The sequence below is a fragment of the Glycine soja genome, chromosome 11, assembly GCF_004193775.1.
Source record: "Glycine soja cultivar W05 chromosome 11, ASM419377v2, whole genome shotgun sequence".
NCBI classification, from domain to species: Eukaryota; Viridiplantae; Streptophyta; class Magnoliopsida; order Fabales; family Fabaceae; genus Glycine; species Glycine soja.
Window position 1 is genome coordinate 9697824 of NC_041012.1, and position 141773 is coordinate 9839596.

A 141773-nucleotide genomic window follows, 5' to 3' on the forward strand; every position below is an offset into this window, starting at 1 on the left:
GATAACGGATCTAAGCGATGGAAGATGGTCCCCGCCAAAAAAAAAATGAGGCCGGCATTATTAAATTTAATCATAAAGTAATAAACTATATAGTATAGTATTTTATAAAGTTTAATATTTCTATTTGCGCGTGTTCGGTGGAGCACTTACACTATAGAGTGGACGGCCTAACTCATCAACTTCATTTATGTGTTGAAAATGATAAATATGTTGTTTTTTTCTTCACTGGCTTTTTCAACACTGACAAAGAATCAATAGACCTTGTAAGTTTCTTCTTCTGAACCTTTTCTTTTTTCTGGTGTTCTATGTGCTTCTTACTTTGTGTTTTGAATAACTCCAATACTTTTGTAATAGATTTAATATTTCTTGTATTATTATATATTAACAACATTTATTTTATTAATGAAATAATTATTATATTTTTTTAAAACATGACAAAAGTTGTTTATCTTTTGCGCATTCTTCCTTTTTTAATCATTACATATATTTTTTATCAACAAAGATTAATTATTAGTTTTTATGAGTGAAAATTCGAATCTACGACTACTTTTTTTTTCAAATATTAGTTACTAGTTGTTATTGTGGAGATTAATCTACAACCGTTCTTCGTCCAGTTTTTCATCACCGCCAAAGTTAATCTTATAACCCCTAACAATTAATTTCTTAGAGCAAGCGATAACTTTTTTTTTTCTTTCTAGAGTTTAATTTTAATTAATATATTATCAACATAAATATTTTTATATTACTGATCAATTAGGAATTATTTTAGATATAATTTTAAAAACAATTGTTATAAAAATCAATAATTTTATTATATATATATATAATAATCCATGATTAGATGATAATGTAAAAAGTGTTACATTTTAATTAAATTCTTTATTTCACCTTCATAAAATTATTGTTTTTGATTTTAATTGTTTATGTTAGGAATTGAATCTCAATTTTATTTTCAGCATATGTCTGTCATGGTTACCGTGTTAGACATTATAGGTGATTCGTGACTTATGTTGATCATAAAAAAGGAATCTAAATAATTTGAAATTCGGTCGAAATATAAATAAAATTTGGTAAATAATTGTTTCAGCACATTAACCATGCAAATTACTCCGTTAGAGAAGAGAGATTTCAACAAAGAAATAATGAAAGAATCTAAAGTCTAAACATTAATGGAATGAATTTTTTTTATTAGAAATAGAGTTATAATCGGACTAACATATTACCAACAGATATGTTGCCCAACTAACCATAGATATAACCCATGAATTTCTAATAGATAGTGCGCTAAACTGAAGACCAGGTATAAACCACGAGATGGAGTAGAGGGATATGATATAATCTTTTTTTTAAAAAAATAAATTTTATTTTTAAAATAAACCAACAAACGTATTTATTATATATAGTTTTAATTTAAAATATATTATTATATTAATTAATTTTAAAAAAAATTAAATATAATCCTTTTACTATTTTTTATAAGAAATTTCATGCTGAAGTGCCTACCTATGGAAAGCGTAATGAACAAGTGAACAACCATAGCTTGACTGGTGTATGTTTAATTTCGAGTTTATGTTCAAAATTTATTTTTAAAATTAACGAAGAGAATAATATGATGCCTTCATATTTTGGTATTATAAATTCTAGAGCTTCGGTGGAGTTGAAGAATTAGTTTTTGTTCATAGTCGAATATAATTGGTTCTTGCAGTATTGAACTACTGACGCTTAGTGTAGTTACAAAATCTGAAAATCATTTTAAGATCACTGAATTGATGCTTGACTGAGGAAACAAAATGATACAATACTATCGACATTTTCAATTTTCTAGCCTTTACTATCACTCACTTATAAAAGTGTAAGAGAAATGTGCTATGTGCAGCCTCGAAACGGCAAGACTTATTCTTTATTTAGCAAAAGGAACCATTCTTCGACCTTTATTATCGATAATATATACATCCTAGGGATGTAACTAGTCAGGAATTAATTCTATTTGTAATTCATAAATGTACCCAAAAAAATTTTGCACACATATATTACGTAAGAAAACATTCACTTATTTCAGCAGTAACTTTTTTATCATTCATTTCTTTTAGATCTAATAATTAAAATTAATTATTTATTACAATCATTAAATCTTAAACTTCTATATATATTATTTTTTTTACAAGCTTGTATAGTTTAATTAGTTATACATGTATGCTTTACATTTATGGCTTCCTAAGTCCTAACTATTATATTGACTTGTTCCAATAACAGATAAGTTGTTTTCTCTCTGATTTTTAGAACCTGTGATTGGGTTACTGATCTGTTGCACTATATACTTTATTTACACGAGTTAAGAAATTAACAAAATATATGTCCGCATTAGTGGCAGTACTAGACAGTGCAGCTATAGCTATGTTTACTTTGAAATAAATTAGAGGTTTGAGGTTGACTAATTAGCTACTGGATTGCTTACTATACTAGAGACAAGCATAATTACTGTAAACTAATTAAATTACAACCTGACATGCATGTTTAGAGAATATTAGTACAACTTAATTATCTGTTTTCAGTTCCATTCCCCACTAACTAGTTGTGGCCGGTGAGCTGTGTGATGGTACTTACAAGGTGTAAAGATATATTTTTGAAGATGTATTAATTATTTATATAAATAATATATTTATTTTTGGCTTACATATAATTTAGTCATCCATTTTAAAAATTATTTCGCAATTCTGAGTTCAATCCTTGATTTTACTCATGTTTATTTCTTTTATTTTGATTCAATTCAACTTTAAACTTAATATATTTTATTTAAGTATTATTAATAAATAATTTAATTAATTAAAATATAATAAATAAAAGAAATAAATACAGACAAAATTGAGTATTAGAAAAAAAATGTTAATTTCAAATGTTTCTATTTTAAAATAGAAAAGTTAAAATTACAAATTAAACAAAATAAGATGATAAAAATTATATTTAAGGCATGCAACATTTTTCTCACTTTTTATAACATATCATTATTTATCTTATTTCACACTCGATCTCTTTTATGATTATATAAATTTGGATTCGGTTCAATTATACAAAAAGATTTTTTTTAGAGAAACACCATTTTTCAGACTTCATAGGAATTTCTTAACGCTTAAAAGTTAAATAAATAACTGTGACGAGGGACGGATCCAAGAGGGCAAGCAAGGGCTCCATCCCCCACCCTTAGAATCCGTTATGAATATATGAAGAAAAAAATATTAATAAAAGAAAATATATAAGAAAATAAGTTTTTGAGTTAACATTTGTTTAATTTTCTCTAGTAATAAATCATATCTCTAGTTTTACACAAATAATAAATATTTTTGTTAAAAAATTATTTATTAAATAATTATTTGTCAGAATTTAAATATTTTAAAAAATATACAAAAATAAATTGATCCCTTAGTACACGCCTGGATCCGTACCTAATGTAACTTGAAAAAATGTTTTACATTCCTGAGATTAGGAGTACCATGGCGTATATATCATCTAATTCCAATCATTTTCAACATCATAACTGGGAATTGTAAGTGGGCAGGACGTATTGATCAATTATATCACTTTTTAATTTTTAATTTTTTTACTTTTTAGTGTCATGTGTGTATATATAAACTTAGCCTAACTCTTCTTTTTTTAATCATTTTCAAGTGAATTAATCGTTAATTTATCAACTAATCTTTTCATTGTATTGTTAATTTGTTATAAGATTGATTAAGGCTCTATTAAAAATCTATTGAAAATATTGGTAAAGAAATATTTAATATACTTTATTTAATATTTGTAACCATTTAAAAGTTTATATTGAATATCTTTTTATATTTTTATGTAATAAATATTTTTTAATTTCATCGTTAACTGCTAACACTGGTTAACATTTTGTCTACCATTAACAAAAATGGATTAACACTGGTTTAACAATTTGACAATTTCAACCGTGCCCACCTTACAATACAATTTACATGAAAGATGTCAACCGCCAGATTTCAATTTCATTGATATGGGGAAATTGTTCATTCCCAAATTAATTTCCCATGACTATGGGCATTGGCACATGCATGCATGCTGCATGCTCCATGGTTTATATGCCATTTTGGGTGTTTTATTATCATTTACTTTTGTGGTCTGTTTATTAGCATTTTCTTAAGATGTGTCAGAGTCATGCAGCAAAGCTGAATGGGTGAAAATTGAGTTGTTTGTGCTAAAGAATAGCAACAAGCAACGACTAATACTGATATGAAAGAAGTAGCAATAAGGGACTTAAAAAATAAATAGCTAATATATATTTTTGTTCTTATAAATATAAAAATATTTAGAATTTATTTTTATAAAAATTTTAATATGTTTTTAGTTTTCATAAAATTAAAATGTGTTATTTTTTTGACATTTGGATCTACGTGCATAATTTTTTATATCATTTATATGTATAAATAAGATAAAAAAATGTCACATTTATATCAATATGAATTAAGGAATACACTTAATTGTGTCATTATCTTACAAGTTGATAATGATGCTTTCAGGTCAACTTGAAGAATAAGTTTTATTTTTATTTTTAATTATATTTTGAATCTATTTTCAGACTTGTAATAGACTGTCACGACCTTTTGTTGTTATAGTAAATCTTTTAATGATTAGATTAGTTATTGGGTTTGAGCATAAATTAGGTTTATTAGTAAAAATATAAATAGACTCCTTGAATATTTTATTAGAGGATTTTAAAGATTAATAAAAATTGAGATTTTTTCTATTGTGAGAATTTTTCATTTGTTCTTAGGTTAAGAAGGGATAGTGTTGGTATTACCGGCAAATTGATTATGGTCAATTTCTTTTTTTTATATCTATCTTTAAAACTATCTTAAGTGTTTTCTTATTAAATTTAATTTATTGTTAAAGATGCTTGTATTCAGAAAAGTAAAAATATGTGAGGTGTACACAGTTCCATTTGAAAACAACTAAAATAAATTGCTCTATTGTGGAGGCTCATGGGACTTTTAGATAACAAGTTTGGAACCTTTGCCTAGTAGCACTGAGCGATAAGATCTAGTGCACCAAGCACAACCATGCGTATACTAAGCGTGAGACCCCTTGAATAACATGCACTTTCATCATGGTTATGTCATGCTTATGATGTTTTAACCTATGCGTTAATGTCAAAGGTTATATATATATATATATATATATATATATATATATATATATATATATATATATATATATATATATATATATATATATATATATATATATATATATAAGTGGCGAGGAATGTCCTTAGGAGGAAAAAGGATAACAACTCTTTTGGATATCAAAGGATGACAATAATGTTTAAGTATTAAGGAACAACATGCATAAGACTTGAGGTACCTTTTTGGTGTTGGATGGGATTGCCAGTGCCATCGCCAAAAAGTGTTAGACACCCCTAAAAATGTATGATATGGAAGTATGAGATCATGACATGGATAAGAAAGGCCTTCCTTGAAGAATTGAGTTCAGTACTTGTTGCAAGATAGTAAAGTCTAAAAAGAAAAATGCTAAACATGCAAAAGTTGATGTTTTATGTTTATGCAACATTTAAGCAAAGTTTTATGTAAAATATGTATTTATGAGATATGTTTACATCATTGTATATTTTTAGCTGTTGCTAAGATCTTTGTCTCACCAGTTTAGGGCCAAGTGGTTTTTAATTTTTTTTTTCAAAAATTTTACAAATAAGAACTAGCTTTTAATTTTAGTTTCAAAAAAAATTTTGAATTGATTTTTAAAATTAGATTAGTTTCAAATAAACTCATTTTGAAAGTTTCTTATCGTATTAAAATTAGTTTAAGAGTACTTTTGTGTGGTGGTAACAATAATGATGATGGTGGTAATGTCAGTAACGATGACGATAGAGATATCAGTGATGACCACAATGATAATGACCGCGGCGATAGTGGTGACATTGGTGGTGATGCAGATGATGGTGACAATGACGATATGGTGATGGTATAAGTGTTGGTGGCGGTGGTGACAAAAGTGGTATTAGTGATGCCGATGGTGTTGATGGAGGTATCAATGTGTGTTAGTGGTAATGATGGTGATGATTGCAGCGACGTTGGTTGTTGTTATGTTGAGCAATGACGGAGGTGGTATTGTTGGTAGTGACGGTGGTGGTGACAATGTGATAGTGACATTGATAGTGGTGGTAGTAATAGTGATAACAATGATGACAGTGATAATGGCGGTGACACAGAAATATCAATGATAATGGTGGTAACAGTGACAATGATAGTGATGATGGTGATGATAGTAGTAACAAAAAAATATCATTGTCAAATGTTAGAAATATTTGTTTTTTTAAACTAAAAACCAAATTCACAAAACATTATTTCTTACTTTTGAATGAGTGTAAAAATATTTCTAAAATAATTCAAAAATCTTTTCAACTTCATTTTTGCTAAACACAATTTTATTTTAAAAATTACATTTGAAAAACAAAAATAAAAAATTTGCAACCACTCCAAAGAGACCCTCATGTTTTAGATTGAATGGGTATATAGAAGACGTGAAAATGACCTTGAAGGTTATATATATGTTTTGTTGATTGTATTTTCATTGGCTAGTTTTTTAATTAAAGCAAATAGGTACTTAGTATTTTTAATTAAATTAAAACAAGTTATTAAATATGTGATATTTATCAATATCAATATAGTAATACTTTTAATATAAAAAATAATATTTTAATAAATATCTTATGAAAATTAAGAGAGTCTTTATACCCAAATATTAACAAATAAGTTATAATATAATTTTTGACAAACAGAAAGGATTGATATAGTATTGTAATATTATTTAACCAAAGAACTTGTGTTGGTTTTTTTATTGTGTGTTAAAATTTATTAAACCAAACGATAATTATATATGAAGAGCGAGATTAATCTTTGAGGAGACACAGGAGGCAAGAAAAAAATATAACCTTTGGCAAAATAAGGGAGGTAGTGTTCAAAATTCAAACATTTGAAGAGCCTAATCCATCCCATCCACACCTGAGAGGAGAGTGAGGCCCAGTAAACGGTGTTGATGTAAGTAATTGTTCCCGACTCACTTACACGTGGCGCAGGAAATGCCATACCAACATAGAATAGAATAGAAATGGAATTTGTTATTCACGAAATCACCACTCTCTCAAATCAAACCTTCCCTCCCCCCTCTTTCTGCTCTTAAACATTGTCCCTTATTTTCTCCCTGCCTTCAGGTATCATCGTTTCTCTGTCTTTTTTTCGATTTCTTAATTGCCGAATGTTTCCCTCACATTGTTGTCTGGTCTCAGACGTACACACACGCACTTAAATTTCTTTTGGCACCTTCACTGTTACGTGTCCTACACCTCACCTAGGTTGCTTCTATTTTTGTACCTATGAAATGAAATGAAATGTGCAATGGGGTTGCTTAGAAATTAATATGATAGCTCTCACTCATCATAACCATAATGTATTGTAAATGATTTATTCTGAAGGCTCCCTAATGGTAATGTTCCTGATTAAATTCGCAATGATAACAGAGCGTTTTAAGAAGCAATAATAATAGGCAGAAAGTTTCTTAAAGAGATTTAGGTATTATTATTTTTGCTTAGGTGGATTTTCTTCAAATGGAATTGTTTAGTGATTAGGGAAAGCTGAAGTAGATCTAAGAAAACTAGATATCGCAGTGTGGTGGTGCTGAAAATGTACAGAACGATCAGGTGGAAGGAAACCAAATTTTATGTGGAAAAACCCCCCAATACTGAGGTGAAAAAATATTTCACTGTATCACTAACAATATTCTTTCCACGCCCTCTCGCTTGTAGTGTTTCCCACTGAGATTCCACTTGTTCTAATATCCTGTGATTGCGATATCAACGAGTTACAGAGATGATACCCAATCCAATCCAGTTTATTTGTGTACTCCTAGGATTTACTCACTCTATTTTTTCTTTATTTCATGCATTAATGTTTGTCATCTTCAACTTTGGCATGTGATGCCAAATTTGGCTGGATCCACAATATTATCCTGGGTTTAATTGTGCAGAAATGGTTACTGATGACCTTGTATATCTGCCTTTCATATTTCAATTCTCTAACAAAATTTTTCTTCTTGGATTTTTTAAAGAAATTAGGAAGCAATTTATATATTTTAGAATGATGATTGTCTTAGTGAGGAAGACAATGAAAATTTCAGTCTTCAATTAATGGTTTGTGGCTTTATGCAATTGTTTGAAAGTTGAAAACTATGCTTGTTGTCTACTTAAAAAGTTCATAATATGAATTTCACTGAATGCATTGTTCCTATGACTAGGTATAGATGTGTAAAAGGCAAGGGCAGATGATCTGGAAAAAAAATATTCCATCTTTAATTTCATTTTTTGTTTTCTTTGTACTATCTGTCGGAACATGTCTCATTTAATCATGTTCAGTACATGCAGGAGGCTTTGACTATACAATGCATGTAGGAGGTTTGAAGAAGACCAAGTAACCTGGAAGAAGCTTTGACATACATTCAGGTAAAATGAGAGACAGCACATTGCTAAACTGTCACCAAAATAATGTCAGAGCAGTCGCAGGTGCACCTTCAGTTGAGAAAGATTTTGCTTCTTCAATAAAAGCAGCTACTGAAGTTCCTCCATCGTATTTTCAGTTCTATGTCTGGTCAGATGTGGGAATTAATCTTCATGTTGATTTAAATTTGTCCTCATCAGATTGGATTAACAGGTTTAGAAATGAGGTTTGCATAAGTGAGAATATGCATCGAAACAAATCCCGAAGCCTTTGGCAGGATCTGAGCGGCTTAGGAGAGAATTATACACAAGGTAAATCTTCCTTTTTGTTGAGTACAAATTCTGGTCAAATTGAGGATCATGGTGGACAAGCCAGATCTTCCTCAAGCTTGAAACTGAAAAAAGATGGTGCTACAGAGTTAGGTCAACAGAATAAAGATGACATTCCATTGATATGTGATTCATTAACTCCATGCAGCATGACTATAGAAGTGAAAGATGATTTACAGGAAAATCATTCAACTGTCTCAGCTGAACTGAATGTAAATGTGGTAGACAATTTAATGCAAGATCAATCAACTGTCTCAGCTGAGGTCAGTTGTGCTAAAGGTGCATCTAAGAAATTCATTGATTCAGATGCTACCAATATGCCATTCATCAAGTCACTTTGTGATTCTGTTGTCAACTCAGTGTCAGATCCTGGCATGCTAGAACTTCGAAATTCAAAACCTGATAATGAATGTTCTGAGGATTGTGCTCTGCCAAATGGTTCTTGCTTTGTGAACCCTGGTGTGGTGTGTGCTGGAGCTTCATTAAGTAGTTCTGTAGGACTACAAAATTCAGAAGTTATAAGTTGTCATAAATATGCATCAGTTTCACTCTATGATAATGATGGTTCCATGGATTTAAGTGATCCAAAAAGTACTGCAGACATGGAACAGGGCAGACTAGTCAAAACTCGGATTAATTTTGAAACTGACAGTAACAATTTCACATCAGTAACTGATGAATGGGTATAGTGCTTTCTCTAGCCTTCTAGATGCATGTACACTTTTTCATATATATATGGGGTATATGTTTGGTGCTTGGTATAATGCTGTATTTGACAGATGGAATTTGGAGAGCCTTTTGATCATGAAATTGAATTCATTGAACTGTAAACTGAAAAAATTTATGTATTAAATTGAGTTCATTGTCTGGCAAATGTGGTGCTAATGTATTAAGCTTTGCATGTAAACATCTGTATCTAAAATACATATGCAATAAATTGTTGAAGAATTTGAAATCTACCAGTACAGAAAAAGAAATATGAGTGATTCTTATCATCACAGATATAGTGATGTTATTATTACTAAATGTTGTTTCCTAAATAATTCTGTTTCTCAAAGTCTTTAGCTTTTGATATCTGATATTATATTAGGGTTCTTATTAACTGAAATGGTAATTTTTTGTTGTAATTTAATCAGTATTTGTGTGCTGTTTATTATCTTATTTGTTGGTTGCTTATTTTGGTACTAAAGCTCTTCGTACTTTTCTGTCTTGGAATAGTCAATTGTACCCACTGTAACACGTCTGTGAATTTTTTATTTTTCATGTTTGTGATGTGTTGGAGATGATAAGGTAAAGAACGTTGACTATTTAAATATTGGAAACCTAAAAGTTTTTGATGATCCTTTGCAAGCTTCTGGAATGTTGCTCTCATGTACCTGATATTTTTTTTTTGTTTAGTGTAATTACTTAATGTAAAAACATTCTGTTGTTTGCAGGAGGTGGGCAAGATTGTTGATGGAAGGGAGAGTTCAGAGTAATTACTCTTCCTAGTAAATATTTTTTAGTGTTTTTAAAGCACTTCTGTGCAACTGATTTGGGTATATTTATACTGTGCTTTCAGATGCTCCCAATTTGATGATCCAATGAAGAAATCTAGCCTAGACTATAATAATCATGATTCTAAAATGGAACTCCGTAAAAAGAGAAAAAACAGAGACTCTGAGATTCAAGGTTCAAATGGTAAACCTACTACTACAAGAGTTTTACGAAGCATGAAGAATACTACTACAAGAGTTTTACGAAGCATGAAGAATACTGCCGTGAAGCCTCCTAGATGATCCATGAGGTTAATCTCCAAGGTACTTTGACATTTTGTTTTGGCATTGAAGTAAATCTATATACAATGAATATAATACCTGAAAAGTAAACAAAGTTATTCAATTTGATTGCAGCGTTCAGTGTCTTACAAATTGGAAGTTACAGTATTTACATGATATTTAAATTGGATGTAAATTTTTAAATCCCCCTTTTTTATGCATTTATATTTCCAAATGTTAAACCTCGAATGAACTGCTTTCTGATTGTTATTACTCTTCAAAATTTTCTATACTCCCAAATGAAGTCAAAGGATTAGTCTTTTTAAATTCAAATTTCATTTCTTTTTTCATTTTGCCTTCTAGCTATTTTTCATTCACTGAAACCTGCAACAGCTATTTTATTCACCTTTCTGTTGTATATTTAAAAAAAGGTAGGCCTGGCAGTTGGCTTGCCTTGCCTGTTATGTACTTTAGATGTTATTTTTCTGTTAAAAATTAACTTTCATTGAGTTTCTTTTCTATATGTTTGATTCATCCGTGTTTTTATACTGTTTGTTTCTTTTGTCCAGTGAATTCATGAAGTGGTTTGTGTGTTATTTGGGGTAAATAGTTCGAGATTTTTAAATGGAATTATAATCTACTATTCCAAAGAGGAAGAATGACATTTAGTAAGTATATGAACTAGCCCCTCATCCTTATTTTGAGCAACATATTAGCAAATATGAGATAGGTCATGAAATTGATCTTACATGTTTATATGACAGATCAGAGAAGTCAAATAACTGTATCTCACCTTTTTTCCCCCCTTTTTTGTATACCAGAAACTTAAATTTGTTATGTCTCTGGAAAATCACTTAGATGATCGTCTGATATGTGATCAAGCTTTTGAAACATATGGATCAGAAATTGAAATAAATATACATAAAATTCCAACCCAAATAATTTTATTATTCTGTTGCTGCTCTTAAATTTGTTTTTGAGAATTGAAGATGCTTTGCCTTCTGTTTTCATTCTCGATATGGTATCAATAATACTTATAGAAGTTCCTTGTGTCTAAGATTTTATGTAGAAAATTGTGAAAACTAGGCAAATGAAACAAAATGGAAATAGGATGGTTCTTTTTTTTGGTGTAATTACTAATGAAATCATATCAATTTAAGGAAACAGAAAACAAGCGAAACACCCTTCTAATTTTTGGCATCTGCTTATATGCCGATAGGCCGTTTGGCCCTTAACATTAATCAAAATTTAGGATGATGCTGTTAATCGTGTTAATTGGTTGCAGGTTGCTTCATTCTTTTGGAAGAGTTATACCCACAGTAATAAAAAAGCTAGGTAATATTTCAGATAGATTTCAGTTAAACAGTTGAAGAATGAGCTATAGTTCTTTCTATTTTTGGTGCTTAGAAACGATAAAGTTTATGTTTGTTTTAATATGCATCCTTTAAGACACTATTTGTGATTGTATATTTATATGGATCATATTATTTACCATTAAATTTGCTTGATGTGGGCCAATATGTGGCATAATTTAATTGGAGTGTTGAAAACACATGCTGGCTAACCTTAATGCTGAAGTTAAATATAATTTATTAGACATGAAAAGTTTTTTTCTACTCTTTTCTTTTAAAACTTCACTCCTAAGTGCCAAATATGCTTTTTAGGGATGTATTGAATTAGGATTTTAAAAGACTATTTTAGCATAAAAATGTTTTGTGGATTTTAAAAATTATATAAGAATGTTATTACTTATCAGATTTTTTTACAGGATTTTTATGATAATTTAAATTTTAATAAATTTATATCATAAGAATTTAAAGAATTTGAAAGAAATTTATAGATTTATAAGATTTAAAAGGACTATGTGAATTTTTAAAAATACATTCAAAATTACAAGAGTTGGATAAGAAATGATAAAGTTTGGATAAAAAAAAATCAATATAATTTTTTAATAGCTAAATTGATTTTAACTTTAGGTCTTCCTATATTAATTCTTCTTAAGATAATATCTTCTCATTCTTGCTTCTGGATTTGAATTATAGATTTAAAATTATACATTATTTATTTTTATTTTTTTAATTATTATAATTATTTAATGATAAATCTTATGATATGTTTAAATGGAATGAAATCATAAGCATACACTAGAATGGAGTGATGATGGTGTAATATTTGTAAGAGGGTTAGTGAGTGATAACAACATTAAAGATGACAATCATAAAAATAGTGTGTTGAACATGTGATGGTTAAGAAAAACATAATTAATCTTGACATATAAAACAAATATTAATTTAATATAAAAACAGGAAAGTGTAAAGGAGAAAAATATATTTGATATTTTTTCTCCAAAAGAATAGGAGAAACATATATGATACCCACATCTTAAAGAATATTTTTTAGTAGTCATCTAGTACCTCTTTTAATTAAGTAGTCTTGGTTTTTGTGTTGGGTATTGAAAAGAGAAAATGGTATGGGTGATAAGAGAAAAAAAATGGTATCTAATAAAAATAGAAAGAAAATTATCTAGCAAAATCAACAATTTAGATAAAATTGTTTGATAGATGTTTTATATTAAAAAGTCACAAGAAATCCATCTTAAAAAATAATTCATTGAAATTTGTATATTTTTTTAATATCAATATTTTTTTTAAGTTATAAAAAATCATAATTGAATATCATCAAATTTTGTTGCATTTTTAAAAAAATTTAAAAGTCTTAATTGAATAAAATAAGACTTATTTATATTATTTAAAAATTCTAATTGAATACTACAAATCTTTTTTTTCTAAAAAAAAAGTCTTTTAATTTTGAAATTTTCTGAAATTCTAATCCAATACACCCGTCAAGATTAATCGGGTTGATAAAAGTATCATTTTATAACTTTTTACATTCTTTTTCACAATATTATAATATCTTTATTATTTTAAGCAATAAAATCAATATTTTCCTCTAATTTAGCTTCTTAAGTCAAACATTTTTTTTTATATTTTATTATTTATCTCACTTTCAATTTAATATGTTTCTATATGAAAAGTATAATGGTACGTACCCAGTTCGAAATGTAACCGGTTGTTAGTCGTTTGTGATCTGAAAAGTATAGTATGACTAGATTTTAAGCTGTATGTTGTGCGGTTTTTTTAAAATTATATATATATATATATATATATATTATTTTTATTTATTTACTTATTTATATAAATAAAAATAATAATTTTTATATATTTAGTATTATGTTAAATATAATTATATTATTAATGAGAAAGTTGATTAATTATGCTTTTAATTGAGTTAATTTTATCTTAAAATTAAATATATTAAAATTTATTGTAATTTTTTGTTCATTCAAGTAATAATGGTGATGTAATATCTTTTAAAAATTAAGTGTACATAAATAAAATTATTCATTTTAAATATTTTTAGTAATAAAACAAATATATAAATATTAAAATTGAAAAATAATGCTAATATTATATTTTTAATGAACATGTGTTGAATTTTATTATAATTTATTTTTTTCTCTAAATAATAATATTAATGCAATACTAATATGAAACATAGAAGTTAAAGAATAATATATATATATATAATATTTATTTAAATTTGAGTGTATATTTATGATAAAAATTTAAATATTCTTAAAATTTGTTGAAATAGTATAATTCTATTAAATAGATATGGTCATTAATTATTTTTAAAATTATAATTTTACTTATTTTGACTATATTAATCGTGTAATATTTTTAAAGTTTTGAAGTTTGAATTAATTAACCTCACTATGATATAATATAAATTGAATAATTTTAATTTAATTGTTATTATTATTATTATTATTATTTATTTTCCCTTAATTTTAGTTTTATTTTCATTGCTTACTAATTTTCAAAAGTTATTTATAAAAATAATTATATGTTTCAAACTTTAAATATTATTGTTTACATATTTATTAAGTTATTAAAGTTGTCATCAATTATTTATATTTATTACTCATTTTTAATATGTTATTAACTATTGCATTCTATTGTTTCTTTGTAATAATAATTATATTATTATACACATTAATTATTTCAAATTAATAATATTTAATTGATGTTTATTATCCTTTATAGTTGAAAAGTATAAGGATATTAAGTTATAGTTTCTTATGATTGACCTTTATAAATAATGTTGTATTATTATTATTATTCTATTTATTTTTATTGTTATTATTATTGTGTAATATTTATTATCAATTCAATTATTTAAATTATTTATTGTAAATTTTAGCATATATTTCAAAATTAAGAATATTATTATTAAATTGATTGTGTTAACGATAATTATTAATGTGTTTACACTAATAACATGTATTTTAAAGAAAACAAATCAACTAATTGATAGTTAAAAATTATCATTCATATTATTCAATAATTCATTTGAGTAGGAAAAATAAAAATTTGTAATGGAATTATTCAAAATATGATTGATAAAAAAATCAAATTTTTCACAATAATAAGATTTCTTCATGTCATGTTGAATAAATATAATGTAAATATAGGATTTCTAATACAATAGTTATAGAAGAAAAAATATGAAACATATATTAAAAACCTGAACAATAATAATAATTAAAACTTATAATAACATAACACTAAAATGAAAAAGAAAAAAAAAATAAAAGCGATTCTTGCAAAGAAAAAAAGAAAAAGATAATGAAAGACAAAGAGAAAGATGATTCATGTAAAAACTTTCTAATAAAAACATGATATTGATTTAAATGTTTATTCAATTTCACAAAAATTATTTAAAGAAATAATTAGACCTAAAATCAAAATATAAATAAAAAACACTAAAAATAAAAATTTAAACAATTTTTTTTATCAATAATGAATATAGATCCACATTATACCTTATTAATCTAAGAGAGTTAAATTTTGATTTTTGATGATGATCGATACAACATTCAAAATATTCTTTCATACATAAAAATGAAGAATAAAAGAAATAATATTACATTAAAACATATAATAACATAATAATAAAATGAAGAAAAAAAATAATGGGAGTGATACTTGCAAAAAAAAAATAATGATAAAAGACAAAATGTAAGATGATATACCTAATCAACTATGATCTCCAATTTTCACTTTCCATTCCTCACGAAATATATTAGATAAATGATTCATATAAGATATCTCTAATAAAAACACAATATTGGTTCAAATATTTATTCAATCTCACAAAAATTATTCAAAGAAATCGTTAGACCTAAAATCAAAATATAAATATAAATAACATTGAAAATAAAAATTTAAACAAATGAATTTTTATAAATTATGAATATAGATCCACCTTATACCTTATCGATCTAAAAGAACTAAATTCTAAATTTTGGTGATAATTAATAACATATTCAAGTATCTTTTTTATCCATAAAAATATAAATAAAGAATGAAAGAAATTGTATTATAATAATGAAAAAAAGAAGGAGATAGAAAGCACACTGAAAAGAAATTGAATGGATATTTACAATATTTTGAAGTAGAGTTTGTATAAAAAGTGAAACCATCAATTTGATAATGAAGGGTGAAAACGATAATACAATTTTAATTATAATCAATAACTATAAATATTATTAATTTTAAAACATAATAATAATAATAATGTCTACTATTTTATTATATATAATAATAATGTCTTAGAAAATTTTAATATATATTATTTTACAGTATATAATATTATAAATATTTTTAGTTATTTTGTAAAATATATACTTTAATGTAGCTTATTTTTTTAAAAAAATAAAATTAAGCATAGTCAAATATTATTTAATTTATTATTAATGTGAAAATTATTATTTAAAATAGTATAAAAAATATATAATTAGGGTTAATACATTTAAATGACTATGGATGAACTTAATTAAAAATTATATTTCACAAATAAATCAACTAGTTCAGACTTATTTATTTATTTATTTTACATAAAATTTAATTTTAAAACTTGTATATATAACGGTTTCCTATTAATCTTGTTTAATATGATTCAATAGTGCTTTGATTCATGTAATCATTAAATCTTATTGGTATTCATTGTGTAACTTCAATGAAGTATTAAAATAATCTAAAATATAATTAATTTTTTTTATCATTAAAAAAATTTAGTTTAGAAAGCATAATTTAAAATTGAAAAATATTGTTAACTTTATCATACAATAAATTTTGTAACATATGTTTTTACATATAGCTATTTTTATATAAAATTGAAGAAAATAATATTTATTATTTAATGGTTACATTTATAGTTTTTTTTAAAAATAGTTTATAAAATAAAATGTACAATAAAAAGAATGCAAAAATTCTTATATTTATATTAAGCATTAGTCTTCTATCATTAATTTATATTTATCTAATTAGTTCTAATTTAAATGATTAACATTGAATATAACTATTAATAATTTTATTGTTAAATATATATATATATATATATATATCTAATTTTTTATTTTTATTTTCATATTATATTATATTATTTTATAACTTTAAAGTCATGAATTTAATTTATTATTTTTCCATAAATATATTTTAAAGTAGCTGATTATAAAAATAAATAAACTTGTACATAGATAGTAATATTAAATTAGTGTAAACTTTTATATTTATTTTATTTAATAATTTTTCCTTCATATTAATTAATATGTAAAATTAAATATTACAAATAATTTAAATTATTATGAATGTGAGAAATTATTAATTTTATTAAAATATATTAATAACTATTGATTAGTGTTACTTTAAAGTAATATAATGATACAAAACTTAAAATGTTTTCTTTTTTTTTTCAAATCACTAATTTTGTTGATAATAGTGTGATGTTGAGAAGGTCAACTTTTACCTATTATAAATAGATAAATGATGTTTTACTTTAGGCAAATCAATTGTTTTCCAATAGTTGCTATGAGTCGTTAATGGAGTTTAGCATCGCAGAATGAGAATGCCACCATCTATGATCAAATCAATGATATCTAATTACAATTCGAAGCTACCTTATGTATGGTAATGATCTGTTTAGTTTGTAATTTTCGATTTACAGCTCATGACTTTATTTGGAAGTAAAAAGAAAACGAAGACAAGAAAATAATAACAAATATAGAGAGAACAATGTAACAAAAGGGGATTTTATATATTCTGATTTCGTCGAAAGAGAAAGTAAAAAAAATCTTTACTTGATCAGACAAAAAAAGAGAAGAAACAAATGAATTATAAACATAACTATTATTCTGCCACCAAAAACACACAACTATTATTCTACATTTGTTAAATAATTGATGCTTTAAATTAAATGAAAATGTTATTAGGGACATTCTAGGTATTTTAATATAACTTACCATCTTTTTTTTAATTTTCTTTGTCACTCGAGCTTGAAACATTTAGAGGTGCGACTCAATTTTCTTCTTCTTTCCAACTCTTTTTAAGTTACAACCAACCGAATAAATATTTACGCCATTTTTTAATCCTGTTCTTTTCTTTCCTTCTCTATAAAACCGAAGTGTTAGATTCATGAAGAGAAGTTGCATGCTTAATGGAAAAAAATTATACATGTGGTTAATCTGGACACACCATTCACAATTTATTATCTTGTTTCTTTTTGAAGTTTATGACGTATATAACATCTGTTTAAAATAATTTAATTAATATCTTCAAATTAAGTAATACAGGATTGTTCCAATTAGTTCCAAATTCTAGTTCTAGGTTGCTATGTTAAATATTTTAAAGAAAAGTTTTATCGCTTATAGTTATCTTATTATCACATGTGAAAGATCTATTTTGTTTATACAAAAATATTTATTTAATTAATTTGTGGTTAGATGCCTAGATTTTATTCATCTAATATTTCAATAGAAAATGATTCATTTTGTTAAAAAATTTCACAACGTCTAAGAGTCGAGACCTATGATAGTTTATAAATACCTTTTTTCTTTTAACCTATCAAGGTGATTTTCAAGGACAAAAATTGTGATAATCCATCGTCCTCCTTAAGTAGAGAAAACACTTGCAAAGACACTTTGACCTCCAAGTTAGGACGTAAGCATTATGGATGTAATAATATATTAAATTTACATTTACCTTTTCCTACATATATTTTTTATACATGACATTTATTGTCATTTATGACAAATTCAACTACTCGTTCATGAGTGATCGACTTCCCTAACTTTTAGGGGTTCTAATTATGGTGAATTGTTTAAATATATGGTACAATTCATTATTGTCATTTCCTATCCTATCTTTTGTTTACCTTTGCCAAATAAGTTAGATGAGGTGTGAGCTGGAGTCAAGTTAGGGAGGGAGTGATATGGATGCAGGAATACACCTTGGTAGTCAGATTAGGTGTGATGGAGTCACAAAGAGGATGACCTATTGACATATTTAGCTAATACATAAGAAGTTATATATGTAATACTATATAGACGAGTTATAAAATTGATTTGGTGATTAAAAAGGAAATTTTGATGATTAAAGGTTAGAGGTTTGAATCTTCCTACTAACATTCTAACAAAAATTAATAAAATAAAATTGATTAATAAAAGAAAATGTATTACCATATAGACTATTTTATTGTTCTCTTATTTTAATGTTGTCTATTTTCGGGCCTTTGGCCCCTCCCAGCATAAAAAATGTTGCCTATTTTTAAAAATTAAAAAGTTAATTAAGCCCAATGTCAATGACAATTTTGGCAAATATATAATGACCCAGATATATGATTAATCAATATTGAAGACTAGTAAGTTCATATTGCAAGATTATCTGCTTATAAAGATCCCCACGAAGCTCTCGTATTTTTTCTTTTTCCATCTTAAGATTATGAAAAAGAGTTATTTTCTATAATTAGTGTTTCAATTTGAGGGAGCAAACAGGTATCTATGAAATAATCAGGCAAGAGGGTTTATTTCACTCTTTATAGGGGGAGACACGATGGCAGCCATACTGTGTAGGCAAGAAGTTTGACTTGTAAAACATGTAATTAGTTTTAATTGCTTGTCTCTTTCCTTTTCTTTTTATAGCTAGGTGTCGATGGTTAATTACACTTGCAAAGTTTAAAGACGTACAAAGGTAATTAAGTAACTCATTATCTATCATTCAAGTCTTACCTCACTCCGTTACCATTAAACTTTGAATTTTTCACTTCAATTTTTCAATGTATCTCTGTTGCGAGCAATTATTGTTGAGTGAAACTAATCATTCATAAAAACGATAGTGTAGAAGGTATTTAGCAAAAATGGAAATATTAATATTTTTTGCAACGCTTAAGTATTAAGATTATAAAAAAAATCCTAAAAAAAGATTATAAAATTTTAAAACTAGTTAAATTCATAAAAAAAGCAAATATTTCATATATACACAAGTATTTGTAAATTTACGTGAAAAGTGAAAAAATATTAATTTTAAATATATATATAAAGATATTTAGAATTTTTAATTAAAGTCTTAAAATAATTCAATTAATAGAATAATGTTTTAATGATTATCATGTAAATGTACATTATATATATATATATATATTTATAATAATGTTATTGATATAGAGTATTTATTGACTTTGTTGATTACTGATTATCGAAAAACTTTAGTTACTTTTATTGAGATTTTTTCCCCTCAACCATATTTTTTCTATTCACAAAATTTGAATTTGAAATCTTAATTAACGAGACTCAATTGAGTAACACCCATAAATTAATTAAAAAATAAACATCTTCTTTAATTAGTTAATTAATTAAATACATGTTGAGTATATGAAAAGGATCTTGAGTTCCATCATTATAAAATACATTCTTAAAAAAATATGAAACTTTTAAGTGTAACTAAGTTTCAAAAGAAAGAAAATAATCTTCATTAATTATGCATACACGAACTCAAAAAGAAAAAGAAATGCATTGGAACTCGATGGCCATGAAAATGGGAGAAAAGGAGCGGAAAATGGGAAGAATTTAAATGGAGGAGGGACCCAAATGAATGGTGTTTTTTGAGGTGGTGATGTGAGGTTTCGTATTGTTCCAACTTCCAAGCCATTAGCCACGCCTGATATATATGCAAAGTAAAATTTGGAATTGGTCGCTAAATATAATATGGACTCACTAGTCACTACACTAGTCCAAGCATGAAAAGATTGAATTGCATTAACTTGCTCATTTATTATTTTCACCAACACTTTGCCTATACGTACAGAAGTAGCAGTTTTGTTTCATTTAATGCACCGTCTCTTCCCTCAGCCTCTTGTCTGCAACAGCAACAATACCCGGCAACCACCCTCAACAATCTTGAGTTTCACTACTTCACCTTCCCTTCTACAACATACCACCATGCCCCAAAATAATGCATTGCAAGAGTTTTTCTTTTTTTCTTTTCAAAATGTGGGTTGACTTTGACTAGCTGATTCAAAGAGCATGCATGGACCATACATAGCTCCAGTTGTTGTTGATCTAGTGAGTTAAAAGTCTCTTTTGTGATGGAAACAGTTGGATTCGGAGCTTAATGGCTTTTCTTTTATTATGACAACTTTTTTTTTATCTCTCTCACCAAGCCAATAAGAAGCATGGGATTTTCTTTCCTATGCATTGCAAGTGAACAGAAGATCTAGCGTAGTTCCTAATGAAGATTCCTGTTTTGCTGGTTATTTTGCACTCCCTACCACTCCTTTTTTTCTCTCTTTTATTTTCTTGCATTGCTAGTTATCCATGGAGTTTGTGAGAAATCTTGAGGTAATTAAAAGTGTCATCATGGTGTTTTAGTTCTTAATTAGATGAAGTTTGCAAGACTTGTTCTTCCCTCTAAACTGCATTAGTCTTACTCTTACCAACCAGTTTTCTCTCTGAGAAGTCAATGGAAGCAAAGCCATAGTCTATGAGCAAACAATTTTGCTATTACTATTGGTGAATTTTCTACATTCTACATTTTTTTTTTATCTGTGTAATACTTTGGTTGCTTTGTGTCATGGGGTTCTCATTAAAACACCAATCAATCTACGGTTTCAATGTGAACCAATGTTTACTTGGGCTTCTACTTGACCTGGTGGTTTTGTCACACTTGTGGTTGCAAGTTACAAGCCTTGGTTCCATGTCATCCATTGCCACCTCTTACGGAGAAAAGGGTTCTGTGTTTTGTGGTTTGAAATCTGATGGCTCTCACACAGTGACATGTTATGGATCAAACTCAGCCATAATCTACGGAACACCAACACATTTTTCATTCCTTGGCCTAACAGCTGGAGAAGGCTTTGTATGTGGTCTTCTAATGGGTTCTAATCAACCATACTGTTGGGGAAGCAGTTCCTACATTGAAATGGGAGTGCCTCAACCTATGATCAAAGGAGCACAGTACCTAGAAATCAGTGCTGGTGATTACCATGTCTGTGGCTTGAGGAAACCTATGACTGGAAGGCACAGGAACGTTTCCTTGGTTGATTGCTGGGGCTACAACATGACCAAGAACTATGTGGTTGGTGGAATGATTCAATCAATCTCAGCAGGTTCTGAATTCAACTGTGGCCTTTTTTCTCAGAACAGGACTGCGTTCTGCTGGGGAGATGAGACTAACAGCCTAGTCATTAGTTTGATTCCACATGACATGAGATTCCGGAAAATTTCAGCTGGGGGGTACCATGTGTGTGGAATCTCAGAAGGGGTGAACTCCAAAACTTTTTGTTGGGGGAGAAGCTTGAACCTTGAGGAAGAAATTTCAGTGTCACATGCAGGTCAAGGAAACGTTGATTTGGCACCAAATGACCCTATGCTTTCTTTAGTGGGAGGGAAGTTCCATGCATGTGGCATTAAGAGCTATGACCGTGGAGTTATTTGTTGGGGATTTATCATCAAACCAAGTTCACCATCTCCTAAAGGGATTAAGGTTTTTGAAGTTGCTGCTGGTGATTACTTTACTTGTGCAGTTCTTGCTGACAAATCTCTTATGCCTTTATGTTGGGGTGTTGGCTTTCCCACTTCTCTTCCTTTAGCTGTTTCACCAGGAATGTGCCAACCTTCTCCATGTGCTCCTGGCTCCTATGCAATTGATAAGCATAAGAGTCTTTGCAAGTCACCGGATTCTCGTGTTTGCATGAGGTGCAGTGGTGCTTGTCCTCCTGAAATGTATCTGAAGAGTGCATGCAATTTGGCATATGATAGAGTGTGTGAATATAACTGTTCCTCTTGTTCTTCATCTGAATGCTTCTTGAACTGCTCCTCTTCATATTCCAATGCTGCTGCTTCTACTGAGAAGAAAAGTGAAAAAATTTGGGCTCTGCAGTTGCCAGTTCTCATTGCTGAGATTGCTTTTGCAGTTTTCGTAGTTAGTATTATGTCAATAACTACGGTTTTATACGTCCGCTACAGGCTAAGAGATTGTGAGTGTTCAAAAGGGTCAGGGGTGAAGAAACTTGGTGGAAATTCTTCCTTCCAAAACGAGAACAAGGTGAGGCCAGACTTGGAGGAACTTAATAAGATCAGAAGGGCTCAAATATTCACCTATGAGGAGCTTGAAACTGCAACCGGTGGATTCAAGGAAGAGTCCATAGTAGGGAAGGGAAGTTTTTCTTGTGTGTTCAAGGGAGTTTTCAAAGATGGGACAGTTGTTGCTGTCAAAAGGGCTATAGTGTCTCCCAACATGCAGAAGAACTCCAAGGAGTTTAACACTGAACTTGACTTGCTCTCAAGGTTGAACCATGCTCATTTGCTCAACCTTCTAGGGTATTGCGAAGAAGGTGAAGAGAGGCTTCTTGTGTATGAGTTCATGGCTCACGGATCTTTGCACCAACACTTGCATGGAACAAACCAAGTGTTGAGAGAGCAACTAGATTGGATAAGAAGGGTCACAATTGCAGTTCAAGCGGCACGTGGAATCGAATACTTGCATGGATATGCTTGCCCTCCAGTGATTCATAGAGACATCAAGTCCTCAAACATTCTCATTGATGAAGAACACAATGCAAGAGTGGCTGATTTTGGTTTATCATTGTTAGGTCCTGCAGACAGTGGTTCCCCTTTGGCTGAACTCCCAGCTGGGACTCTTGGCTATCTTGATCCTGAGTACTATAGGCTTCACTACCTCACAACAAAATCTGATGTCTATAGCTTTGGTGTTCTCCTTTTGGAGATTCTAAGTGGTAGAAAAGCAATTGACATGCAATATGAAGAATGCAACATAGTGGAATGGGCAGTGCCTCTTATCAAATCAGGAGACATAACTGCGATTTCAGACCCGGTTTTAAAGCCTCCTCCTGATCTTGAAGCATTGAAGAGAATAGCAAATGTGGCTTGTAAGTGTGTGAGAATGAGAGGGAAAGAGAGGCCCTCAATGGATAAAGTAACAACAGCTTTGGAGAGAGGTCTTGCACAGTTAATGGGAAGTCCATGCATTGAGCAGCCTATTTTGCCCACTGAGGTGGTTTTGGGAAGCAACAGATTGCACAAGAAGTCATCTCAAAGGTCTTCAAACAGGTCAGTTTCTGAGACTGATGTGGCAGAAACTGAGGACCAAAGGTTTGAGTTTAGAGCACCCTCATGGATAACTTTCCCTAGTGTGGCATCTTCTCAGAGGAGAAAATCATCAGTGTCTGAGGAAGATGTAGATGGGAAGAACAATAATGCAGAAGGGAAGAACTTGGGCAATGTTGATGTTTTGAGAAGCCTTGAGGAAGAGATTGGTCCTGCTTCTCCAAGAGAGAGGATGTTCTTGCAGCACAACTTCTAACCATGTATGTCAAATTTGAAGGAAAAAAACTACTCTGATTTATAGTTCTCATGAGATTGTGGCTTTTGATTTAGATTCTTAGGAATGGAAATGTGGTGCAAAATTGTGAGGTGATTTTCCTCAACAGATGCTGCTACCACTACTAATGTAATGCTGTTTCATGTAACTTTGTTTCTTGAGACTCATCATAGATGCAAGTCTGACAATTATTATTTCAAGGGTTAATAGTAATTTTAGTTCATGAAAAATAGGTTCATCTTTTGTTTTAGTCTCCCACTTTTAAAATTTTGAAGTTTTTTGTTTCCTAGATTTTTGAAATGCAGAAATTTTAGTCAGTAAAATCACAAGTTTGCGTCCCCTGGTAGTGTTAATATATGGAACTAAAGTTTGGGTTATACTGGAACAAAAAGTTACAATGTTAAAAGTCAAGGACTAAGACAAAGATGGTCCCTTTTTCTGGAATTAAAAACGGCATTCACCCTTATTTTAATTTCTATCTTCTAAGAGCTGTGCTTCAGAATCCTAGTGGAGAGCTTTCATTATTTATGCAACTGGGTGTTATGTAGCTATGGTATCGTTTTATTGGCTGTAATTCTGTAAAGTTTATCATCTACGTTAAATTCTCTGATTCATTTGAAACTGAAAGAGTTGGATTATAATCTAATGATTAAATGACAAATTGGATTTTTTCTTAGGGGCAGTACTTTGTGATATTGAGAATTGAGATCACTGAAGAGTCCAAAATAATAGAACTTTATGTAATTTAACACAGAAGTAGGGAAAAAGAACGAAAAACACATTATCATAAAAATAATGCCCTCACGCAGGATCGAACTGCGGACCTTCAGTTTACAAGACTGACGCTCTACCACTGAGCTATAAGGGCAAGTTGAAATTAATCTTGCCAATATAATTGATTAAACTAATTTTAAAAACTTAATACCGTCACTATCAAAGACTTTCAAATGCTCTATGCTTATAAAAAAAATCTCTTGACAAAGTAATAGTTTTATTGTGGTCTGCTCTTGGTTCAGCATTCTTTTTCTTTCATGTGTATTTCTTCTTAAGTTAAAGATAATATTAACGTCGTTAATATGTTTCTTTCTTTTTATCCAAGAGGTATTGACCAATTTTATCAAGATATCTTAATATTAATCATTTACATTTTCTTGTTCGAAATTTTTCTTCTTATTGGCTTGATATTAAGGATCTTAATATATTTTTGTTCTCTTTCTAAATTAAGATTATTTAGTCTTGTAGAAATCTAGCCATATTTTAATCTTTGTTAGCGTTTTATGTGCTGGGAGTATCTCTTGACAAAAATTTAAACTAAATCGATGGATTGACTATCTTTTCTTCTTTTTATTTCCATGACCACTTAATTTAGAGGTTGATTAGTGACTTAGCATCTATCAGTGATAAACTTAACACTAATATTTCTAAACTTCTACTAGAAACCAAGTTAATACCAAATTCTAAGCCTCTTCTATTGCTTAGGCTCTCATGCCAAAAGAGTGACAAATAATTATTAGTAAGAGAGTCATATTGAAGAAGATAATAGAGTAGAATTTGAGGATAAGGAAAAAGAATGCAAAATTGATACAATTAAAATTTTGAATAAGAGATAATACAGAAAGGTGTGAAGTGCACTTACAAATTTGAAATAACCAGGTGTGATTGAGATTATTGTTCATGAATTCTTTTTTGAACAATTTTCTTTCTTTTTCGTACCTTCTTATTATTATTCTCCTTGTTAACTCTTAACACTTATTAGGAATACAGTTGAAACGGATAGAATTAAATTTTATAACTCTTAATCTCATTATTAACTATCTCCATCTCTATTTATCTTTTTTTTACTGCAATATCTATTTATCTATGTATATGTAAGCACAAGATAATATATTTAGAGATGAAATTTTAGCACAAAAATAAAGGAAAGAACAATGACACGTAATGTCACTTTTGGTTCATTATTTTATTTTAAAAATAATAAACCACTACAAAAAAAAAAATTAACGATGACCCATGTAGTCCAAAACTCATCTTCAACAACTTTCCACAAACCTAAAAAAATTATCAAACAAACCAAATCTAGAGAACTAAAAGAATCATCACAACTCCAAATCCACGAAAATCCACAAAGCCATCAAGGGAAAAACAAGATTTAGAGAACACCACAACAAAAAATTTCAATCTTTGAGATAAATAAAGAAGAGGAAAAGGCAAAGGGGTTAGAGAGATCCGATGATGACCATGAAGGGGCGGCGTTGACATAGGAAACTCCATTAGTGTTGGTCATAAGGCTCGCCATCGCACCATCGTTGTCGTCACAACATCGACATTGGATCACCGGCGTTGCATCAGGTCGCGTAGCAGCATCGTCGTCGCACCACCGTCCTCACGGATTCAAGAAGTTGTGGTGGTTCACCACATCAAGGTTGAGCGTTTGTAGAGTGGTGGAACTCGCAAATGAGTTTGGTATTGCAGGCGAAGTTCGCTGCATCAGCACCATGTCGCAAAAGAATGAGAGCAACTTTGTTGCGGAGGTCTCCACAGCATGTTCCACATTGGTGCTTCGTGTGCGTAGGCTCTTATGAGAGTGTTTCACACGATGTAATATGGGTTGGGAAAGTGACAAAATATATGTGATTAGTGCAATAGAGATTGTGACATACCTTGATGTACATATAAATAAGAAAAACATATAAAAATATAAAATTTAATTAAATCAATTTTATTCAAATTATGTAAACAAATCCACGTAGGTAAAAAGATCACATTCTCTTCATTGTTATCAAATAAAACTTATTAAAGATATCCCCGACTCGCAACAAGGTCATCCAAGTTTACAAAAGGAAACAAGTTAAGCACTAGATTAAAATAAAGTAAAATATCATGTTCAGAACATCATGCAATTGAAACAGAAAAACATGTCCCAATGTTACATCCTATCAAAGCATTATGTCCCAGCGTCCTCTAGTACGATGTTCTTTAAAATCATTCACTTAGTCATTTGCTCCCACGAACACAATGTTTGAGATCATCACATGATCCAAACACAAACAACACATAGGGAATGAGTTATCACATTTCTAAATAAAATAAGGATAAACAAATACATAAGCAAAATACATTATAGAAATATTGATCACATAACTCAACTTAATACAATCCATGTTTTTTCACCACTTTATCCTTAAAAATTTATTTTTCAATCATCAATCACATTATACATGAATCATACACTCGACTCAAGATGTAACAACACTCACCAATCTCATAAACAATTCACAGGCGTTATACAATAATTATATTAAGACTCAAGCCTATATGCAATGTGGTACCATGTTAGTGAAAAACAATATTGAGGCACTTAGGAGTACATAACAAGACATACCACACGATGGGTATGTCAAGTCACTCTTACTAAGTAAAATGATAAGGTGACCAGTCAGGGTCACTCTGTTTTACGAAAATGCTCCAACCATATGGGATCAACGTAGACTTAAAGGAACACTCAAACCAAGTTTATTTACCTCCAAGGCCTAGACTTTGAAGAATCTGTTTGGACCTTACCTTCCTAATTTAGGTCTAACCCCTAAAACAACTTTTACACACAAACATTGCTCATGAATTATACAATATCTACAACCTCACACTTGTTTTCAAACACGTTTAACACATTGCGCTACAATTTAACACTTTAGGTTCTTAACTTTGAACCTTACATTTTCCTTTTAACACCTCGCGCATAAATACTTTTCTCAAGGTAAACACGAGTCGGGTTATTGTATAATTTACAACTCACAACTCATATTACATTAAGTATTAACCACACACTTATTCACAATCACAATCATATCACATGTCCATAATTTAACATCTCACAATATCATAATCCACCATCACATGTTCACGTGTATCACATAGATTAACACATGTTCAACTTGTCACTTATACTTAATTTCAATTACAATTTCATAATCGCAAAATGATATGTCATTATGTCTCATGTTTATTTATACATCTTCATAACATTCATAACAATATTTATAAGTTACAACATACACATGTACATTAAATCTAACCATAATATTCTAACACTCCAACACTTGAATAATTTTTAGAATCATACTATAACAACACTACAATATTATTTAATCAAATATTAATGTAAATAAATATATAGATAAATCTATATATATAAAACTAGCACACATCATATTAGATCATGAATTTCAAAGTAAGCTTTCAATGCACCAATCACAAATAATTATATGAACGCTTTACCATATATTTACACACCACACACATACACCCCCCCCCCCACACACACAGATATTGCTCATGAATTATACAATATTCATAATCTCACACTTGTTTTCAAACATGTTTAACACCCCCTCCCCCCCCCCCCCCCTCACACACCCCTCACCCACACCCACCCCCACACACACATGTAACTAACATGAAACAAGGCATAAGAGTAAATAATTCAAATATATAAAAAGTAGACCGTAAATCTATTGGACTCAATTATATAAATTTTTTATCATAAGTAAATTTATATAGTAACTAAAGGTGCCATTGAAAATACCTTTCCAAACTAACATGCATAATATGATATTATTAACATGAGTTAATCTCAAATATTTTTAAAACACACATATATGTATATATAAATGTAAAAATAAGTATACATGAATTCATATATATTATCTAAAAATACATCGCATAATCTACTAGGAATCTTTGGTCAATTTCAATTATAATATTAATTTTAAACTAAAAAAATCCCTAAAAAGCAAGAAGAGGAGAAAAATACAAAATCAATATCTCACTCCCTTTTACGGTAAATCTCTCCTTACTTAATTTCATCAATTCACGCTAATTAAAAAAAGTCTCAATTTCTAGGGTTCACACTCAATATAATAACATATCAATTTCACAATAATTTGCATCGGGACATTAATTGGTCCTTCAAACACAACAATTTCGTAAATATATTGTAAAGGAAGAATTACAATACAATAAACATTCTAAAATAAATCACAATTTAATTCTCTAAGGATCCCTACACATTCATTCTAATCACAATTGCAATAAACACATCCATTATCTCTAAACGGGCTCACGTGTGTAGTCCGACATTGATAACAGCGTTTATAGTGGTTCCCTAAGATTCCTCAAGTTTTTCTTTAGGTTGCGCTCCTAGGGTTTCCAAGTATTAGAGAGAAGGAGAAGAGATTGAAATCTCAATCCCAATGGTAGGAATTTTTTAAAATAAGTTGCGAAGGTAGTGTCCAAATTTCATAATTATCCAACGGTTAACGAATCTGGGATCATAGTTTTACTGGGACAAATTTGGTTGTATGCAAGAAAAAAGAGAAGATTTTGGAAAAGAATGAAAGAAAACTAACCTAATAAGTCTTTATTTATATGTAGAGTAATCTCAGTCTATTATTTACTCTATTTTTATTATTTTGTAAAAAGGAATTCTAGTTTACTGTTTATCAAATGAAAATAAAGCATTTTTTTTATTTTCTAAAAACACATATTTATTTTATGTACCTTAAAACATTATTTTAATTAATAAAACTATTTGTTCTTATTTATTTGATTACAAAATCTCATTATTTTTTAAAACTCTATTTATTTTTAAATAAAATATTTTTTAATTTATTTTTTTAAAAATGAAGTGTTACAAAGATTGACAAGAAAAGAGTAATTAACATTGAAGAATTTTGGTATAGAGAAAGAGAGCTTTTGTTGGTGGGTAGTGTCATCTACACAAAGCATTTGCAGTGCTTTATTTTTTAAAATAAAACAAAAGATAGTGACGGAAAAACCGCTACTATTTTACATTAATTATTTGAAATTCCAAAGTTGAAGAAGTGTGAATGTTTTTTTAGGAAAAATGCAAAACAAAGTACCAAAATAAAAAATTTAAAAACATAAAAAAATAAAATTAAACATTTAAAACTTTATATACTAAAACAAAACAAGGAAACTTAATTGACCAAAAGTGAATTTAGTCAAATAATAAGTTTATTAAAATATGCCTTCACGCCGGATCGAAACTAGGGACCCAAAAAAGAACACGAGGAACCAGGGAGTAGGGGGGATCAAGAATATGACAAGGTTTCCCAGCCTCTCTGCATATTAGAAATAGCAAATCCCCTACATCAATGAACTCATCATCAAAGAGAAGCCATAAATATGACACAAAGATGTATCCAGTTAAACTGAAAATTAAGATGACAAAAGACAAGCCATTGAAAGATTAATTGAACCACGTCTGGAAAATCTACTCCTATATCATAAATTAGAACACACAATTTGAAGAGTGAGGCTCATTCTCAATAAACTCTCTCTTATCTCCTTTGGAAATGCATTTCACACACTACCCACACAACTAGCAGAAAAAATTCTCTCTCAGCCATTTGAAACTTCTCTCCTTTTATCTTTATCTGCATATTTGATCATCTTAACCGTCTATACCTTTTAATCTACCCTCTTATATATCTATTTCTAAATTGAATTTCAATAATTTATAATGACTTGGATATAATTTATTTATTTGATTTTTTATTCAAAAACATTTATGTACTGTGAATTTTAATAATATAAAAATAAATATTTATATTGTGCAACAGGCTAAAATACTATTTCCTGTTGAATAACTATCCTTCGATTATTTTCCTAGTCTTTAGCAAGAGAAACGATGAGACTTTTAGGAACTAAAAGCAAAAGTAACACTGGAGAATTCAAAGTTAAACCATCTAGTAATATACTAAATTTAGTATCCTGCATCTTGCCATTCTGGTGCCATACACCTTCACCTTCAATCCTATTCCTACCTTAATTTTTCAGTGGAAGTTCTACAGGTCACATTTTAAAGATGTTTTGTTTTGATATATTTATTCCAGCTTTAGGTGACCAGTGCCCTTTCTATAAACTTTGGCACAACAAGACATGGTTGTTCTAACCACAATTTCATCCTTGCCACAAATATGATCACAAAGTTACTACACAAAGCATCACCAATTAACAACAGCGGAAGAGTAAGACCAGATCTTGGAAGAGCGACAAAAGCTTTTTAGCATCAGCTTCTGATAACCCTTTCTCCGGAGTAATCTGCAACTTGGGGCACTTGAAGGGATACCCAGGCAAGCACCTAACAAGAAACAGAAAGAGACAGTGATTGAGCTGGCAGCAACGAAGCTCCCCTATAGAAAAAAAGGAAAGGCTCAGTAACTAAACTTGCCTGATAGCAAGAACAGCAGAAACGTCTAGGTCCTCATAACCCATATCCTTAGTAAGGCCTGCTCAATTTCATGCAGAAACCAACGAACAACGAGATAATTATTAACGGCACTATCACTCTAAACTATACAATATCAGAGTCTAATTTTTATACACTGTCAACCAATTAGAAATCATATCAGTGTAAAAATATGCAAATCAAAGTTTAATTTCTATACATTGTCAATCAATCAAAAATCATGATAAGTATGAGTTTAAAGCTAATTATTATAAAAGTCATTAAATTTATTGTGATTGGATGACTTACACTATATTATGCATATGTTAGAATAGAAGTTTGAGGTAAAGTCTACTAAAAATAGAAAAATTGAACACCATATAAATAAGTGAAGAAAAGATCCATAAATCTGAGTCTTAAAATTTGGATTAAAGTATAATGTCAAGTTTATGTGTAAATCTCCCCATATTTGCTCCCCTCAAATTTCCCAACAGCATAGACTATCTAGTCTTTCTATATCTTATAACATAAGAAGAGAAAAAATAAAAAAGTGCAAACACTGAGCTTAATAACTACACGAGGAGGCGATCCTGGAAGAACCTTGCAGTCTTCTTCGAAAATTGCGCATCTATACAAACAACAACAACACGTACATTTCACGTCAACGAATAAACGAAGATCAATTGCGTCAAATTCGAATCGATGTTAATAGATAAGCACGATGGAGCTAAGGAGAGAGCTTACAATGCGGTAATATCTTCGGAGAGCTGATCGTAATCGTCGGCGCCGAATTGAGAAGCGTGATCTTTGGACTGTGTTCTTCCCTTGCTCCGGCGACCGCTCCCGCCGCCGCCGCGCTTTTTCTTCTTCGAGCTGTGCCATATTCTCAGCTGAATCCGATTCGGTTACGATTTCGGAAGTCGGAGCGAGGAAGAAGAGGGTTTTCGGTTTCGAAATGGATCGAAAAATGAATGAGAAGTGATGGAGGTGGCGCGATTTTGGTCTTATATAGTGACGAGTAAAAATACGAGTAGTCGGAGATGAGTAAGGCTTCATTCATATGCACCAGCTGTGTTTAAATTCGTTCCAGTGTGCATGGAGTCACGCTTATGAAACTCCTACAGAGGGAGAAAAAAATTGCTAGTAACAGTATCGTGTTTTGTTTTATTACGACACTAAACACTTGTATCAAGGTTGGTTAATTAAATCCAAAACAAGGGTTAATTAAATATATTGACTGTCCGTACATCAACAACAAAAATATAATATTGTCCATGGAAATGTGATTGTATGATAAACTTCTTTAAATTATAAGTAATTCCAGTTGTTAATAAAAAATTAACAATTAATTCTTATTTAAGATTTAAATTCATGAAAATGGTTAGTAATTGAAAATGTGAATTGCCCACCCATTTGCTTAATAAGGAATTTTTTGGGCTCATTACAATGAAGTCCATAACCATTTTTTTTTCTCTAAGCACGCCCCCTTTCAAATTTTTATTAAATTTTATTCCCACAATGTTATTGTATTTGTGGTTAGATTTTTCATTTCAAGAATTAAATTTTGAAAGTATGAAAATATTACAAGCTTCCGAAATTTAATTTCTAAAAGTAATGTTTACTTAAGAGTATTTGTTGTTGAGTTTTTGTTATAATAGGCGATGTAAAAAAATACAATTAAAATTATTGGATAAATAAAGTAAACGAGACAAATATTACAGAATTAAAAATAATAGTCAAATATAATCAAATACAAAAGGTACAAAATGTTGTATATATAAAAATAATAGTTACGAGTCTTTCTTCTCCTCTAAATATGTACAACCTTCCTCAATTGACATACATAATAATAAACATAATGTGATTTTCCAAACCTTAATTCTATATGTTGCAAATAAACATAATGTGATCATCATGACATACATGATAAAAAATAAACACATATACATTTTTCCAAACAAGGATGAAAGTCACTCAAATTGAACTTTGGCCCTGGCATAGGTTATTGCATTGAACCTCTCAAAGAGTCCCCCTCACATGTCGTTACTTTTGCACACATGCATAAACGATAAACTATATATTGACCATATGTTCATTCAGTAGTTGTTAGCTTCTGAAATTAATTTTTACTAGTGTTAAAATTTGAACACTTTTGAATTTTACTTTCCAAAATATATTTATTACATTCTCAATTTTTTTTAGAAGGGTTGTTTTTAAGGGGGGAAATATAGAAAAAAGAAAGTGAGAAGAGGGAAAAAAACAAAAAAGGTGACAAATTGTCCCTTAATAAATTGTAAACGTTTTAATATGGGCAATTGCCTTGCACACCAGTCAAATTGCTAATACAACCAACACAAGATGAGTAATTCCAATATTGTCCTTCCTTAAAGCTAATATGGATCCATAATCTCTAAGAGTAAGTTTATGAATTCATAATTTATAAGTTTATGTAATCCATAAACTTGCGGATTCACAATCCGTAAATGAATTCATAACAAATAATCCGTTTACAACTACGTAAACTTACAAATTGTGAATCCATAAGTTTACCATAAACTTATGGATTATAAATCCATAAGCTTACTCTTACAAATTACGAATCCATATCAGCTTTATAGAAGAACAATATTAAAATTTCTCATCTTATGTTGTGTGTATCAACAATTTGACTGGTGCACAAAACAATTGTCTTTGATTTGGGTTCAACAGTTGTCTGGACCCAAAAGATAATGGGTTCAAAAAGATGTTAACATTAAAGGGCATTTATTATATTCATTCCTTTTTTTCTAAGTAAACTCCCCTTAGTATTATTAATGCTCACTATACCCAAAATACCTCTATCCATAATGTATATTTCAAAATTAATGTTTAAATTTTTGTATTCCAAAAAGTACTTTCTAGAATACAAGAATTTAAACGTCATTCTAGAAGGTAGTTTCCAAAACATATATAATTTCAGAAAGTACTTTTCAAAATACAATTTTAATTTTATAATGTAAAAAGTATTTTCCAGAAGTCAAAATTTGTTTAGAAAGTACTTTCCAAAATTTAATGAAAAAAACATGTTACATTTATCCCAAAATCTAAAAAGAAGATCATTTCAGAATAATGATACATAAAGAAAACATTCTAATGTACCTATACCTCACCACTTAAACCTCTAACTAAATTACACAACATGTGTAAATCATGTATGAAGATTCAAATCTTGTAAGCACTTTAGCACTTTTTCTAGTTTGTAGCAAGAGGATAAAGCTACTAGATCAGTAAAACTAAGAAAGTGAGAAAGAAAGGAATATTTTGTTGTCATGGAAGTAAAAAATGTAGTAAAAGAAAGGAAGAATTATAATGAAAGAGAGAGAAAATGTTTTGATTTTCATGGAAGGAGTACATTGTTGGGGGGGGGGGGGGAGGTTTTGAGATAAGAAGGTTATTTGAGCTTAAAAAAGAAGGGGAGTGTACTTAGAAACAAAGGGGAGTGGATATAGTAAATGGCTTTTAAAGTGGTACATATTAGCTTGTTGAGACTTTGGCAAGTGTACCAATCGCTCTTAAGTAGTAAACCGCTCTTAAGTAGTAAACCTCGGAAGTCCGAGTATCGTTCCGCAGGGATTTTATTGCACTTATTAGATACTTCTCAATTTGTAAGTAAGAGTAAAATAATAAAAGCAGGAATAAATATAGGAATAGAGTGCTATTACTAAAACAAATTGTTTAAAAGGAAAAACAATTGATAAAGATGCCAAGACCCGACAAACCCAATTGGCCTACGATGCATGTAAATATGATACCAATGCACTGGTATTAGTTCTACCCACATCTGTTAATTACTTGCCCCTGATGCCTCACGTTGGCAAGCCTATTTTAACTACCTATCTTCCAAATGTCTTTGCGAAAATTCAATAATTAAAATGCATTAAGGTAAAGTTCTAGATGTTGCTTAAATGCATGAGCAGTGGATTATCATTCTATGCCTAGCAATGCTAACCCAAGGATTCTTTTCTTAAGATGTTCTATTAGGTGTTACCCTTTCCCAAGCGTATAACCCCTAAAACCGATGCATGTATTGAATCTTAATTATTTATTGGGAAATACCCTCTCCCGAGCGAATAAAACTCAAAAGAAGTTTAAGAACAAATGCAAGATAACGAGAAAAGAATTAGAACAGAAAAACCTGAAATAAATTCCTTTTGCATTGATAACTCTTGAAGCTCATCGTACATCGTTGGCTTTTTAGGCCTGCCAGGTCCTAACTAGGGGATTAGCCACTAATGGCCATTGAGGGCTTACAATTGGGGAAGAAAGGAAGAATGAGGATAATAAAACAAAGAATATAGAGAGAGAAAGGCGCGCCATGCAGGCTTAGCCTGTGCTTCTGTTGGATCGCGCGCTGGGCGTCTAGCTGGGCTTAGCGCGCGTAACGGTTTCTCGCTTAGCGCCTGATGCGCGCTTAGCGCCTGATGCGCGCTTAGCGCCACTGTTGGGCTGGGCCTACTTCAGAATTCCTTCTTTCTCTTCCTTTCTGTTGCCATTTTTTGCTTAATATACCCTCATTTTTCGTATCTGCAACCAGAAATTCAATTTAATTAATTTTTTCAACTTTTAATTATAAATAACTGCTAAATAATTAATTTTAAGCCAAAATTTGACTATTTGACTACTATTAATTCACGATTATTTAGCAGTTATAATAACTATTGGACTAAAACAAATAAACTGGGGGTTGGGTTGGGTGGGTGTGCATCATAAAACTTTGATCAATGACCATACATTTTTTATTTTCTAGAGTCCCTACTTCAGAAAAGTATCCTAATTACACGCCAAAACAATGTGTTAACTTTCCACTCAGTAGTATGATTATTATACTAGACAGACTAATATTTTACAGGAAATTAAGTGTGAAAAATAAAAGGTGATAATAAGGTAAAGTTAATGAATAAAGTGTTGAAAAGGCTGTGTACATAGCACCATGTAAATGTCATTACTTTATTTGCTAGTTAGTTCAGAGTAATTGCTCACAACCCAAGACACCCTCACATACAAAGAACAACTATGTCACCACCAGCCATCGCATAAACTATTAAAAGAAATGGATTTCGTCCAAAATATGTAAACTATACATATAAATCAATATCATACAGGACGTATCTGAACATTGCAAAACAATATGACCGGCCAACAACAGTGTTGCGCATAAAATCAAATGAGAATTACTACTGTGTGTGGTGTGTAAGTGTGTTCAGAAAGAGCCAAAACCAAAAAGAAAAAGAAAAAAAAATCCATTTTGTTTATACCCTTCATATTTTATACCTTTCATTTATTTATCCTGTAATTGTCCATCATTTGATTTATTGTATAATCACAACAAACTCAAATTTGCAAATATGGAAATTTCCAGAAAAGTACCACACTCTTTCTTCTTTTTCTCTCTCTTGTTTTTTAAGAAAATAAAAGAAAAGGAGTCCATTCTGCCACATATTTTAGTTTCTAAGAAAAGAAAAGGAGTCTATTTCATGGACTAAAGAAATTAATTATGTTGAGGGAGAGAAAAGACAGGTGCAGATAGAGAGAGTGATCTAGCCTCACCCTTATTCAGCCAATCACAAACTCCCATTATATTACTTTTGATTAACTCATCACAGTCCCTCCCCACACATTCCTTATCCTCTTCTTCCAAGCAAAACCTTTGAAAGTTGAAACCACCATATAAAAAAAAAAACAAAAAAAAAACCAAAATCACATCACACACAAACACACACACGGTCTTCTTTTATCCTTTCTCTCATTCTTTCATGTTCCAAACTAAAATGGCAACTAACTCTCTCCATTACTCCATCCAACACCACCACCATTCCCTCACCAAACGCCATCACCCTTCAGACACCCCACCCCACACATCACTTTTCCTCAAACACCCTACACCCCCTATACACCCCAACATCACTATCTCCCACACTCCTTCAAACTCACACATCACTTACTCCCTCTCTCAAACCACCTCTTCCTCCACCACCTCCCCAACCACCCCTTCCTTTGACCTCCTCCGCCACCACCTCTCCAACAAAAACTTCGAATTGGCCGATGAGGAGACGCGCCGTCTCCTTATCGTCCTAGCTGGCGAAGCCGCGCAGAAGCGTGGCTACGTCTTTTTCTCGGAGGTGAAGTTCATCTCTGAGGGTGGCCTGCGGGCCATAGACTCCCTCTGGAGGGAGTACAGTGGCGGGAAATTCGGGTACAGCGTGCAGAAGAAGCTACTGGAGAAGGCCAATGGGGACTTCACCAAGTTCTTCATCAAGGTTGGGTGGATGAAGAAGCTTGACACTGAGATGGAGCAATACAACTACAGGTCCTTCCCCACTGAGTTCATCTGGGAGCTCAATGATGACACCCCAGAGGGGCATTTGCCTCTCACAAACGCTCTCAGAGGGACACAGTTGCTCAACAACGTTCTCAAACACCCAGCTTTTGATGTAGTTGATGACAAAGAAGAAAAAGAAAAAGATGGTGAGAACAAGGAAAATGGAGGAGCAATCTCTGCCACAGGATTAAAGGATAATGGTTCTTCTTCAAAGAGGATCTTCAAAACGGACTATAGCTTCTGAGTGCATAGAGGAATGGATGTACTTTAATTTGGAGGTTAAATTTTACGTATAAGATAAACATATAGTAGTTATTAGTATTAATTTATTATCAAACAGTGCAACTGTGCAAGTGGTTTCTTCATTGTATCTTCGGGGGAGCAATGTGCTCTTAAACTTTCTTTGCCTTTATAATTAGGCTGACCGCATTTTACAAAGTCTTGGTTGTTAACACGTGAGATGTTAATAGGACAATAATTTTTGCTAGTTACTTTTGAGTTTTAGTTTTTCAGCATGATTGATACGGGAAAGAGGATGGTAAAAAATAAAAATTACAGATGAAAGATATTTGTGTAGATGCGTGTAATATTATTGTTAGGAAGCTAAGAAGTTTAGAAAAGGTAAGACAAAAGTCAAAACAAACAGACGAGAAGAGAAAGTAAGAGAATTGTTCACCCTCATTTTTTTGTTCATAACCAAATTGGAGCGATAAAGATAACGAGTTTATTTTTATTTTAAAAAATTCAGCATTTATTATTTGCTCCATAAGTTCAGTCACTTGAAAAATAAATAATGAGTTTTTATTAAAATATAGAATAAATATAAATAATATATGCATTATCAATGTAAAAGATATTTTATATTATTATCTAATTACAAACCATCAATATGATAAATATATTGACATTTATAATAACTATTATGATTAGTACACAATGTAAAAGTTTTTACATTGATCACAAATACCAATTTTATACTTACAACATTTTGCCTTCTCATTCCCTCCAATGATAGTCCATTCAAAATGAGGAAAGCAGCCTCTGTTTATAAGCCATTTGGCCTATTTTCCTTTCCTACTATTCTATCTCTATAAGATTCTCTCCAAAACTTCCAAATACAGACTAAAGTAGAGTTCTTACAAAATTTGGAAAGGAATAATAATGAGCTAAATTTTACAACATGAGGGCAAATGGATGGTACATATAATTTCCAAGGGTTGATGATTTACACAAGTTGCCTTCTTGGTCAGTACATCAAATCAAGAGTTGCCACCTTTGAAACCAACCTTTTTAGTGCAACGAAATCTACTACATGTACATCAGATGTAACAAAAAAAAAACAAAGTAAGTTTGTATCGCAGCACGAAAATCAGATACTTTTCCACCTCAAGAAAATTAGCCACCCAACTCAGCATTACAAAAGACATCGTTCCAAACTTGACTTTAGTTCCGAAGAATTCTTAATTTTTCCCATAGCAAACTAATAAAGAAAGCTATTTTGATGTTTGACATAATATAGACTAAATTCAACAATGTCAAAAGTGACCAAGACTTACCCAGCTAACACTATGCACAGGGGCACAGTCTTCTTGTGTGCTGATGTAAACCATCACAAGAAAGTATAGACTGTGTTTCAGTGTACAAACATGATCCTGGATTCTGAAAATAACAAAGCAAATATGAATTATAAATGTCCTCAAACTTTTTTCCCCTGATACAAGTTACATCAGCTTTGCAGAAGTTCAAACTAACTGAATATTTCAGCCATACACATTCCAGTCTTTTTAATTGACACACTCATATTTCCAGAAAACTACAAAATTTAAATGTCCATATCCTCTAATTTCCGTGGAAAGATTTTGGTACATTGTACGATTACTGCATAATAAGCATAAGTATTTAATATAGCCTATAGTCAATGAAAATGTGGGAGACCATCTAAAACTCAGATTTTCCAGCCTATTACTACTTTAGTCACTGGTGGAATTTGAAGATAAAATGAAAAGGCTACAAGCCACTAGAACCATTCCCATGGCTTATTGATGACCAACTGGACACCACCTCCAACATGGAGTTTTGAAATTAAAACCACCAATTCACAATGGTTCCGTGAGGGTGTCACACATGAAATGAATGTTATTTTAAAGAGTTATATACAGGGTTGAGCTCACAAGCTATTTCAAATGAAATTCACAGTTTAAAAGAACCCATCAAATACCAAGTATCAGTAAGGGATTCTATGACATCATATCATCTAATCCAATTTATATAGGAAAAAAATCACCTGTTAGTTAATCAGTATTCATCAGTTTCTAGAATCTAACAGGTTTGTATTTTTGTTCAATCATAACTATTACCAGATGCACTGGGGCATCATAAACAACTTCAGCAGGTTGATCAGCTCCGACACTTGCCAAGCAAGATCCCTTGCAGCTCATATATTTCTGAATACTGCCAACATAGTCAAGACCAACTAATGAGATCAGTACATCAAAAGGAAAGAAATAATTATCAGCATGCATGGTATTCATTCCTCACTCAATATTGCTTTTTGTGCCAAGACATTATCCATGGTAACTGGTAAGTATGTTTGCAACAAAGCAACAATAAAGGTGGAACTAAAAAGAGGAAGTACAGAAAACTAAATATGTGATGAAAATCATGCACATTAATAAAATTAGACATCTTGTGCACGGTGGGGACAAATTGCACAAAGTAAAGAGTACCATTTAAATACATAAATACATCGGCAACAGAATTTATTTAGAACACAATTTCAACGCATCACTTACATGTCACAACTATTAAGCACCACAAGTTTATTTGGGACACATGATTGTCCTCTTGATTTGCAAACTGAATTACATGATTCACCTTGCCTGTCAAACAAGTTATAAGAGGTTCAACTGCTATGCTATAGCAAGAAACTGCAAATGTCAGCCTCAGTGAAAGAAGCAATCTCAATAATAATTCACCTCCCAACAACAACATTGATGCCACTCAGTCTTGCTTCTGTGAGAGTACTATTTTTCCCTGCTTCAATGCATGAAAAGGAATAGATTTTATTTTAATCGTGATAAATAGAACAAAATCATAAAGTATTGGTAACAAAAAGTCCTAAACCACAACCTTTCTATAACAAAAACATAATTGTAACATGTTTATCTTAACATCTTTTAGAATACAAAGTACAATGTCATTCAAATGGATTGCAGCCTGCTCTTTCCTATGAAAGACTAGTTAACTAATATTATTTTACCGTCAATTTCTCATTGGCTAAGGCAAACTGCAAAATCCTATGCTGCTATAATTATTACTAGGCTATCTGCGTCACTTCTGATGAGGTTTTAGACTCTGCACCTTAGTGGATCAAAATACAATTAGGAACTTAGCATAATTACTAGGCATTACTAATATAACAGTTTCCTCTCCAGACTTACCAGAAGAATTTGATGACAGAGAAAAGCAGTGGTGGAAGTCACTAATATAAGCATTTTCATGGACCTGAAACATTACACATCAAGATAGAAACATTGGCAACTCATTGTAAGCATGTTTTTCAAGCTCGAGTTAACTCTTGGACTCTAATGAATTCCGATCCTAAGCTACAAAAACAAACTAACTCACACGCAAACTTCTTTTGTCAAACTTGTATGAGTTTATGTACACTGACAAAACAGTAAACTCTCAATTCAACTGATAAGTTTACAAGTTTGAGCTTACACATAGTTTTGGCCTCAAAATGTACAGTTTTAGTCGATTTTATTGGATATTTGAGTTTCCTTTGTTTACAATATGTATTTGATTTATGAAACTGATAATAATACTTTGTTCTATTAGGCCAAACTTCTAGTATTATAGTATTGAGTTATGTTTTTAGTTTATTTCTTTTATTTACTTTGTTTTAAAGTTGGAATTTTCTATATTAATCAAGCATATACTATTTAATTATGTTCGGTTATTGAGACTATTTTTTTTTGTTGATAGAAAAAGATTTTAAATAATATTTTTGAGTATGTAAACACTTACAACTTTACAATTCAAGTTTACTAGGGCCTTATGAGTTTACCTAAACTCCCGAATGGGACAACATTACTTGATTGTAATTTGTAAACATTAAACAGCTAGGAAACATATAGATATTAGGCACCAAGACATCTACATTCCTCTTTAAAAAGAGCCTGTCCATGGTGGTATTTTGTTCTTTGTAAACTAAAATTTAAAAATCCTGTGATCTCCTATACTCTTGAATATGTCTGAAATAGTAACTACTGTTGGACTCCATTTTAGTGTATCTAAAGAAAGACGTTCTACAAGGTAAATACTAAAAGGTAATGCGACCATATAGGCATAACACATATACCCATGCAATTGTGAGAGAAAACAAAGAACAAAAACTATGCTCCAAATAAACTGTTTTGCTGATTGTGATATAAGTGTATGGGAACACAGTCAACTCCATCATAAATGCCTAGATATAGACTAATATGAAAAGCTTATAAATCAAGTCTAACAAAAATCAGTTGCAATGAAAAGAGTTTTCATTTTAATAGAATAAGGCAATAAGTAACCTTGTAAATGAGGGGGAGCGTATGTTATTAAAGGTAATCATATAAGTAGATTTCTAAAAGTTAAAACTTCAAGAACAAGATAGCTAGAATGCAGGAGTATACTCACCACACTCTCAGAACTATGACGGCATCTCCCAGCACAGTAGTCAAAAACACTTGAATAAGTCCCTGGCCAAAAAATCAAATGATGTGTATCTGAACAAATAAGTAAAATTCTTACTCCAACATGCATAGGAGATTTTGGTTCACTTAAGAACCAGTCAGCAGACAGAGAACCTAGGCAAAATCAGGAGAGCAGAGAGAGAAATGAAAATATCATTGTTTATGCTTAATTGCTTATTAATGCCTTCCTTTTTACATGCAACGATCCTAATCAGAAACGCATTCATCGTTGAGGCAAATATGTATGAAATCGGTAAGATGTCTAGGCTAGTCAATCCAAGGCTCCAAATAAAACTCTACATTACATCCAAACAAAATGGAAAAGTAATGAGATAGAAACATTACTCGCAGTAGTAGGCTTGGCAACCTTCATCTTCAGCACTTGTTCCTTACTTATCTGTTCAATTAAGACAACACACACTAAGACCTTTACTTTGTTCAATTGGATCATACCCTAAAAAGTGGCAAGAATTAAGGGGGCAAAAAAAGAAAGTGAAATATCAAATAAGAGAGATTACTAAAGCAGGATTGAGGCAGCAGGAAACACAATATTCATAAGAGTTGCAACATTGTGAAAGAAGGTTGCATCCACTGCAAATGGAATCAAAAGTCACAATGTAAGATAGCAATGACATAATTGTTAGTATTTGTTTGTTCAATTGTTCCCTTCAAATGCAATAATAAATCAGTTAGGAAACAGAAAAAAACTCACTGGCAAGAGAATTTCTCCCCTCTTTGAGGGCAGCATCGAGAGCGTGAATTAACAGACGCGGCATTACACACATAACCTACCAAATCAATGCAAATTAATACAATAGGTCCAATACCAATCAATCAATAGAACATTGATAGCAAACTTTATGGAATATAATATAATATAATACTAATATTATAAATAATTTACGAAAACAAAAAAAAATGTTATTTTTAGGAGTGACCAACCGTTATCATCTGAAAGGAGGTATCTTCCTTGAACGGTGGTTTTGCAGGGATGAATGATTTGAAAGCCAACATCTTTCCTGATAGCAGTGATTGTGGATGAAAAGTGAAAGATTACGAGAATAAGCAACGAGATTTTTATGCATATGCTGTTGTTCCTCCTCCTTGATGCTGATGCAGACACTTCCATCGTGGAATCATATGATATGCTGCTTCAGTTTCAATTTATTTCTCGCCTTCGAGATTTCGACCTCGACCAATCGCGGGTTCTGTACGAGGTCGTTGGTTGTTCTGTTGGCTGTTTCTAGCGGAGCCGTGCTTGCCGTTTTGGGCCAACACTTTCTGAGTACCGTTTTGGGTCAGTCAGAAAACGCCCAACTGATTTTCTGCAGCACATAAAAGGCATCTACTATTAGCACCCCAAATTATTATTAACATCCCCGTTTAAATTTTTTTAAAAGACAAAAATACCCCAGCATTTCCCAACCCTAAACCTTTAAAACAAGCCCACACTCTACCATTCTCCCTCTCTATTGCACCTCCTTCCCTTCTCCTTCTCAGTTGCACCCTATAATGCAATCCTACCCTTCAGGGGTATTGGATAGAAGACTCCAAAAAGATTGGGTCAGATATACAAGGGAAGGCCTTAAGGTTCTCACGAGCCTTAGGGTAGATTTCGAGTCCATAGGCTAAGTATGAGTCCACTTATCTTTGTACATATTAGATTAAGGTTTTATTATTTTTGGGTCTTGTATTTAGAACTCCATAATGTAGGTAGGGTACCCTAAAAATATAGGATTTTTCAACCCTTGTATTTTAGGGCACCTAGACTAATTTTTGTATTAGGGGTAGTTTTGTAATTTCACATGCATTAGGTGAATATTTGATGTGTGTGTTGGGAAATAAATTTAATTGAATTGGGAGAAGTTCAATCCAATTAAATTTTAGAGGGAGAGGTGAGGATTTGCTTGCTATACCTCATTGTCACATCATATAGTCACACTTTGTGTATGTCCTTCATGTTTTACATGTCTCATGACACCTAAGCACAATTAGTGGAAAATCTTGGACTTGATCTTGGATTAGTGGGTTGAATCATAGCTAAAATTCACTAATCATAATTAGTGAAATTTTGGTTCCAAAATTTGGCTCCACAAATTCAAGTGAAATTTGAATAAAAATTCAAATTTTTCTCCAATTTTGTGTGACACTTGGACTATAAATAGAGGTCATGTGTGTACATTTTTTTGAATTTTGATCATTTGAGAATTATACTTCAAAGTTTAGACCTCATTCGAGGTATAAAATTCTGTGCCTCTTCTCTCCCTCTCCCTCCACTCATCTGCTCTTACCTTCAAGCTCTTATTTATGGTTTCCTATGGTGGTGAGCTTCTTCTTGACTCATCTTCTCCTTGAAGTGGTGTCTCCAATCATCTTTCTTCCTTCTCCATTTCGCTGTCATTGATCTTCAAGAAGCAATTGACTCCATTGATGAAGAAGATCCAAGGCCTATAAGCTCTACATGGAGCTACATCACCCTACCCCTTATTCATTCTCTTTCTCTCATTCACCTTCTCCATTATTATGTCAAAAATGAGCTTTAATTGTCCTTAATTTTTTAAAACTCAAGCTCTCTCTCAATTTCATATGATATCTTACGCTCGACTTTTTTTTTTCTATTTTAAAGATTTGACGAAAACATATTTTTGTTGTGTATATGTGAATTGAATTGAAATCCATGCATTTTTAATTTATTGATTGTAGGTTCGTTGTGTAGCATGCACGGTATATCATACTCATGGGTAGAGTTGGCCTTAAGGAAGAGCATACAAATTCATCCAAAGATGAACATGCACCATCGACAACTTCATGTTTGTAGGTAGAGATCTATGACAAAGTTGTAGGAGTAGTAGGTTGACATGACTACTGATGCAACGCTAAACTATGTTGATCCTAAGGTTTCTATTGCACTTGAGATTAGTGACAAATCCAATATTTTTTTAGTAGGGATAAAATATAATCTAATATTTTCTCAGACAGAATATAGTATAAGTTTTATTAAAAGGGTATTAGAAAAAAATGAAAATAATAAAAACTAACATGATAGTGTAAATAAAATTAATATCAATTTATTTTTTCTTTTATCTTTTCAACTTTTTACATTCATTTATTTAAAATAATCTTCTAATTGGGGCAACACCTAATTTTTTATGGGGGCAAAAAAATATGTATTCAATACATTCAAGTAAAATAATTTACTTAGAAAAGATAATTGTCCCCATTGCTTTATATATAGATACATCTGAGGCACAAGGGGCACCTAAGGTAATACCAAAACTAGTTGAGGGGGACATGGACTACATTGCCTCCATATAGAGTAGGTCTTTTAGACCATTTTATATTAAGGTCTTATTTGAACCATATTACCCCCATAACTATGGGAGTAAATAGGCAAGGCAACATTGAAGCTTGACAATCATGCAAATAAAATCCTAGATATGCCCATAAATAAGGTGGTAAAGAGGCATGTTGAGGAGTCAGTGTTTGGTTCCTCTTATATGCACACAATATCACATAGCAAATAAAGTTATATTGTTTGCATTTACTAAGCATAAGAACAAGAACACTAACTCATTTTGGTTTTTTGCATGGGAGATGACCATCACATTAGATGATGTGCATGCCCCCTACACATTCCTATTTCCATGAAAGTTCTCATCATTCTCTATCATACAAAAAGGCTATTGTGTGTTGGATGCGATTTTTGTAAATTCAACCACCTGAGCCCTTAAAGGTTCACAATGAATTTAAACTTGTGAGGCAAGTTATACAAGCAACACTTAGCAGTGGACAAGATGATATTTACAAAGTTAAGAGATTCACAATGATGCTAAGAGATTATAATTGCACGAGTAATCAAGTGATACAAAGAACAACAAATCATAAAATGCTTAAATATATTTTTATTTCTTAAAATATAATCATATATTTATCTTACCTTACAAAAAATATATATAATCATATTCAAGTCTTTTATTGTTCTTTGCACCTTTTGATTTTTTTTATAAACCATTATCGTTTTAAAGAAAATAATAAATATTTTTTATTAAATATTATAGTAAAAATGTATTAGCAATATTAATATTTTATTAGAATGAAACGAAAACAAAAAGAGAGGAAAGGAAAAAAATATTTTTTATTGTTTAATTCACAAGAAAATAAAGAGAAAGAAGAGATAAAAATTAATTTTAAAAAATAAAAAATTCCTCTCTAATTCAAAATTCAAGTTTTTCTATCTTCTCCGCCTCCTTTTTTTTTTCATCTTTTCATTATAAGAAAAGGTAAATTTTTATCCTTCTATTATTTTTATTTTTTTTACTTTTAATTCTCAACGATTACTTCAAGGACAAGGAATAACAAAATAATATTATTTCAATAATCACTTTTTTTTTTATCACATTAACATATAAAATTCTTAAACTTTTATAAAGCATAGTAAAGTCACCGGGCAAGATGGCTCACAGGCTAAAATGTCACCAAGCAGTCAATAAAGATAAAAGAAAAAAGAACTTTCCTTTTTCAAAAGCCAATCAAGTTTCGGACCGTTGGGCTTTTTAGGTGATTGCAATCATTATATGGACAAAAAATTAGTAAATAAATACACAGCACTATATTTGTTTTTTTTTTACCAATCTAAGGCATTTTTCAAAATTAATTACCCAAAAATATTAAAAATATATGTTGGTTTAAGGTGAATTTTGTCGAATGTCATTAGTTTATTAAAAACACATGTGTATTGTACCTTAACATCATACACCTAAAATAAAAACAAAAAACTATAGCAAATTAATGCATGTCAAATACTAAGCATGTTCTACCCTTTATAAATGTGAAACTTGCAAGAACAATCACACCTTTACATTCTACGGAAAAAACGCAATAAACAAATTCGCCTTTTACAAAGAGAAAATTACCTTTGTGTGGATAAGAGTAATTTACATGAAACACACATACGCATAAAAAAAACACACAGAAAATATTTGCAATGCGTGCCTGATTACACATATAAAAACAATAGAATTAATTGTTTCGTGGGAAAAACCATCCTAATTAATATTTTTTCCAAACTTTCTAAAAAATTAAATTGAAAAAAATATCTTAATCTTAAGTCTTAAATAGATACGAAAGACAAAGATGACAAACAAATAGTATGGTGAGTGAGAGAAAGATACTATTTTATCTTGTTTTCTAACTCAATTTCTTACTGAAGAATGAAGATCGTATCATGCTGTAAAAAGTTACATCCCATTAATGGTGTGCAGACAATTTAACCCAACAAATATCACATCTTATCTTATCTTAATTACTAAATAAATCTACAAAATAATAAATAATAATTATGTTTACTATGAAGTATTCTTTTATATAAGTTTCAATTATAATTTATTATTCCAACATACATAATTTTTTTAATTAAAAAAATATTAATTTTATTAAGAATATTATTAGGAGTAACTCGAACTCACAATTTCTCTTTATTTCTTTTTCTCTTCATCCATCTTCAATTTTTGGATCAATCTTATAATTTTATTTTAACATAAACAGTAATGTATCAATAAGTCAACACAACAAATATTTTAATGTAATTACATTATTTATTTATTTATTTTTGGTAAATTTTATTCTTGGTAAAAAGTAAGAAGTAAAATGCGATAAATTGATTCATTGAAGGTAAAATTCACCTAAATTTTTAAAATTTGAGGTAAAAAGTACAGTTAAGAAAAAAACTTTTACTATGTGTTTTTTTTTTTTGCATGTTTATTCGTTATTTTTATGTAGTATATAGTTGTCGATGAGAAACGATGTAAGCATCAATGTCACGACGTTGAATGATTTGCGCGTAAACGATCGATCATGAAGCGCAACAGAGTCATCGTGCAGTCAACTTCCCAACCACACCAATGGTGACGTTAGCGTGGTTTTCTTTTTTTCTATTAATATTTTCATTTCACTTGATGATTTTAACTGAACAGTAGTAGTAGCTAAGTACACGTTGATGATGCTGGAACGAAGCGTAGTTTTCCAATAAGCATTAATATCCATACGAAACACAACGAAAATGTCGGTGGGGTGTTCAACCCCTCTGACCCCATTGTCATTATTCTCAGAAGATTATATTAGTTATATTTATTATTATTCCCTTGTTTAATTTCTTCAATTTTGATGTTGAATCTGAGAGAAGAGAGAGAGAGAGTCGTGTGCCACAATTTTCCCAGCTTTAATTGGAGTGATTTCTGATATTTTGTGTTAGAGTTCAATCCAGATCGTGACTAGAGAAGCAAGAGATCCTTGATTTTGCTACTGTTTGAATTTTGGGTAAGTCAATGCAGCTTATATAGCTTGGTTTCCACTTTCCAGCCCTTGTTTGATTTTTGCTTTCTTTTTTGGCCTGAATTCTTTAAAACCTTTTGAGATGAGGATTTTGTCTGGGTTTTAATTAAGTTGAAGTAGTAAGCATGATGAATTGTGAAATTATGTTGTTGTTGTTGCTGGAATGTGAATTGTGGAGGTGGTTTGCAAAGTGAGTTGATTGATATTGAGGAGATTTTTCAGGGTCCATAGCAAAATGGGGGTTATGTCCAGGCAGGTTGTGCCTGTCTGTGGCAACCTCTGTTGCGTCTGTCCTGCTCTGCGGGCAAGCTCCAGACAACCGGTGAAGCGTTATAAGAAGTTGCTAGCTGATATTTTCCCACGCAATCAGGTGATATTTTCAGCTCATGATATGCCATTTGCTTGTTAGTTAGTTGTTATTATGTTGGTTAATGGCTTACTATAGTTACCCCTTTCTTTCCCCTTGCATAGCAGTACATTGATTTGTGGTTAAATATTAAACACCTGTTGGTTGCTTCAACGTCTATTGTGAAAGCTAACGGTATTCAATGAATATATGTTTGGCAACTCATCAAGGTACTCATATCCAGGAAAAAAACGTGGGTATCGAAGCAAGATTTTTCCTTGATTTAGCAATTATTTGGGAATATATCATGGGATGGTTTTTAAGTGTATTGGTTTCAGAGGCTGGTGTATTTTTTAAAACATGCTTCTTTGCCATCAGTGACTTCATTATGCAATTTTTAATCTAGATTTTGCATTCAATTTATCATTTCCCTTCGCTAGTTTACCACTGCCACTCTTAGTAAATAGTCTATTGTGTCCTGAATAAGAATTTTCAGTTTCCTGAAGAAAAGGGGTACAGCAGGATCCATGACAATTTTATTTTTTTATTCTAGTAAATATTATCAGAATTTAATAAATATTTGGATTGGTTTGGAGCCCCTCTCAGTCCTTTTTATTTCCTCTGTTCTTCACATCATCTAATATGCATGATAGTTACTGTGTTTGGCAGGAGGCTGAACTTAATGATAGAAAAATTGGAAAACTATGTGACTATGCTTCTAAGAACCCCCTAAGAATTCCCAAGGTAATGTCATTCCTGGAAGTTTTTTATTTTCTTTATCACTTCAGGTTCAATTACATCATGCAATCAAGACAAATTATGATTTATGACATGACAAAAAGAATTTAGATAATAATAATTCTCTTAAGAAACTATTTGATTGGAATAATATGATAATATGATGAAAGTACTTTATGTCTTAAGTTATCTTTGGTGCAGGATGAAATCTCATTGGCTTCCATTTAAGTTTTTTTTGGTATTTTATATTGCAGATTACTGATAACTTGGAGCAAATATGTTACAAAGATTTGCGTTATGAAACCTTTGGCTCAGTGAAAGTTGTCTTGTGCATATACAGGAAATTCTTATCGTCATGTAAGGAGCAGATGTAAGTTTAATGACATGGATATAGATTGTCATCATTCTGAAAAAATCACTTTTAATGAATAGTCTTAAAATGTAGATTTGGACCTAACTTGATCCCAAAAATTAGCTCATAGGGTGAGGGTTACCCTTCACTTATATATTCTATCTTGGCACCTATCTCTAGCCAATGTAGGCCTTGGATTTTTTCCAATACATCTTCTCATGTCCAACATTTTTGGGCTTGGTGCGTGGATAACATGGTGAGTAATCCTTTGAATGGATCTAGGATAGACTTTGATACCATCTTAGAATGTGGGTTTTGACCTAACTCAACCCCAAAAGCTAGCTCATAGGATGAGGGTTGTCCTCCACTTATATACTCTATCTTGGCACTATCTTTAGCCAATGTGGGATTTAGGTTTTTCCCAATAAATAGTCATAGTTTTCTCGAAGAAAATTTTGCATGCATAAAGTTTTAGATCGAAAGTTTCTAGTCATTGTATTTGTAAATTTTATATGCTCCTGATATATAATCCAATGAGAAATCTGTTTCTTTTAGATAAATGCTAACGAGTGCCTTAAGGAGGCTATTTATGGAAACAAAAATTAGAATGTTTTTATTGGAAAAAAAGTATTAGTATACCATAAACACAAAAGTTATTATTTTTCTCTGAGTAATTGAAAGCATTTAATAGGATGTATTTAATGTTATTTAACCAGTTCCCTTAGGGCACTTGTTAGCATGATCCGCTCTTTGAATTTCTACATCAATCTTAAGTCACTGAATATATCTAATAATAAATGTATTTACTACACAATTTCCTTTTCTGTTGTTATTTACAATCATTTGTGCAGTGAGCTGAATATCCTAAAAGTTGTGTTAAATACATTTTAAGGAGTGTGAAAAAGAAAAAAAATATAAAATATGATGTCATTTAAAAACTTTTTTTCCCCACATAATACTGGTTATTTTATAATTAGTAATAGTATAAAACATTGTCAATATTTTTTCTTTGATGGCCTCTTCTTTTTTATTTCAAATATGTGATGATATTAAAATTATAATTCCTAATTTTGCAGGCCACTTTTTGCTGGTAGTTTATTAGAGATCATTCGGACTCTTCTAGAACAAACCCGAACAGATGAAATCAGGATCTTAGGCTGCAACGCTCTTTTTGAGTTTTTAGATTGCCAGGTAGTTGGTTATTAAACCTTAATGACTTTTTGGAATTAACATTGTTCACTGGGGGATTGACTTATGTGGATGATGCATAGTTAGAGAGATCTGCCATCCCTTTGAATTCTTTGCTTAAATTTAACTTTCTGGTCTCTGTGTGAAAGTTCATGAAGGCAGTAAAAATGGATACCACTGAAGGTCAAAAATCATACTTCCCCTTTGTGGTGGTGGCTTGGTGGTGCTAACTGCATTTATACTCAGGCTACTTGCTATATATTGCATTTTGCAGACAGCATATAATTTTTTTAAAAGGCTTAAGTTTTTTGATCCTGACTTTATTAAGTTAAAAATAGACAGATGGTACATACATGTTCAACTTAGAGGGTTTTATTCCTAAACTATGTCAACTGGCTCAAGAAGTGGGGGAAGACGAACGAACTCTGCGGCTACGTTCAGCTGGACTACAAGCTCTATCATATATGGTACTGTTCCTTTCTCTGGTTTATCAGTTATGTCTTTTGGAAATTGCTTATTCATTCCTGTAATTTGACATAATGAGGATTAAGGACTGCTCTTTTCTTCAGCAATCAAATACACAAGAAACCACATAACTATTTTTATGAATATGAACTCCATGCATAGGATTAGAATGTAAATTAGAGGTGAGGATAAATGTATGGTCTTTAGCAGTTTTAGTGATCACTGATCATGTTATCTGTTAATAGCTGTAAAAGGCTAGAAGATTTGATTTTGTAAATGATTTTAAGAGTGAGATGTAAATAATTTGAACTGGTTAGTGGTTATGCTATTCCTGCCACAGTATCCTTTTGTCACCTGCCTTTTAGGTCACTTGTACCTTTGCTTGCTGATACCTTTTGCTTTTCCCCCGTTTTCTGCGGATAGGTGCGTTTCATTGGTGAGCATTCCCATCTTTCCATGGATTTGGATGAAGTGAGTACTATTTCCATACTCTTCCTTCTTTTGGTTATTGTTCAATGGTACAAAAAGAGACGTAAATAAACAAGGGATGCATTTGTTGTTGAAGTTTGATTTTTTTGTTTTTATTTTTTCAAATTTTGAACCCAAACTTGGGTATTTAATATAGAGCTCAGCTTGCACTTGTAGCAACAGAGTTTTTCCCAATCTAATTATTTTCTTTTTTGTTTCTTGTTGGATGGCTGGTAATTGAAATAGATTATATCAGTGACTTTGGAGAATTACCCAAGTCTCCAATCTAACTCCAAACGTGTCATGGAAGATAAACTGAATTTAGAGTCCCTGGACCTGTTAGTACAGGGATTTCCCAAATTAGAAGACCCTTCAACAGATATCACTAAGAAGGATCCTTTGTTGCTGAAAGCTGTGACTGGAACTGAGATAGACTATGTGTTGTATGTTGCACCTTACTCTTCACCATCCTTTATTTTGAAGCCAACAGTCATGGTCCCAAAGCCCTTATGTGTTCACATCTTTTACAGGAATACTGCTAAAGATCCTACATATTGGTCAAAGGTTTGCTTGTATCATATGGTCAAATTGGCAAGGGAAGCTACAACATTACGGCGTGTCCTAGAGCCTCTTTTTCACTATTTTGATACTGAAAATCAATGGTCTTCTGAAAAAGGAGTTGCTGATCATGTTTTGATGTACTTACAATCTCTTTTAGCAGAATCAGGTAACCGTGCATTATTCAGTGACATGATTTTCCTTAAAAAAAAATATTTTCTCTTATTTCAGTATGTTGATTATCTCTTTTTACACACCAGGAGATAACTCCTGTCTTCTTTTGTCCATTTTGGTCAAGCACTTGGATCATAAGAATGTTGCTAAGCAGCCTATCCTTCAGATTAATATCATTAACACTACAACAAAACTTGCACAAAATTTGAAGCAACAGGCTTCAGTTGCAATACTCGGTGCAATATCTGATCTCATTAAACATTTAAGGAAGTGTCTGCAAAATTCGGCTGAAGCTTCCAGCACTGGAAATGATGGGCTTAAGCTGAATACTGAACTCCAATTTGCCTTGGAAATGTGTATATTACATCTTTCCAAAAAGGTATGCATAACATTTTGTTTGTCTTTCAAACTGTATGCTGCTTCTACTATATAACATTTTGAGAATAACAGGTTGGGGATGTCGGACCCATTCTTGATTTGATGGCTGTGGTGTTAGAGAATATCTCAAGTACAGCCATCATAGCAGGAACAACAATCTCTGCTGTTTATCAAACTGCAAAGTTAATCATGTCCATTCCTAATGTATCATATCACAAAAAGGCAAGTGTTCAGAGTTACTTCTAATGGCTATGGACTTTTCCATATGCCTGATAGTAAACTGTATAAACTTTTGGGTATTTTTTCGTCCTTTCAGGCTTTCCCTGATGCTTTGTTTCATCAATTGCTCCTGGCGATGGCTCATCCTGACCATGAAACACGAGTTGGAGCACACAGCATCTTTTCTTTAGTACTTATGCCATCTCCATTTTCTCCCCAGTTAGACCAAAAAACAAATATTTCTCAGAAGGTACCAAGCGAAAGCTTCTCCATTCAGCATGAAAGCTTTTTGGGAGCAGAACAGATCAATGGGAAATCTATGGAAGGAAAGGCAGTATTTAGTGTTAGTGGGAAATATGCAGTTCATCCATATCATGGCCACATCCTTTCTGGTGCTCTAACTGATGGACAACATGTATGGAATTTTTTACTTATCACTTTTTTAGTTTATAATGTTTATTTTATTCATCATTATTAATTGTATTAGTAGACATGCAACACAATAGTTGTTTTTTGGAGGTGGCAGGGGGGATGCTACTCTTCTTGTTTTATATTTTATACAAATTTTATTTATTCCAATATATTACTTAGATTAGGAAGTGATTTGGTTAGTTTTGTTTTTCCAATAGTGTAGAGGACCTTAGACATTTCCTTTTGCTGTAATTGCTAATAAATATTGCATGACTTAACTCTTTATTTTTTCAGGAGCTAAGTTCTTTTCGGTTAAGCAGTCACCAAGTGAGTCTCTTGCTTTCTTCAATCTGGGTTCAAGCAACATCTTTGGACAGTGGCCCTGCAAATTTTGAGGCAATGGCTCACACTTATAGCATTGCTTTATTGTTCACTCGTTCAAAGGTGAGATTGGTAAAATACTAAAATGCAAATGCCATTTTTTAGACTTAAAGTCCCTAAAGACAATAAACTAATGTTTTTGTTCATTTTTATTTTATTTTTAATTATTTATAACAGTTTACATTTTTAATTACCGGTTGACTGTTGCGGCGGTCTCTTGTACTATTATATCTTAATCTTATGTTATTATAAAGCGGCCTAGTTCATATTCTTAGACTATTACCTGGGCCAAGAACAGCTATCAATGCGTATTTCAATTTTGTGTGAAATTATCAACAGCATTTTGTGGCAGTGGCCAACATTTTAAATGTTTTAATCCTTTTGGAAATGTAAAAAGAAACGCCATATTTTCATAGTTTCTTTTATTAATCCTGATAGCTTATAAACCAAATAATTTAATTAATTTGTCTATGTTCATGATGATGTGAATTGCTTTTGACAGACATCCAGTTACATGGCTTTAGTAAGATGTTTCCAACTGGCATTTTCCCTCATGAGCCTCTCTCTGGACCAAGAAGGTAAGTTGAACATATAAGTGATTTTTTTTATCTTATAATCTTGACACGCTTCCTTCTTTGCGCAATTCTTTCTACATCAACTTGATTTGGATATAATACAAATTGCCTATTGTTGGAAAGTTCCACATCAGCTGCCTCAATTACTGGGGTGCAATTTAAATACCTGTTAGAGAACTTCACTTAATGCCAATTGTTTTTAAGATGAATTTTGACATGGTATTCAAGCCTATAGCCCATTGCCTTAACTTCTCGGCTGTGGTTTAAATATTGGTTGGAAAACCGCCTTAATTGCAGCCTCCTGGGGCTGCCTTCATTGTGCTGGTTTTGAGAGGGGTCTGTTTGGTCCTGTGTTCGTAGTGATATGACCTAAGTAGTGCATATAAGGCTTGGGTAGTTCTCACCTCACAAGCCGGACCAGCATTATCCACATTCCAAGCCCATAGCCCTGTGTGTGAGGTTGTGTCTTTTGTGGGTTGAGTTGTATCTGCTAGACTGCTATAATTTTTTTTCCTAAAATAGTTGATTGACTATACATGGTTTTCCACTACAAGCAATGGTGTGACTGTTTCTCTCTCTCTCTCTCTCTCTCTCTCTCTATATATATATATATATATATATATATATATATATATAATGTAGAATGTGTTGTTGTAACTTGTAAGTGTTATCACTCTTCCCCAACTAGTTGAGATAACTGTTTTTTATGTTGCAAATTTTCTGACATGCCTGTTCTCTACTTGCCTGTTAAAGGAGGTTTACAACCATCTCGCAGGAGATCTCTTTTTACTATGGCATCATACATGCTTATATTCTCAGCCAGGGCAGGCAATTTCCCCGAGCTAATTCAGAAAGTTAAAGCATTCCTGACCGAGACAACTGTTAGTTTCATCCCTGAATCTCTTATCTTGATCCCTATTCCATGTCCTTGTTATTCAACTTTCTTTTTAATTGAATTTTATTATCTGCTTGTTTTTTTTTTAATAATGATCAGGTAAATTAATTGTGTTGTAAATCCACAGGTAGATCCTTTTCTTGAGTTGATCGATGATGTCAGGCTGCAGGCTGTTTATAGAGAACCGGAGAACATAATTTATGGATCTCAAGAAGATGATGTGTCAGCTATGAAGACACTGTCAGCAGTAAAATTGGATGACAAGCAGTTGAAAGAGACTGTAATATCATGCTTCTTGACTAAATTTTCTAAATTATCAGAGGTAATGTGAATTTCTTTTCTTTCTGCTTAGATTCAAGGTTGGGAAGTAGCCAGGGTTAGGAGGATGAAGTAGGCACTACTGTATTTCAGTTTTCCATTAGTTAAGCACATTGACCAGTAAAATCACATTATAGTTGGTATCAATGGTGAATTTTATACTTAAGCTTTTACTGAGTATGAGATACTTGCAAATATTATATTAGGTATGCAGAATGTTACAAAAAAATAGTTGCAATTGAGTTGCTTGCAAAGGAATATGTGAGTAGTGGGTAAGTATAAATAACATGATTTTTTTCATATTAACCAGGATGAGTTGTCAAGCATAAAGAAGCAACTTGTGCAGGGGTTTTCTCCTGATGATGCATATCCCCTGGGGCCTCCATTGTTTATGGAGACACCAGGGAAGTCTTCTCCACTTGCTCAGATTGAGTTCCCTGATTTTGACGAGGTAAACTTCCTCAAAATTGCTTTTGCATCTATGTTAAGTGGCTTTAGAAAACTTTTCTGTGTTACTACTTCTATGACGTGTTGTTTCTAGATTGTGGCTCCATTAGCTTTGATGGATGAAGAGACCCAGCCCGAACCAAGTGGAAGTCAGTCAGATCGTAAATCATCACTATCTAGCAATAGCCCGGACATTCTAAGTGTTAATCAACTCTTACAATCGGTAAAATGTGACACACTTTTATATTTAGTTTTAGCTGATTGGCTATGTGATTGTATTTTAAAACTATCTTGTATAAGCTGGAGAGTCGAGACTGGGTTTCTTCTTTTAAAGATATGATTTTATATTTGGTTCAGGTTGCTTGGCTATGTGACTGTATTTTAAATCAATTTTGTATTTTTCTGCCGGATTAAAGATACTATGTGGATTATTGTATGGATAGGTTTTGGAAACCGCACGACAAGTGGCAAGTTTCCCCATTTCCTCAACTCCTGTACCTTATGATCAAATGAAGAACCAGTGTGAGGCACTTGTAACAGGGAAACAACAGAAAATGTCAATTCTTCACAGTTTCAAGCACCAGCAGGAGACTAGGGCACTAGTTCTTTCAAGTGAAAATGAAACGAAAGTTTCCCCTCTGCCAATTAAGGTTAGTAATTTTTTATCACGAGAGTTTATTTCTTTAGCAAAAGAAAAATATATAGTGAAAGAATAATATTTTCTTCAGGATCTACGTGACATTCAATTGGTTATACCTACAGACCTAAAGACAGTAGCAAATCATTTGCTTTATTATGATTCAAAGCCAATAATAAAACTTTTTTTTTCTAATAATCTTCCATAGATGATATTCTTAATCTCCCAATATCTTAATCTTAATAACCGGTTGTATTATTTAGAGAGAGAGAAAAAATCAATCACTAGCTTAAATCATTTATTTGTTTATTGCTACAAATATGGAGAGCCGACCATTTGGTCACACACACACACTCTGAACCTAAGGGTGACACCTTTGCATGATGCATTACAATCAGGTCCAAAGTTCGGATTATACATAAAGTTGTTTTTTAACATCGAAAGGATTATTATTTGTTACTTTGCCTTTTCTGTAGACACTGGATTATTCAGAAGGTGATCTGAAGTTAGTGAGTCAGCAGCCAATTCAAGCACAATATCAAGTTCGCCTATGTTCATATGACTTTGGACAGCAACATTCTTTGAAACTACCACCTGCAAGCCCCTTTGATAAATTCTTGAAAGCTGCTGGATGTTAATGGTACAAGATTGGCATAATAGATGTGTATGTAACTATTTATTTATATAGAGATGAACACTCTCTTTGTTTTTGTTTTGGTTAGCTGTTGTCTCTTTACCAATCAGTTGGTCTTATTTTCATTCTTTTTGTAGTGGTAAACTGGTTGTTTCTTTAGCTTCCTTCCACCCTACATGTCCAAAGTGAGTAAAATGTGCTCCATGGCGCCACACAGTGTGTCTTTCTCTTTTCTTTTTGTTAGGGGAGGAGCATGCTTCTTCCCGAAAATGTATGATTTTGTGGATATTTTTTCATAATAATTGTCAATATTCCAAGGGGTTTATTTTTGCTTGGTTAACACTTTTCAAAGTTTTTAAAACCAAACTGGTGTTTGAACGGATGAAGACATTGTTCTAGGTTCAAGGATCTAACGGTAGTTGAATCGTGGGTAAACTGTTTTGCATTTTTAAACATTACGTAACATTTTAAGTAATGCAACAATAAAAAATATTAAAAAAAGATGATCTAAAAATCTAAAAGAATTAGCATAGATGATTAAATTGGTGGAGAAATAACGAAGCGGTTAAAAATAATTAGCGAAACTGGTGTCTGAAACTGTTTCAAAAAAAATATTACTTTTCATTTTTCTTTGTTTTATTTAATTTAAAATATTTTTAAGATAATAAAAATGTAAATACAAATTTACATATATAGATGATATCTCTTGGGGAAGTACAATAAGACTCGGTAGTCTTACTTGGTAACTGATTGCCCTATTGGTCTGTCTCATCAATGTTTATCATATACTTAATGCACCTTCATGATCCTTAGGATATTTGTCACTTGACAATCAATCTTTGACGTCATATAACCACTACTGTCACAAGCTTGGACATTATATATGAATGACACTCATCGTATCTGCAACTGATTATTTGGATAAACACGACAAATGTGAAAATTGTGATACATGTTATCTGGTTCTTTATAAATATCCCATTATAACCTTCACTGGATACACACAATTCGTATATAATATATTGTTACTATCCCGAATATTGACTTGAGCGTGAAAGTCATTTTGTTGGTATGCTCCTCTTTTATATTTATTGAGGACTCTTCATTGATGTAAATCACAAAAAAGTTTTAAGAGAATCCCACGTAGGAGTTCATTTAGACTAGTATATACGAGAACATTTTATTATTACTTTTTAATTATTAATAATAAAAAAGTTTTTTTTAAGGTTTAGACAAATATAAAAAACTTTATTTTATTAAACAAACATATCCTACATAATTTATTTTTTTATGATAGTTTAAAAATTATTTTTATATGATTCAGTTTATTATTCAATACAATACATATTAATTGTGAATAATTTAACAAAAAATAAATTAATAAATTACAAAATTGGTATCATTACCATTATCATTCAAGTTTTTTTAAAACAAATGTTTTATCTAATGGAAAAAGAAATATTTTCAAGAGCTAAGATATGTGCAACTAAAATTTTAATTGTATCTAAAATCTTGAAGGATTTCCTTGAGTACAACCTACTTTTTATAATTTCGACATTATCTTTACATATATCCATACGGATTCATAATTCAGATTGACCCATTCCAATTGTTAATTCGTATGAACCATATTGACAATCTCATACAAATGATGATTTAATCAATTAAACTAATAGATCAATTATGTTATAAAATAATTAATTTTATTATATATAATACTAAATTTCTAGTATATATATTTAATACAAATATAAATTTATATAATTGTAACGATTATTTTTTATCTAATAATATGTTTTTTTACATATATAAATTTTAAATAAAAATCATAGATTTGGATAAAAATTTATATATACAAAAAAATTAATTATTAAATCAAAACTAATTATTAAAAAACTTATTATATAACTTAAATATGTATTAAATATATATTAAAAATTTTAATATTATATATAATAATAATAATTATTTTATAACATAATTAACTTAATTATATTCACTTTGATGTAAGGATTGTGAATCCTATAAGCTATTCGAATGAGCCTTACGAATCTTAATAAATAGCTATTCGACCTGAAAGGAACAATAGATAACAACATTTCGGGACTTGAATCCTACACATCCTTATGTATATCATGCACTATCCATTTTTAAAAAAAATCCCAACCTACCCCTTCTTTCTCCCGCAGATGCAGTAAACACGTAACCCCTTTCCATTCGTTCTTCTCTTCTTCCCACAATGCAATTTGAACCTCGCTTTCTAGTTCTTCTCTTCTTCTCCAATTCAACTCTTCTTTCTACAACCATCAACGGTTCCCGTGCAGAAGTATTTCTCCTCCTCTAACTCTTCATGTCACAGGTATGTTTCAACGCTTCACATTTATGTTGTGGACCTGTTTCCAGAACGATTATTTTTGCTTCTAGAATAGTTGTTCCGGAAACACCTTTTCTGAAAGCAAAAATAGTTGTTCTGAAAAGCCTATTTCGGAGTGCTTTCAAAAATGGTTATTCTGGAATTGCCATTATGGAATGGCTATTCCAAAATGCTTGTTCCGGAATGGTCATTCTGAAAGCGTTTTCCAGAATGCGACCCCACTCCCATCCAAACCAAAACCCAAATCCACCTCCCCCCACACCCACTAGAAAGGAAGAAGCAGCTTACCTTGGATGACGAAGGAGGAAGGGAACGAAAGAGGAATCATGGGAGGAGCACCACGCCGTGGAAGGGGTGCGCAACGTCGGGGGAGGAGGTGCGCCGCTGGGGAAGGAGGAGCCTTCACGCCGGAGGGAGGTGTTAGGATTAGGGGAAAAGATGCTAATTCATATGGGTAATAGGATAATTTCAAGTCCCCAACATTTTGGTTCCCGCCATAAAATATTTGGGGTTTATTGTTGGGCTCCGGAATGGCCCAGTAAATGCTTATTGGGCGGGTCACAGAGAACCGGATGAGATCCGTTTTGTACGGATCCGGGTTGCACACTACAGAAATATTTGGCGTTTTGGTTTGGAGCTAAGTGTGAATGAGGAGAAGAGAAGAAGGCTGAGAACAACAACGAAAAAGGGTTTTTGGTTTTGGACTCTGAAAGAAACTCAAAGTGATGCGTTTCATCGTTCTTTCGCCCAAACCCTAACCTCGTCCTCGTGCATTCATTCCCCGCGATCAGGTTCGCTCTCGATTTCCCCCTCTGTTTCGCGTCCTTTTCCGTTTCCATTCCTCACAACACTCGCATCATTCTCAATTTCACTGATTACTTTTTTTTTTTTTTTTGGTTATTGTCGTCTTTTTATGCAGTTTTATTGCTGAGAGCATTTAATTTAAGCTTGAATTACTCGTAGATTTGAGATTTCATGATTGAACATCTAGAAATGGCTATTAGTATTTGTCTTTGGGTTTTGGCATTCAGATATCTCTGTTGGAATTCAGTTCAGCCAAATTATTTTGGTGGAATTTTATTCTGACAGCTTTTAAGTTAAGTTCCACAAATTATTGGGTTGCTTGGATGCAAGCTATAGTAGTTTAAGACGAAGATACGCTGACAAACTGACATTTGATTGCACATGTGGAATTGAAATCACTCAGATGAACAAGAAATTTAGGAAGTTGTTTAGAGTGATAAGATCTAAAATTTGATATAAGATATGACTGCACTTGGGGCCAAGAGATGATGCAATTAATTTTTTATATTTGAATTTCTCTTGTGCTTGAACTTTTGAAATTTGAAGTAGACGGACAATAGTAAGATTGACTCTTGCGATTGAAGGATGATTTCCTTTTACCTCTGGTGGATAGAGAAATTAGATGAAAATTAAATCCTTCTCATAATCAATTTTCCCTTTTCATTTGTATGTTCCCTCAAGTGAGAAATTTTAAGCAGTTGCAGGCACTTTGGCACCTTTAGGTATCTGTATTTGTTTAATGTTTAAGGTGGCAAACTTCATGTGATGCTGTCCATCTCTTTCCTTTCACATTTCCTTATTTTTCTCCAGTTTTGCTCCCAAGATGTCTGGGCTTTGTTTTGTCTATATATCAAATTTTTAGGAACATCCTTAAAATTGTGGGATGATAGGATCACTCTGAAATATCAAAGTTGTTTTGTAAACGCTATGCAGAGCACTAGGAGAATCTAAAGGAGATTGAGATAAGATGCCATGTTAAAGGAATTAAAAATTTACATGATTCAGGACATTGGTGTCTTACTCAAGGTTCAATTGATAACCTTAAGGCCACTTTGAAAGATATTAATTCACTGGGAGGACCATAGCAACCTAGCTGGGATAATTGGAAATCTGAAGAGATGAATGTATTCTATGATAAAGTCATAAAAGTGTTAATGGTGCATGTTATTCCTATTGTATGTAGTACTGAAGATAGAGAAGCCATAAAAGTGATAGGAAAGCGTCAATTTAAATACTCCTTTGGATGCATTTGTTAAAAACACTAATTTAACTGAGAAATGTATATGTGCACTGAAATTGGGTCAATGAGCAAATGCTCCAAAAAACTTATAAGACTTGCTGAGTCTAGTCACTGTCAGGTCCTTAAGAACAATGTTAGAACGGGTGAGGAACAGAATCTGAGCAAGCTCAACACATTACACACGTATCGGGTAAAGAGTGTTATGCATCCTACACTGCAACATGGCATTACTATCAATTCTTTTTAACTTTTAGGTATTGCATTCCAAATAAAAGACTTGTTCTTAAAGGGAGTTTTGGATTTCCAGTAGGTTTTGTGAAGAATACTTTTCCTAATTCAAGGAATGGGTGAGGAATTGAAAAAAGATATACAGGAAAATGCCCTAGAAGGATCATGGGACCATATCCTTTTATCTAGTCATGAAGACAAATAATAGAGCCAGGGAGTCCCAAATAGGACTTCAATTCCAAAAATTTCTGTCATTTAAATTTTGAAATAAGTTTAAATTCCATGAAAACCAAAAGGATTCTTGCACAATTTTGGGGAGGAGGATTTAGAGAAGAAGGGTTATGAAGACATAGAATGGCACAATTAAAGGCGCATTTCCTATGCATAGGTCCTCCCTGTGAGCCATTAGCCTTCTTCAAGGAAGGCAAAGACTTAAAGGTAGAGGAACCTTGAGAAATAAATTTCCAAGCACTAGAATGAGAGGCTTGGAAGACATTTTTGGCATCATTCCTTTTTGGATCTTCTACAGATTACCTGGTGCCAGAGGAATCGAGGTTCCAAAGGAGAATAGCAAAGCAATGTCAGAGCAATGTTCTTAGACGCAAAATGACCAAGACCCCATAGCTGTAGTAGCTTTTCTGTCTTCTTTTGATCTCTGTTAATCTCCGACTATTTATGAGATTATGCAAGATGGCTAGTGAAACCATTCTTAATAGGCAACTTTCTAAGCCATTTCATGTGCTTCTTAATTTGTTTTTGACTTGTATACAGTGAATGTCTTGAGGTGCTTCTTTACAAAATTATGACACCAAAATTTGTCATTGAGGCTATTTAATTTCAGTCATGTGGGGGCTTTTCGTAGTTAATGTCTTGAATGCTTCCCTATACAGTACTTCCTCCAGTCTCAAATATAAGGAAAAAAACATTTTCTTGGTCTCAAATATAAGAAAATTTAAACTAACTTTACCTTATTTAATGCTAGTATCTCTAAAACACCTTTCATTTATTTGAGGTGTTAGTTTGAATGACTCTTTTCTATTCTTGGTACCAAGTTCCAATGAAGGATAAATTGGGAAAAAATGATTTTTTAATTGAAATGGTGCAATTAAATGTGGTTAACTAACTTTTTTAGTTAGTGTAAATCGTTTTTTTTTATCTTATATTTTAGACCAGACGGACTATAAGCTAGCAATTTTTTAAATTGGCCACCCCATGCCACATTCTGGCATTCACTACTTTTTTATACTGTGTATTATTTTGATGTTATTTTGAATTTAGATTGAGTTGGTTAACTAAATGACAGTTTAATTTGCTATAATTTAATCAAAGCAGCCATCTATTCAGATTTACTTTAAACAGTGTAAATATAACAGTACCACTTTTACTTATCTTATTATTATAATAAATATTACTTTTTGCAGATAAAAAAAAAAAGATTTACTTGAAACAATGATTTAACATATTCTAGTTGCTAGTTACTAGAAAATTAGATTTCTACTGAATTTATTTATTCTTAAAGAAGAGATGTATCACCATGAATGAGGACAACAGGTAGGTATTCCTGTGCTTGTAATGATTGATTTCTGTTTTGCGTGATGAATGCATCAACCTTAAACACTAAATCTGCAGTACTTAACATTAATAAGGATGGAACTGTTTATATTGTATCATTCTTATTCTCTGTCCTAACTCTTTGGGGGCTACCTTAATTGGAGCCTCTAGGGTGGTGTGTAATCTCACATCAACTAGAGATATGGCTTAAATACAACTTATAAAGCTTGGGTATTCCTCACCTTACAAGCTAGTTTTGTGGGGTTGAATTAGGTCATAGGCCCAAATTCCAACAATTGTTATAAGTCCTTGTATGCATATTAAATATATAAATACCTTGGAATGATCACAGGACAGTGGAATTGTTTGACCAACTTATTTCTGATCTTTCTACAACTGATTCATTCTGGTAGTTCTGGTAGTTGTTACCACAAGCAAACCAGCCATAATTGATTTATTTCACAGTATTTGAAATTTTCCAATGTTTTTATGTGTATTTCAGGTGTGTTTTTATCCATTGCAAACAGCATGAATTTTGCAGCATCATTGTGCAGAAGATTGAATATCAAGGAACTTGTGACATATGTTCCTGTGTATAGAAGCACCAGTGGTATAACTTCATGATCCTATATTTGCTATTGTATAATGTATTTCAAAAGTAATCTACACTAATGGTTTATTGTCCCCCACTATTTTATTTTTAGGTGTTTCTGGAGAAGGTTTGAATTTGGCGTTCAGGCGTTGGGCTTCCAAAAAGACTGCTGGTTCCACAAAGAATGGACGGGATTCAAAACCCAAGAACCTTGGAGTGAAGAAATTTGGTGGGGAGGTATTTGTTTTATTCTTTACGAGTATGAGTATTAATTTTATTCAATGCAGTTAGAGGAAGACAAAACTGAACCTGGATGTTCTGGACATGATCCATTTACTCATGATGTAACACTTTTCTTACTATGCAGAGGGTGATACCTGGAAATATCATTGTTCGACAGCGTGGCACTCGTTTTCATCCAGGAAACTATGTTGGACTTGGGAAAGATCATTCTCTGTTTGCATTGAAAGAGGGATGGGTGAAGTTTGAACGGAACAAGTTGACTGGTCGCAAGTGGGTGCATATTGAGCCTAAGGAAGGTCATGTTCTCCACCCTCTGTATGCAGCAGATGGTTCTGCATCTGAACTCAAAGTTGCTGTCTAAGTCTCATCTGTCATCCATGATAGAAATTTTTATTTACTGACAAAATTCAGCTTTACCTTCTTGGCTTCTGTGAACTTCTAGATCTAAAATTGAAAAACTAGTCAGGTGTTTTGGTACATTGGAAGCATTTAAAAGATTGAGTCCAGAAGGCAAGATTAGTTGTTACTTCAGCATGCTAGAGACTTGCTCCTTTTTGTATTTGTCAAATTATGCCTGATTATTAGACTGTAATTGGTTAGGGCGAGTTTGATCAGATCATGTAGGAATAAGGTTCAATTTTACCAATATGTTCAACTACATTTATGAAAGCACTTCTCTACATTTATGAAAGCATTTCTACTTGACACATCGTTAAACTTATCTTTCCATGATCTTTTCTTGAATTCTCAAAGCTCATTTGGCTCCATCAATTGCTATCTTAGATGTGCTACCAAAGGCACTGGGGTTAGCTAGCTAATTTGTAACCAATTATTTAGCTAGCATTTACCTTAGTTAAATAATTTTAGAACTATGTCTTAAAGTAATTCGATGGATGATTGACTTGATAATAAGATCATGGGTCTTATGAAGGTAGACAAGATCCTCTAGATTGGCCATAGGCCCTTCATTTTAAATAATACGGTTCTTAATGTTTACAGCATCCTTGCTATAATTTGTGGTATTCTTTTTCTTGTCAAAATTTTCAGTGCTACTAAATTGGTGGGGGATGATCATAATCACCATTCTATTTTCTAGAGACGAGTGCTTGGTGGTTGACAAAACCCCGTTTACTATTTGTGTGTTTTACAGCTCTCTCTCTCTCTCTCTCTCTCTCTCTCTCTCTCTCTCTCTATATATATATATATATATATATATATATATATATATATATATATATATATATATATATTAAATCCACTTAATACTTGTTTGGTAGTCAAAATAAGATAATGACAAATAAGAGAACTAAATAAAAGTATGAAAGGATATAACAGGTTGGCAATTTCCAACTTACCTTAAGTAAAAATTGTTCACTCTATAAATGCAACTTGTAGATGAAACTCCCACCCTTATAATACTCTGCTTCACTAATCACAATATTACCGTTTACAATAGTAATGATATGATGTCTTGACTTGATAAATATCTTTTCCAGCCAAATTATGATTAAATGTAAAATAGCGCAACACTCGAACTGTTAAAAGATAAATGTATGTTAAAATAATTAACATACGGTTTACATAATTGTTTTTTTATAGAACGGAAAAAGGAAATGGTACATGTGCAGGAGGTATAATATACACTAAAATCAGGAAAAAAAAATATGGAAGAAAATTCTTGGTCCTAACATGAACACAACTTTAAATTGAGGAATCAACACTAAATGTTGTAAATTGTTTAAGATACTTTTTGTACTACCTATTTTTTTTTTAAAAATCAACTATTTTTTGTATTTTTGAGATATTAAAATAAAATTGCGTATCTCTACTTTTTAAGATAATTGTTGTAGATAAATAATATCTTTTCTTTAACTTTTATGTTTACACTTCTGCACAACATAAGATTACTAACATTTTTTTTATATCTATGTATATAATAATCACAATTGTTTATACATTAGAGTATGACACCATGCCTGCATAAAAAAGAAAAATCGTATAATAGAAAAAATTATTACAATGTACTACAATGTGTTTCCGCTAGTTAATTATAAAATCGATATCTTTATAATTACTGTTTCGGTTTTGAAAAACAAATATTTCATTTAAAGGAAAAAAGAAATATTTTAACCATCCAAATCTTGATATGAAAGTTATTGGACCTGAAAAGAAAAAATAGATAGCAATATTTCGGATTTTTCTTCCTACACCCAGCATTTGTTCTTGTTCACCTAGCATTTAGGATGAAAACTCAAATACACGCTTACGTTATAACCTATACGGATTGTCAATCCGTAAGGCCATGAACCTCCACGGCAAGGTTGACAGTGACAAAGTACACAGACAGCGTGAGAGGGAGACGCTCCGCGATGAGGTTGGAGCGAAGGGCGATGCTGAGGAGTTGGCGCTGTCACGAGGATCACACACCACGCCCACTTCCTCCCCCTCCTTGGCCAGCGTCGTCACGAGGATCTTAGCAACCTTGTGTGACTCTGATGTGATGATGCTGCTATGCAAGACTAGAGGGAGGGCGATGGCCATGAAGGAGGTGGCGGTGCTATGACGCGTCAGAAGTTGGAGTGAAGGGCGATGGCAGTGGCGGTGCGAGGAGGTGGCGATGTTACGGTGCGGCAGAGGTGGTGTAACAAAATTGGTGAGGAGGAGGTGGGGAAGGTAATGGCCTTACGGATTTGCTATGGATTATGAATCCATATGTTTTAAAAAGGGGTAATTTTGGTAAAACGAAAATATTTGGGGTTTATTGGTGGGCTCCGGAATGGCCCAGTAAATGTTTATTGGGCGGGTCATAGAGAACCGGATGAGATCCGTTTTGTACGGATCCGGGTTGCACACTACAGAAATATTTGGCGTTTTGGTTTGGAGCTAAGTGTGAATGGGGAGAAGAGAAGAAGGCCGAGAACAACAACGGAAAAGGGTTTTTGGTTTTGGACTCTGAAAGAAACTCAAAGTGATGCGTTTCATCGTTCCTTCGCCCAAACCCTAACCTCGTCCTCGTGCATTCATTCCCCGCGATCAGGTTCGCTCTCGATTTCCCCCTCTTTTTCGCGTCCTTTTCTGTTTCCATTCCTCACAACACTCGCATCACTCTCAACTTCACTGATTACTTTTTTTTCCATGGATTTTGGGTTATCATGTTTCTTGTTGTTCGCTTCACTCTTCCTTCTGCGAAAAACGTTGTTTTTTCCCTTTATTAAATATTTTTTTAATGTTATTTTGTCGTTTGAATGATGAATACGGTGTTTGTTTGGTGGTTAGTTTGAAGATTGCATGTTGGAACATGACACTTGTATTTATGGTAAATGTTGCATCTCAATTTGAGGATTGTGTTTCTGGTTTTCGTTGCAGCTTCTCTGTCTGTCTCCTTATGATAGACAACATTCTGTATCAATGTAAAAAAAAAAATTAAGCTTTTTTATTTCATGTTTATGTAGTTTTTGCACCTAAATTGTCTTGCACATACATTTGGCTTCTCAAAGTTCTGTAGAGCAATGCTTTTGTTGTGATTCTTGGAATAGTATTCGAAATTTTACCCATGCAAGTGGGAAAAGGCTTTTGTTGTTATTGTTGTTGTTTCTTTAGCTAGTATAACTTTTAAAAGGTTTTATGTGAACCTGTTGTGAAGTACTTTAATTGGTTGTTTCATGCTTATGATATGATCAATGTTCTTTTTATCAAGAAGAAAATGTTCAAAAGCAACTTTATTTTTTGGTATTCCTCATGCGTTTAAGGACGACCTTGGTGTTTTTGGTTAACCTTGTGTTATTTTTGTGTACTCCTGTATCTTGGGAAAGTTTTAAGTGCTGTAGATTCTGCTAATTTCTGCAGGTGTTGCTGACTGAGTTCTGCTGATCATGTGAATTTTTTTTTTAATTGCAAAATTTAGCATTGCTTCATGTATCCAAAACAGTCAGGCCAAGATGGCCCTGATTCCAGACAGGTACGCTCAAGTGATAGGATCAAGACAAGGCCAAACGTTTATGGCCGGCCATATTTGTATTACAACCAAAATCATAGGCACACCAGGAAAAGCAAGATCAAGACAAGGACAGCAGCTTCACAGATTGCTAAGATGTTGCGTCCAGGGAATCGAAAATCAAAAGATTCTAATACTAATGTAAGTATCTGTGTATCAAAAAAGTTCTAGAAGCATAATTCTTAATGAGGATGGCCATCAATTTTATTGTTTAAATTGCATAGACTCTGTTATAAATCCCTCAGATTGTCAGATGTGACATGGATGCCAATGAAATCCCCCCCCCCCCCCCCCTCCCTGAGTCAATATGTGGAAATATGAAGTTATGAATATATCTGATTTTTTTAGGGTCAAGAATATATGTATGTAATTATTAAGGTTGTTTGGTTTGAGAATTGAGAAAACGTTTTCCATATTACTTTTTTCAAATGTTTGTATGGAAAATAGTGAAAACATAAAACGATAAAAAGGCAATTGTGGCAGCATGATGAGTCGCGGGTAAATACTATTAATTAGTTGTAAATACTCTGCTATATGATAGTGTTTCTGTGTTTATTGATGACACAGTATTAATAGTATTTATTGACAACATAGTATTTGTATGCAATAGTTTTGCAAAAGGTTTATCTCTTAAATGTGTCTTGGATATTATGATTTCCTGCATATCATTAATATGGTCTGGTCCCTTAGATCTAGTTATAGGACCTTGAACAGGTCTAGTTGTAATTCATTAGGTTCTGACTTCTTACTCCTTTGTGGTCTATTTCAAGCAAAATTTGGGCTTGTTGGAGTGAACCTGGCAATAACCTTTCTTAAAATTCCTGCATAATATTATTATTTTTACTGCAAACTAGTTTATATGCTTGCTTACAGAAATAATCGCATGAACTGTCCATCCTAAGACATAGCAATTATAGAATTACTCAAACATAACATGTGCCATACTAACAAATGGAGATAACATCCAAACACTAAGTTATTTATTGTCTAAGCCTAATATTCTAGACATGATAGTTGACACTTGGTTCTTCCATTCCTCCATTGCCTTCACTGATAACTTAAACAAAATGCATTACTTTAGCAATCAAGTTTGATTGCTCAGATCATAACTAAAACTAGTCTCTGGCCTTTGCTTCACTGGATATGATTGTACAGTAGCTATTCTCCTTGTTTCTTTGTTTTGGCCTCTTTTGACATCTTTGACAGATGCAACTGATTGTTTTTTATTAGTTGGCATAATTTATTAGTAGGTAGTGATGGATTTGATTATTTTCCCTATCTTGTACTTGTGTGCATTTATTTCACTTATTGCTAAGAATCATGTCATTTGCTGAGTTTGCTCAGATGATAAATGTAATTTGTCAGTATTATATGGATATATTTAAATCCTTGGGCTGTGTTATCTGTGCTTCTCACAGTCTGGCTCTGCCAACCTTCGACGTTCAACAAGGAAGAGAAGGCTTAATGTAAATCTTGAAGATTTTACAGACAGCTCTGGAGCTCAAGATGAAGACTTAATGGTGAGGTTTTATACTCCATTCAATATAAAATTGTGTGATAAATTTGAATTTGCTATAATTTGGGCTGAAGGTATGTGGCCATGTTTCAGAGACCACCTACATATTCATCATTGAGAAACCGGATGAAAAATAGTGTCAGACGGGATGGTTTGATGTCTAATAAGCGCAAAAGAGCAGCGGAGACTAAACAAACACCTCGACGTGAAGGTCTACGTCCTCGCCGTTCAAAGGGTGCTGCAATAGAACGATTAATTTTAGAATCAGATGATGAGCAAGACCTTTCAGAGGAAAAGGTTGATGAGGATGAAACAGAAAATGGAAATGATGCAGATGATGGCCAAAATGAGATTGAGGGGGACGCTGAGGAGGAAGATGAAGATGAGGACGAAGGTGATGAAGATGGTGATGATGAAGAGGGTGAAGAAGAGCAGGATGGAAGAAGGCGCTATGATCTTCGAAATCGTTCAGATGTCCGCAGGTTCTCTATGGAGGAAGGGAAGGCCCGGCCAAGATCTCCAAGAAGAGTGTTACATCAAGGTATGGGAACTAAGGTCAACAGAGATGTAAGGAAAGGTGGATCACGAGTTCATAAGCGTCATCGTTTAGCGAGGCCTGAAGATTCTGATGACTCCCTTCTTGTGGATGAGCTGGACCAAGGCCAAGCTATTCCATGGGGGCGAGGTGGCAACAGATCTGGTCCGCCTTGGCTATTTGGGGGCTTAGAGATGCATGGAACAACAGCTTTTGGATTAAATCTTGCTGCATCAGGTTGGGGTCATCAGGGTGATGCTGTGGCTACTCTAACTTCGGGGATTCAAACTGCTGGACCAAGCTCTAAGGGAGGGGCAGATATCCAACCCTTACAGGTTGATGAGAGTGTTAGTTTTGATGATATAGGTGGGCTCTCTGAATACATTGATGCTCTTAAGGAAATGGTTTTCTTTCCATTATTGTATCCAGATTTTTTTGCAAGTTACCACATAACTCCACCTAGGGGGGTATTGTTATGTGGGCCCCCTGGCACAGGGAAAACGTTAATTGCAAGAGCTTTGGCTTGTGCTGCTTCTAAAGCAGGCCAGAAGGTTAGCTTTTATATGCGCAAAGGAGCAGATGTGTTAAGCAAGTGGGTTGGTGAGGCTGAAAGACAATTGAAACTACTCTTTGAGGAAGCACAAAGGAATCAACCTTCTATTATCTTTTTTGATGAAATAGATGGACTTGCACCTGTGAGGTCTAGCAAGCAAGAACAAATTCACAATTCCATTGTGTCTACTTTGCTTGCTTTGATGGATGGCCTTGACTCTCGTGGGCAAGTTGTTTTAATTGGAGCTACTAACAGGATTGATGCTATTGATGGAGCCTTACGGCGCCCTGGTAGATTTGACCGTGAGTTTAACTTTCCTCTGCCTGGTTGTGAGGCACGTGGTGAGATATTAGACATTCACACTCGTAAGTGGAAGCATCCTCCTCCAAATGAGCTGAAAAAGGAACTTGCAGCTAGTTGTGTAGGTTACTGTGGTGCTGACCTGAAGGCTCTTTGTACTGAAGCTGCCATCCGTGCATTCCGTCAAAAATATCCACAGGTTTATACTAGTGATGACAAATTTGTCATTGATGTTGATTCTGTCAAGGTAGAAAAGACTCATTTTATTGAAGCCATGTCTACCATTACTCCTGCTGCTCATAGGGGAGCTATTGTGTACTCTAGGCCTTTGTCTCTAGTAGTTCAACCATGTCTTCAGAGACATTTAGAGAAAGCCATGTGTAGTATATCTGATATTTTCCCTCCAGCTTCAATTACATCAGAGTTGACCAAACTTTCGATGCTCTCCTACGGGTCTGCAATTCCACTTGTGTATCGGCCTAGGCTTCTGCTTTGTGGTGGTGAAGGTACAGGGCTGGTAATTATCTTGGAACCTTCTAATATTATTGAAAGTTTTTCCTTGCAGCAACTGAAGACTGAATATACTTACTGCTCTAGTTTAACAGGATCATCTTGGCCCTGCGGTTTTACATGAGCTGGAAAAATTTCCCGTACATTCATTAGGACTTCCATCTCTTCTGTCAGATCCTAGTGCAAAGACACCAGAGGAGGCATTGGTACATATATTTGGTGAATCTAGAAGAACAACACCATCAATTCTCTATTTACCACAATTTGATGTTTGGTGGGAGACTGTGAGTATATCTAGGTTATCTGTCAATATATATGCTAAATGAACTAATCTGCATGCCCAAAATTTGCTTCTCACTCTGACAGGTTTCCTAATATTGAATTTCTGTTTTTGATGCAACCTGTGTTTGATTGGTTTAACTATCTTGCAGGCTCATGAACAGCTCCGGGCTGTTCTCCTGACTTTGCTAGAAGAATTACCATCTGACTTGCCTATCTTACTGCTTGGTACATCCTCAGTTGCACTTTCTGAAGTTGAGGAAGTGCCTACTTCCATTTTCCCTCATCGCTCAGTGTACGCTTGATATAATTTACTGCAAATCTTTTTTTAGTTCCAAGGCAAAGAAAGTTTCTTTTTTCTTTATACCAGTACTACGGATGTAATTATATTGCTATAAATGGGTGGTTTGTAGGGTGGAAATTAATAATGGAACTCAACAAGGCTTCCATTTTTTGTAGAATAAAAAATCTTCTTAGTTTGCTGATGTAGAGCTAGTGTTTTCTGAAACTCTTTCTTTTGTCAAAATTCCTGTTTTTACAAAGGAAACATAGGCCAGAGGTATCCATCACATTACTTTTCATGCATTAGTACTATTAAGAGTGGTAAAAATACCAGCATTGCAAATTTTAATGCTTCCCATCATTATTCAGTGCCCTGTTTCCTTACCAAAGCTTTTATAGTTGGTTATTTATTTTCACAAGTATTTGAATAACTGTAGGTTTGTTCAAATGCTAAGGCTGAACGTTTCTTATAATCTATATATTCCTCTTTGAATTTGAAAAGTATTCTTCATGTCTTTGTTTCTGTGTTCACCCTCCATTTCCCTTTGGAACAGTTATGAAGTGAATATGCCATGTGCCAAAGATAGGACTTTGTTTTTCAATGTTTTGATAGAAGCTGCTATGTCAATATTGTTGGAGGGAATCAACAAGAAATCTCAAGACACCGGATGTCTCCCAGAACTTCCCAAGGCACCGAAATTGGCTAGTGGTCCAAAAGTATCTGAGCTAAAAGCAAAGGTGGAAGCTGAGCAACATGCACTTCGTAGATTGCGAATGTGCCTTAGAGATGTTTGCAACCGGTATGTCAACCTATGCCTTATGTACAGTTGTTTCCTTCATTTGACTCATTGACGCCTTTAACTGTATGCATCCTCGCTCTCTCTCTCTCTCTCTCTCTGAAAATATATTTTTTGTCCGTTACAGGATTCTGTATGACAAACGATTTAATGCCTTCCATTATCCAGTGACAGATGAAGATGCACCAAATTATCGTTCAATTATACAGAACCCAATGGACGTGGCTACCATCCTGCATCATGTTGATAATGGTGACTATATTACAAGTGCTGCATTCCTGCAGGACATCAATCTCATTGTTTCCAATGCAAAGGCATGTATCTTGTGCCTTAAGTGTTCCTTTTTTGGTTGGGCAATATATATATTGAAAATGCTTCATAAAATACTTCTAATATTCAAAGCATGTCCTATGTTTGATCCTTCTTTCTGCAACTCAGGCTTACAATGGAGAGGACTACAATGGTGCTAGGATTGTTAGTAGAGCTTGCGAGCTCCGTGATGCGGTACGTGGACTTTCTTTTGCCTTAAGTTATACATTGTAGTTTTTGATGTTGTCTGTTGTCTAGCAAATGCTCTTCTTTGTCTTACTCTTTTTTCTTACTTTTTTCAGGTGCATGGGATGCTCTCACAGATGGATCCAGCACTGGTTGCATATTGTGAAAAGATTGCTAGCCAAGGTGGCCCAGTTCAGTTGTCTGATGAATTAGGGGATTCTACATTCCCTGCTACTCCTGTTGTGCTGCTGGGTCAAAGTACTAGAATGAGTGCTCGACTTCGCCATGTCCAACCAGAAGTTAATATGAATCAGAGTTACGAAGTATTGAAGCGAACTAAGAAGATCGCTGAAGTGCATGCAGGTATGAATTGAATGCCTTTGCAGCATGAATTCTTTCCGTGTAAAATGGTTTCCTTAAATGTCATCCATAGCCATACATACTGTTGTTTCTGTTTTGCTATCATGATTCATGAAGTTTGAATACTTTCAAGTTATCCAAATTAAGACAAGCAATAATGGAACATGGAAGTGTCAGTATTTTGTAACCTGAGCTGTTATTTTGGTCGTAATTCATAAGAATGGGTGAGCCGTGATAGTTGTGAGTAGGTAGGCATCTTTAAAAATTGTAGATTTTCTATACTACTTCAAAGTCCTCACGCTTGTCATGTACTTAACTTTTATATACTTGGAAAAAGCTGAAAAAAACAATGATACTGGTGTTGCTTGATTTCCAATTAATGATTAATTTCCTGTTCACTTTTTTCCTGATGGTTCAAATACTGATTTTAAAGTTTATTGAAAATTTGCGTTTCATAGCAGAAGACAAGTCACAAGAAGATTCGGTACCCCCAAAGTCTTCCCAGGAGCATCAAGCCAATGACACAAATTCTGAAAGGCTGGAAAATGTGTCAATTGAAGGAGATTTGCATGGAACTTGTACAAATAACCTTGCTGATGGCAACAGTCCTGATGATGTCACAATGCTAGATGGTGAATTTTCAGGAGAAGTAGAGTCTGTCAAGCAGCTTTTTGTGAAGCGTAGTGAAAATTACAGCATTCCACAACTTGAAAGGCTTTACACGAGAGTTATGAAGGGCGTGTTTGAAACCAAAAATAAAGGAGTGAATGGGGATCTTAAGTCTTCGGTTTTGAAGTTTTTGTTGAATTTTGTAGAGGATGATGCAAATTTCTAATTACTGGGTTTTTCTTCTCCTCCAATGATTTAGAAAAAGGAAAGATTTTTACTGTAAAGTCGGGATTTTTTTAATTAAAATGTCATTTGATTGAGTACAAGAGTTCCCTTTCTTCTCCCTTCCCGAGAGCCACAATTGTCCAAAGCGATGTATAGTAGTGTGTAACCATTTATTCTGTCTCTATTCTGAATTATCGTAATTATAGGATATTAGGATTAGATGCCAGCAGCATGCTTAAACGTCAATGGTCAGTCAGAGAGATAGAACTTTTTTTTTGTTGCTGTCAACCAATAGCAACTACTATTAAAAAAATATGTTCACTACCATATAACGCATTTTCTAAAAGTTAGTAATGGTCAGTTATTAATTTCGTAGATTTAATTACAATTTAACCCTCATGATGGATGCCTTTAAGTTTAACCAGAAGGGTTGACGTGTTTGGATTTTTGTTCAAGTTTTAAGTCTTGATAAGAGATTAAAAAAAAATTATAAAAAAAATAACACGTTATTGTTTTGATGACCAAACAAATTAATCGGCCATTAACACTAACATCATTGTTATTGTTATTAGTTAAAGTTGTTATTTGACAATATTAACCAAAAGTGGTAACCAAGAAAAAACTTCCAAGAGATTTTTATTGATTAAAATTTAGATTAAAGTTTGTTGACTCGGGGGAGGGTTTTCAAGGGTCAAATATTACTCTTTCTCGAGGTATCAGAATCACGATAAGAGCTGGCTTAGTTTGATTTGTACAGAATCAAGTTCAGCTGCTTTGCTCAGAATCCGTGTGGTGTGCGCTTTTTTTGTAATATTTTTCGTTTTTTGTAACAGTCAAAATGGCTGTATCAGGTGTTTCATTTGGGGTGCTGATATTCAACTATGTTTTTGTAACTTATGGTTTTTAAGATTATCTTTTTATGTGAATAAATGAATTGACCTCCTCCTCCCTTTCCCACGACAAAACGAAGCAAAACACTGAACAATGTCTGCTTCCTGTCAACTAAATTAATTAGATCTGTTTATTAACCCTAAATCTAAATCCCATTCTGAAATTCCCGCACCGCAAACTCCTCCATTTTCATCCCCGTTGCCGCTGTGTGCCGTGCCGTGATTTCGCCGTGGCCGCCGCGGTGGTCCAGATTTGCGCTGGTCTTTGACAACAGCTTCACGCAGAAAGGAACAAGTGTTTCCTTCGTTACGAAAGAGGTGTGATTCCCAACCCTTTTCCTTCTTCCCTTCTTCAATCCCCTTTCTCCAACAACAAAACCCTCCAATGTCATTCCGATTAGCGTTCGATCATATACAAATTCCATCAGCCACTCTGTTTGTTAATTTCAACATTCAAAAGAAATGGGTATAAACGACATTTTATGCAACTTATAAATATTTAATTATCATTTTTATTATTTTTTTGTACTGTTCACCCATCCTGGACCACCTGATGCACAAGTCCACCCTATAATTCGCCAGAGATTAAAAAAAAAGGCACGGAACTAAAAAAAATAGTAGTCTTTTTTATTTGATATACATAGACTTTTTTTGGTTTACGCAAGAAAATTTGCACTAATCATCTTTCACACTATTTAGCAGTTTCTTTATTTTTTAAAATAAGTAATTTTTGTTTTTTTTATTAGTTGGATTGTTACTTAATCATCCAAAAAGTTAAAAGTTAATTTTAATATAACATATTAATGTTAACACTGATGACATAATACTTATGTGAAAAAAAAAAAAATTAAACAAAAAATAAAAATAAAAAATATTTTATTTTAAATTAAACTCACCATCATTTATTTGTAGACAAGATAAAAAAATGACTAAAAGACTTGTTTATTATTGTTTTTATGTATAATTTTATATGTTTTTATTTTAAATAATTTCCATATTTTATTTTAATTTTATTAATTTGTAATTAATTTTCATAAATTAATATGTAAATTATTTATAATTTTTGTATTCATTTTAATATATAAATGATTTTTACTCTAATTATTTACATAAAATTAAAAATATTTATATATTAAATATTTTTTAATTTATAAATTTTTATAATTTAAAAAAATTAATAACTTGACTAATGATACATAAATGATAATGTTAACATAATTAATTAAACAAAATAAGTGTTTTATTTTTATTGTCTTGTCTATGAATAATTTTATGTAAATAATCAGAGTAAAAATAATTTATATACTAAAATCAATTTAAAAAAATATGTAAATAATTTACATATTAATTTATAAAATTTAATTAGAAATGGTAAAATAAATATAAAATTATGTAAACTATTTCTATTAATAGAGGGTCTTAAAAAACAAAGAAACATAAGAAGTGTTTTAGTGATTTATTATTTTGTCTATAAATAAAAAGTCATGAGTTTCTATTAAGATATTTTTTATTTTTTACTTTATTTAATTTTTTTCCACGTAAACATTATGTCAAAAGTTTACATAAACTCCACGTGAGAAGGATAATCTTTTGCAGTATTTTAATTGAATTTTTGGTAAGATTATTTAGCAGTCCTCTTAAATCTTTTTTGTAATAATTTTTTTCATGTATTCATTACGAATTTAGTATTTATTTGACAATTCACTATATATTAAAGCAGTAATTTTTTATATGAATATATGATATATCCCATAGCAACGTCCTTTGTTCTCTTTCATCGTGTTAAAAAATTTAAATTTGAATTGAGCAATAGCATTTGTAAGATTTTATAGCCGTTCCTCGCAAATATATGTGTGTGTGCGCGTGTCTTATGATCCGAATAAACAATGAAATGTACCAAAAATACAAGCCAAGTGTTGATCCCAAAAATAACAGTAGCTACATGATTTTTTTTTGTGTCAAATTACATCTGCTGTTTGTTATTTATATTCATTTAAATCTTAGTTTACTTTTTTACATACTTTTTCACTCAATTTAATCATCTAACTTAATTTTTATTCCTCTGTTAGTTTTTTTTCCTAACTTCTTAATGAAGTAATACTATTATCACTATCAAAAGGAGTAACTCAATTAATTGAATAATAATAAAAAGTACTATAATTGCTAACCTTGTCTCTATTCAGAACGTTATTCTGGTTTAATATTTTCATGCTTCCCTCTGCATCCTCTTCTTGCTTCCATCTTCTTGGCTAGAATGACCTTTCCTGCTATGTCTCAATAATAAGGACTATTCCTTACTTGGTTTCGATTCGTAATAATAAGGACTATTGCTCCTTTTTACTCCCTAGTCTAAAGTGATATGTTTTCCTAGGATTATCTTTCTAATTGAACCCCTTAACTTGGATCACTTTTGGAAATATGATCCAGTTTAAGTTTATTTAAAAAAAAAACACTTTTTCTTAATAAAAAAGCTATTTTATGCCTTTTATGTATTTATCTAAACTGTTCTTTTTAAAAGTAATTTTCTAGCTTTTTTAGGAAACAACTCCAATCTTTCTTAAAATAATCATTTTTTAAATAAAAAATCACTCTTTAAGTTTAAAGTAAAAAAAGATCCATAGTACTAACAATCTAAAAGAAAATCAAGTCATACACAAACTAACTTAGCAATCATGGAAATAAAATTCACTTTAGTAATCTCTCCATCTGAAGGGAATCTCAAGACTTTCAACCATGTGGATACTTTGCTTCCAGAAAAAAAAATAAAAAAAAATTAGCAACCATGTCGAAAGAAAACGGTGAGGAAAAAATTGAAACACACTTGTTTGGTTATGTGTCACAAATGTGACGTCTCGATGGAAGCTGTTGCTTATAGCTTTTGTGTCATTTTAACATTTGGCACGAGTCATTTTAGCATTTGATATGATTGATTTCATGCACATCGGGTCGGGCTTGCAAACAAGACTAAACTGAGATGGAAGAAATGTCATTAATTCCGTCAATGCGTCCATAACAAAATAACCATATGAATTATTACAGTTTTCTTTATATTGTTATTATAGAGGAGAAAACCAAGAACCACAAGGGAAGCATGCCATTTCTAAGCTCCCAAGATCACTGGACTATTTTTTCCTTTAAATTAGTCAACATCAAAGCTGCAGCTGATTCTCTTGCTTCAGAAGGATTGGAACCCACGTTACCCTCAAATGAACACTGAAAGTCCACTCCTTTAACAGTTACATTGGCTTTGAATCCACCTTCAAAAGGAAACACTTGTTAGATTTGATTTGTTAGATCATGCTGCATAATGTTTCCTCAACATAGATACATGAATAACTGCTGGCCATTAATAAGGTCAACAAAAAGTGCAATGATTAAATCCTAATTATACCTAATTAAATTAAATTTAATAGTGCATAAATTGATTCATGAAGAGAATTTATGCTTCTCATGTATTTTGGCTAAATTCGATAGTCTTACTTACCATCTGCATGGGATAAATGATAAGTTGGTAGGACCCAATTGTTTTCGTGACATGTATTGTCTAGTTCCTGCAAGATTAACAAGGTTCTAAATACTTGTTTTCAATGAAGATAAAGGGGATGGTTGGATCGTTGAGCTAATTAAATCAGTCCCTAAACATATACTATTGAAAAATGTCATACAAGAGAAGAGAAAATATCACAGAACAGAGGTTGGTAAGTAATAAGTCAAACTGAGGCACTTCACAAAGATGTACACAGCACAAAATGAAAAAAGTTAACCTCATGTTGGACTAATGGAAGAATCTTTACCCATATTTGGGTATATATTTGAAGACTTGCATGGATTACTAAGCTTTTGGTGAGCAGTAAAAGTTACAATTGTAAAGATGAAGCCAAGCAGCGTATAAATGATGCTCACTGAGGGGGATTGTTCGATTCAAATCAAATCCAATTTGCATAACCCAACAGAAATACTTCTTAAATCACTTCATTCTAGTTTTAGTATGTGTCTGTCAGAAACAATGCTTCCAAGCAATTAGCAACAACCATTTCATCCTGTGTGCATACTTACTAAATAGAATAATCATCATATAAGTGGCAAAACATTTTCTCCTCTTTTACTCAAATCTCTGAAATTACTTGGTGATTATATTAATGCACCACGATTAGAAACACAAATCATAGACCTATTGAATAGGACAAATAACCCAACAAAATATATTTTTAGGTTTCATGTAGTAATAAAAAATTCAAATGTAAAAACAAGTAAATAGAATATGGCTTGCCTGGCATGGACTTTGTGTTAAAAAGACAGCCTCTGACAATTTTTTCCTCTTAAGAGGTAAGCTCTGTTGTTCACGCATCCTTTCTTGATTTCTTACCCATGTATCATTACAGCCTTCCACAATTGATTCAATCTTCAATTTGAAGTCGTCTTCCCCATCTATGTTTGTTTAAAATACACAAATAAAATCAGTGGTTACACTTCACAGTTCATCTTTAATTCTAATATATGGTTCACAGTTCAATTTAATGAACCAGATACTTAATCATACAAGGTATGAACAAGGTATCAGTGGTTGTTCACAGCATCAGCAAGGAATCTGGTACATTAAATCCAAAAGACACAAAAGGTGTCTGGTTCACAGTTCACACAAGTCAATTATTTTCTCAGGCTCTAACTAATTCTAGTATTAAAAAATCATCAGGATTGTACACTGTAGGATTTCGATTTGCAAAGATAGTATATATTAGGTACAAATTAACACAATTGTTCACATAGAAAATCTAAGATCCTCACAGCAGCTTGAGTTTGTAGAGAAATTAAGTTGGAGTGATATTCACTAGTCAGATAACCAAACATGAATAAGCTTAATGAGTTTCAAATTCAAGGATCCAGGATAAGCACTGTTTTGATTAATTAACTGCTTGTTGGACATAACATGCTTGTTGAATTCACATTATCTAGACAATATATTTCCTGAGATCTTGACACCATACAGAGGAAATTTTTTAGTTGATTAGACCTAGCACCATTCACATGCCCAGGAAATTTTTTAATGCTAGTTGAATTCATGAGATCCCAACACCGTGTAATGCCTTAGAAAAAGGGAGGAAAAAAAGAAAAATGTTGAATTTAAAGAACCTGAAACCTTGCTGATGACACTGAAATAATACAATTGGTCTTAACTAGAAGTAGAGAAAGATGCCTACAAGAATTCAACAATCACTGCCTAAACCAGCATCAGACTTGCTTGAGAGTTTGATTGATAGCAAAATAATAACAATAATAACAACAACAATAAGGAGAGGATAAACCCTGAGAAACACTATAAATGGGGGGAAGGGAGGGGGGGTGGAGTCATACTGATAGAATAGTGCACCAGCTAAGCAAAACAAACAACACTGAAAGGAAAACATACCAGTTAGCATTCTCTGAATTTTCTTATCACAAACAGCAATCTCATCCTCTATTTTGCGCTGCTGAAGGGCCTGAATGGAGAAACTAAGTCTAAGATAAATACAAATATGGAAATTCAAAACATAGTACCAAGGCAATCCTTAAAATTAGGTATGGCTATTTTTTTTTTTTTTGAAAGTCAAGTAGGTATATGAAAAAGAATACAATCGAGAAAACAAACGAATAAAATAGAAAATTTAAAAAACAAATATAATAGTAATGAAATATTTCATTAAGACTCTATTTTCTATTTAAAATGTTAGAAATTCTATTATTATTATTATGTTATAAGTTATAATTGTTATAATTATTATGTTATAAGTTATAATTGTTGGCTATGGGAGTAGTTGATGGGAGAAAGAGGCAGAATAATATTTTAACATTTCATGTACAATTGATTATAATGACAATACCAACAATTGGCACACAACACATGGGAGCATGTACATTATGGACCATGTGCATGTGCTACTCTTTTTTTTAAAGTAAAGGTTTGCAGTAGGTAAGCCAAAAATGATGGAAATAAGCAACTTATTTCCCTGATAGTGTGGATTCAGCCAAGTTACTAAAACATACACGTATATATGTCTTGAGGGAACATGTATATCAGTATATATGTTCTTCTAGGATAACGAGTGTATCTTCTCAGTGTGCTCATGCATAGCTACTGAGAATGGACATAAAGTATAATCATTCTTGTAACTAGAAGAAAGCAATGAAAAGTTTTACCAATTCATTCCTCTTTCGTATCAAAGCAGCTAGGGCAGTTTGAGATAATATCTTTTTCGAATCTGAAAGAATTTGGAGCTTCTCTAGATCTGAGTTAGAATGATTTGCAGTCGGAGTAAAGCTAACAAGTTTGCCTTTTTCAGATGAGGTATTGGGCCTATGGGCATAATTCTTGTGCAAAGAAGCAAGATTGTTGACTCCACCTTCAGCAATGAGCATCCTTGTCGAATCAACCTTTAAAGCCTGTCAAACCAATGACATTCAGCTAGATGAGAGATAATAAACAACAGAATTGAGCTGTTTTCTCATAAGCAAAAAAGTCTAGCCAATTAAAAGGTCATAATTTTAGCTGTTTTAATGCTCCCTGCCCAATCACCCCAAATAAAAAACACATCCAAACACAATTATTAGAAAAGGTAATAAAAGTAAACACATCTGAACACAATCTAAGGAAAACAGTCATCTGAACAATTAGAAAAGTAGACAGGTTTCAAACCTTAACAGCACTTGCAGAGCCATTAGAATTATACTTCAGATATGGATTGTTATTTTCTTGATCTACACCAACTTGTACAGTACTGGCAATAATATCCTGGCATTTTTCTTTATTTTGAGATTTGAAAATTGAATTTTCATTCACATCCATTTCCATGGGCTCATTGATATAATAAGATAATGCAGGTGTACAACTTCCATTGTTCTCTTTCTGCTTCTGGGAATCAATATTATCACTGTTTGGCTTACTACCAAGAGAAGTAAATGTGTCCTTATTTACATAGAAGTCTGTTGCTTCAGGGGTGTCCACCTTCACGTTTTTCTCTGTTACCCTTGAATCTTGCAAACTAATTGAGAATGCTTCTCTGCCAAGATAGAATATATTACATAAAAGGGAAGCTCATGGAGATAGTGACAAAAAAAATGGAAATGACGGATAAATGGAGGAACATTGTGTTAAGGATTTGAGACAGCCAATGCATGGATGAGCTTGGAACATATTTCTGCAAATCATCCAACCATGCAACTATGCAAGTGCTGACTCCATGAGCAACAAGGTTCATCAATATTTGGAACTCTCATACATTAACCTTACTTGATTACTTGTGGCAGATGATAATTATGAGTAAAACTGAATGTTAACACTAAAGAATCTCTTTAAATTCTATGATATCAAGGCTTGAGAATGCTAATCAAAAGGCTTTTTGAATGATTCAGGTCGATAGTAAATCCCACAATATGTATTTGATATTGTAAAAGTATCAAAACAGACTCATTCAAAAGGTGTCACTGAAATAAGTAATCATAGATGTGCTTGTAGTTTAGGCATAATCATTGTCACTGAAATAAAATTTGAAGGGAAGACATTAGTTGTACTTTTTTCTTATTCTCATTGGTTGCAAAACTTATGGCCTCAAGTCAAGCATACTTGATGGAGTCATGAAGCATAAAGTGAAATAGCATTGGTTATGGAATATGGATTCAAAATACTGCTAAGTCAATCTAAATAAAGATTTTTACAAAGGAGAACCATGCCAACCTAGAAATCCACTTTGAGATTATTTCAGAGTATGGAAGCACATGGAAGTAATCAATTACTGGAGTGGTAATCCAACTTCTAGAGCTCTTACTGACCAAAGGACCCTGCAAGCTATGCAAAAAGAAGACACAAATGTTATCCAAAAATATATTTACTGCATCCTATCTACCCAAAAACATCTATGCAAAATTACAAGTTTTTTTTAAAATATCAAAATGGAAGGTTAATATAGCATTTGATTCTCAAAGATTTATAAACTAGTTCATAACTTGATTTAGTAGTGACATTAATGTGCAGTACTGTAGTATGAGCACAAGTATATTTTACTTTGCAGCAGGTAAAAATATAGATGACTCCGCCTGATTGGCTGATAGGAAAAAGCCCCATTTCCCTGTCATCAGAACCCTCGGGACCTGAGTCATCAGAGAACTGCAAAACAATAGCAATTAAAACAAACCTTTTAATTAGATCTTGGACAGGAAGTTGAATAACTTCTTCATTGGTCGTCCGGTAGCACTGCATTATATAAAAGCGAGAAGCTGCCTTCTCTTTGCTCTCTGAATAGACAGTACCACTTTCCAAAAGCATAATATCAGTGTTATTGATACCTGTACCACAGTACAAGAATCATATTCAGCTATTTATGTATCAGAAGCATACGAAAAAACTAAAATTAAACATTAACTATCAGGTGTAAGTATATGATGCAATGATATTTTTAGTATAAAAAAAACACAAGAGAAAAAGGGTAAAACAAAATCTGAACACAATAATAACCTCTAGTAGATAGAGATCAACCCTAGGTAATACAGCATGATGCATGTAGTGTTGCATCGTAGTCAAAATGTGGATAAGGCTGACCTTTAGTTTGAGGCTTAAAGAAAGTGCTGTAACATGAAATATTTATTTCCTCATTTCTATTTTTATACAAATTCATTTCAGAATTATTTCCTGAAATTAATTTCCTTTATTTCTATAATTAGGATAGCAAATCAGCATTTTTTTTGCCTGCAATTACTAGGTTAGAATTAGTTAGTTAGTTACAGAAATGACCAGAGAAATAATATTCAGTTGTTCACTTATTTCAAGTCCTATGCATATTAAATGTCCAGCATAACCTATATACTAAACTTTTACTGAAGAACAGGGCAATAGGGCATTCACATTCTCTGAATTATCTCAAAATATTCTCTTCTATGTGCCCCCCCCCCCCCCCCCCCCCTTCCTAAATTCAATTCAACAATAAGGATAATTACCAGTTGCATCCTTTATAGCAGAATACCCAACTTGCAGAAATACATCTTCATCAACTGTTAGTTCCTTTTTGGAAGCCTTTTTAATGGCTCTCCTCTTTTTGTACTGTATTGGTCCTGATGTAACTTCAGAACTTTGACTGGGGGTGTTCAGAACTTTTTCAACCAGAGAACTTTGCTTGGAGGTATTCAGACTTTTTTCAACCAGAGAACTTTGACTGGAGGTGTCCAGAACTTTTTCAATCACAGACCATACCCCACTGGTAATGGAACTAAACAGCAAAAAGCAGTTCTCCTTCTTACTGTCAATTAAAAGGATAGAAACTTTTGTAATGGGCCATCCCTCTATATTAGGAACATCCTTTGATGCATCCAAACATTTACATACATCACATGCTTCCATTATCATTTTTTCTGTGAATGATAGCTGTTTCTCTACATCGGTAAGCTCTTCTTCCTTTAAATTTTGCATGAATTGCATATATGCTAATAAAGGTGGCCTCAAAACCACAGCCAACTTGCAAAATTCATTAAATGGCAGATATGCTAGCTCAGGATGCTGTTTCCTATGGTAGTAGTTGTACAGTAAGACAGCTGAACGCACCTGAAACCAAAAAACTCAAACAGAAAAATCAGTAAATAGAGATGATGATATCCTCCTCATGCACTCCTATAAATATATAATCACGTATTTGTGATACTAGTAGTTCGTAAATCATAATGCAATATGAACCTGTTCATTCCATTTTTAATGAGATGCATGGGGACAAACATAAATGCACCAAGAGGCTACACAGGAGCCCTCTAAGGTGAAATGAAATAGCATTACAGTTATTAAAGTGATGGTTAACATTAGGAATTGTGTTACTCGGCTACCTAACAAAAACCGATACTCCTCTTTAGTTAAGCAGGTCAAATCTCATTAGGCATAGATTGAAAGGTTTTTAAAGAGTTGAGAATGTTATGCATAACTACAGCAGCAGCAACAACAACAAAAAGCCTTATCCCACTAGGTGAGGTCGGCTACATGGACCACAAACATCATCTGACACAATTAAAAACCAAAGTTTAAGGAATACTATTTAGCCTGAGATCTCCCTTAATGATATCCTCTTACGTCCTTTTTGGTTTCTCTCTTCTCCTTTTCACAGAATTAAAAATCATCCATCTACCAATATTTTCTGTCATCTTTTCCTCCTCAATGGCTGCCACACCAATATTTTCTCGTATATAGTCATTCCATATTCTGTCCTTTCTTGTATGACCACACATCCAACTTAACATTCTCATTTTTGCTATACACCCACTTTTCTCTCATGTATGTTATGCATAACTAATTGATTTCATTTCACTAGGGGAAACTATTATCTATGCTTTCTACACTGCATGCAAGCAAAACATGGAAGTAATGTAAATAGATCTGTACAATAAGGAAACCATAAAAGTGAAAGCAATCTTGTTGTATAATTATTAAAACAAACATCTCCAATGATACTCCAAAAATGTAATAAAATAAACCATAAAGAAAAACAGCATAACCTAAAATAGTGTCCAAATAAATCACATAGGTTAACTGTCGGATTGTTGTTTTTCCTCAATAGCTGCTACACCAATATTTTCCCGTATATAGTCATTCTGTATTCTGTCCTTTCTTTTATGACCACACATTCATCTAAACATTCTCATTTCTACTACTCCCACTTTTCTCTCATGTATGTTATGCATAACTAATTGATTTCATTTCACTCGGGGAAACTATTATCTATGCTCTCTACACTCCATGCAGGCAAAACATAGAAGTAATGTAAATAGATCTGTACAATAAGGAAACCATAAAAGTGAAAACAATCTTGTTGTATAATTATTAAAACCAACATCTCCAATGATACTCCAAAAATGTAATAAAATAAACCATAAATAAAAAACAGCATAACCTAGAATAGTGTCCAAATAAATCACATAGGTTAATTGTCAGATTGTTGTACAAGCATAAAAGACACAGAAAAAGAAGACACCTGTTTTGCAACTAACTTCTGTTGAGATGGTGTCGGATTACCCTGGACAGTTGCTTTTGTTGGCAGCAACGGGTCAACCAAGTGCTCTATGAATGCCTGAACTGCATCCTCGGTTGGACAAACATCTGATGGAGCCATGTTCTATACAGTGATTTTCAAGGCCAGTCACCTTTTGCTGTTTGAAACCACAGCATAGGAGAACAAATAAAAAATACTGATTACTATTTTGACAGAACATTCTTGTTAAACAAGTGCATGAGTCCCTTTGTGTTTGCACGGAGGGAAACACAAACTACCAACATTTCTCAAAACAACAAACATTTTCCCACTAGGTAAATCAGATACAAGAAACAAATGACACCATAGCTTTTCATCATAAATCATGTCTTTTGATAAACCATTGACCTCCAAACTATGAAAATTTCTCAAAGGATTTTTTGTAAGGAAAAAGAAATGATAAACAAAAGAAAAGGAAAAAATTGTATCAGAATAAAATTTGCCTTATCAGGAAACAATTTTTTTCTGGGCAAACATTTCTTAAAAAAAAAAAAATAATTGTCGGTTCTAATGTATAAGGAACTTCTTTTTTGGGTGAAACCAATGTATAAGAAACTTGATTCCCCTTCAACAAGGTCTCCGTCTCAAGTTCGAATTTTGTGGATGAAAAAAAAACTTGAGACAGATTTTCTCCTTTTAAGTCACTCCAACAGCTCAATTCAGATTAGTCAGACCCAATGCCAATTTTTTAAATGTAAAAAAAACAACAAACAGAACAGCCTGAGCAAATGGAACAAAATCATCAAACAACAAAGAAACACTCTTTGATTGATCATGCATGATGCATGATCACCAAAACCCAAACTTTTTACCAGCAATGAATTTCAGAAACGTCAACACTCTTCACAGTAAAATTTCCTCAAAAGAGTGACGGAAAAATGAGGCTTCACCACACAATTTTCGAGTTCAAACGCTACAGTGTATTATTCTTTGATCGAAAAGGCAATGAACAACAACATATACGAAACCGAATGCATGTTATGTTCAACACTCAAATTCAAGCTTTTCAGTCACCAATATAAATCAAATAACAATAGAAAAAACGGAAATAAAACAATTTGATTGGCTTAAAAAAAACAATACAAATTCTTTTGGAGAATCGAAATGCAGAAAGAAATTGCAGAGCAAAGGAGAACTCACAAGTTGAAGAAAGAGTGAAAGTGTTTATGGTCAACACAGTGTTGGTTCATCCATAGCACACTGCGCGCAAAATTTTCATGATACCATTTTGCGTTTTGTTGGCTTTGGCAGAGTTTATATAAGAACAGCCTCCAAAGTACTAACGTGTACAAAAAGAGTCTTTTCCAAACATTGCAAAATGTGATTATTTGTTGTGGATTAAAATATAATTTTGGTATAATTAATGTTGTGTTTGATTGGGAGGAGATGAATAAATGTAAATTAAAAAAAGAATAAAAAAGATGAAAATAATAATAGAAATACTTTAAGTACAATAAGAAATAATATAAGTGAGGTCATCATTTTTAAACTTATTTTTGTTCTTTATCATTCTAGCAAACCTACAACATTCATTTCTATTATCAAGTTATTTCCATGGGTGAAAACAAACAGTTGAAGCGATCCTTTCTAATTTCCCAGTTGTTGTAATATTAAATTGTTAGTTAAATTATATAATTTTGATACTTATATTTAAGTTTAAGTTTAACTTTTATGTTTAAAAAGTCTTACTTTGTTTTCTTAAAGTTTTTTCATTGCACTAAATTGCTCTTTTCAGTTAGCTTTATTTTAGCTAATTTGGTGACACATGATGGAAGTTAAAATTGATATTGACGGTATTAAAAATTGTCAAATAAATATATTATGAGAGGTTAAAGTGAAAAAATTTAAACTTAAAATATCAAACTAAAACCTAAAATATAAATAATTATTTTTAAACTCTTTTAATTTTAATCCAAACATGTATTAAATCAAATTAGACAAAATGATTCATGTACATTCATTAGGATTTGAGAATTTTTTCTAGATTTGTGTTTTTTCTTTTATTTTTTAATTAGTATTTCAAATATATATTATATGTTTTTAAATAGTTTTTATTTAATTTTAATTATGTACATGAATAGTTCTATAGGTATTTAATTTTGTATTTAAGAGTTTCTCTTTTTTTGACTAAGTATTTAATAGTTTCTATTTAATAATATATTTTAATATATACAACGAATAAGCATTTAATAGTTTTTATTTAATTTTAATTATATACATGCATACTTCTATCGGTATTTAATTTTTTATTTAATGATTTCTGTTTAATATTATATTTTAATATATACAATACATATGCATTTAATAGTTTTTATTTAATTTTAATTATATACATGTATACTTTCTATGGGTATTTAATTCTGTATTTAATAGTTTCTATTTAATAATACATTTTAATATATACAATACATATGCATTTAATAGTTTTTATTTGATTTTAATTATATACATGTATACTTCTGTATGTATTTAATTTTGTATTTAATATTTTATATTAAATAATATATACAATGCATATGTATTTAATAGTTTTATTTAATTTTAATTATATAAAGGTATACTTCTATAGGTATTTTAAGGAAATGTATTTGATTAGGATTTTAAAAGAGTATTTTAACATAAAAATTATAAATTTTAAAGATTATCTAAAAATATTATGACTTATTAGATTTTTTATAAGATTTTTATGTCAGTTTAGATTTTAATAGATTTATATTATAAGAATTTAAAGATTTAAAAAAATATAGATTTATAAGTTTTGAAAATATTATGTGAATTTTTAAAAACACATTTAAAATTACAAAATTTAGTAGAAAAAATAATAAAAATGATTATGTTTGAGTAAAAAAAGTAAAATCAATATAATTTTTTAATATTTTAATAGATATATTGATTTTAGTTTTATGTCTTTTTATACTAATTTTTCTTACAATAACATCTTCTCATTATCACTTTTGAATTTAAACAATAGATTTAAAAATATATTTTTGCTTTCTGATTTTTTTTAATTGCTATAATTATTTCATGATAAATTTAATGACACGTTTAAATGTGGTGTAATAATAAATATACACTAGAACAAAGTGTGAGGGTGAAAAATGGGTAGGAAACTTGAATGACGAAATTAAAGATGACAGTCACAAAAATATTGTCGTGTCAGAAAAATATGATTAGTTTTAACACATAAAATAAATATTAATTTATTTTAGAAGAAAAAAAAAGAAAAAGGTGCATAGAAAATGAATATATTTGACATTTTTTATTCTAAAAGAATAAGAAAAATATAAATGACACATGCATCTTGAAAATATTAAAGAGAGAAAATGGTACGCGTGATGAAAATAAATAAATTATGATACCCAATAGGAAAAGAAAGAAAACAATATAACAAAATCTTAAAGATTTAGATGAAATTATTTAATAGATGTTGTATATTAAAATGTATGATAGAATCCATCGAAATTTGTATATTTTTTAATATTAAAAGACTTTAATAAGTTATAGAAAATTCTAATTAAATACTATCATATTATTGTATTTCTTAAAAAATCTTGATTAAATACCACAATATTTATTTATACTATTTAAGAATCTTTGAATTCTACATTACTTTTTATATAAAAAAAAGTCTTTTAATCCTTTCAAATCCTAATTCAATACACCTCCATGATTTTTGTATTGAATAATTTTTATTTAATAATATATTTTAACATATACAGTTTGGTATAATATAAGTTACCGGTTTAATTACCCAAATTAAATTATTTTTTACTGTTAAAAAGAAACCAAAGTCAAAACAAATCAATTTAATTAATGTGAACATGCATTAAATATGATTGGCATGAGTAGGGTGATAGTGGTAAACATGAAAAAATCATTCTTATTTTTTTTCTTAAATATATTTTCAATATTTGTAAAATCATCTTTTTTCAAATTCCTACTTAAGGGAGAGTTTGTTTCATGAACTATTTTATTATTCTTGAGAATAAATGATCAGAAAAAATTGTCTCACAATTATTATGAGGTGATAAAAAAAATTAATCATGATATATTTTATTCCTAAAAAATACATAATTTCACATTTTGCCCTTTATTAGTCCTTACCCCACTACTTTCTCATTGTTCCCTTTATGATATATGCTTATTTTTTTGAAATCCTACAAATTGTTCATGCACAATGTTCTTACAAGTTGATTTATTGTTAATTTCATTCTTACATTTTACGATAATTTTTCTTTTCCTTCTAATATTTTCTTTTAATAGGAAATTATTATTTCTCTTTCAATTTAATTGTCAAACATGTGAGGAAACAATAGGTATAATGAGAGTTTTTGTAATAAAATTATTTTAGTAATTATAATATATATTCTTAGAAAAAAATAACTTAACCAAACACAAGTTTTAATTATTCTTGTGAATACAAAAAATAATTTCAACAAATTTTAATAGTTAATCAAACACAATTTTTAATAATACCCAAGAATAATATTCTATGTTATATTCCCAGGAAAAAATATTTCTGAGATTAAAAAAATCATTTGTGAAACAAATGTTCCTTAAATTAGTTTTCTTTTAATTCTTGACATATTTTTTTATATTTGATTTTCATATTTTTTTTTAAATATCGATCACATTACAAATAAAATATCACATTTTCACTATGCACATCTTTGTCATGTCATATATATATATATATAATGCGTTTTCCACATCCACATTATTAATCATTACAGGAAAATACGATTGTAGCCGACTCTATAAAAAATGTTTAATTTTTTTCTATATAACAGAAGTCATGAAAAAAAGAAGGTAAAAGCAATACAATTTGTTGAATACTATTTTTTAAAAGCTAATTCTAGTTTTCTTTTTCATTATCCTTTGCTTTGTGGGTTGCTTGGCAGTATCACGAAGCATAGTATGGAAGGTGCGGACCAGTTTTGTACATATGTTTTTATGGAATGCAAATGTGAAATATGCTGTGCGTATGGAATGGTGAGATGGTTGGGGAGGTTCACCTTTGGTTGGTGAGGACTGGTATAAATATTAGTAGTGGCAGATATATATATATCATGATATAGAAAGAAAAAACTATAAGATTGATTTAGTGATTAAAAAAAAGATATTATAATAAAAAAATATCATGAGTTTGATTAAAATAATAATAATAACAACATAAATATGGAAAATTTATTAATCATAAGTGAGTTTTACATATGATTTTTGCATGGATTTACAATCCCTCTTTTTGTATTGATTTGTCAGAGTTGATCATATTTCAGTGTTTTAATTATGTTTGATAAAATATTTAATTAATTTTTAATTTTTTTTCCTGCCTTAAAAGTTTATTTGAACGTTAGATAAGAAATTTTTTAAAATAATTTTTCAGTGATTTTTAATATTTTTTAAAATATTACTTAAATTAATACTTTTTAATTTAACATTTAGTTTTACCAAATACTTATAAGTATTATTCTAATATACAAACTACCCTCAACAAAAAAAAAAATTAATGAATTATGTGTGATGGGAGGAAGAAATGTTTAAGGAAAAATTTAAGAATTTTTGGTGAAATTGTTAGATGAGTGTAACACACAAAAAAGTCACACAAGATCTATCATATAAAATAATTCACAAATATTTATATATTTTTTTTAACACAGTTAATCATTAAAAGTCTCAATGGCAAAGTATGAGATTTTATCATTCTCAATGATAGTTTTAATTTAATGTCACAAAATCTTTTATCATAATTTCTTAAAAATCTGAATTCAATACATTTGTTAGTACATCTAAGTGTTATATATTCTTAATTTGATTGTTACACATATTTTTCTTATCGGTTGGTTACACATAAAATAAAACTTATTAAATAGGTTTTTTTTAATATAAATATCAATTGGTCCTTATCGATGTCTTTCTTAAACATTTTTAATTTTTGTTTTGTAGTGTGTAGTTGATTCTTAATTTAAGGACAAAATTAAGAATATATTACATTTTCTTCTAATCTCGAATATAAACAATATTTTTTTTTATCTATTGCCATTAAGTAAATTTTAACTAATAATAAAATTATTTTAACACACCATCATTTGAAATTTTATTTTTAATTATTTTTTAACAATTGATATCAAGTTATATGATAATCTGATAAATAAATTTATTTTTTAAATGAAATTAATGCAGTTAAATAATGTGAATAGTCTTTTGAATTATTGTAAAGTTTTTTTTTATGAATTTAATATCTATTTATCATGTAAAATAATTTTATATTACTGTCTGATCATAATATAGGATGAGTTATAATTGAATGACTGAATAAAATATTTTATATTTTTATGTATAATTTTTTTTCTATTTTTATTATTATTAAAAATAAAAAAGAAATACTCATATGATAATTATGGTCAAGATAAGATTAAATTATTTGATAATAGTTTAATTATTGAAAAAATAATTTTAATCAGGTTTATTTATTTTCAAGGCCGAATTAGTAAGCACCCCTTTCACTTAGCGAATGGGACGACTAGGAAAAAAAATGACAAAAGGTTTTAAGGGGCTTTTTTGTCAAATCGAATACTGGTCGTTTCGGTTTCTCCTCCTCGTTGGGGCGTGAGTGATGAATATGATGTCTGAGACAACTCGAAGCTTTTGCAAAGCCACCAGTCCCTCCAATACCACTTCCATTATTGAAGCTACCCATTCCCAAGTTCGTGTCTTTATGAGGAGAAATAAGAGACCCAGAAATATGGCCCTCAAACTTGAACAAAGCGATCATCAGGATCTCAAGGTCTCAACTTTTTCCATCGTTGTTTTTCTCTTTTCACTTTTCAGCATAAATGGATCAATGGGTGTCTAAGTTATGATTCATTAGCTTTTCTTCATGTGTTAATAAGGTTTTTTTTTTACTTGAAATGTAATTATTTTTTTAACCGTGACTTGCAATGAGTTATATCAGGTTCCGGTTACACACAAGTTTGGCCTACCAGAGATTGAAGAATTTGCGTATTGTGGAGCAAAGGAATTGACTCAGTGTGGTAAGTGCTTCATTTTTTTACCCTAAAGTTTGCAATGTTGATTGTTATTCCCTATTTTCACTAATGGCAACTTGAACCGTTTATTTATGACGTAATCTTTTATCTGCTAAGCATATTTAAATTCACAGCTGCTGCAATGGTTCCTACTTAGGCGTGTAATGAATTGTTTCATAGATTACTATAGTGATTTGAGAATAAATTAATCTGGTTATGATGTATATATATAGAGCTGAAAAAAGAAGGGGATTACCTAAAACAAAATAGGAATAGGAACATGAGAATGGGTTTGGATTGGTATAAATATTAATAACGCTGATGCTTTTTTTGTTAGTTGCTTTGCGTTACCTTGGAATTAGTTAATAAATATTGGTGATCTTACCCAACCAGGGTTAGAACTAGAAGTATGCATGGATGTGTTTGAGACATGCTTACCCAGTTACTCATTGTGCAAACCAAACATTCTCTTATTCATCTATTTCTGATTGAAACATTGAGTTCTCATATAAGTAGCTTTACTTTCCAGGGAAGTCTGAAATGGGATCAGATGCGATTCCAGTGGCAAGTGAAGTTGCTTCAACAAGATCTAGTGGTAAGAACTAGAAGTGATACGGTATATAGTTGCAAAATGCAATTTTTTTAGGTGTTTTCTTATAAAGGAAAATAATCTACATTCTACCCTCCTTCTCTTTATATTGAGAAAACAGTTTTAGAAAGAAGCAATGCTTTGTTTGTTACTTGCACTCTTTAGTTCTTTTTGTTAATTTTTAAATAGAATTCCTAAACTGCACTTCCGGATGGCTTAACCCTTAGTATTCCAAAAATCATCTTTGACAAAATTTTGAAACTAATATATGATATAGGTGAGTCACCTGCCCAATGGGAAAAGGTGCTTGAGGGGATTCGCAAAATGAGGTGTTCTGCAGATGCACCAGTAGATACTATGGGATGCGAGAAAGCTGGGGAAACACTACCTCCTAAGGTCTGACTCAGTATTCTACTGCTATTAATTTGATCTATGGGGAAAAGATAAGCGTTTATTTATTGGTTTCTGTCTTGGTACGTTTAAGCGATTACTAAATCTGCATTTGAATAGATTATGGGTTGCTGCACAACTTTTGGGGCAGAAAAAGACAACACGGTTAATGCTGATGATTTGACAAATCAATAGTCATTCATCAATCAGTATAGCCATTATTCATTCAATTAGTAGATGATGATGATGACCAAACTAGTCAATCTTCTATCTGTCAGTCTTTTTGTCAGATATTTTTTTTCCGCACTATTCTTTATAGCTGTTGTGATTACAGGGACATTGTAATAACTTTAACTTCTATATTTTTTATGAATCATGACGTCAATAAGTTTACCCTCATCTAAATTCTTATGTGTATAATTAGGAACGAAGATTTGCTGTCCTGGTATCTTCTCTTTTATCAAGCCAAACAAAGGATCCTGTTACTCATGGTGAGTATATATGCCTTCAGAAGTTATAGTATAAATAAGTCGTAGATAAGTTTCTTGGCTTTTGTACATAGAGATGCTTTCTAGGATAATAATGTTCTGTTTTTTTATCAACTATCTAGCACACTTTTGCCTTATGAAAGTATGAGATTAGCAGCATTAACTTGCTATATGGAAATATATCTCAGAGTGGCTGAAGTTTCTTATGTCAACTTATTGAGATGGCTAATGAAGAGAAACTGAAAATATTGGTTGACATATGAGATTGTTAATGTCTAGAAGAAAGTGACGAATTATTGTGGCTTGTTTTGTCTGAATTGAGGTTGTCATGGATTTGGGTAATAAGTTTAATACGGTTGTGTTTTTAAGTTCTGAGAAAGCTGGGAAGATTGGTAGGCTTGCCAGTGTAACAAAAACCCTGTTACCAACATCTTTAGGTTGTTGAAAATGGATTTGTAAGTTATTTGCAAACAAAGCTTCTCCACATTTGAAGTAGTTTAAATGAACATTAATAGAGCATTTCTTGTGATGGTAGAAGACTAGAAGGGTGTTACCAACTGCCTAAGAGAAAGCAAATTATTACTAGAAAAAAAAAAGAAAGAAAATGCAGGAAATTGGAATGTCAAGCATATGTTTTCTTATAAAACATGACATGACAAGAAAAAATAGTAGAAGGACGTAATTAAGGGAGGAGAGGAAAGCAAAAATGGATACTTTCTGTATTTCTTGATATAGATGACTGAATTCTGGAAATGAATATATTGCAAATTAATTGCTAATTTAAACAAATAATTTGGCCACATTATACTTTTCCCCCCAAGATTTTGTTTAGCATCTGTCTTGTTGTATGTAATTCATACTGGGTAGTTGCTTGAAAATGTCTGTCATGCTTCAATTACCGTTCTAGTTACTAGTGTGTTTTTAAGAATAGGAGCAATCCAACGTCTTCTTCAAAATGATCTGCTTACTGCTGATGCAATCAATGATGCTGATGAAGAAACCATCAAAAAGCTGATTTATCCTGTATGTTCCTTGTTCCTTTTAAAGTTATTTCCTCTCCAGAGATTCAAATAATTTGAATTTTGGTGGCAAGTTAAGGAAGATACTTATGAACCTTCCAGTATGTCTTAGCTTGCATGTTATCTTGCCAATTTCTTTTTAAGGTCTTGTTTTATTTTGTGCTGTATTAATTGAACTTGTGTTTGTACTTTTGGGTGTTTTTTTTCCAGGTTGGGTTTTATACTAGAAAAGCCTCTAACTTGAAAAAAATTGCAAATATCTGTCTCATGAAGTATGATGGAGACATACCTAGCTCAATTGAGCAACTACTGTTACTTCCTGGCATCGGTCCTAAGATGGCTCATTTGGTATGTGTAATTGCTTTTCTAATTCAAACAATATGTTTCATTAGTTTTCTGAAGTTAATTTGTTGGTGCAATTAGGTTATGAATGTTGGATGGAACAATGTTCAAGGAATATGTGTAGATACTCATGTCCACCGCATTTGCAACCGCCTTGGGTGGGTCTCAAGACTGGGCACAAAACAGGTTCCTTTAAGTTTTGCCGCTTCACAGTTTATGCATGGGGGCATTATTATCTTATTTATTTGTTCTCACATCTTGGTGCTGGTGCGGTTGTAATGAACTTCATTAGATTTCCTTCTTTTAGGGAACAAATTTATGCAAATTATTGCACACACACATATATTGGTATAATATATGAAGGCATATTCTTTCGTTGATAAATGTTAAATTATAATCAGAAATTTATTACATTTATAGTTAGTAACCTAAAGAACAGAAAAAAATCTGTCACATATTTATAGCATGTCTGAACTCATTCATAGTTAGGGATAACAAATAAGCTCTTTCAAGTGGCTTGGATTTACTATTTAGTTTCTTTGTTTTGTCACTGTTTCTAAAGGTCAATTGAAAGTTGCCAATCCTATTTAATTTGTGCTAGAAAACTTCGACACCCGAAGAGACGAGGGAGGAATTGCAACGGTGGCTTCCAAAGGAAGAATGGGTTCCAATAAATCCTCTATTGGTATGTCCAACTCTTTATCAAAGTAATAGTTGAACAATTTGCTGTTATAATTGAGATATGCTATTCATGCAATGGAACACTTTGCAATATTTTTTTTTCTTTGATCTCTTTTCAATCTTCATCGGTTTAATAATCTTATTTCATGTTTCTCTTTATTGTACAATTATATTTTCTTGTTATAATTTGCTATGTTTTGCTTCATTAGTCAGTTTTATATGGCAAATTAGTGTTAAGATAGTTATTTGAATATTTTACAGCTATGTGTGGGACTCGTGTTCCAACCAACGACAAGAAAATTCATTTGTTTTTTTACCTGTCCGATATTTTGGCATCTTATTTGTTTCAACAATGTAATTAAGTAACATTTTTATTAAGGGGGCCTAGTTCAATTGGTTGAACAAAGTGAGTGAGTCATTGTAAACCCCTGGTACTTGTATTTGATTCTTACGGATAAAAAGAGTAACATCATCTTTTGTGACCTGAATATGACCAGGTAGGATTTGGACAAACAATTTGTACACCTCTAAGACCTCGTTGTGGAGAATGCAGCATAAGTGAGTTATGCCCCTCAGCCTTCAAGGAGACCTCAAACTCAAGCCCATCTTCTTCCAAGTCCAAAAAGTCTGGACTAAACAAGAGGGTTTGACATGGACAAGGACAACCCCCAAAAGAACATGACCCTTTAACCATTCTTTTGGATTTTGGTTCCTTATTTTCTGTCACAGGTTTAATTTGAACGAACGAGTTGTCATGCCCTGTTTTCACATGTACATACATATTTCTAAGTACTGCTGTGACCAACATTACTACTCTTAGGCTTACATTACATCAGCCCCACATCTAGAGAGATGTATATTTTTTGTAAAAATACTTGTATTCACCGTTGGATGATCTGAAACCTGGGGTTTTTATAAGCCTTGATTTTTATATTTTTTCCATCTTTATGTTTTCTGGATTTATCTTTTCGGCTGATTCAATGTTCATTAATCATTAGAGAGATGAAGGATAATATGCAGATTTTCAATTTTATATAAATATAGCTACTTTATTAGGTCAGAAAAAAATTACGCAATGCTGCAGATTGCTCTAAACAGAAAATAGAGAAAAAAGTTTGTTTTTGTGTAGGAACAATAATTCATTAAAATTTGCTTTGGTGCAAACTTTTGTTGAATGGTCTCTTTGCTTGAAGTAAATTCCATTCTTTTGATATTTTCTTCATTTAGCTCTTGCAATGACTTCAGCCACAAGCATTGATCTATCCTTGTAACAATTTGCCATTTAACTAACTAATTATTCTATACTTGATAATATATTTAGCAAAAAATCACATTTAATAATTTCAACAAGATTGATTGAGTAAATGTTTTCCATTACATTGAGATAATGGAATCTTTAAGTAAATATTTATGTTTGATTTACCTTAAAAAATTGACTACAGGTATGATTGATCTTGAGTTAAAAAAAATTCTATAGTTTTTACATTGAAGTGAAAACTTATACAAAATGTGTTTTTTTTTTACTTGAACTTTATACAAAAATGTTGCTTCTAGCTTGGTTATAGAATAAAAATATCTACTAAAAAAAAGAATACAAATATTTAAATATATAAATCAATTTTAATCAAAATTAAGGATAAATGACTATTTTGGTTCATGAATCTATAAACTGATGACAATTTAGTTAGAGATATTCAAAATCAAACCAAATCGAGCGTAAAACTGAAAATCAATCCAAAAAATTGCAAACCACAAAAAAACGAAAGACATCAGTTTAGTTTGGTTTTTGTTTTTTTCAAAACGTGTGGTTCAATTTTTGATTTGATTTTATACATGAAAACTGAACTAAACCTAACTACACTCATTAGTTTAATATAGGACTCATGTTAGTCATATACGTATAGGATCATGTAACTTTGAACTTATGTGAAATGAAAACACTTACACTTAGTCTAAGTTTAAGATTAAAATACTTAACACTTAATCTCTTACTTTTTTCTTTCTTGTGGAACTCTAAACTCAATCTCTCACTTTCTTCTCTCTTATGGAACTCTAAACTGAAAAGCCCAAAATCACTCTCCTTGTGATCCTTTCTATAGCGAGAACACTTACTATTATTATTAGTTGTTATAACTTGGAAGCAAATATTAAGGTATTATTTTTACTTTTAAGTTTAATGGTTTATTATTTAAGTTGAATGATTTTTATTCAAGTTGAAAGTTTAAGTTGACCATTTATACCGTTAATTGTTGAATTAGTTATTATTCAAGTTTTGTTTAATTATAACAAACTTTTTAAGCATTTTTAATACTCACCAGTAGAATTTTTAAACTAAAAAAATTGAATTGAACCAAATTGAAAATATTGATTTGGTTTAGTTTAGATTTCATAAATAATTTAAATTAAATCACATTGCGCTTAATTTTCTTATTTAGTTCGAATTGATTTTAAGCTAAATCATACCTTGAGCACCCCTAAATTTAGTCTTTAAAAGAATGAAATTTTTTGTTTTCTTTAAATGTGTAAAAACTAAAAAATATGACAGTAGTTACGTCTTGCCATAAAACTTGTCCGCAAATTAGATTTTATAAAATATATTAAATTAATTCTTAAACATTATAAGCTAAGGTGAATGGTTCTACAAAACTTAACACATGATATAATTTTTGCACATTTCAGATATTTACGGACTAAATCAGAATTTTTGTTGTTTTAGAAACTAGATTGTGACTGGATTACACAAGGACCAAAATTAGTTTTACAAATATTTATCCAAACACGATAAATAAATTGAGAAGGAGTAAGGGAGTGTTTGGTTACTTCTGAGATTCTTCTGTTCCTAAGAGAGAGAGAGAGCGATGACGGTAGCAGCAGGAATCGGTTACGCTCTGGTAGCACTAGGACCCTCTCTCTCCCTCTTCGTTTCCGTCATTTCCAAAAAACCCTTCCTCATTCTCACAGTTCTCTCCAGGTACTCTCCATTTCGGTTTCATCGATCTCTTATAACCTCAAATTGATCCTCGCCTTTATTACTATTTCCTTTATTAGGGTTTTATGATCACTGTTGTAGTCACTTCAAATTACACTTTGATGTTTTGATCGTGGATGCAGTACGTTGTTGTGGCTTATTAGTTTGATTGTGCTGTCTGGAATATGGAGGGGGGTTTTGCCTCTCAGCACAACAGCTTCGTGGCCTTTTGGAATACTCATTTTCTCATCTGTTGCTTTTCAAGAAGCCCTCAGACTTTTCTTCTGGAAAATATATAAGTGAGCTTACGTTGCTCTCTGCTCTGCTGTTATTAGGTTTAGTTACAAATTTGGTTCCTACACCTGATGCCATTTTTTTGTTTTAGTCTATATGAAAAAACCTGCAAATTGAATCCTATCTTCTGACAAAGTTATGGTCGGGATTGGATTTGGGGTATATACTTAGCACTGTTTTTCATTATAGAACCTACACGAAAAAAATTTAGACTTCATTTTTGTTCTTACATTAAAAAAATTCTATATGTTGGTTCCTAAACTTAACATACCGTTTTTTGCTTTGGTCCCTGTGTGAAAAATTGTAACACCGTTATAACTTTACTAAACAGCATGAAAGGGAATTATAAACAGTTGTCTTGTAAGGACTAAAACCAAAAACAGTGTCAGATATAGGAACTAAATTTATAATTTAAACTTGCTGTTGTTGTTTTTATTTTATGGTTTTACAAATTCTTTTACAATATGATCTAACCATTTCGTAGAAACTTTTTTTGTATTGATATGGTATACTGGTGTTGCTTTTACCTTTTGTGTCTGGATTATTAATTTCATTTTATTTTTCCTGTTCATCTTGTGTAGGAGGTTAGAAGACATGTTAGATGCCTTTGCTGACAGAGTATCAAAACCACATCTTCACCTGACAGATAAGATGCTGATTGCTCTGGGTAAGAAAATGGAGGTTTTCATGCCTACTTTCCTATCCTTAAGATTGCAGTTGTTTGATCAAATTTGAATAAGTCTATTAACTATTTGCTTTTGTCAGATGCTGGAACAACCTTCTCAATACTGCTTACTCTTTTTTATCTTTGTTTTGGCATTTAACTAGATCCTTGATTGAATTTAATTGTATGATAAAATGAATAACTTGTTAAGTTGCTATTGAAAAATGATATGGCCTATTGGAATAAGATCTATATTGTAAATAATAACATGTGTTTTTTAATAAAATATATTTTGGATATTTTCACAGCTGGTGGGTTGGGTCATGGTGTTGCCCATGCTGTGTTCTTCTGCATCAGCCTATTAACTCCTGCATTTGGTCCAGCAACGTATTTCGTTGACCGCTGTTCAAGAGTTCCATTTTTCCTTCTTTCTGGTGAGTTTCCCCACTGCTGGTTGTTGTATGCATGTATATGAATAATATGGGATTTTACAGCTTCAAACTTTTGAAAAATATGCTTATCTAAGGACTTATTGTGTATTTATTTCATTAATGTGAATGTAAAGAGTTTGGATAGAGTTTCGCCAAGAGAATCTTGAATAGGACTTTCCTATTAAGCCTCAGTACTTATACATAAACAACAGTAGCTGCGAATTTTTAAATTTCAAATAGTGCTATGGTATTTTTAATATTTCACCCCCTCCAATTAGTTCACCATTTTTTATGTACATTGCAGCAATTATTGCTCTTGCATTTGTCATAATCCACACTTTCTCAATGGTCATCGCATTTAACGGGTATACAGAGGGGAACAAAGTGGATCAATATTTTGTTCCCATCGTTCACGTTGTTGCTGGAATGGTGGTAAAATCTCACACTCTGCACTATATTTTTGCCCTATAATTTACAACAGTAACTAGTAACTAGCCATCTTCTCTTGTTTCATTACCATTTACCAACGTCAACTTATTAGCTGTTGTCCAGCTAATATACAATATGAGGCCAGGGCCTAAGCAATGATGCAAAGGTATAACATTTTAGCCAATGTTTTCCAACTAATATAGTCTTGAATCCAGAAACGAAATGCCAAACTATCATATATCGATATGACAGAACCATGTAGTTTTTGGTTTGTATAACTTTCTGCTGTATAGATTTGTGAAGTTGGCAAAATGATTAACTCAAACATGTTAGGATGTAGAGAAAGGATCAGTCCTAACAAAGTATATTGTGTCAAGCTTTGAATAGCTGGCAAATGAATTCTTTATGCCCAATTTTTTATGTTGTTAATGTAGCATCTAGTGGTACCTGTCTGCTTGAATTTGGATTGAAACTATAATAAAGAGGTCCCCTCGATATATTTTGAATTATTGTTATTAGTTAAGATTTACGAATATGATATCTTATAATGTTTACTTTTGCCTTCAATTAATGCTTAACTGGTTTCTTTTGACTTGATGTTTCCTTATTCAGACTCTGGTGAATTTGGCGCCTGGCGGTTGTGCTGTTGGCATTCCTCTTCTTTATTTGGTTGCAATCTTGACCTTGATTCATTGTGGGAGGATGGTTTGGAGAAAATTGACAGAAAACCCAATCAGGCCAGTTCACTCATAGTAACTGATAATCTTTGTAAAAAATCTCATCTATAGTTTCTTGGTGCTTGCCATTCCTGTTGGAATACATAAAGATACCGAAAGTTATAATGCACAAAAGTTTTTCCTTGACGTTATGTTCTCATCTTACAATGGGTTACTATGCGGGCAAGTCAACTTTCTGCATTTGTCAGTTTCACTTATCGTCACTGCAATCAGGTTTACTGAAGTTTTGGTTGCAGATGCGGGTTTGCTGAAAGTCTTGATCGTTTAGTATTCAGAAAAAAAAGAGAAGAAAATCTAGTAGATTAAGAGGTTGTTGCTTAAATTGGGACATTATGCCCCTCGCGTTGAAATTCCATTTTATATCAGAATGTTAATTGGGTATATTACGGTAAAGAGTATATATGGGTTATCTCCATGAGATGAAATTCATCTCTTAAGTTACACAACGTATCCGCTAGTAATTTATGCGTTTCATTATGAAATCCTCCTTAGAGAAACTCAAACTCTAATTGTAGGCGTCACTTCATGTCCATTATTTTTTTATCATCGGACAACACAGCAGGTAGAACAATGCACCATAATATTAAAAGAAAATTTTAGTTGGTTATAAGGGGAAGGAATTATAATTCTAGCATTGACGCTAAGATGAGAGAAGGCCAATTCATTCCTAAAACAACCTTTACCCAGTAGGATTTTGTTTTATGAGGAAATAAAAAAGATAATGCTCATACAATTTCATGTTTTTTTTTTGTGTTGTATTGGAGTTTTATTTCAATATTCTTCGTTGATGTTTTAATGCAAACTTTTATTATGTAGATCACTAAATTAAAACTGTAATTCTAATTGGATGATAATACTAAAAGTACTTTATATTTAAGTTTTGTCTAATAATTTGTAACGAGTTTGTTTAATAAAATTAGCAGATAAATTTTTGAAAAAGTTAGACGTTTATAAGTAATTGATTGAACTAAACTCTTTGATAACATTTAATTATTTCTCCAAAAATTTCAACGTTCTTATAAGGGGTCTTATAAAGTCATGACTCATGTAAACCCTGTTCGGATATTTATCAGTGTCCAGCTTGCTATTCAATATTCATCCTTTTTGGAAACTACACATTCACTTGCATGAGTTATTAAGAGAGATTCCTCCAGCATGAAAACATCATCACCATTAAATTCTGAATCAAGCCCTTCATGTCCATCAAATTCCTTGAGTCCTACCAATGCCTCAATTGGAATCTCAGGCTCTTGATCCAAAGAAAAATCTCCTCTAGCCAATGGAAGAAGCTCATAGTTTGGCCCATGATCCTCATTAAGGTTGTCAACAAATATTAGTTTGTTGCCATCTCTGCTTTTCAATACAACTTTCTCATCATTCAACTCTGAATTTACTACCAATGCTGAACCTTTAGATGGCATGACTATCCTTGATGGTTCAGATGTTACACTGCATTCGCTTCCATCGTCTTTACGTTTACTTTCCTCTATCCTTGATGTCATTGATCTAGAACCAAACACAACCTTTTTCCTTGGTGAGATACAAAATGGACTCCTTGATTCCTCAGAATAATTCCAGTTGAATTTCCCTTCAAATGGCCAAAAAAGTGGTTCATCAGCATTGAACTCTTGCATGCCTTCAATTTCTAGTAGATGCTCCACTGAAATATTATTATCTTCTGATCTGTCAAAATGTATTATTCCATTGGTGCTAAGAGGAGATGAAGGTTTCTCAGATGAACAACATCCATAATAAGGCTTTGAATCTGAGATCATCCACTTGGAGTCTTCATTTTCAAGAGTGAGTAAAGAATCACAATTGAAGTCACACTTGATGCAAAGATGAGTGGAACTGTTGTTAGATGAACATCCACAATAAGACACAGACCCTGAAACTTCAGAACAACACGGAGAATTTGTAGCAGTTGCATCATCATTCACAGTTCCAGTCAAACTCATTGCAGAAGCTCTTCTTGTTAAGATCAGTGACTCGATGTTAAATTGGATTAATCAGGGATTGTCCTTTTCGAATTTTTTCTTCTCAATCACAAAGAAAAGAAAAGTAAAAAATGTCAAGGAAATATTTAAGGGTAATAATAAAAGCAAAAGGATAACAAGAGTATAACTTTATTTCTTTAAGAAATTTCAAATCAGCATCTAATTTAAAGAATAATACTCATTGCAAGCATTAGGAAGTATGAACTGAGATGGAAAGTTTATTGAATTTTTAAGGGTTTGTTGATTAAGTAAAGCCAACCATTTCCCCTGCTGTTACCTAGGAATTTGAAACTCATGACCTTCTAATAGTATCATTTATTGGATCAAGTACTTTCCATTAATCCAAAACAGTGTAAATTTATTTCCTTTCAGTACTCTTAAAATTACATTTAGTTTAAGAAGCCATACATGAGAATGTTAAAGTGGATCAAATTCCACATGTAACCTTTACCAAATAAAGCCAAAAGACAACCTACATAACAATAATTAAACAAGCACACACAGTTAAAGGAAGAGGAACACCCCTTATAGTGCAATTAAACTGAATTGATGAGTGTGATATAAGGAAAATAATTCATAAAGAAATTATGCCATCCAATTTATTTGTCATATATTAACCAAAATCTAAGCCTGTATAGTTGTATTGGAAGTAAATGTTTTGGCTGATAAACACATTTATATAATATAAATGAACAATAAAAAAAAGAGCAAAGCTGAGGGGAGAATTACCTTGGGAGAAAACACTGTACAAGCTGAGGGGGTATTTACAAGAAAATGTCAAACGGATAGCTTCCCTTGGGAGAAAACACTGTTAAAATGGGTGAATAATAAAATTGAGCGGAGAATTAGAGACAATAAACTCAAATGAAGTGTTAAGGAAGAAAATCTTAATCCACTCAGAAGAGGTTCTAGCAATTTTTTAGTGGGGCAACGATTATTAGATTAAAGCCTATGAATTTTGATTTGGTGACAAAAATACTATGCAAGCCTAATTCACCTAGTGCAACCTACAACAGATGCATGCATAGTAAAAAACAGTATGGAAGAAAAAAGAAGACAAGGAACTGCATTTAAAACCTATTACCTTGCTTCCACTCTGAAAACCACATTACCTGTTCCGAGTTTGATCAAAGCAAGAGATATAAAAAATGCCTAGAAAGAATAGAGCACAGTGCTTAAATAGCAAAGAAGAAAAGGTAGAACACTGTCTTTTACTTGTGTTGTACAATTTGTACTGTTAGAAGTTCAACCCAAAACAAAGCATGGGGCAGAAATTGGAGTTTTGCAAGCTCAGTGGCCATACTGACGTCTCAGAATTGAGCTCCATTGGCAAATTCGATGGTCCACTCATTGTTGTCCATTAATAAATTCTTTTGAGAGTATGATCAGACCATTTTCCATTTCATTAATTTTCTTTTAATTCTCCACTTCAAGTCCACAAAGGGACACTTAGTAACTTCCTTTTTTAATTTTTTAATATTTACAAGCCACATGTATAGTTTATAAAGAGAATTTTATTTGAGTTGAGTATAACTATTATAAATGATACCTAATATTTATGCTACATTTTGTTTTTTGTTAACGCAGCTGCATTCCTTAATCTTTAGTGGTAGTAACTTCCCTCCTTAATTTTATGCTACATTTTCATTTTTGTTGAACGAATATCCAAATAAAACAAATTTTGGCATCCAATAACAACCAAAACTCACCGAATTGTGATAGCAGAGGCACTGAATCATGTGCAGAAAAACAAAACAGCATGGAGAGAATATTATTCTGTGATTGATAAACAGTTTTTGACCAAAAGCGTGAAAATTAAAGAAAATAACAGTCCCAATGCCAACCAACTAACTTGTTTTTTAAAAATAAAAAATAAAAATCTATACATCTTAAGTAGCTTATTAGAAAACTTTGTACTTTTCGTCCCATTTTGAGGTTAGGTTCGTCAGATTTTTTTTATTATCCGCTAATGTTAGTTTTTTTAGTTATCTACAAATATTAGTTATTAAAAATTGAACCCGTAACCTCTCTTTTCATCCTTTTTCTTTTTATCACCCAAGCAACCTTATAATTGCGGTTATGTTGGACAGATGAGGCTTTGGGAGATGCTTCTATGTTCATTTAAGTGTTTCCGTGACTCCTAGTTGCTCCTTAGAGCATATTGATGGTGTAATTTAAATAACTTATTTTGAGTTTTTTTATCTCTTATTAATTGGTTTCTACAATGTTATATCATAGTTAAATAATTCATATATCTTTTTTTTTTTCAATGGTATTAATTACTTATAGAAGTAATGAAAATTAATTTTAAGCAATCCAACATGTTGGGTAGGTATTCTCTAATGATAAAAAAGCTAAACAATAATATTTTAAATAAGTAACTCGTGGAAACTAAAATGTTCTTGTACAACATGCATATGACATGATAAAACAATAAAATATTTCCTTAGGAAAGTTTGATGAGACCTCGACAAGTGTATCCGATTGTTGCAGGTAGTAAATAAAATCGGTTAAGTCTAGGTGTCATTCTAAACTCTAAAGGATAGAAGGGTGATTCATAATTTAGCAAGCCCTATTTAATATTAACCAATAAAAATTATTTATAATTAATTGATTTAAAGAAAAACCAAAATTTGAATTGAAAGAAAGCAACAAAGATTTATTTTTAAGTTTTTCTATTACAAAATGCGAGAACATAAGAACACAATAAGACTTGTTGAATTCTTGTGGATACGATATTTTATCACTTCTTTATTACTTGTATGGTCGCGATCTTAACAATAATCCAAGCTAGGGACCATTAGTGTGTGAGGGATTGTAAGATTACAAGGGAAACTTGGCATCATATGTAGGGTGCGCGATATGATGCTTGCATTCTTTGTCCAACATAATTTGAATGACGTGTCTAAGGAGTGGCGCAAGTGAAGTTTTCAGTAACCCTTAATTGAATAGGGTGGGCAAGAAATGATTAAGTACTTGCCTTTCTGCTTTTACAGTGAAGAGAACTTACTATATATATCTTGGAGGATCTGCGACACACACTGCTATGATTTCATATACAAGTGTTTGCAATCCACATTATGTTTCTTCAGTTGAGAAGAACTTGCGATGGACACTAAATTTGAGTCCTTCTGTCTGAACATTGATGATACAATATTATAATATCAATTGTTGATTCTTAATATATCAACAATTGCAGAAGACTAATCAAGTTGCAAATTCCTTAGCCAAAGTAGGCATATCTATAATCAATATAGATTGTTCTATATATGAATATTTAAGATACTGTTCTTGATTTTCTAATGCTGCCCTTATTGGGTGATATTAATTTCTTCAAATTTTTTTCCCAAAAAGGATTATGGTGGACTTTGATTAATTAATAATATCCTTGATTTTAAGGAAGTAATTCTCCACTTCAAAGTCCACAAAGGGTCACTCCAGTAATTAACTTACCCTTCCTTATATATACACCAACACGTTTTTATTTAATTTATTTTCGGTAAACGAATATCCAAAATAACCTTAAACCATCCAAATAACAACCAGAACTAGCCATGAAACAACCGTACGTGAGAGAATATTAATTCTTCTGTGATTAATTTGCATGCATGTCTTTTTATTGACCAAAAACATGAAAAAAGAAAAATAACAACCCTAAGAAAATGGCGGGATATGACCAACTATGAGTTTCCCAATGCTCCAGCTCATAAATCAACACCCATGTTCCCCCAAAACCAAATATAGCTTCTCTTCTCATCCTCCATTCTCATTCTCTGATCGCCCTCTTCGCAATTTAGAGTTTCCCAATCTCCTAGGATGATCTTTGCCTTCCCATGGAGATTGGGTAACACCAACTTAGTACTTTCATCACAACCCTTTTAATTCCCTTTGGATATATAGTACATTATCATTATAATACGACACAACAAACACCAACGTAACACACACATTGCTATTTGTTATTGTTGTTCTTATCGTTACCATAAAAAAAACCAAACATTTTTACATATTTTCAAAACAACGTTGTTTTGAGTTATTGAATTATCATTAAACCTAGCTATCATCCATGGGAAGCTGCATATCAACGCAAGCCGTGAGGACACGCAAGAGGTCGAGGAGCCCGAATCACAAGCCCTCCACGCCAAGAGGGCGCGGGCATGAGGTGGCACGAAGGTCGAGCGTGGCGGCGCGTAGGTCGAGCGTGACGGCGCGTCCGCTGAACGTGGTGTCGGGGCCGAGTCCTGGGAATATATTTGACAAGTACCAGTTCGGGAAGGAGCTGGGGCGTGGCGAGTTCGGTGTAACGCACCGTGTCGTCGATGTCGAGAGTGGCGAGGCGTTTGCGTGCAAGAAGATATCGAAGACGAAGCTGAGGACGGAGATTGACGTGCAGGACGTGAGGAGAGAGGTACAGATCATGAGGCACTTGCCTCAGCACCCTAACATTGTTGCATTCAAGGAGGCTTATGAGGACAAAGACGCTGTTTACCTTGTCATGGAGTTGTGTGAAGGTGGTGAATTATTTGATAGGATTGTTGCTAAGGGACATTACACCGAACGTGCTGCTGCTAATGTTGTCAAAACCATACTTGAAGTTTGCAAGGTACGTCATACCCTTTCAATTCTTTTGTTTTTTTTTTTTAATTTTTACTTACAGATACATGAAGATTTTAAATATCTGTCGTTGTCATATTTATTGATGTCACCTGACAAATTACAGACAAATGTGACCTATATGGTCTCAATTGCGGTCATTGAGAGTTTAAAAACCTTGATTTTGCGACTTAAATCACGGTCATGGACCATTTTTTTAAACCTTTTACCTCTTTGTTTTGTTTTTGAATGTTTGTTTGTATTGGAAATAGAAATGAAAATGACCCCGCATGCATGGCTGTGCTTTCTTCTCTTAAGTTTTTGTTTTTGTTTGTTTGTTTGTTGTGTGGCATGGATTGCGTTTGTTAGGAATGTTAAAATGCAACAACATGCACCATACGGGTTATAAACTTAGAAGAAAAAATTAAATGAATTTCTTTATATAAGCCTAATTTAACTTATGTCAAGCTAATTTGTGAAAGTTTTCTATTTTTTTTTTAGAGAAATTATATGAGAAGTTCATTTTACAAACTAACTTGTACATAAACTAACTTTTAAGTTATGGAGAAGTTCATTTTATTTTTTCACTCCTAAAAAACCATCCGAATAAGCTTACCCATACAAGTCCTATATTTTAAAAATGTAACAGAATAAAATACAAGAGTGATTTTATAAGTTATGACTATTACAACAGTTTCTACACATTTACTTCTGTATCTTATCTTCTTATCTGTTGTGTATAATTTTTGTGGTATAAATACGTTACTCTTCAAATAACGAAGCTAAAGGACAGGGGGTACTTAAGTTTTTAGTCAGACATGTATGCATTGCACGGAGAGTGAAGAATATAGTTGAATATGATTATGAGAAGTCCATATATAATTTCTGAAAGTGTCCTGCTGCAGAGTTTGTCCTGTTTTTTCTTTCTCTCTTGGGATGATTGCTTTGGGTTTTTCTCTTCCTATTTGAAGCTAAACTACAACTTATGATCTTTTTCTTTTTTCTTTTTTCCTCTCATTTGTATAAACATTTTTCTTTTTTGCACTTTTTGCAGGTGTGTCATGAGCACGGAGTTATACACAGGGACTTGAAACCTGAAAATTTCTTATTTGCAGATACAAGCGAGAGTGCTCCATTGAAGTCAATTGATTTTGGCCTTTCCACCTTCTATGAGTCCGGTAAGGTTTATATAATTTTATAAATTTACTTTAGTACTACTACTATTATAGCATGGCATATATTTTTCACTGTTTTTAGTGGGTGGTTGGATGAGCGTTAATAAAATTAATTTTATAAAATTGATAGTTAAAATTAATTTTGAAGTAACTTGATTTATGCTTTGATGTTTTTATTATAAAATGAAGGTAAGAATAAAATTTAGTATAAAATTTTGGGTCCAACACAAAAGCTACTCAAAGTTACTTGAACTCAGAATCAATTCTAAATCCAAAATCAATTTTGTACTCATAATCAATTTTCCAATGCCAAACCAAACATACACTTATGGTATAAACTAAATTACCAACTTCACAATGTGGTGATGACAGGAGAAAGATTCAGTGAAATTGTTGGAAGTCCTTATTACATGGCTCCAGAGGTTTTAAGACGTAACTATGGACAAGAAATTGATGTTTGGAGCACAGGAGTTATTCTTTATATTTTACTTTGTGGAGTTCCACCCTTTTGGGCAGGTAATGTTCCATTTTGATTCATGCATGTGAACAAAGCAAGAAATTTTTTTCTTCTAAAGTACCTTTTCAGAAAGTTTAATTGTTTTATGCATGGAGTTCCTTCTGATAATTGGATTATAACTAGTACAGAATCCGAGGAAGGGATTGCACAAGCCATCATCAGGGGCAAAGTAGATTTCACAAGAGATCCGTGGCCTAAAGTTTCTGATGAAGCAAAACATCTAGTTAAGCGCATGCTTGATCCAAATCCATTCACCCGGATAACAGTTCAAGAAGTTCTTGGTATGTGCCACAGATTTCAGGCAAAAGAAACAGTTACTGTTTTTTAATACTGAGGTTAAATATACAAACATGGACATGTTTAGTAAGCTGCATTAAAATCTACTGATTAAGAATTGAAAAAGAAATTGTTACATATGTGGGAGTAATTTGGCATGGCAAAAAGAATTGCTTACTCAAAGTCACTAGTTGTCCAAAAAGTTTGTGTTTAAGATAGTAAATTTAATCACGAGGAATGTATTGATAATTATCTTCTTCTGTGTGAAGATAATTCCTGGATACAAAATAGGGAGCATGGTCGAACTATTTCTCTTGGAGATCAAGTGAGAATGAGGATCAAGCAATTCTCCTTGATGAACAGATTCAAAAGGAAGGTTCTTAGAGTAAGTTCATCCCTCTTGAATTTAAGGTTAGGAATATTTGCTAATTGCTACCTTAAATTCAAAGTAGCCTTACACTCCTAAATGGGTCCTCTCTTCAGGTGGTGGCCGATAACCTGTCAGATGAGCAAATTGATGTGTTTAAGCAAATGTTCAATATGATGGATAAGGACAAGAATGGAAACTTGTCATTTGAAGAGCTCAGAGATGGCCTTTCAATGATTGGACACGCCATTCCTGATCCTGATGTTGAAATGTTAATGGATGCTGTAAGTTCTTTACATGCTAAATTAAACAATAATGATATATGGACACCCCAATAGTATAAACACCTATTTGACACTTCTCATTTCTTTTTATCTGTCTCACACCATATCACGTATCATATCTGTGGTTATCTTTCTTGGTGTCTATTAACATGCAAGTGTATACTAAACATTATTCTAAATTGAAAGGCAAGCATGCAAGCAAATAAGGGATAAGAGAACTCAAATATAAGAAAAGAAGCTTAAGAACTCTTTCAAAGTTGATAATAACCTTAACAAATTCTTTGAACCTTCTCTATATTTCGTATGACAACAGGCAGATATTGATGGAAACGGCACCCTCAATTATGAGGAGTTCATCACAATGAGTGTTCATCTGAGAAAGATAGAGAGTGATGAGCATCTCTCTGAAGCGTTCCGTTACTTTGACAAGAACCAGAGTGGATATGTTGAGTTTGAGGAGTTGAAAGATGCACTATCAGATGATGACTCGGAAGCCAGTGACGACCAAGTGGTCAAAGACATTCTAAACGATGTTGATTTGGATAAGGTAAGAAGTAAAAGTGTATAACTGAAAAGTGTGGATTTACTCAAGTGAGAAAAATCAACTTACGTGAGTACATACTTAGACTTATATAGCCAATCCTATGGTTTTAAATTGTGGTCCGCAACTGCAATTGCGGCCACAACGTTAAGGTATTTTGACACTCCACAATCACATCACGACCGCAGTTGCGGTCGCATCAGCCGCATTTTCCCACAATGTAATGGTCTTCTGGCTCACTGCAACCGCAATTTAAAACCATTCAATCCTAATAACACTAATATCCTATATTTCTAATAAAAAGTGTAAAACTAGTCCTACTTAATACCCTTAAACCTTGGTTTTGTATCTAACTATTTTTGCTTTGTTTCGGTGAAGGATGGTCGAATCAGTTTTGAGGAGTTTAAGGCAATGATGAATACAGGAGGAGATTGGAAAATGGCCTCTCGCCAGTATTCAAGAGCATTGTTGAATGCATTAAGCTTCAAAATGTTCAAAGACACATCTAGCAATTCTGTTAAGTGTAACTAAATGTATTTCATGAGGGGGGGTAGGGGCCAAAGTTCTCAGTTAATGCCTCCTGAAAAAAGGTCAAAAACTCACATGATATGCAACAACTAAGCGGAATTCAGTAATATTTTGAGCTGTGTACAGTTTGGTTAACTCGGGAGTAATTGGAAACCAACCATGGAGAAAGTGAGGAGCTCTTGTCATGTTGTGATCTCTATTAATTTCATTTTTTTATTTCATTAATTATTGTGAAAATTAATCTAATTGAGATCGGAATTTGTCTTGAAAATGGGATGTTCTAAGAAATGAAATGCAGAATTAGTGACATTTTGGCTAGAAGGTAGTGTCAAGTTTTTTCCTCAATTTGTTATACATAGGTAGGCTTTGCCCATTACGTATAAAAATGCAAATTTGATAGACATAAGTTTATGGGAAGCTGCAACAAATAGGTGATTTTTAAGGATAATGGAACATCTTTTGCTTTTTAAGTAGGGATTCTCTACTGCTAAAATGTACAGTAATTAGTGCAGCTAATGATTTATTTACCACACAAAATTATATAAGATGTATTTCACCGCATCGAATTGGGCTTCCTTGTGGTAGATTAATGTTTATTGTGTTTTGTGTAGAGTTGTAGAGAAGCCCAATTCAGTATGGTGAGATCCATGTTATGTAATGTATGCAGTTAATAGATCATTTACTATACTAATATTTCACGTTATAGCAGGGAATCCAAACACATTTCGGTGGTGTTGACAACTTACAAGAGTGTTTTTTGCATTATTGTTTAAGTCTTTCAGAGTAACCAATTGTCCGTTTACCCTTTCCAAGACACCAAAGAAGAACAACATAACTAGATTCAATTGAACTGTTTCCCAAACATGCCTGAATTCCGTCTTTTCATTTTCAACTTTCCTAGGACAATAATAGGAAAAAAGAGTATACAACTTACCTTAAACTTTCAAAAAAAAAAAACTTACCTTAAATTTTGTATCTTTTGCAAATATGTAGCCACTTTAAACTTTCATTTCATCTCAATTAAATTTTAACTTTTTTTAATAACAGATCCTTCATACAGTATTAACTAGCATGTTGGACTTGGTTACAAGTGTTGAAATGTTAAACTGTGTTGGCTGGTTCGGAGGTCTAGGGTGTGTTTATTTTACTGTTTCAATCCATTGGCGTGCGCTCCGATGCATTATTTTCTGAGAAGCAACACATTGTTACATCTCCTTGAATGTACGGAAAAACAAACACACCTAGTGATCTTAATAAGTTTTCTATACCGTCTTCTTAAAGCGTCATTTTATTTTTGGACAAAACATATGTGGAATTAAATTAGAATGTGGTCTTGGATCGCAAGGGTAGAGGACACCTGCAAGTATTCTGACGTTCAAATAGGTAACAATTCCAGTAGAATTTTGACACGAGTGAGAAAAAAACATACTTGAGGAAGGTGCATGCATTGGTGATGTTTGGTGAATCTATCAGTGGTCTTTTTTTTTTTTTTTGTTCTTCATTGGATATCTATATTATTATGCTTGCTGGAAAAAAGTATTCTCCCTTTTCCTTTCTTTGTTTTTGTTGTCTATTTCCCCTCTTCAGAACCACATAAAGCAGTGCGACTGCCTCACTAGCGACTAACCGGAAGACGCTTCACGGTCGAATATGATCCTGAAATAGCAATGTTTGGCTTTGGTCGGTTTTAACATTTCAGACCCGAATCATACCGATACACAGCCCTAAGTTAAACAATTCCATAAATAATTATTGGTACAATTAATGCTCGGTACGATTTTCTTAATTACATTAATCATCTCGGAAATTGTTTTACCTCCATTTTTAGTTGAAGTTAGACAACCCCCCTACATTTAACCATTAAACCAGGTTCAAAGTAACAAATCCTATTCATGTTTTTTGTTATAACGAACGATTCAGTTTTTTTACTCGACCATTTCATACGCGTCCTGTACAAAAGGAAAAATAAGCAGCAGTAGCACCACATCACGAATCTAATAAGACCCCGCAAAATTATCACGCTAACCACAAAAATTCACATAGGTGCCATAAATTTCAAGTGATACAGTGTAGTAATATTTATTGCAGTCCCTTGTCATTTTTTAGAATGTAATCAAATCCTGAGCTTATTATACACGACTAACCCTCTTGGAAGCTGCCAAGAGACCAACTGAAAGAGTTGTCACAAACAAGCACATTTGTGTTCATCTCCATTCTCCAACATCTGTTGTGTTATGATATTGAGTTACAAATGCCTGTAGCAGAAAACCTCATACATAAAGAGATAGAACACTATATACATCAAATTGGGTTTTGTATTGAATAGGAGCGCATGGAGAGCAACCTTTCTTCCATGCCTTACTCCTTTCATCCTGCTGTATTTAGCATCACAAAATTGGAGACTGCATAGTGCATAAATATATATAAACATACAGGAATGTCTCCATCTCAGCTTTTGGTGCAGAGGCCTTGGGCAGGAGACAAGTGCTTCAAATGGAGAACCAAGTTTTCATCGACGTTGTTGATAGCACATCTGGCATGTGGAGGCAGATTTGACATTTGCATAGGTACAATGCTCACAATACCAATGACTATCATCATTCAATTTGCTGGACAAGCTAGTTCGAAAAGTTCCCTTTCCTCTTCCAGCTCTACCCTTACTGCTACCAGCAGCATTTTTTGAGCTCGTTGCTTTGCTGAAGGCAGCTCCATTACTTCCCACATCAGATAGACCATTCTCTAATGCCCTTACTAAATTCTCAAAGTAGTTTCTAGTCACACTGCCAAAACATATGTACCAGAAAATGAATCTAAAGCATAACTCCAATCCAAAAAAAAAAAATCATGATTAAATCAACAAAAACCAGAGTTCAAGGCAAATGCTTAAAAAAGAGTAATATATACCTAGTCAATCCAGCTAGCTTTGTACGAAAGTCATTGAATTCTCTAGATGGATCATCAGCACTTAGGAACGGCTGTAGTTCCTTTTCCGCACATTGATGAAGTCTCTCCAGACCAGATTCTGCTTCACCTGAAAATAAATTATAGTTGAGTATTATTTACAGAGGAATCACCAAAAAAATTTATAATTATATTCAAGTTGAAAAATAAACCTTGTAAGTACTCAAAGAACTGTTTTTTTGCATGCTCATGCTCCGGCAAATAAAACCCATATGCATATGTCCATTTCAGCACTCTTCTACACTCAATTATCTGAAAACATGAAAGACTTGTTAGGAAGCCATCTATTTCACCCTGAAATGAATTTTATGCAATTGTGGCTGCTGTCATTGAAATTCCCTACAGCTATATAATAGCAAAGAAAAACGCAATAAGATTGCTGGCACTAAAGAAATTTCTCACAAAATCGCCAGCTTTAGGAGAAAGACAGAAAAAATTACATTCGCACCCTTATGTTTGAAAACATTACACTGACACCCCTCATATGTTACACTAACACCACTTACAAGGGAGGTGACTGTAATGGTTAAAAAAGCAGGGGGTGTCTGTGTAATTACACAAAAACCATGGGTGGTTAGTGTAATTTACTCTAAATGAAATGTTAAATGAATAGCAACAGCATTGAAACTGCCCCCCAGGGGGAGAAGAACTGCTCTACTCTTATTATAATAAAAAATATATGTTAAAGCTTCATAATTCATTACAAAGCAAACTGAACAAAGCATTAACAAAACAATAATTTACTTGTAGCCAGGCTTCAGTTATGAACTTAAGCTGAGACTCAGGCTGACACTGTATGTCACTAAGCTTCTCAATCTGCACCCAAAAAATAAAAAGAGAAAGTGAGGATTAGTGAGCAAATAAGGAGAATAAACAAAACATTGAGCAAGAATAAAAAAATACAAAGAAAATATTTTTTTGACTTATGACATGGAAAAATAAACTATACTATGTTAGAAAGTGCATCTTCATGAAAACACAGAAACATGTTTGAAAAATAGATACTACAAGTGCAAACAATGCTTTTTCAGTTGCCAAAAGTTATATACAAGCTAGAAAAATATTAAGAAAATAGAAGAGATGGCTGAACATGACAAATGTTCATGTAACTTACATGAACAGTTTGCATCTGCTGTAGATCTGCAAGAGCTTTTTGCCTTGACTGTAGAAAAGAAAAAGGATATTGCACTGCTATATCAATATATAGTAAAACCATAAAAGATATTCTCTGGTTTAAATGCATGTACCCAGATGAAATAATGTTATAGAACACAACTTAAAGTAGAGAATCACTAATAAATCAATATCCATTAAAATATAAAGCATAAACCACTAAAATTAGCCAGTTAGCAGTCTTCCACATGGAAAAAATAATAAAAATATGAAGCATATTAAAACATTCCTCATTAGTTCAGGCACAACACTGTCAAGGACCAACTTTTCTCATAGTTTTTGCCAAGTAAAATTGTAAAAACGGGAGCTACTTTTTCATATTAGTATAGATAATGCAAAAACCCATCTATGATCTATCTAATGCTGAAAATTAACTTTTTATTAGGAGAAAGAGAACAGTAAAGATCGTACTTTAGATCATTTGATCAGAAACTCTAATAGACCAATAAACCTAAAAGATGAATGTACACCAATGGATTTTTTTTCCAAATTAAATCGCCATCAAACATGAACATAACATGAAGATTATGACCAACAAGTATAACATGAAGATTATGACCAACAAGTATCATGTACTGAAAAAATATACTTAGAAATAGTTATTTAGCTCTCAAGATGGTAGAAATACAAGCATAAATTCAGAAATTGCAGAAGACAAATTCCTAAAACAAGACTACAGAATCAACTGGTGCATACAGATTGATTGCTGGCCCACCGCTCATAATAATGTGTGTATCTCTCCAGCGAATTCTTTGCCATTTCCCTTCTTCTTTCAGTATCATCATACTACAAGCAACAAAATTTAGCTCATAAGCTAATACCATTATCCAAGTAGATGTGGACAGAACAGTGAGCTAACTACAGCCAGAAACCTGACTGGGAGAAGCTGAGTATTTGTATGTCCCTTACCACTCCTTCTTGTTTAGCTGCTTCATAACGATTGCAAGCATAAAAACCACCAGTCCTTTCACCATGGTCTGACCATGCACCAACACATAGCCTATGTAGATAAAATATTTTAAATTCATATAAGCTAAGACTATTTGAAAACAAGGTACCCCCACCCCCCCCCCCCCCCCCAAAAAAAAAAAAGGAATTTATATTTCCTCCCTAGTAAAGAAAAACACCACTGCCACTGTTTTCCTATTGCAACCGTCTACAAGAATGATAATGAAATAAAAAAGAAGAAAAAAAATATTGGCTTTGATTTGGCAATGATCCTAAAATTAATTCAATCAACAGTAAGCTCAGGCTGTCAAGTCTCAGGTACCCAAAAGGCTCCAGATTATTATCCTAAATTTCCTAGAGATGAAAAGACAAAGCATGCGTCATGATTTTGTTAAAAATTATGAAGGAGTGAAAAAGAAAAGAAAATACATACCAGCAAAATTCAAATTTACAGGGCGGAGTGCATGTCATGTGCATGCACCCTTGATTTTTTTCAATTGGTCGCTTACACTTGGGACATGGCTTTGAGTTAGCAAGTATCCTGAAAGTCATCATATTAACAGTAAGATGAGGCTCTGAAGTCAACCATATTTACTTTTAACCATTAGTGCCAAAAGTAAAAAAACAATATAACTTTTACTGTTAACTTATGAGACAAAGTTAACCATATTTATAGTTACACGCATGGTTAACCACATGTGATGGGTGAAGAATCCCGGGGGTACATTAATCATTACTCATACAATCCCTATTCCAATAGTCCACACATTATGAATTGTTCCGGATAATTTGCAAAGAAATTCAAAGATTAAGTAAAACACATTCTGTGTGTACTATTTCTCTCATTTCTTCAATCAAAGGGGACACACACCCTTTAGAGAACATTTAACCAGACTTAAGCATTAAATTTGGGAGAATTTTTCAATTTTCACCCCTCAAATACTCTTCATTAAAAGTGTCCATTTTAGACATTAGTGTGAGCAATACTCATTCAGAAATCTCTACCAATTCATGTTTTCAGACTCAGCACTGTTCTTCAAAATCCACTTTGCCACAGTGCCACAGTCCACTGGGCGATGAGCCTCCTCAGTGCACTGTAGATTCAAATACACATCAGTTGGCAAAACAAACAAGACTCTAAAATGCAAAACCGTAACAATCTAAAAAATCCATACACAACTTACATTCCAACAAAAGCCATATGAACAGAAGCAAGAGACATCATAATTTCCAGCACTACCAGCATCAAAAGTAACTGCATATTCACAACCTGGAGCAGGACACCACTTGGACTGAACAAAATAAAGTAAAAAAATAAATTATTATGACAGTCAGACAATGATACATAAATATTAATAATGATCAAGAAAAAATATATCTGGTTATTATCATGAGATATAGACATATGGTGAACCATTAATCACATAATTATAAATTTAGGGTTTCGTTTCTTTAAGATTTTAAAAAAACTGATTTTAAGAATTTATAATAAAAAGTTATTCTTTTCAGAGATTTTATGAAAAACAACAGTTTTTTTTTTTTTAAATTTGGTCACAACTATTAATGCACTCTCTATTTTAACAGCTAGTTATAATTACAACTTTTTTGAGAAGCTACTTTAAATAACTTCTAAAAATAATCAGAAATTTGATATATTTTTTTCAGATTCGGATTTTTTTCAAAAGCTTAAACAAACTAGCTAAAGAATTTAAAATGTTTTTTTCAAAATAAAAAACGATTTTTCGCTTATAAAAATACCAAAATAAACAGCCTCTTAAATCCCTGTTTGGTTGGGAAGGATTGATAAATATGTCAAACACTTAATTCAACAAGCACAGAATTATGATTATGTAATGAAAATGAAACATGGGAAACATATAGTCAAATGGATTTAGTTGGCAGTATGAAGAAAAGTAAATATCCTTCACTACATTATCAACATCATAATTCCATATCTAGGACACACCTTCTTATTGTCTTCAATATAAGATCTAAGAAGGTAACGTGCATATTTCTGCTTATCTTCATCAGACACTAAAAGATTAATCATATCTTGACCAATAGCAGCACCACAAGTGGGATCAGGACATCTCAGCATCAAACATCCCGGACCATCATTAATGGATGTGCTGATATAGCCTAGCATGTCAAAAGGACAGGAGAACATGATACGACAGCAAAAGGGAAAAAAAGAAGGAAAGGACATTAAACAATGCATGCAGCAAGTCACCTAAGCTGTCACACCCCCCCCCCCCCCAACCCCCCTTCCTCTTCTGCAAACAAAAAAAAATACAGGAAAATTGCAACTGAAACCAATATGCATTTTTATCACCAGATGCCAGATTATATCTGTATCTGAGATCATAAAAGGTCAGAGTAATAACACAAAAGACATACCTTCCCAGCATGAGATACAATAGGGATGCCCACAGGAAGCCATTTCAATCCTAGCACGAGGATAATTTTCAAAACAGATACCGCAAGTAAGCTGGCCACATGAAAAAGAAGAAAAATGATTAAATACAAATAGAGCCCAAGCAAGAGGAGAAAATAAACCTGTGAAGCTCAGGCTCTACCACAGCCACTAGACATGACACACCCCAACATGGCTAATGTCCAAAATATAGGACACTGGAACAACACAAACGTGAAAGACATAAAAACTCAAACGAAATATGAGCAAGAGGAACTAATAGAAGATCTAAATTGATAATGAACATTTGTATATTCTTGTATAATTACCTTTTCCCTATGATAATGAGCCTCAAAGACAAATATTTAGAGACATCATTTATTCATTATACAACGTAAACACTTGGTTTCTTTACCAAAAAACCCAAAACAAGATGAAATCTCTTTTCAAAAGAGGTAAATTTGCCTTCTCAAAAACCTACTTGTTAGGTTTTACATTTTTTATGATAGTGAGCCCCACCAAGGAAAAACTATGTCATTATTTTTTAATATTTTCTATTATATTTTAAGCTGAATTTTCTAAAAGTTTAAAAGGAACATTCTTATTAATAAAATTAGTGTGTCCATCCATACAAAGGTGTTGGCTCAAGTGTGTGAATCAACGAAAATTAACTTTTAACTGGATGCCTAATGAAAGTGTCAGACAGTTGTAACTTGTCAGTATTGGCCTTATGTCGAATACTGTGACTCTTCAAACAGAAGAAGTGTATGTGCTTCATAGTATTAAAACCCCACAATCCATATCTCACCTCTCTAGCATTAGGATGCTGGACAATTGGCTTCTCCAACAAGCCAACTGCTTTTCGAACTCGTTCTTCATCAGCAAACCATGTATCATGCACTCTACTGACGCTCCTGCAACACCAACTCCTCTCATGAGCTTACAATGCAGTGAAAATCTTACATCTTACATATCATACAAATGCAGCACAAGAAATGAACGTTTGGAAACACTGAATAAGGTAAGATCAGCATCACACAGATACAAAAAAAAAGGGACAAAATGTATGCAAGAAGGTTTAAAAAATTGAATTTACCAATTGTGGTGACGGAGTAGTAAGCTTGCAGAAACCCTTGATATGGAAAGAACCGTTGCTACTCTAGCGACGTCATCTTCCTGTCTTAGTCGGATATCGGATTCCTTCAATATGGTAAAATTTTGCTGAAATCGAAACAGGCATAAGAAAATTAGTGAAAAACTGATGTATGATCGCAGAAACCAAAAAATGGAGCACCCGGCAACAACACGGTTTTTTGAACTGAAAAACTGTAGAACGCACATTCAATCCAATCCATGCAAAACCAAGGGGGGGAAATCCGAATTTTCATGAATATGACTAAAATGAACCTTGGGAATAATGAAATATTTAACCATTGAAATTTGAAACCAACCTCCTCTTCTCTCAATATATATAAAGAAATGATTGGTGCTAAGAAGATAAGTTGAGCATACATTTTTGTCACACCATAACTAAACAAGTAATACACTGAATTAGTGTCCCTAAAAACTCAACTGGCACTCGTAATTTCCCTAATTAGTCATGGAATTAGGAGCAACAATCAATTGACACCTTAATTCCTGAAAATCACAACAATTTCAGAAACTTGGCATTATCCAATCTCAAAGACTAAATAAATTGATTTGATTGGCTTGAAATTTCTCTACTTTGGTGCATGCCGCCTCGTAAGTAAATCGAGAGAGAGAGAGAGAGAGAGAAGGACCTCAGGGCGGCGAGACTCGATCCTCTCGGCGTCGTCGAAGTAATCGTCGGCGTCGTCGTCGCTGTAGTAGTCCAAAGGAGCGTCCTCGGTCTCGCCACTGTAGAAATCGTCGTCGAGGGACTCGATGTCGTTGGCGTCGTGCATATCATCCTCTGACTCCATCGAGGAAACCTAACCACAAGGGAAATTCAGGAACCAGCGACCGATGCACGGTGGGTGGGTGGAGTGCAATAAAAAAAGGGACAAAATCTAGGGCAGAAGAATTGGGGATTGGAAATTGGGGAAGAAAAGAATGCGTGTTGTCTTTGCTTTGATTTGATTTCCTTTTATTAATGTGTTTTGGGGAATTGAAAGAAAAATTATGAAAATATATGGATATTGATGGATGATATGGAAGGGGGGATTATTATTAGTAAGCAAAGAGGAGAATGGAGAATGGAGAATGGAGAGAGAAAAAATAATAGAAAAGTTCCAAGAGAACTACCAAACCAAATCTGAGCTGAGAGAGAAGTCAGCGACGAAACAAGAGACTATAGACTAGCCTTTTTAGCCATCAAAAATGTAATTACTAGGAACATTATTTAAGATTAAAAATACGTTTTTTTTTTCTTGGTACACATGAAAATGGTCAGAATTTATAACTGTAAAATTTCCAGTATTTTTTTTTTCAATTATTAATTTTCTTTTATATCTTAATTTTATGATTTAAATACATTTTTTTTTCTTGCAATCTAATATATTTTTGCTTTTATCCCTTGAAAAAAAAATGACTTAATCATTACAAATTATGGTTGTTTTTTTGTCCTTTAAGGAATTTAAATAATTTTTTATTATATTTCAAAGCACTATCTAAATTAATTTAAAGGAGAAAAAAAAACACAATTTAAAGGAGTAAAACAAAAAAAAAATTACAATAATAAAAAATAAAAAATATTAAATTATAAAAACTAAAAATGTATTTAAGTCTTATTTTTCATTATTTGGCCCCCTTTAATAAAATGAAATTAAATAACAATATCAAATTTACGTTAAATGACAAAATTGCCCCTTTTTTGTGCAAAACTAAAACCATCCATCTTTGTTAACCTAAAACTTGTGCAAGTGTTCTACACTCAGTGCCGACTCCATTCATCTCTAGCTTCTTCGACTGTTGCTCCTCGTCAGCACCATGACCTCCCTTCCTTTGATTTTCACAGCATATAGTTGTTTCTGTCCAACTTTATAAAACATAAGGAGGAAAGATTGTTCTTCTGATTTGTAGCAAAATCTATGGTTGTTGGATTGAGTTCATTGCTCTACAAGCTCTTGATACCTTCAACTCCTTTAGTGACAATCTAAAGGCCAAACAACATATGTTAAATTCTTAACTAATGCCAAACAATGGAAAGATGTTAGTTTACATGCATGATTTGTTATAACATTTTGATTGACAAATGTGTTGGTTGTTGGAAGGTGTGATTGTCCTCTCTAAACTAACCCACACTTTGGAAGTTCATCTTTCTCAGACAAACTTTAGTCTAATGGTTTGATCACTCTTTCTAATTCTTTGCCCACCAAAGTTTGAGAAATCTTTGCATATCAAATCAAATAAAAAGAAAGGTGAATCTTTTCGCAATCATAGTTTATTTAGATCGTGTGTCTGTGAGTAAAGTAGTTGACTAGTGTTTATATATAAGTGTGTATTTCAATTAAAGTTTATAAAATTAATTTTGAAGGAAACATGTGTTTGGTTATGTGTTTGTTACGCATGTCTCTCGTGAATTTCTCGTCCAAATAATGAGCGTATTTTTATTTGCTTCGGAATGGACGCGCGTCCTTTGGTCTGAAACAGGAAACTAAGTACGCGGGAAATTAATTTTATGCGATTGTTTTGATTGAACTTGTGAACTAAAATATTTTATGTTCAGATCTTTTATATTCTAAAAACAAATAGTAAATCCCAATGTGCTTAGATCTATGTGTCTAGAGCCCAAAAACGTGAATAAAAAACGATAAAATCATAATCGATATTAGCATTCTTTTTATGTTTGAAAATATAATAAGAATAAAATAATCACGTTTGAAATATAAAAGCAGTAACTATTAATTTTTTAAGAATACATTCAAAATGTGAAACTTAACACGTTAACAGAGTGACATTTATCTTAACATGGGAACCAAATGTGCATCTTAGCTGACAAATAGGTTATTAATATAATTTTTTTTATCTAACTAAAAAGTTTCACGAAGTTATTTTAAATTCAATCTAATTTTGGACTTAAAATTAATTTTTAGTGAATGTTTAATTCTACGTCAATACATAACCAAATTCACACCCAACTCACTTGCAATGGTTCATTTATGCAAAAGTTTTACATTTGTTATTTTTAGTTTTCACACAAATGAGGTAAGTCTTTCAATGCGAAATCAAACAAACTATATTTAAGTGAGACTAAACATATAAATATTGACTTTAAAAAGCACATTAATTAGTATTTCTTTCATTCAAAAATTACTAATGTTCTAACATAAAAAAAATCACATTAACAAATGTTTTCTATTTTTAATAAGATATGAGAACTTATATTCTAAATTAATTTGTCCCGAATAAACTATATCAATCTAATGCTTTTTTTAGTTATTGTGTCAATCAATTTTTCAACCATCATCATTAATTCAATAGTTACAAATAATACATTTAAGGATAAGAAACTAAGAATATTTTAGTAAAATCATTCCAATAAATAATATATTTATTATTCTTAGTATATACATATATAAACCTTAATCATTGATATTTTGAAGTATTAACGAAGGGAGTATTTTTAATGTAACTTTAAGATCTAATCTGAATTCAAAAAGCTGTATACTTTAAAGTAAGTCTCAAAGTCATTTGAAAAATTTATCTAATAAATGATAGAAATGTTATCCATAATTCAACCAAAAAAAAAAAAATGTTCTCATTTGCGGAAAAAAGTTTTTCCCTTTATATTAGCGTGTCTTGCTTTCCCAGCCTGGAACGGAGTAACTGTCATTATCATCCTTGTGTCAATATTAGTTTTCATCCACAAATTAGTCATATATTAAACAGTTCTCACTATTATTTTATATATGCCTGATTTTATTGACTTTACACACACACACACACACACACATATATATATATATATATATATATATATATATATATATATATATATATATATATATATATAAAGAAATTACAAAGATACATATGTTGCATAATTGTAAAATATTTTTTGAGAAGTTAAATTTGTATTGTATATTTATAGTTTTTTTTTTCAATAAAGAAAGAAAGAAAAGCAATATGGGATAACATAATGTATATGATGGAAATGTATGGATAGAGAAAAGATAGTATTATAATAAATTGTATGAATAATACAATTCTTTATTTTTTTTATGTTGCATAGTTTTAATAATAAAGATATAATAAATACATGTGCTAGCAGGCTAGCAGTTTGGTGGACATTTTATGACTGATTTTCCCTTTTTATATAAGAAAATAAAAGCCCAAGTTGAACTGGTCATTTATTTATTGTAAACCGTAGTCAGAAATCTTATATTGTGTAACAGTTTAACAGTTATTGATTACATTTATTTATAAGCCAGGTGATTTAACAAATTTTTAACATCATACAATTCAAATTCTCAAATGACAAAAATCTTAAAATTGTATGATATGGCCGTGGAAATATATTAAAAATGATGTAGTGGAATTTTTTTTTCCGAAATTTTTCTAATAATTTTGATTGAGATTAGAAGAAAAAAAACTAATTACACTTACACAGCCTCAAAATATTGGTTTCTGTAAAAGAATTCTGCATGTTACTATCTAATAACCCTTTTATTTTTGTTGCTGAATTAGCGTTAAATTAGTTTTTTTTATTCAATTAAGTCTTATTTTTTTTAATTCAATTACATCATCTAATTTTTAAAGTAATTTCAATTAAGTTTTTATTGTCAATTTCAACCAACCACGTAAAACTCTGAAGTTCATGTGGTTGATAATGTATTGTTTCTTTTTTTTTTTGACACAGATATAAATTTAAGGTTGTTTATAGAAATTCGTGTGAAAGACCTAATTGAATCTATTATAAAAAATTAGAGAAGTTAATTAAACTCAAAAACATCAAAATGATGAAATTGAACTAAAAAAAAGTAAATTAATAAACCTTGAATTAAAGATTAGTAACACAGTGTAATGAATTTGTCCCCGGATGGTTGGCCAGATAGCTGTTTTTTTGGGTCATGTGGCTCACAAGTTTGTGAAGAGAATGTCCAAAATTTCAACGATAAAGTTTTAGGTCTGGTTATTGGGAGACAGATGGTGCCAATAATCCATTGTTGACTGCACTCTACATTTTGGAGTTTGACATTTATGCTGCTTTGCAAAATCCAACCTACACGGACACAGTATGCGTAGCCCACGGATTTCAAACTGCCCACACACCCTACATTACCATCAGTGTGAACAAAATTCGGGAACCAGTAATCCAAACCTAAATTAAATTCATTTTTACCCGAGTTATTTCAGGAAAAAATAAGTACTTTTAAAAAATCACTTCAATTTATATCCATTTTTTTAAAATCAGTTTGGTTATGTACCGTTTTCTAAATTAATTCGATTATTTAGCTATAAAATCGAATCAATTAAAATAATTTAAAATATTTTTTTTGTCAAACTAGTTTTTCTACGCCCCTATTCATTAGTATTTCATTTCATATATATATATATATATATATATATATATATATATATATATATTAATGTGTTTTTTATTCTAAATTGTCGTGTTAATCATAACAATAGTTTAAATTATTAACTCATTACTGTTAAAAATCACAAAATTCAGTTCTAGCTCATTTATTTACACGCCCCACTAATTAATTACATGAGAGCATATACCTTAGAGCAAGAGCATGAAGTCAAAATTACTTCTTTTACAATTTATTTACTTCATTTTATTTTAGAGAAAACTACTTTTTTAATACAATCTATAAGAATATAATTAACCCAACCTTGTTTCACATTCAATGGAGTTTATTTTTGGTTGTGTAAGAACATACTCAATGTCAATTAATGCTATCAAATTATTATTTCAACTAGAGTTTACTTTAGTAAGTAAGAACATTTACTTCAACGTATAGCAATATTTATATATATACTCTTCTTTTGACCGTATATATATAAATAGTCTTCGTCCAATATTAATTGATTCATCATGGTAACCAAAGGATACAGATGATATAACTATTTTTACCTAGGTAATATATTTTTGTATAATTCAAGTTCAAATCTCAATTTCTCCATAAGATAGTTTTCATTAAATATTTAACTTGAAATTGTTCAAAAAGCTAAATAAACCTTTTAAACAGGACGAAGAGATACTAAATTATGCATTAAAATTTGTAAATAAAAAAAAAGAGCTTCCTAAACACGTTAATAATAGAAAATAAATCAATGAGTTTATATAAAAAGAAACGATAGAGTTGTGTTGAATGGAGAGAATAGAGATCCAGTCAAAACAATATCTTTCTCTCTCTGTTTGGTTTGGCCTCTTGCTGTAAGAAGCCAGCCACAGTACTGTTGCGCTCCTGTGGAACCATCGATGGTGTGTTTCTCATTCTTTCATGTTCCTTTCGCAGTTTCAATCTGTTTGGTGAATAACCACAATCCTTTTGTTTCTTCTCAGGGCTTTAACAGGTTCCACATCGGTTGAGCTTTGTGTCAGATATGCCAATAGTGTTATCCTTATTCTTGTGGTCAGTATTTCTCTTCTTTCTTTCTTCTTTTTCAATGAGCTTGGATTTGTATAACAATATGTAATTCAATATTTCTCCATATTTTGCTTTTTAATTTCACTTGTGACTTCTCTGATTTCTATTATTATCATGTTTTAGATTTATTTTGAAGAACTCTGTGTTTAGATTGGATTGGAAAACATACCTAGTTCAAGCTTTCTTCGTTGATTTATTATGCAGAATAATCAAATTCCTATGTTTCCCAATTTAGTTTTTTTTTCAGGGATAGCAATCTCAATACTCATTACTCAACCTCTGAAATCTGTCTTCAACTTATTCTGATTACTGATCTAAGCTTCAATTTTATTTTCTATGACTGAAAATGAAAATCGAAGCCTGAAATCAGAAGTACTAATTACTAAAGTACAATTTAATTGTGTCTTGATATTTTTGGTTAGAAGAGTTATAGTCATAAATGGTAATACTTCATATGAAAAGTTTTCAGAATTAAATTTGAAAAGAAAAATGACTCTGTTTTGATTTCTTTTTTCTTTGGCAGATATACTAGTTTGTATGATCATATTTTCTCGGATTGTCTAGCAAGTTTAGCTCAATTGGACGTTGAACGAATTATTATAAATCTATTAAGATTATCTTCAATTTCTACGAAAAAAAAATATTTTATAGAATTTTGAGATTATGGGTAGAAGTAGAGGAAAAGGTAAAAAGTTAACTATTAGCAATGAGGAGGATGCCATAAGTGAAGAAGAAGAAAAGGTTCCTAAGCAAAAAAGAAGAGGGAGGCCACAGAAACTGTATAAGGAAGACTTTGATGAAGAAGAAATTGAGGAAATATTAGAAGAGGATGCTACCAGTGGTGACAACGTTATGAATGTAGTGTCTAGCAAAGAGATGAAAATTCCGAGTACCACAAAGCATGGAAGAAAAAGAAAACGGAATTTACAAGAGAAAATAGAACCAATTGAGGAGAAAATAGAATCAATTGATGAGCTGAGAAAGTCAAATGGATTTCGGCATAATGGAAGCAGGCGTAAAAGCAAACCTCGTCGAGCAGCAGAAGCTGGTGTGCTGTGTAAGCAAGACTATGCTTGAGATAGCATTATTCTCATCTTGTTGCCTGCTATGTCATCAACTATAGCAATTGATTTCTTTCATTTTGTTTTGTTTTATTAAGGGTTTTTCTTTTTTCTTTTTTGGCCTTTGCTGGTTTGAGGGCTTCATTTGGGGATTCCCTTGTCTTTATTTCCTATTTTTATTTCAAGCATGAACCCGGAAATTTATTATGATGCAGGTAGTTCTATAATCACATGTCATTTTTTGTTTCAAATCATTTTAATGTTTATATTATGGTCATGTTTAAATTACTCTTTTTACTTGTTAGTTGTTTCATCTTGGTTTAGGGTTAAACAATAGAAGAATGAGAGAATATAGGAGTTCTTATACTATAAAAAAGCTAAAATATAATTTTGTTTAATTCGTAATTTTCATAAAATACAAACTTACGTTTCGAAAATCTGAATTTTGGTTCAATTTTTAATTTTGTGAACATTTTATTTCTTTTATTTTTGTTAAATTAAATCCAAATTCTGATATATTCATGTAAGACACTATAAAGAAATTATTTAATTAATTAAAATGTAAGAGAAAAAGAAATAAATATAGGTAAAAATGAAAATAAGATCAAAATTATGAAATTTTAAAATTGAAGAATTAAATATTTTTATTTTTTCTTAAAAAAAATGTTTCTATTTTAAAATAAAGGAACAAAAATGATAGATTTAACAAAATCTTAGAAGAAGAAAAAACATATAGTGACCGTTTCAATTGCCAGTGATGATAATTCAACCATTATACTATACATGGACATGGTAATCGTAACACGTTAGGGATTTGTTTGAACAAGTTGTGCTTTTCTTGCCCTAATCCTTGTTAAATAGAGGATGAGTTCAAGGTTTTGATTTAGGAGAGACAAAGATAAAAAGAACTTAAATTCAACTTCATCCCCCTCGGGTTTCAAGAAATTTGTAGAAATTTATCACACAATTTTTTTTTAAAAAAATAATTAATATATTTTCTTAAAAAATTATACATTATTAGTTATGTATTAATTTGAACAACGCATAAAAAATAATAAATAATCTTGAAAAAAATTAAGAATTAAATTATGATTTTAGTTAAACTTATAGTTATAAATTTAGTAATTATTATAACTACAATTTAAATTATTTAATTATTAAAATAATTAAATTATAATTTAATAATTATAGAAGTTTCCATTAAAAAACACCTCCATATTTTTATATAAACAAACTAAAAAAGTACAGGGAAATTGTGATAAATTTAAAAACAGTATAGAAAAACTTAACTAAAATAAAAAAGTATGGAAAATATTAAAAAAAATAAAAATAAAATGGGAAAAAATATAAATAGTGGCTAAAGATATAATAAAATATTAAAAAAACAAAATAAATTATTAAATATACAATATATCCAATCCAATAATATAAAAAATATTTAAATAGTTCTCCAATTATACAATCTTAAATTAAAAAATAGTATGTCAAAAATAAATTTAAAATAACAATAAGAACAAAACAGTAACCAAATAATTAAAAAAATAATAAGCCGGAAAAAAAAAAAAGTAATGAAGAACTTGTAATGGAGAGCTTCTATTTATGGTTTTGCATATGTTGTTACCTTTTATCCTCATCGTTCATCGTTGTGTGTAAAGGATTTGTTTTTTTTTTTTTCCAACAAATGATTTCTCAACGTTGTTGGAAAATTTTGTAATAGAGAGAGATTTTCGAGTGTCCAAAATACTTGTAAAACTAGGGGAAAAAAATTAATCACATAAATTTGTTCGTAATACACTAATGAAAATGGCAATTAAACCTATAGAACCAAGTTAAAATTAAAACCAAACAATGAAAAATCATTTTTTTAAATATATTTTTATCATATATTAACCTCTCTTAATCCTTTCTACTTCTTTTCTTTATGTTCCCTTATTTTATTTTTCTTTATTTTTTTATGATATTATTAATGTTTGAGAATATGTTGTTATTTCCGGGGTCAGTTAAAGGAAAACTTACTTACGATAGGCCCAACCAGGAAACCCAAATAAGTCATTCACTAAAAACACTAAACCCTAATAGTCTAATACTCATTAACAGGGTGGCTGGCATTTTTCTTTCTTTCAAAATAATATTAGAAAAGTATTTAATAGAAAAACCCGTTAAATTAACATTTTACCATTTTAAATTATATAATTTAGGATATTCTAGGTATACTAATTGAAATTTCTTTATTATTGATATAATTTTTCACATTCTAATTGTGTTTTAAAATATTAATATCTGGGTATTTTTTTGTAATAATAAAATCTAAATCTATTTTTTAATAATGTTTCTTTTCAATATATATTTATTTATGTATATGTATGTACATACACTTGAATGTCAAGTGTTTTCGGAAAAAAAAAATATGACTTGTGTGTGTTAATTGTTTTATCATTCATGATGGATTAAGGTTCATAATTAGAAAATAAGTGTTTACCACCAAAAATAATTGGGGTTAAACTAAATTAGAGAAATTTGATGTTAATATATCACATAATAAGGAGGGTTTTAGAAGAAAAAAAATAGTTTTTAACTTTTTTTTATTTGTTAAAAAATTTATTTGGTTATTCGATAAATAATTTTTAATAGTTTCTTAGTAACTTTTAATATTTGTTTGAATGTCACTTGAAATAATGTTTTTAAAATATTAGTTTCTAAATTTTTATATTTTCTTTCATTTTTATTCTTAATATATTTATCAAATGTCCTGCTCATCTTTTTTAAATAAATCATAATTTTATTATTTTTCAGTCATTTTATATTTTTTAGTTACTTTAATAACTAATTTTGCAACATTTATAATTTAATAAGTTGATTAGTTTCCAATTAACTTTAAACATATCCCCAATTATTTCTATTAATTGAACTTTCTAATGCTTTATATTTCATTCTTATTTCTTTCCATTAAATCAAACCTAAAAGTTCTTTATCAATTTGTTCTTAATTTCTAAATCACAAGAATAATTAATTGATTACATTGTTGTCAAACTACAATTAATCAATTACATCGTTGTCAAACTACAATCGATATTGATACAATATTCTTCTCCCACTTTATTATTTATATGATTGATATACTTGTGGCACTCTTAAGTCTTAACACATGATAATATCTAATTATCAATATTCATTTCTCCATTTTTGCATATAAAAACAGCTCTTTAATTACTAGCTAGAGACATCTCATTTATGTGTGTGCACGGAAACAACATTTGCTATCAATTGATTTTTAACAACAATAATATAAAAAATATTAGCATTTATTTTTAAAATTATTTAAAAAATTAAAATAAAATATTTCTTGGGCTTTATTCACAAGAGTACTTAAGAAAGATGAAATTTTCATTCAAAATGATTATTATAAATTTACATTTTAAGTAATAAATGTTTTTTACTTAATAATTTTCCTTTTTGATAATTTAAATCAACCCTCAGAATTAATGTTAACAAACAACAATAATAATAATGTCTAAATTAAAGCAAATCTGATGTGATTAATTTATTAAAAATATAAAATTATAGTTGTTAAAAGTAATTAAAAAATAATTTTAAACGAGAAAACAAAATATCTATATTCTCAGATTAAATTAATGATTTTTTACATAGGTTAAATTAATGATTAAGGGCGGATATTAGCTCTCTAGAAAACTTTGGTAAACTTTGTGCAACTTTGAATTTATTTTTTTTGAAAAGCTTTGTGCAACTTTGATAGACATATCACATTTCACTTATGTGCCCATTTGCATGTAAATAATCTTTTTATTTAGTGCATGCATACCTGCCTTGCTCCACCCTGTGTTTTTTTTTGTCAATTTGTGACATTCAATTCCAAATTCTACGTACATGGACGTGCTTTTTATTTGTGACTAAATTTAAAATTTAAACGCACCTGCACTTCATAGACGGCTTTTATGGATCTCCCCTATTATTATGATATATTTTTTTATTGTCAACTTTCTTCCTAAATTATTATTTTTATATTTAAACACACGTGATTAATTTTTGTTAATAACTTATTTAAATACACACTGACATGTAAGGATTAATATCCTCAATACACTAATTTTTTACCCTGACATGTAAGAATTCATATCCTTACTATAAAGAATGTCATTAGTATCGTGTGCCACTATATCTTATACCCGTTATACCTACACTTTATAATAGTGGTGAGGATAGGTTTGTTAACATATGCCAACAGTGTGGCCTTAGGCTTCATTTCTATTTTTTTTAAATTACTTATGAAAAATTATTTTGAATTTAAACTATATAGTAATAATTTTTATTATATTATTGGTACTTAATTTATTAATACTATTATACGATTTAAAAAATGTACACACATAAAATGTTATAGATTATTCGAGAAGTTTTTTTTTTATTTTTCATTTTTCAAATGTCATAAGAAAATTAGTTTATATTTGTTTTAAATTCAAATAAAAAAATAACACTAAAGTGAATATAGAGATTAAATTTCATTAAAATAGTATGATTCCTAATTTGATATTAGTGTGGTTTAGGTTTTTTTCTTTCCTCCTAAATTTGATATTAATTAGTGAGCATACATTTCATATTAGTGTGGTTTAGTTTTTTTTTTCTTTCCTCCTAAATTGAAGGTACTAAAGAAATACTACCAAAAGAAAGTAGTGTCCTATTATAAGTAATAAAATATATTGAAAACTGATTATGAAGTATTCGTAATAGTATTTGAATTGTTGTCATTGCCAAAAAAAAATTAAATTAAATTTCTTATATTGAATTTGATATAACTGTATTGCAAGAGTGATTGAATGCATGATTACAGAGTGATATGTTGAAATTTCTCAATTATTAAATTTTAATTAATAATTTTAGTTAGGGTAAAACTCAAAAATATAAATTTTGCCTAAAGGCCTTGCAAATTCTAGACACAGCCCTGGGTCACAATAGCCCATGGACAATTTTTTTCCCTATTGAAATAAGATAGTGTTAATCTCTATCACCAAATATATGAATCAACCGACGTGTATTTTTTTAATTAATTAGTAGTTATCCGTGTATCTCCATGTATCGTTTCGGTTTGTTCCACTTAAATTAAAAAGTAAAATACTTCAAAAAAAAATATAAAAACTGTAAGAAAAAGTATAAAAAGTTATTTGTATTTTTTTTTCTCCAAATATTAATAAAAAGAGTTGTATCCTCTCTATTACTAAAAAAAAATAGACATCTTCATTTTTACTCTCGTTCACATAACACATGACACTACAAATTAGGGGTTAGGATCCTTCCCTCACCCGCTGACTACTAGGCACAGAGTACTTTTGTTCCATGTATTTTTTTTGTTGTTCTCTTTCTTTTTCCAGTTTTTACATTAAATAGTAATTTTTTAAAATTTTCATTTTGTTCTTATTTAAACGATATATAAAAAATATATAATATTTATTTTAGACTTTTCACCTACTTATTCTTTTAATAGATTATCCGTGCATTGCTCCGCTTAGATTAAAAAGTAAAATACTCCAAAAAAAAATATAAAAATTATAAGAAAAAGAATAAAAAATCATTTGTGTTATTTTTTTCAAACTACTTTTTTATGAATAAAACCATTACTAAACGCGTATAGGTACACGGTACGTCTCCTCCCATGTGACATGTATATATATATATATATACACTAAATAAACATTACCTTAAAATGGCTTCAAAGATCCTCAGTGTCTCCTCAAAACTAAAATATTGATTTAGCCTATAAAGTTATAACTTAAAATCTCATTATTACTCACACATGCAACAGATTTAACTCTTAACATTTTATGACCGGAACTTAACACCTCATTATTCTCACACATGCATCAGATTTAAGTCTTAACAGTTAAAGTTAATATACTCATTGGTTTAGGCAATCCAAGTATTTAACTCTTAAGAGTTAAAGTTAATATACTCATTTTGCAAGTTCTAATTCTTTATATATATATAATGGCGCCAAGTTTTTCAAATATTATTTTTTTAACAGTAGCTTTTGAAACTAAAGCTAGCTGCAGTTGCTTTAATGCAATGATGTGATAATGTGATTAATTAACCAAGCAAAGCAAGGATTAATCGGATAGGGTAAGGTGTGGGGGTAACAAGTCCCCGTGAATAACTCCATTGAGGCATAGACAGCAACACGTGATCGTCCCGGCGCACGTTAGACCACACCTGTCCTATGTCATTTGCTCAATTTCAAATTTAAAAAAGCTGTAGAAAGAGAGAATTAACAAAAATAACACGTGTTACAAATTTGATGAGACTAAACTGATATTTTTGTTAGACTATTCTTTTATATAATATTTATATAGAAGATTAATACTCCGAAGAAAAAACTTTTTTTGTCTATATTGATCACATACCACTCAAATATGTTACTTTTTAAAAGATATAACTGGTCTAGATAAAATAAAAATCACATCCTCTACATCTTCTCTTAACTGCACGCATCTTGAACCTTAAAATATTATTATCATTGTCTTACAAAAAATTACAAACAATCGATTGCTATTATACAAACTGCATATGGGTGGGGTGCAGTGTAAGAGATCCATATCCATCATTTCCTCTTTTATCTCATTTTTATACATTTTTTAATTACAAAGATATGAATATATATGTTAATGAAAAGGAAAGGAAATAATAAAGATATGATTGCAAAAAAGAAAGATAAAAAATGGTATAAAAATGAGATAAAAGAGGAAATAATTAATATATATATATATATATATATATATATATATATATATATATATATATATATATATATTATAATAATAACCCTTTCAAAACTCATAAAACTTGGTGTTTATAATAACCCTTCCATTCTTTTTATACCATTTCCTTTCCTTACAATTTCTTTTTCCTTTTAATTACAAAGCTTTATATATGCGCTGGTCTATATAGCTAGCTACTAACTTTATTACATGATTTTGTTATAAATGCATGTATATAGTTCGAAGGAGCAGCAAAGGAAGGTGGAAGAGGACCAAGCATATGGGATACCTTCACACATGAACATCCAGGTAAATGACAAAGACAAGCAAAGGAAGAGATAGGAAGTAGATGCTTTATCTTTTAATCTTTTAATTTAATAAACTACAAATAAGTAACCCCTTCTTTAAAAATATCACATTATTTATTAGAAAACCATAAAATTTATATCAAACACTATGAATTAAATAATAAAAATATGATACTAAATAATAAAGATTATAAATTAATTTATACAAGTTGCAAACTGAATAATAAAAACTAAAAAATTATAAAATTGCATATTTTTAATTTTTGTTATTTAATTTATTTAAAAAATGAAAATGGTATTTTTTTTAAAAGTAACCAAATAAATTATTTTACTTGATAGCTTTAGAAATTATTCATTTGAAATTATTTTATTTATTTTACCCAGTTAATTGAACTTTTATGTAATCAACTTACCTTTTTTTATTTATAAAAATAACCTTGTTTTTATTTAATGTTTAAGAGTTTTTAAAATAATAAATTGATTATTTAAAAAAAAAACTATTCCTAAACATATGCAAATGTAGGGAAAAAATTTCTCCATTTCTATTTTTCTCTATTCATTTCATTGTTATAGTTTTGAAAAAAAAATGATACTCTCTGTGTATTATGTCTATTTTATTTATCTTTTCAAAACCTTAATAATATAAGAAATAAAGATAGAGACAATTTTAACCCAAAAATGTATCGGGTGATGGATGGGGAGATAAAACAAAACTAAGCACGTGAGTTGTAGTTTGCTCATCCCACTTGTAATATTCGTTGTCTTACTCTTATATACTTCTTTTTATCTTTATTATAAGATGTAATTAATTTATTAAGGATAAAAAATTTAATTAATTTAATTTAGAGTATTAAATTTATCTTAAATTTATATTTTTTCCTTTAAATTACTTATGTGAACCAAATTAACAAATATTAATGAATTATATAAGTTTTTTTCAACATCATGTCATTCTAGAATTAACTTCAATAAATAATTTTTTTTTATGAAAACATAATTGATGTAGGAGAATTTTGAATTAGATCTTATTAAAAAAAAACTCACTCTCAATTTGAATCTTATAATAAGATTTATATAAAATATTAAACTAGGGTATTAAAAATATGAGAGGAGATTCATTTTATTTCAAGAGTAATTCTTTTTATAATTACTTTTTATTCTTATAATTTATTTTCTTAAGATCTAATGGTTATAATAAATAACTAATTTTAATTATTAAATTTTTTAAAAAATGAATAATGATAATAAAAAGTAAAAAAATTACTCTTAAAATAAGTGGATCTCTTATCTAAAAATATACATGTGAAAATTTCGTTCATAAATAATCTATAAATACTCCTTTAAACATTCAGTAAGAACCTTGAAACTTATTACAACTCTGTTTATTCTAGATCTAAAATTCAACTCACCTAAACTATTTTCAATAAATGATGATAAAAAGTGCATATGGCAAAATTGTCAATATCACGTGAGTATTATACCTTGATCAGATCCCTTCCCGATATTTTTAATTGCAACATGTGGTATAAAAAAGTAGCACGTGGCTTTTAGAAATTTAAAAAGTAAGTATGAGTTTTGTAGGCATGGTAAATCCAAAATAGTTATTCACCTCACAGTAAAAAATAAAGTAAAAATTGAAAGTGATTGATTGAAAATAAATACAGAAAAGATATAACGAGAGAAATAAAAAAAATAGTTGAAAAATAACATAATAAATCTTAATTTTATTTAAGTTATTTCCAGTTTTTTCTTTTACCAAACAACCTAACACTTAATTTCATCTTCTCCCTTCCCCTTCCAATTTATCTCTTATCAAACATACTGTAAAGAAAAAAAAACCTTATTTTAGAATTTTTGTCAAACTTGTAAAAACAGGATTAAATTTGAGATTAAAGATGTAGAGTGTGTTTAAAAATGCATCCAAATAATGAAGAAATTTAGCTTTCCAAAACACAACACCAAAATAATATATGTGAGAAAAGCTTTTCCCCAAATGCCAGTTGCATTAAGTCTAACTCTTACGCAAACATACATTAGAACCAGCTGATTCCAACCATGCATATGCTTCCTTGCCTTATCACATTTGTTTTATACTATGCAAATGTTAACCGTATCTCGCAATGTCACGTAACATCAAACACTAAATAAATATTTAGTTTTTTCATATTTTATTTTTATAATTATTAAAAATATAAATTAAATAATACAAATAATAATAATAATAATAATAATAATAATAATAATTAAAAACCAAATTATCTTTGCTAGTAGTACAAATGAAATTAATGAATTGTAGCTCATAAATTATCTTGATATTTGTGAGTATACGATTATGTAATTACGTATTATCACAATATTAAATCAATTCAGTTACGACAATGACATTTCTCAATAGTGTTCTTTTTATAAAAGAAAATATAAGTATATATATATATATATATATATATATATATATATATATATATATATATATATATATATATATATATATATATATATATATAATTGATAGCAAGAAAATAATAACCATACAAAAGAGTTAGCTAATGCATAATTTACCTTCATGCATATTGCATATTGATTCGACGTGCAGAAAAGATAAGGGATGGAGCCAATGGAGATGTCGCCGTTGACCAATATCACCGCTACAAGGTATGGATATATACATATAAATTTACTTACACTATTATTTTCATATAAGTAAATTTTATAGATTTTCAAATTAATCTAAAATTATTTGATAACTCATTTATGTATATCAAAATTATTGTAACATTTTTTAAATTACATAAAAATACAAAGCATTTGATTGTCTTCTCATTTATGTTTAATTTTTACCATCTGTTTCATATATATTGATGTTTAAACCAATGACTTAATTAGTGGTGGGAGATTTAGGCAATATGAATGAGGAATTAAGTTTTATTTTCATTGCCCACCACTATAATAATATACTGCCATCCACATATATCACAAGAAGATGTTAAGATGATGAAGGATATGAATTTGGATTCATACAGATTCTCAATTTCTTGGCCTAGAATACTCCCAAGTAAGTTTAATTAATTGATATAAAGACTATTCTTGAGTCAATTTTACTTGGTTGGACGTTTCTGCTTCAATTATTTCACTTTTTTATTTATTATTTGTATATGAACAGAAGGAAAGCTCAGTGGTGGTATAAATCACGAAGGAATCAATTACTACACCAACCTAATCAATGGCTAATGGTCACAACCCACATTATTCAAAGTCTGCTTTTTTTCAATTAAACTATAGCATTTTAATTATTAAGTGTTGATAACAAAAATTAAACAAATATTGTTTGTGATTGAGACAATTACAGGTTTAGAGCCATATGTGACTCTTTTTCATTGGGATCTTCCCCAAGCTTTGGAAGATGAGTATGGTGGTTTCTTAAGCTCCCATATAGTGTGAGTCTCCATTTCATAACCTAGCAAATTCAATGTGTTGATAAGATTACAAGTTGTTGAGCTTTTCCATATTATTTTTTCAGAGATGATTTTCGAGACTACGAGGATCTTTGCTTTAAGGAATTTGGAGATAGGGTGAAATTTTGGGTTACTTTGAACCAGCCATGGTTGTTCAGCCAAGGTGGCTATGCAACCGGACCAGGAAGATGTACCGGTCCACAATGCCTCGGTGGTGATGCTGGTAATGAACCTTACATAGTTACACACAATCAAATTCTTGCTCATGCAGCAGCTGTTCATGTGTACAAGACTAAGTATCAGGTTTGTTACTTTTTAACATAATCTTTTTATTTGTTACAATATTTTGGTACTTAAATTTTGTTTTTAATTAAATTTTCATTGTTAAGTATGTGTTTGGAAAATTATAGATAGATAAAAGTAATAGATGTTTCTTGCTAATTAAACACATCCTCAAATACTAGTACTTCTTAACATCTCAGTATAGAATTTTTTTTTGTAATGACAGTTTTAAATAATGATATGATTTTAATTGAGTACATTGTGTGCAGGCATATCAGAAAGTCAAGATAGGCATAACGTTGGTAAGTAACTGGTTCATACCGCTTGCAGAGAATAACACATCAGATATAAAGGCTGCCAGAAGAGCAATTGACTTTCGATATGGATGGTAAGTGCTCCTATTGCAGAGAATATATAGCACATCCATATTATAGAATATATAGCACATCAGATATTAGTAGTTACTGTTTCTGTGTTGAATTACGAATTGAAAAAATATGATTAAGGTAAAAAATCAGTGTGGGATGGGGTGGGGGGATTTTGGAATTGATTTATGGAAAGTCCATACCTTAATTCATGATTGATTGATTATTCTCAATAACAATTCATTAGTAGTGAAAGCTACTAAAAGGGAAATACATCTTCTCAAGTTAGCACAAGTTAAAGAGTTACTACTATAAGAAAGGCAAATCGAATAAGTAGGGAATTGAGATCCTAATGAAATAAATAACAGAGGATAAGCATGTAATTAAGGAATAATGAAGAACGTGATAAAATTGAAGACGCAGTTCAATCAGTTAAGAAAGTAATTGCCAGATGTTAGCTACAGAGCTTTTTGAACTAAAGTCTTTCATTATGTGGTTTTTCATGAAATCTTGTGAGAGAAAGAGAAAAACATAG

General features: G+C 31.3%; 15 protein-coding genes, 1 non-coding gene and 1 pseudogene across 28 annotated transcripts; 11 read left to right on the plus strand and 6 right to left on the minus strand.

Annotated features, from left to right (window-relative positions):
• The first annotated feature begins 7023 nt into the window (after positions 1-7023).
• On the plus strand, positions 7024-12150 carry LOC114374881. 4 transcript variants are annotated; one of them, XR_003658646.1, is made up of 6 exons: positions 7024-7246; positions 8453-9537; positions 10291-10328; positions 10416-10653; positions 11181-11279; positions 11897-12150. XR_003658646.1 is itself a non-coding variant. In XM_028332599.1 (5 exons), exons 2-4 carry the CDS (start codon positions 8536-8538, stop codon positions 10630-10632), a joined length of 1257 nt encoding a protein of 418 aa, XP_028188400.1. In that variant the 5' UTR covers positions 7025-7246; positions 8444-8535; the 3' UTR covers positions 10633-10653; positions 11897-12150. The 4 variants fall into 4 exon arrangements, 2 of the variants coding, with proteins under 2 accessions (XP_028188400.1, XP_028188399.1); XR_003658645.1 differs by having other exon boundaries at positions 7025-7246; positions 8444-9537; XM_028332599.1 differs by lacking the exon at positions 11181-11279 and having other exon boundaries at positions 7025-7246; positions 8444-9537.
• An 8676-nt stretch (positions 12151-20826) lies between these two features.
• Positions 20827-24577, plus strand: LOC114375004 (serine/threonine-protein kinase-like protein ACR4). Its single transcript, XM_028332735.1, has one exon. The coding sequence runs from the start codon at positions 21579-21581 to the stop codon at positions 24327-24329; it is 2751 nt and encodes a 916-aa protein (XP_028188536.1). The 5' UTR covers positions 20827-21578; the 3' UTR covers positions 24330-24577.
• A 566-nt stretch (positions 24578-25143) lies between these two features.
• On the minus strand, positions 25144-25215 carry TRNAT-UGU. The gene has a single exon. It is a non-coding gene; the product is annotated as a tRNA-Thr (tRNA).
• A 6658-nt stretch (positions 25216-31873) lies between these two features.
• LOC114374913 lies at positions 31874-32696 on the minus strand. Its single transcript, XM_028332638.1, has 2 exons — positions 32341-32696; positions 31874-32224 (listed from the first exon to the last, which is right to left on the minus strand). Exons 1-2 carry the CDS (start codon positions 32650-32652, stop codon positions 32162-32164), a joined length of 375 nt encoding a protein of 124 aa, XP_028188439.1. The 5' UTR covers positions 32653-32696; the 3' UTR covers positions 31874-32161.
• Positions 32697-37320: 4624 nt separating this feature from the next.
• On the plus strand, positions 37321-38445 carry LOC114373505 (tetrapyrrole-binding protein, chloroplastic-like). Its single transcript, XM_028330979.1, has one exon. The coding sequence runs from the start codon at positions 37389-37391 to the stop codon at positions 38196-38198; it is 810 nt and encodes a 269-aa protein (XP_028186780.1). The 5' UTR covers positions 37321-37388; the 3' UTR covers positions 38199-38445.
• A 399-nt stretch (positions 38446-38844) lies between these two features.
• Positions 38845-43977, minus strand: LOC114374075. 3 transcript variants are annotated; one of them, XM_028331671.1, is made up of 11 exons: positions 43630-43977; positions 43400-43475; positions 43206-43278; positions 43033-43084; positions 42632-42693; positions 41395-41458; positions 40930-40990; positions 40747-40833; positions 40312-40405; positions 39511-39613; positions 38845-39259 (listed from the first exon to the last, which is right to left on the minus strand). In XM_028331671.1, exons 1-10 carry the CDS (start codon positions 43814-43816, stop codon positions 39521-39523), a joined length of 849 nt encoding a protein of 282 aa, XP_028187472.1. In that variant the 5' UTR covers positions 43817-43977; the 3' UTR covers positions 38845-39259; positions 39511-39520. The 3 variants fall into 3 exon arrangements, with proteins under 3 accessions (XP_028187472.1, XP_028187473.1, XP_028187471.1); XM_028331672.1 differs by having other exon boundaries at positions 38845-39262; positions 40930-40987; positions 43630-43976; XM_028331670.1 differs by having other exon boundaries at positions 38845-39262; positions 43630-43976.
• Positions 43978-48480: 4503 nt separating this feature from the next.
• LOC114374779 lies at positions 48481-58541 on the plus strand. 3 transcript variants are annotated; one of them, XM_028332462.1, is made up of 21 exons: positions 48481-48590; positions 48938-49002; positions 49240-49387; positions 50033-50107; positions 50356-50471; positions 51530-51644; positions 51980-52108; positions 52530-52577; positions 52821-53017; positions 53105-53301; positions 53393-53685; positions 53757-53906; positions 54001-54318; positions 54609-54758; positions 55198-55273; positions 56024-56151; positions 56293-56487; positions 56794-56934; positions 57025-57153; positions 57374-57580; positions 58044-58541. In XM_028332462.1, exons 3-21 carry the CDS (start codon positions 49253-49255, stop codon positions 58203-58205), a joined length of 2961 nt encoding a protein of 986 aa, XP_028188263.1. In that variant the 5' UTR covers positions 48481-48590; positions 48938-49002; positions 49240-49252; the 3' UTR covers positions 58206-58541. The 3 variants fall into 3 exon arrangements, with proteins under 3 accessions (XP_028188263.1, XP_028188262.1, XP_028188264.1); XM_028332461.1 differs by lacking the exon at positions 48481-48590 and having other exon boundaries at positions 48639-49002; XM_028332463.1 differs by lacking the exons at positions 48481-48590; positions 48938-49002; positions 49240-49387; positions 50033-50107 and having other exon boundaries at positions 50356-50458.
• Positions 58542-61201: 2660 nt separating this feature from the next.
• Positions 61202-65950, plus strand: LOC114372958 (50S ribosomal protein L27-like). The gene is made up of 4 exons (XM_028330529.1): positions 61202-61366; positions 64901-65008; positions 65103-65227; positions 65358-65950. The coding sequence occupies exons 2-4, from the start codon at positions 64927-64929 to the stop codon at positions 65592-65594; spliced, it is 444 nt and encodes a 147-aa protein (XP_028186330.1). The 5' UTR covers positions 61202-61366; positions 64901-64926; the 3' UTR covers positions 65595-65950.
• Positions 65951-68110: 2160 nt separating this feature from the next.
• LOC114374629 (ATPase family AAA domain-containing protein At1g05910-like) lies at positions 68111-75802 on the plus strand. 3 transcript variants are annotated; one of them, XM_028332293.1, is made up of 11 exons: positions 68111-68270; positions 69080-69368; positions 70646-70747; positions 70837-72648; positions 72737-72925; positions 73073-73215; positions 73757-74002; positions 74127-74313; positions 74438-74503; positions 74611-74857; positions 75313-75802. In XM_028332293.1, the coding sequence occupies exons 2-11, from the start codon at positions 69147-69149 to the stop codon at positions 75687-75689; spliced, it is 3591 nt and encodes a 1196-aa protein (XP_028188094.1). In that variant the 5' UTR covers positions 68111-68270; positions 69080-69146; the 3' UTR covers positions 75690-75802. The 3 variants fall into 3 exon arrangements, with proteins under 3 accessions (XP_028188094.1, XP_028188096.1, XP_028188095.1); XM_028332295.1 differs by having other exon boundaries at positions 75316-75802; XM_028332294.1 differs by having other exon boundaries at positions 69138-69368.
• A 3725-nt stretch (positions 75803-79527) lies between these two features.
• On the minus strand, positions 79528-88881 carry LOC114374095. Its single transcript, XM_028331694.1, has 11 exons — positions 88752-88881; positions 87555-87729; positions 85543-86143; positions 84744-84894; positions 84287-84397; positions 83249-83612; positions 82753-82995; positions 81986-82055; positions 80849-81006; positions 80063-80129; positions 79528-79835 (listed from the first exon to the last, which is right to left on the minus strand). Exons 2-11 carry the CDS (start codon positions 87690-87692, stop codon positions 79693-79695), a joined length of 2046 nt encoding a protein of 681 aa, XP_028187495.1. The 5' UTR covers positions 87693-87729; positions 88752-88881; the 3' UTR covers positions 79528-79692.
• Positions 88882-94164: 5283 nt separating this feature from the next.
• On the plus strand, positions 94165-99096 carry LOC114374496 (endonuclease III homolog 1, chloroplastic). Its single transcript, XM_028332148.1, has 10 exons — positions 94165-94398; positions 94567-94645; positions 95169-95234; positions 95506-95624; positions 96043-96109; positions 97038-97129; positions 97336-97473; positions 97549-97653; positions 98069-98152; positions 98646-99096. The coding sequence occupies exons 1-10, from the start codon at positions 94228-94230 to the stop codon at positions 98796-98798; spliced, it is 1074 nt and encodes a 357-aa protein (XP_028187949.1). The 5' UTR covers positions 94165-94227; the 3' UTR covers positions 98799-99096.
• A 1720-nt stretch (positions 99097-100816) lies between these two features.
• LOC114373496 (gamma-secretase subunit APH1-like) lies at positions 100817-104052 on the plus strand. 2 transcript variants are annotated; one of them, XM_028330969.1, is made up of 7 exons: positions 100817-101119; positions 101260-101415; positions 101992-102077; positions 102383-102508; positions 102810-102937; positions 103047-103100; positions 103547-103676. In XM_028330969.1, exons 1-6 carry the CDS (start codon positions 101007-101009, stop codon positions 103059-103061), a joined length of 624 nt encoding a protein of 207 aa, XP_028186770.1. In that variant the 5' UTR covers positions 100817-101006; the 3' UTR covers positions 103062-103100; positions 103547-103676. The 2 variants fall into 2 exon arrangements, with proteins under 2 accessions (XP_028186770.1, XP_028186769.1); XM_028330968.1 differs by lacking the exon at positions 103047-103100 and having other exon boundaries at positions 103547-104052.
• Positions 104053-104629: 577 nt separating this feature from the next.
• Positions 104630-107011, minus strand: LOC114375047. Of its 3 annotated transcripts, none has more exons than XM_028332792.1 (3): positions 106781-107011; positions 106398-106476; positions 104630-105707 (listed from the first exon to the last, which is right to left on the minus strand). In XM_028332792.1, the coding sequence occupies exon 3, from the start codon at positions 105627-105629 to the stop codon at positions 104760-104762; it is 870 nt and encodes a 289-aa protein (XP_028188593.1). In that variant the 5' UTR covers positions 105630-105707; positions 106398-106476; positions 106781-107011; the 3' UTR covers positions 104630-104759. The 3 variants fall into 3 exon arrangements, with proteins under 3 accessions (XP_028188593.1, XP_028188591.1, XP_028188592.1); XM_028332790.1 differs by having other exon boundaries at positions 106753-107011; XM_028332791.1 differs by having other exon boundaries at positions 104630-105710; positions 106398-107011.
• A 2403-nt stretch (positions 107012-109414) lies between these two features.
• On the plus strand, positions 109415-114256 carry LOC114375073 (calcium-dependent protein kinase 24-like). Its single transcript, XM_028332821.1, has 8 exons — positions 109415-110271; positions 111316-111439; positions 111809-111952; positions 112082-112234; positions 112499-112614; positions 112713-112880; positions 113194-113427; positions 113800-114256. Exons 1-8 carry the CDS (start codon positions 109735-109737, stop codon positions 113950-113952), a joined length of 1629 nt encoding a protein of 542 aa, XP_028188622.1. The 5' UTR covers positions 109415-109734; the 3' UTR covers positions 113953-114256.
• Positions 114257-115974: 1718 nt separating this feature from the next.
• On the minus strand, positions 115975-123493 carry LOC114376039 (probable E3 ubiquitin-protein ligase ARI7). The gene is made up of 15 exons (XM_028333945.1): positions 123226-123493; positions 122541-122665; positions 122253-122358; positions 121429-121519; positions 120998-121170; positions 120216-120323; positions 120037-120125; positions 119465-119572; positions 118993-119083; positions 118780-118869; positions 118025-118072; positions 117655-117726; positions 117063-117162; positions 116854-116980; positions 115975-116729 (listed from the first exon to the last, which is right to left on the minus strand). Exons 1-15 carry the CDS (start codon positions 123385-123387, stop codon positions 116459-116461), a joined length of 1761 nt encoding a protein of 586 aa, XP_028189746.1. The 5' UTR covers positions 123388-123493; the 3' UTR covers positions 115975-116458.
• A 5217-nt stretch (positions 123494-128710) lies between these two features.
• LOC114373728 lies at positions 128711-130321 on the plus strand. Its single transcript, XM_028331250.1, has 3 exons — positions 128711-128840; positions 128922-128991; positions 129530-130321. Exon 3 carries the CDS (start codon positions 129670-129672, stop codon positions 130081-130083), a length of 414 nt encoding a protein of 137 aa, XP_028187051.1. The 5' UTR covers positions 128711-128840; positions 128922-128991; positions 129530-129669; the 3' UTR covers positions 130084-130321.
• Positions 130322-135783: 5462 nt separating this feature from the next.
• LOC114377084 overlaps positions 135784-141773 on the plus strand; it is a 7673-nt pseudogene continuing 1683 nt past the window's right edge.

Excerpts from the sequence above, each read along its gene's own strand:
- LOC114374881 (XM_028332599.1), top strand. The coding sequence starts at position 8,536 with ATGAGAGACAGCACATTGCTAAACTGTCACCAAAATAATGTCAGAGCA. Across the intron at positions 9,538-10,290 it reads CATCAGTAACTGATGAATGG|GAGGTGGGCAAGATTGTTGA; the intron begins GTATAGTGCTTT and ends TGTTGTTTGCAG. Across the intron at positions 10,329-10,415 it reads GATGGAAGGGAGAGTTCAGA|ATGCTCCCAATTTGATGATC; the intron begins GTAATTACTCTT and ends CTGTGCTTTCAG.
- LOC114375004 (XM_028332735.1), top strand. The coding sequence starts at position 21,579 with ATGGGGTTCTCATTAAAACACCAATCAATCTACGGTTTCAATGTGAAC.
- LOC114374913 (XM_028332638.1), bottom strand. The coding sequence starts at position 32,652 with ATGAAGCCTTACTCATCTCCGACTACTCGTATTTTTACTCGTCACTAT. Across the intron at positions 32,225-32,340 it reads TCCGAAGATATTACCGCATT|ATGCGCAATTTTCGAAGAAG; the intron begins GTAAGCTCTCTC and ends TTGTTTGTATAG.
- LOC114373505 (XM_028330979.1), top strand. The coding sequence starts at position 37,389 with ATGTTCCAAACTAAAATGGCAACTAACTCTCTCCATTACTCCATCCAA.
- LOC114374075 (XM_028331671.1), bottom strand. The coding sequence starts at position 43,816 with ATGGAAGTGTCTGCATCAGCATCAAGGAGGAGGAACAACAGCATATGC. Across the intron at positions 40,991-41,394 it reads TCTGTCATCAAATTCTTCTG|CAGGGAAAAATAGTACTCTC; the intron begins GTAAGTCTGGAG and ends CATGCATTGAAG. Across the intron at positions 39,614-40,311 it reads ATGATGCCCCAGTGCATCTG|AATCCAGGATCATGTTTGTA; the intron begins GTAATAGTTATG and ends TGTTATTTTCAG.
- LOC114374779 (XM_028332462.1), top strand. The coding sequence starts at position 49,253 with ATGGGGGTTATGTCCAGGCAGGTTGTGCCTGTCTGTGGCAACCTCTGT. Across the intron at positions 54,759-55,197 it reads TATTGTTCACTCGTTCAAAG|ACATCCAGTTACATGGCTTT; the intron begins GTGAGATTGGTA and ends TGCTTTTGACAG. Across the intron at positions 56,152-56,292 it reads CATTCCTGACCGAGACAACT|GTAGATCCTTTTCTTGAGTT; the intron begins GTTAGTTTCATC and ends GTAAATCCACAG.
- LOC114372958 (XM_028330529.1), top strand. The coding sequence starts at position 64,927 with ATGAATTTTGCAGCATCATTGTGCAGAAGATTGAATATCAAGGAACTT. Across the intron at positions 65,009-65,102 it reads TGTGTATAGAAGCACCAGTG|GTGTTTCTGGAGAAGGTTTG; the intron begins GTATAACTTCAT and ends TTTTATTTTTAG. Across the intron at positions 65,228-65,357 it reads TGAAGAAATTTGGTGGGGAG|AGGGTGATACCTGGAAATAT; the intron begins GTATTTGTTTTA and ends CTTACTATGCAG.
- LOC114374629 (XM_028332293.1), top strand. The coding sequence starts at position 69,147 with ATGTATCCAAAACAGTCAGGCCAAGATGGCCCTGATTCCAGACAGGTA. Across the intron at positions 70,748-70,836 it reads CTCAAGATGAAGACTTAATG|AGACCACCTACATATTCATC; the intron begins GTGAGGTTTTAT and ends GCCATGTTTCAG. Across the intron at positions 74,003-74,126 it reads CTTAGAGATGTTTGCAACCG|GATTCTGTATGACAAACGAT; the intron begins GTATGTCAACCT and ends TGTCCGTTACAG.
- LOC114374095 (XM_028331694.1), bottom strand. The coding sequence starts at position 87,692 with ATGGCTCCATCAGATGTTTGTCCAACCGAGGATGCAGTTCAGGCATTC. Across the intron at positions 84,895-85,542 it reads TGCTATAAAGGATGCAACTG|GTATCAATAACACTGATATT; the intron begins GTAATTATCCTT and ends ACTGTGGTACAG. Across the intron at positions 81,007-81,985 it reads AATTCAGAGAATGCTAACTG|ATGGGGAAGACGACTTCAAA; the intron begins GTATGTTTTCCT and ends AAACAAACATAG.
- LOC114374496 (XM_028332148.1), top strand. The coding sequence starts at position 94,228 with ATGAATATGATGTCTGAGACAACTCGAAGCTTTTGCAAAGCCACCAGT. Across the intron at positions 94,646-95,168 it reads AAAGGAATTGACTCAGTGTG|GGAAGTCTGAAATGGGATCA; the intron begins GTAAGTGCTTCA and ends TTTACTTTCCAG. Across the intron at positions 98,153-98,645 it reads TTCCAATAAATCCTCTATTG|GTAGGATTTGGACAAACAAT; the intron begins GTATGTCCAACT and ends GAATATGACCAG.
- LOC114373496 (XM_028330968.1), top strand. The coding sequence starts at position 101,007 with ATGACGGTAGCAGCAGGAATCGGTTACGCTCTGGTAGCACTAGGACCC. Across the intron at positions 101,120-101,259 it reads ATTCTCACAGTTCTCTCCAG|TACGTTGTTGTGGCTTATTA; the intron begins GTACTCTCCATT and ends TCGTGGATGCAG. Across the intron at positions 102,938-103,546 it reads ACGTTGTTGCTGGAATGGTG|ACTCTGGTGAATTTGGCGCC; the intron begins GTAAAATCTCAC and ends TTCCTTATTCAG.
- LOC114375047 (XM_028332792.1), bottom strand. The coding sequence starts at position 105,629 with ATGAGTTTGACTGGAACTGTGAATGATGATGCAACTGCTACAAATTCT.
- LOC114375073 (XM_028332821.1), top strand. The coding sequence starts at position 109,735 with ATGGGAAGCTGCATATCAACGCAAGCCGTGAGGACACGCAAGAGGTCG. Across the intron at positions 111,953-112,081 it reads AGTTCCACCCTTTTGGGCAG|AATCCGAGGAAGGGATTGCA; the intron begins GTAATGTTCCAT and ends TAACTAGTACAG. Across the intron at positions 112,881-113,193 it reads TTGAAATGTTAATGGATGCT|GCAGATATTGATGGAAACGG; the intron begins GTAAGTTCTTTA and ends GTATGACAACAG.
- LOC114376039 (XM_028333945.1), bottom strand. The coding sequence starts at position 123,387 with ATGGAGTCAGAGGATGATATGCACGACGCCAACGACATCGAGTCCCTC. Across the intron at positions 118,870-118,992 it reads CAGCTAAACAAGAAGGAGTG|TATGATGATACTGAAAGAAG; the intron begins GTAAGGGACATA and ends TGTTGCTTGTAG. Across the intron at positions 117,163-117,654 it reads TAACTGAAGCCTGGCTACAA|ATAATTGAGTGTAGAAGAGT; the intron begins GTAAATTATTGT and ends TCATGTTTTCAG.
- LOC114373728 (XM_028331250.1), top strand. The coding sequence starts at position 129,670 with ATGGGTAGAAGTAGAGGAAAAGGTAAAAAGTTAACTATTAGCAATGAG.